The 144,179-nt window shown below is 42.5% G+C and overlaps 3 protein-coding genes across 4 annotated transcripts; 1 reads left to right on the plus strand and 2 right to left on the minus strand.

The window, feature by feature from the left end:
- Window positions 1-18,916: 18,916 nt before the first annotated feature.
- On the plus strand, window positions 18,917-62,557 carry LOC106602714 (uncharacterized protein C4orf54). Of its 2 annotated transcripts, none has more exons than XM_082974361.1 (2): window positions 18,917-23,915; window positions 62,165-62,557. In XM_082974361.1, the coding sequence occupies exon 1, from the start codon at window positions 19,291-19,293 to the stop codon at window positions 23,893-23,895; it is 4,605 nt and encodes a 1,534-aa protein (XP_082830487.1). In that variant the 5' UTR covers window positions 18,917-19,290; the 3' UTR covers window positions 23,896-23,915; window positions 62,165-62,557. The 2 variants fall into 2 exon arrangements, with proteins under 2 accessions (XP_082830487.1, XP_014050989.3); XM_014195514.3 differs by lacking the exon at window positions 62,165-62,557 and adding an exon at window positions 46,318-51,040.
- LOC106602715 (microsomal triglyceride transfer protein) lies at window positions 53,502-96,208 on the minus strand. Its single transcript, XM_014195517.3, has 17 exons — window positions 95,905-96,208; window positions 93,839-94,029; window positions 91,405-91,548; window positions 89,209-89,316; window positions 88,517-88,773; window positions 88,018-88,168; window positions 87,449-87,606; window positions 86,879-87,047; window positions 81,170-81,277; window positions 80,403-80,615; window positions 75,013-75,224; window positions 65,570-65,667; window positions 65,220-65,341; window positions 62,597-62,824; window positions 62,127-62,251; window positions 55,054-55,224; window positions 53,502-54,906 (listed from the first exon to the last, which is right to left on the minus strand). The coding sequence occupies exons 1-17, from the start codon at window positions 95,963-95,965 to the stop codon at window positions 54,759-54,761; spliced, it is 2,664 nt and encodes an 887-aa protein (XP_014050992.1). The 5' UTR covers window positions 95,966-96,208; the 3' UTR covers window positions 53,502-54,758.
- A 1,932-nt stretch (window positions 96,209-98,140) lies between these two features.
- Window positions 98,141-100,376, minus strand: LOC123742349 (uncharacterized). The gene is made up of 4 exons (XM_045716237.2): window positions 100,300-100,376; window positions 99,086-99,242; window positions 98,513-98,550; window positions 98,141-98,395 (listed from the first exon to the last, which is right to left on the minus strand). The coding sequence occupies exons 1-4, from the start codon at window positions 100,370-100,372 to the stop codon at window positions 98,172-98,174; spliced, it is 492 nt and encodes a 163-aa protein (XP_045572193.2). The 5' UTR covers window positions 100,373-100,376; the 3' UTR covers window positions 98,141-98,171.
- Between the last annotated feature and the right edge of the window lie 43,803 nt (window positions 100,377-144,179).

Genomic DNA, 144,179 nt, shown 5'->3' on the forward strand with positions numbered 1-144,179 from the left:
GTTATAAATTGTTTGTATAAGGCCTTGAAAAAGTTTTCATACCCCTTGGATTTCTTCACATTGCATTGTGTTACAAAGTGGGATTAAAATTGATTTAATACTTTTTTTGTCAACAATCTACTCAAAATACTCTGTCAAAGTGGAAGATTCTTTTTAAATTTTCTTTAAGATTAATAAAGATGTGATAACTATCAGATATGAAGGGAAGACCCAGATGCAGACCACGTCGAATAAACAATAGTTTAATGTTCCAAACAGGCGCAGGCAATAGACAGGTCAAGTCAGTCCGGGGTCAGAAAACCAGAGGTGGGGCAACGGTACCGGCATGCAGGCAGGGTCAGGGACAGGCAGAGTGGTTAGGCAGGTGGGCTCAGAGTCAGGACAGGCAAGGGACAAAAAAGAGAGACTGGAAAATCAGGAGCTGAGAAACAAAACACTGGTTGACTTGAACAAACAAGACGAACTGGCACAGACAGACAGAAAACATACCGTAATTTCCAGACTATTAACCTGTTAGGGCTAGGGGGCAGTATTTACACGGCCGGATAAAAAACGTACCCGATTTAATCTGGTTATTACTACTGCCCAGAAACTACAATATGCATATAATTATTGGCTTTGGATAGAAAACACCCTAAAGTTTCTAAAACTGTTTGAATGGTGTCTGTGAGTATAACAGAACTCATATGGCAGGCAAAAACCTGAGAAGATTCTGTACAGGAAGTGCCCTGTCTGACCATTCCTTGGGCTTCTTGACTCTTTTTATTGAAAACTTAGGATCTTTGCTGTAACGTGACACTTCCTACGGCTCCCATAGGCTCTCAGAACCCGGGAAAAAGCTGAATGATGTAATTCCAGCCCCTGGCTGAAAAACATTAGCGCCTTTGGTAAGTGGTCTATCAGAGGACAATGAGACTGAGGCGCGTGCACGAGGCGACCCCATGTTTTTATTTTCTCTCTCTTTGTACTAAAACACAGATTCCCGGTCGGAATATTATCGCTTTTTTACCAGAAAAATGACATAACAATTGATTTTAAACAGCGTTTGACATGCTTCGAAGTACGGTAATGGAATATTTAGAATTTTTTTGCACGAAACGCGTCGGGCGCGTCACCCTTCTTTACCCTTTTGGATAGTGTCTTGAACGCACGAACAAAACGCCGCTATTTGGATATAACTATGGATTATTTTGAACCAAACCAACATTTGTTATTGAAGTAGAAGTCCTGGGAGTGCATTCTGACGAAGAACAGCAAAGGTAATAACATTTTTCTTATAGTAAATCTGACTTTGGTGAGGGCTAAACTTGGTGGGTGTCTAAATAGCTAGCCCTGTGATGCCGGGCTATCTACTTAGAATATTGCAAAATGTGCTTTCACCAAAAAGCTATTTTAAAATCGGACATAGCGAGTGCATAGAGGAGTTCTGTATCTATAATTCTTAAAATAATTGTTCTGTTTTTTGTGAACGTTTATCGTGAGTAATTTAGTAAATTCACCGGAAGTTTGCTAGTTCTGAACGTCACATGCTAATGTAAAAAGCTGGTTTTTGATATAAATATGAACTTGATTGAACAAAACATGCATGTATTGTATAACATAATGTCCTAAGATTGTCATCTGATGAAGATCATCAAAGGTTAGTGCTGCATTTAGCTGTGGTTTGGGTTTATGTGACATTATATGCTAGCTTGAAAAATGGGTGTCTGATTATTTCTGGCTGGGTACTCTGCTGACATAATCTAATGTTTTGCTTTCATTGTAAAGCCTTTTTGAAATCGGACAGTGTGGTTAGATTAACGAGAGTCTTGTCTTTAAAATGGTGTAAAATAGTCATATGTTTGAGAAATTGAAGTAATAGCATTTCTAAGGTATTTGAATAACGCGCCACGGGATTCCACTGGCTGTTACGTAGGTGGGACGAAATCGTCCCACTGGCCCTAGAGAAGTTAAGCGCACCTGAATATAAGCCGCACCCACTTATAGACATGTGAGGCTTATTTATGTTCAAAATAATATACTTTTTTTAGGTACATTGAAACAAATTAACTTTACACAGGCTTTAACGAAACACGGCTTGTAACAAAAATAAATAGGCTTTAACGAAACACGGCTTGTAACAAAAATAAATAGGCTTTAACGAAACACGGCTTGTAACAACATTTTTTAAAATAGCAGTAAGCTTTAGTTGTCTTTGCACTGAGTCAATTCCTCACGCTGCTGTTTCCAATGTCTTATCATCGACTCATTAAGACCAAGCTCCCGTGCAGCAGCTCTATTTCCTTTTCCAACAGCCAGATCAATTGCCTTCAACTTGAAAGCTGCATCATATACATTTCTCTGTGTCTTTGCCATGATGAGGGTGACAAAATGACTACCGTAATCAGAATGATGGGAAGTTTGAGAGCGCTCGATTTAATCTAAAGAGTAAACAAAAAAGTTGTTTGACCTTAACCTGTTTGGCAATTTCATTGGTATAATGAAAGCTTCATGCTGCCAAAAAACTGAGCACGTCACAGAATGTGTTTTTTTGTCGAAAAAAAAATTGAAAGCGGGTAAAATCCATATATTAGCCGCATCATTGTTTAAGCCGCGAGGTTCAAAGCCTGGGAAAAAAGTTGCGGCTTATCGTCCGGAATTTCGGTAGGTATATATACACAGGGGATAATGGGGAAGATGGGCGACACCTGGAGGGGGATGGATACAGGAGACAGGGCTGTGAGACATAGGTTTAACTCGGGACACATGAAAGGTGGGGTGTATACGAAGGGTACAGGGCAGCAGAAGACGAACAGCAGAGGGACTAATCATTTTAGAGATGGGAAATGGGCCAATAAACCGGGGGGAGGGTTTGTGCGATTCCACCCGGAGGGGCAGATCCCGGGTGGATAGCAATACCTTTTGCCCGAGACGATACCGGGGAGCCGGGGTCCGATGGTGATCCGCTTGTAGTCAATACCTGGAGGTGGTCTTGAGGAGGGCCGACCGGGCTTTCCTCCAGGTACCACGACAGCTGCAGACAAACATCTGGGCAGAAGGTACGCCGGCCTCTTCCTCCTGCCCGGGGAAGTGCGGGGGCTGATACCCCAGGGAACATTCAAAGGGCGATAGGCCCGTGTGGCAGAGCAGGGAAGGGTGTTGCATGCATATTCCACCCACACAAGATGCTGGCTCCAGGTGGTGGGGTTGGCAGAGACCAGGCAGCATAAAGTTGTCTCAAAGTCCTGGTTGGCTCGCTCCGTCTGGCCATTGGACTGGGGGTGGAACCCAGAGGACAGGTTGGCCGACGACCCAATGAGGGTGCAGAACGCCTTACAGAACCATTTACATTTTAGTCATTTAGCAGACGCTCTTATCCAGAGCGACTTACAGTAGTGAATACATACATACATTTCATTTCATCTCATACATTTTTTTTCTTTCTTTTTTCTTCATGCTGGCCCCCCATGGGAATTGAACCCACAACCCTGGCATTGCAAACACCATGCTCTACCAACTGAGCCACAGGGAAGGCCAAGAACCGGGAAGAGATCTGAGGGCCACGGGCAGTCCATGGATCCGGAAGACGTGATGCACCATGAGCTGGGCCGTCTCTTTGGTCGAGGGTAGTTTGGGGAGAGGAATGAAGTGGGCGGCCTTGGAAAACCGGTTGACCACTGTCAGGATAGCAGTGTTGCCCTCAGACGGGGGGAGACCTGTGACGAAATCCAGGGATATGTGAGACCAGGGACAGTGAGGGACAGGCAGAGGTTGGAGAAGACCAGCCGAAGCTTGCCGCGGAGTCTTGTTTTGAGCACACACGGTGCAAGCGTCGACGAATGTGGAGACGTCAGGAACCATGGTGGGCCACCAAAAGCATCGTCGCACAAACGCCAGGGTCCGCTGGGAACCCGGGTGGCAGGCAAGCCTGGAGGAATGGGCCCACTCTAGGCCCGCGGAGTGGACAGCGTCAGGCACGAACATCCCCCCCCAGGTTCGGCTGGGACCACTGCACCTCCTGGACCTGTTTCCCAATACCCCAGCTGAGTGCCGTCGCCAGGCACGAGGTGGGAAGGATGGTCTCGGGCTCCAGGGTGGTAGCCGTAGGGTTATAGCGGCGAGACAGGGCATCCGGCTTGATGTTCTTGGACCCTGCCCAGTAGGAGAGGGAGAACTTAAACTGGGTAAACAGCAGGGTGAATCTTGCCTGCCTGGAGTTGAGGCGCTTGGCGGTGCGGAGATACTCCAGGTTTTTGTGGTCGGTCCACACAATGAACGGATGTTTCGCCCCTTCGAGCCAGTGCCTCCATTGATCCAATGCCATCTTGACCGCAAGAAGTTCCCGATTCCCCACATTGTAATTTATTATTATTATTTTTTATTTCACCTTTATTTAACCAGGCAGGCCAGTTGAGAACAAGTTCTCATTTACAACTGCGACCTGGCCAAGATAAAGCAAAGCAGTGCGACAAAAACAACAACACAGAGTTACACATAAACAAACATACAGTCAATAACACAATAGAAAAATCTATGTACAGTGTGTGCAAAAGTAGAAGATTAGGGAGGTAAGGCAATAAATAGGCAATTGAGGCAAAATAATTACAATTTAGCATTAACACTGGAGTGATAGATGTGCAGATTTCACCTTTATTTAACCAGGTAGGCAAGTTGAGAACAAGTTCTCATTTACAATTGCGACCTGGCCAAGATAAAGCAAAGCAGTTCGACACATACAACAACACAGAGTTACACATGGAGTAAAACAAACTTACAGTCAATAATACAGTAGAAAAATAAGTCTATATACAATGTGAGCAAATGAGGTGAGATAAGGGAGGTAAAGGCAAAAAAGGCCATGGTTGCAAAGTAAATACAATATAGTAAGTAAAACACTGGAATGGTAGATTTGTAGTGGAAGAAAGTGCAAAGTAGAAATAGAAATAATGGGGTGCAAAGGAGCAAAATAAATAAATAAATAAATACAGTAGGGGAAGAGGTAGTTGGATGGGGTATTTACAGATTGGCTGTGTACAGGTACTGTCACGTCCTGACCAGTAAAAGGGGTTATTTGTCATTGTAGTTTGGTCAGGGCATGGCAGGGGGTGTTTGTTTTGTGTGTTTCCGTGTTTTTGGTTTAGGTTCTATGTTTTCTATTTCTATGTCTATATCTAGATTTCTATTTCTATGTTGGGTTTTTGGCAATGACCTCCAGTTAGAGGCAGCTGGTTGTCGTTGTCTCTAATTGGAGGGCATATTTAGTTGTGTGTGTTTCACTTGTATTTTGTGGGTGGTTATTTTCTGTATAGCCTGGGAGCCTTATGGAACTGTTTTCATCGTTTGTTTATTTTGTTTGTGGTTTCTTTAAAATAATTAAGAAGATGAGCACTTTACCCGCTGCGCCTTGGTCCTATCCTTACGACGTTTATGACAGGTACAATGATTGGTAAGCTGCTCTGACAGCTGATGATTAAAGTTAGAGAGGGAGATATAAGTCTCCAGCTTCAGTGATTTTTGCAATTTGTTCCAGTTATTGGTAGCAGAGAACTGGAAGGAAAGGCAGCCAAAGCAAGTGTTGGCTTTGGGGAGGATCAGTGAAATATACCTGCTGGAGCGCGTGCTACGGGTGAGTGTTGCTATGGTGACCAGTGAGCTGAGATAAGGTGGGGCTTTACCTAGCAAAGACTTATAGATGACATGGAGCCAGTGTGTTTGGCGATGAATATGAAGCGAGGGCCAGCCAACGTGAGCATACCGGTCGCAGTGGTGAGTAGTATATGGGGCTTTGGTGACAAAACGGATGGCACTGTGATAGACTGCGAAGGCGCAGGGATGGCGCAGGGATGCAGCTTAAAGTCCAGGGCAGAACGTTGGGACAGAACAGCCCCCACTCCGACATCCGAAGCATCCGCCTCCACCACAAACAGACGGGAAGGTTCCGGATGAACCAGGATTGGAGCCGTGGTGAAGCGGTGTTTAAGGTCCCGGAACGCCTGGTCAGTGGCCGTGGACCACGTGAACGGAACCTTGGTAGAAGTGAGGGCAGACAGGGGGAGGCCAGGGTGCTGTAACCCTGGATATAGTGCCGATAAAATTGGCGGACCCCAGGAAGAGTTGCAGCTGCACCCTGGACGTAGGCTGGGGCCAATCTACCACCACTTTCACATTCTCGGGATCCATCTTGACGCTCCTAGCCTCCACATTAACGAATAACTGGTACTCCAGAAGGCGCTGGAGAACCTGCCAGACATGGAGCACGTGTTCTTGGGGAGACCGGGAGAAGATGAGGATGTCATCAATGTAGACGAAGACGAACTGGTTCAGCATGTTGCGGAGAACTTCATTCACCAGAGCCTGGAACACGGCAGGGGCATTGGTGAGGCCAAAGGGCATGACCAGATATTCATAGTGCCTGCTGGCCGTGTTGAAGGCGGTCTTCCACTCGTCCCCCTCTCGTATCCGCACCAGGTGGTAGTAGGCATTACGTAGATCCAGCTTGGAGAACACCATGGCCCCCCAAGGAAATGAGTGGTAGTGGATAACGGTTTCTTACCATGATGTTGTTGAGTCCCCGGTAGTGAATGCAGTTGTTGAGTCCCCGGTAGTGGGTGCAGGGTCTTGTCCTTCTTCTCCACAAAGAAGAACCAGAGCCAGCGGGAGAGGAGGAGGGATGGATAGTGTAGCTAGGGAGTCCCCAATGTAGTCCTCTAAAGCCTTGGTTTCAGGTCCCGTCAGTGAGTACAGACACCCTGGGGCGGTGTGGTGCTAGGGAGAAGGTCAATCCCGCAATCATAGGGGCGGTGCGGCGGAAGGGAAGTGGCCCGGGACTTGCTGTCCCGGGGCAGGTTGCGCCGACTTCAGACAGTGGACGTGGCAGAACGGACTCCAGCCCATGATAGCACCCGTAGACCAGTTGATAAGTGGGTTGTGTCGCTGGAGACAGAAGAATCCCAAAACCACTGGAATCTGGGGGAACTTTATGAGCAGGAACTGAATGGTCTCACTGTGATTCCCTGACATACGTAGGTTGATGGGAGTGGTGTTATGGGTGACCCGACATATAGAGCGCCCGTCCAACGCTCTAACATCCACGGGAATGGAGAAGGGCTGAGTGGGGATGTTCAGCTCGGAAGCCAGTATGACATCCAAAAAGCTCTCATCGGCCCCAGAGTCAATGAAGACCCGGAGAAATTTGGACTGGTTACCCCACAGCAGAATGACATGAAAAGGGGTGCGAGTGAGGGAAGCAGAAAAGCTCCCCATATGTCCCACCAGAGTACTTGCTCCTACTGGTGAGCCTGGTCTTTTACCGGGCACGAGGACACAAAATTACCAAAAGTCCCGCAATACAGGCAGCTCCTTGTACTGATCCGGTGTTGCCGTTCCGCCGGCGACAGCCCAGCCCTGCCTAATAGCATGGGCTCGGAAAACAGTGCCTCGGCCCTCCTTGGTGACTCTTGAGGAAGGTCGGGGAATCTTGGGTGCTCTCGGCCACTGGACCGTTGTGGACTTACGGGATGACTCGGAGGCGAGGTGGAATCCCTGGACGTGGGAGTGAAATTGAATTTCCTCTCCATCCGTCATTCCCGCAATCGCCCATTTATGCGGATGGTCAAAGTGATGAGGGAGTCAAAATCTGTGGGTAACTCCCGATCCGCAAGCTCATCCTTAACCTCCTCCGAGACGCGGTGCAGGAACATGTTGAACAGTGTTTCCGGGTTCCACGCACTCTCCGCTGCCAACGTACGGAAATCCACCACATAGCCGGAGCTGGATTAGCTTCCGGGCAGCTTTCCTCCCGGAGAACTGGGCATCAAAAACTTTCCTCACCTCTCCCACGAACCCCTCCAGGCTCACGCATATGGACGGCTGCTGTTCCCATACAGCGGTAACCCAGGTGAGAGCCCTTCCAGACATCAGCATGATGAGATAGGCTATTTTGGAGCGATCCAAGGGGAAGGAAGAGGGCTGAAACAAAAAATGCCGAGAGGTGCTCGGCTCTCCATTGAAGCGTTCTGGAGGAGGTAACCGGGGCTCCCGGGAAGGTGGAGTGGCCGGTGGGGTGGCGCTGCTAACCGCCGAGTTGCTGAGGGGCAGTGGGGTTACCACCGTGGCAGGCTGCCCCCCAGACGACCCTGCTGTTTTCGACTCTCTCTCTCTACTGCACCTGCTGTCTCTAACTCTGAATGATCGGCTATGAAAAGCCAACTGACATTTACTCCTGGGGTGCTGACCTGTTGCACCCTCTACAACCACTGTGATTATTATTATTTGACCCTGCTGGTCATCTATGAACGTTTGAACATCTTGGCCATGTACTGTTTGTAGCTCCCTCCAGTAACCACGAGCACAACCGTTCCTTGATTTTAACTGGCGACTTTATTCTGTAGTTTTAGTCAGAATTATCACCTTCCGTGAGAACTATAAAGTAAATTAAAATAGAGTTAAGCACACTCTAACAATCTTCTTGTCTTACGAGTGACTTAATAGCTTGGTATAACTCTGAAGTGCTTACATACATAAACAGTTTAGCCGGAGCTATAACAGTATCAGATTAAACACATGAATAAAGGAAAAATACCTCATTGCCTGCTTATTACAGAAGGGAGGAAATCAAACTTCACACTTATTATTCCTGGCATGAATTCACGCTTCATCCTTAATTATTATAACGTTACCATCCTAACATACACACTTCAACCTTTACGAACTACACCCGATGACATGAAAACTTAGCTAACACAGCGCCGGATTGCTTTCACTCCAAAGGTGTGTTGCTACAATAATGATCCCCGTTACAACAGTTATTAGCCACATAGTTCCGCTTGTCTTATAATTTCCCCCGCATAGCGAACACGTAAACAATTCAAACAAAAAACAACAACATAGACTTACAGGTTAATTGTCAGTTACACTGTTATAATCTCCACCCGGCACAGCCAGAAGAGGACTGGCCTCAGAGCCTGGTTCCTCTCTAGGTTTCTTCATAGGTTCCGGCCTTTCTAGGGAGTTTTTCCTAGCCACCGTGCTTCTACATCTGCATTTCTTGCTGTTTGGGGTTTTAGGCTGGGTTTCTGTATAGCACTTTGTGACATCGGCTGATGTAAAAAGGGCTTTATAAATACATTTGATTGAATGACTGTAATGTTCCAATACATGCATCTTGTATGAAGAAAAGAAACACTGTTGGCCTAAATGCAAAGCCTTATGTTTTTTTATTTCATTTAACAAGGAAAGTCAGTTAAGAACAAATTCTTATTTACAATGACGGCCTAGGAACTGTGGGTTAACTGCCTTGTTCAGGGGCAGAACGACAGATTTTCACCTTGTCAGCTCAGGGATTCGATCTAGCAACCTTTCGGTTACTGGCCCAACGCTCCAACCGCTAGGCTACCTGCCACCCCCACGTTTAGGGCAAATCAAACACAACACATCACTGAGTAACTGCTTCCTTATTTTCAAGCATAGTGGTGACTGCGTCATGGTATGGGTATGCTTGACATCGGCAAATACTTGGGAGGTTTTCAGGAAAAAAGAAACAGGATGCTGCTAAGCACAGGTAAAATCCTAGATGAAACCCACTTGACACTGGGAGAGGAATTCACCTTTCATCAGGACAATAACCTACAACAAGGCCAACTCTACACTGGAGTTGCTTACCATGAAAACAGTTAATGTTCCCGTACTTAAATCTGCTTGAAAATCTATGGCAAAACTTGACATTTGCTGTCTAGTCATGATCCCCAACATCTTGACAGAGCTTAAAGAATTATGAAAAGAATAATGGACAAATATTGCACAATCCAGTTGTGTAAAGCTCTTAGAGACTTAATTGTTGCCAAAGGTGTTTCTAACATGGGGTGTTACTCATTACTCATGTTACTCATTATACAACTTTATTTTAGTTATTTAATTTCTATCAATCTTAAAAGCATTATTTGTTTTTTTGACTTTGTATTTTGTGTAGATCATTGACATTTTTTTTTACAGTTAAATCCATTTTAATCCCACTTTGTAACACAAAATGTGAGGAAATCCAAGGGGTACGAATACTTTTGCAAGGCACTGTATGCATATTTAATTCATTCATTGACTTGTGGACAAAGCACTGTTTAAGTGGAAATGTTCTTCTAAAATGGATTTTGTACATATAGTCCACCACAAGGGGGAAGTAGATTGTAATATAAGGGAGGGCTCACTGGAATACTCCAATAACAGTAAAACCACACACTGTAAGATGTGCGTACCATCAAAGAATGGGCCAGCAACAAAAATGTAAACAATGAAGCAAATGCATCCCATGACAATTTCACATGCAAATAATCTTGATTCCTACACTATGTTCTCAAAGAATGTGCTCAAGGAATTACATTCCATAAGGGCAACATTACAAGACAGCTGGGGTGCGTTCAGTTCACTTCAATGTTTTCTACATAGTGTAATGGTTTGTACTGAATGACACGTTTCCCCAAAACAGCTCGTACAGTAATTACCCTCTGGGCCACCATAATCACAATGTTTTTCAACTGATTGTTCTGTAGAGTACAGTTTACATTGAATTCAAATCAATTCAAATTTTATTGGTCACATACACATGGTTAGCTGATGTTATTGCCAGTGTAGTGAAATGCTTATGCTTCTAGATCTGACAGTGCAGCAGTATCTAACATGTAATATCTAACAATTCCACAACAAAATCTAATACACACAATCTAGTAAAGGAATGGGATAAGAATATATAAGTATAAAATATATGGATGAGCAGTGACAGAGAGGCTAAGTTGCAATAGATAGTAAAGAAAGATAGTGAAGGATACAGTATACAGTATATACATATGAGATGAGTAGTGCGAGATATGTTAACATTCTTAAAGTGGCATTATTAAAGTGACTAGTTGTCACGTCCTGACCAGTGAAAAGGGTAATTTGCCATAGTAGAATGGTCAGGGCGTGGCAGGGGGGTTGTTTTGTGTGTTTTGGGGTTTGTTTGTTTCTAGGGGAATGTGTTCTAGTTTTCATTTTCTATGTTTCATTTTCCAGGTTTGGCCGAGTATGGTTTCCAATCAGAGGCAGGTGTCTTTCGTTGTCTCTGATTGGAAGCCATACTTAGGCAGCCTGTTTTCCTTTGGGTTTTGTGGGTGGTTGTTTTCCGTATAGTCTGTGTACCTTACGGAACTGTTTGTCGTTTGGTTATTTTTGTTTAAGTGTTCTCTTAAAATAAATGAAGATGAGCACTATACACGCTGCTTCTTGGTCTAATCCTTTCGACGCCTTTGACACTAGTGTTCCATTTATTAAAGTGTCCAATGACATCAAGTCTGTAGGTAGGCAGCCGCCTCTCTGTGCTAGTGGTGGCTGTTTAACAATCTGATGGCCTTGAGATAGAAGCTGTTTTTCAGTCTCTCTGTCCCAGTTTTGATGCACCTGTACTGACCTCGCCTTCTGAATGGAAGCGGGGTGAACAGGCAGTGGCTCGGGGGGTTATTGTCCTTGATGATCTTTTTGCCTTCCTGTGACATCGGGTGTTGTAGGTGTCCTGGAGGGCAGGTAGTTTGCCCCCGGTGATGCGTTGTGCAGACTGCACCACCCTCTGGAGAGCCCTGCGGTTGTGGACGGTGCAGTTGACGTACCAGGCGGTGATGCAGCCCGACAAGATGCTCTCAATTGTGCACCTGTAAAAGTTTGTGGGTTTTCGGAGACAAGCCACATTTTTTCAGCCTCCTGAGGTTGAAGAGACGCTATTCCGCCTTCACCACACTGTCTGTGTACATGGACCATTTCAGTTTGTCGGTGATAAGGAACTTAAAACATTCCACCTTCTGTTTGCTGTTTCCTGAAGTCCAAGATCATCTCTTTTGTTTTCTTGATATTGAGTGAGAGGTTATTTTCCTGACACCACACTCCGAGGGCCCTTACCTCCTCCCTGTAGGCTGACTCGTCATTGTTTGTAATTAAGCCTACCACTGTTGTGTCGTCTGCAAACTTGATGATTGAGTTGGAAGCGTGCATGGCCACGCGGCCTTGGGGGAACAGGGAGTACAGGAGGGGGCTGAGAATGCACACTTGTGGGGCCTCGGTGTTGAGGATCAACGGAGTGGAGATGTTGTTTCCTACCTTCACCACCTGGGGGTGGCCCATCAGGAAGTCTGGTACCCAGTTGCACAGGGCGGGGTCGAGACCCAGGGTCTCAAGCTTAATGATGAGTTTGGAGGGTACTATGGTGTTGAATCCTGAGCTATACTCAATGAACAGCATTCTTACATGGGTATTCCTCTTGTCCAGATGGGATAGGGCTGTGTGCAGTGTAATGGCGATTGCATCGTCGGTGGACCTATTGGGGCAGAAAGCAAATTGAAGTGGGTCTAGGGTGACAGGTAGGATGGAGGTGATATGATTCTTGACTAGTCTCTCAAAGCACTTCATGATGACAGAAGTGTGCTACGGGGCGATAGTCATTTACTTCAGCTACCTTAGCTTTCTTGGGAACAGGAACAATGGTGGCCATCTTGAAGTATGTGGGGACTGGGATAGGGATTGATTGAATATATCCGTAAACACACCAGCCAGCTGGTCTGCGCATAATATGAGGACGCGGCTAGAGATGCCGTCTGGACAAGTTGTTGGAGCATCCCTGAGCAAATCATTAGTAACAATAACAGGGACATCTGGACAGCCCAGGAATGTGTACCGGACAAAAACTTGTTTGAAGAACCTCTGCTTGACTCTGACATGGTGTTGTTCGTTGATGGATGTGCCTATATAGATCAAAGCTCAGGGTATTAACATGTAGGATTTGCTGTAGTAGATGTGGGAGGTGATATTGAGGTTATACGGCCCCTACCAGACCATTTATCAGTGCAACAGGCAGATTTATTAGCTCTGACCACAGCTTGTGAATTGGGGGGAAGGGAAGCCTTTACTGGCTACTCTGACTCAGCATATGTTATTGGGGTTTGTTTGTCATGGTGTGGGATTTGGAGAGCAAGAGAGTTTACTAATTACACAGACACACCTATTAAAAACAGACCTTTTGTTGAACAGTTGTTTGAAGTTTTGTGAAAACCTAACACATTGGCTATTGTTAAGGTTGAGGCATACAGTACTATATCTCTTGACACAATGATGAAAATAATCATGGCCTTTAAACCTTCAAGCTGCATAGTGGACCCTATTCCAACTAAACTACTGAAAGAGCTGCTTCCTGTGCTTGGCCCTCCTATGTTGGACATAATAAACGGCTCTCTATCCACCGGATGTGTACCAAACTCACTAAAAGTGGCAGTAATAAAGCCTCTCTTGAAAAAGCCAAACCTTGACCCAGAAAATATAAAAAACTATCGGCCTATATCGAATCTCCCATTCCTCTCAAAAAAATTCAAAAAGCTGTTGCGCAGCAACTCACTGCCTTCCTGAAGACAAACAATGTATATGAAATGCTTCAGTCTGGTTTTAGACCCCATCAAAGCACTGAGACTGCACTTGTGAAGGTGGTAAATGACCTTTTAATGGCATCAGACCGAGGCTCTGCATCTGTCCTCGTGCTCCTAGACCTTAGTGCTGCTTTTGATACCATCAATCACCACATTCTTTTGGAGAGATTGGAAACCCAAATTGGTCTACACGGACAAGTTCTGGCCTGGTTTAGATCTTATCTGTCGGAAAGATATCAGTTTGTCTCTGTGAATGCTTTGTCCTCTGACAAATCAACTGTAAATGTCGGTGTTCTTCAAGGTTCCGTTTTAGGACCACTATTGTTTTCACTATATATTTTACCTCTTGGGGATGTCATTAGGAAACATAATGTTAACTTTCACTGCTATGCGGACCACAACAGCTGTACAATTTTGGAGCCCCAAAATTGCCCTCGCTGGAAGCTCTGCATCTGTCCTCGTGCTCCTAGACCTTAGTGCTGCTTTTGATCGCATCGATCACCACATTCTTTCAAACCCAAATGTGTCTACACGGACAAGTTCTGGCCTGGTTTAGATCTTATCTGTCAGAAAGATATCAGTTTATCTCTGTGGATGGTTTGTCCTCTGATGAATCAATTGTAAATTTCGGTGTTCCTCAAGGCTCTGTTTTAGGACCACTATTGTTTTCACTATATATTTTACCTCTTGGTGATGTCATTCGGAAACATAATGTTAACTTTCACTGCTATGCGGACCACAACAGCTGTACATTTCGATGAAACATGGTGAAGCCCCAAAATTGCCCTCCCTGGAAGCCTGTGTTTCAGACATAAGGAAGTGGATGGCGGCAAATGTTCTACTTTTAAACTCGGACAAAACAGAGATGCTAGGTCTAGGTCCAAAGAAACAAAGAGCTCTTCTGTTGAGTCTGACAATTAATGGTTGTACAGTCAACTCAAATAAAACTGTGAAGGACCTCGGCGTTACTCTGGACCCTGATCTCTCTTTTGACGAACATATCAAGACTGTTTCAAGGACATTTTTTTCCATCTACGTAACATTGCAAAAATCAGAAACTTTCTGTCCAAAAATGATGCAGAAAAATGTATCCATGCTTTTGTCACTTCCAGGTTAGACTACTGCAATGCTCTACTTTCCGGCTACCCGGATAAAGCACTAAATAAACTTCAGTTAGTGCTAAACACAGCTGCTAGAATCTTGACTAGAACCCAAAGATTTAATCATATTACTCCAGTGCTAGCCTCTCTACACTGGCTTCCTGTTAAGGCTAAGGCTGATTTAAATGTTTTACTGCTAACCTACAAAGCATTACATGGACTTGCTCCTACCTATCTTTCCGATTTGGTCCTGCCGTACATACCCAAACGTACGCTACTGTCACAAGACGCAGGCCTCCTTACTGTCCTTAGAATTTCTAAGCAAACAGCAGGAGGCAGGGCTTTCTCCTGTAGAGGTCAATTTTTATGGAATGGTCTACCTATCCATGTGAGAGACGCAGACTCAGTCTCGACCTTTAAGTCTTTATTAAAGATCTCTTCAGTATGTCCTATGATTGAGTGTAGTCTGGCCCAGGAGTGTGAACAGGAGTGTGAAGGTGAACGGAAAGGCACTGGAGCAACGAACCGCCCTTACTATCTCTGCCTGGCTGGTTCCCCTCTCTCCACTGGGATTCTCTGCCTCAAACCCGATTACAGGGGCTGAGTCACTGGCTTACTGGTGCTCTTCCATGCCGTCCCTAGGAGGGGTGCGTCACTTGAGTGGGTTGAGTCACTGACATGATCTTCCTGTCCGGGTTGGCGCCCCCCCCCCCCTTGGGTTTGAGCCGTGGTGGAGATCTTTGTGGGCTATACTCGGCCTTGTCTCAGGATTGTAAGTTGGTGGTTGAAGGTATCCCTCTAGTGGTGTGGGGGCTGTGCTTTGGCAAAGTGGGTGGGATTATATCTTGCCTGTTTGGCCCTGTCTGGGGGTATCGTCGGATGGGGCCACAATGTCTCCCGACCCCTCCTGTCTCAGACTCCAGTATTTGTGTTTTATGTTTGAAAGTGAGGTTGAACAGGCTAGTAATAGGGGTTGCAACAATTTCGGCAGATAATTTTAGAAAGAAAGGGTCCAGATTGTCTAGCCCGGTTGATTTGTAGGGGTCCAGATTTTGCAGCTCTTTCAGAACATCAGCTGTCTGGATTTGGGAGAAGGAGAAATGGGGAACGCTTGGGCGAGTTGCTGTGGGGGGTGCAGTGCTGTTGACCGGGGTAGGGGTAGCCAGGTGGAAAGCATGGCCAGCCGTAAAATAATGCTTGTTGAAATTCTCAATTATAGTGGATTTATCGGTGGTGACAGTTTCCTATCCTCAGTGCAGCCGGGCATGTATATGTGCTTTCTTGAGCAGGGGGACCTTGCGGGCGCTGCAGGATTTCAGTCCTTCACGGCGTAGTGTGTTATCAATTGTTTTCTTGGTGACTATGGTCCCAGCTGCCTTGAGATCATTGACAAGATCCTCCCGTGTAGTTCTGGGCTGATTCCTCACCGTTCTCATGATCATTGCAACTCCACGAGGTGAGATCTTGCATGGAGCCCCAGGCCGAGGGAGATTGACAGTTCTTTTGTGTTTCTTCCATTTGCGAATAATCACACCAACTGTTGTCACCTTCTCACCAAGCTGCTTGGCGATGGTCTTGTAGCCCATTCCAGCCTTGTGTAGGTCTACAATCTTGTCCCTGATATCCTTGGAGAGCTCTTTGGTCTTGGCCATGGTGGAGAGTTTGGAATCTGATTGATTGATTGCTTCTGTGGACAGGTGTCTTTTATACAGGTAACAAACTGAGATTAGGAGCATACTTTAAGAGTATGCTCCTAATCTCAGCTCGTTACCTGTATAAAAGACACCTGGGAGCCAGAAATCTTTCTGATTGAGAGGGGGTCAAATACTTATTTCCCTCATTAAAATGCACATCAATTTATAACATTTTTGACATGCGTTTTTCTGGATTTTTTTGTGTTATTCTGTCTCTCACTGTTCAAATAAACCTACCATTAAAATTATAGACTGATAATTTCTTTGTCAGTGGGCAAACGTACAAAATCAGCAGGGGATCAAATACTTTTTTCCCTCACTGTACATTATAACATTATTTAGGTTATTCAAAGAATATTATATACTTCCTGTGGAACATTTGCCCATGTGTTGGTGTATTTGTCTGTGTGTGTTTATGTGTGAGGGAGGGTTTAAAAGATCTCCACATGGACTGTTCAGGGCTTTGATTAATGGTGGTCATGATTTAACACCTGCTGTTTTAATGTGCCCACTGTAAGTAACTGATCCCAACATGCTTGCATGAGGGGCGTCCCCATTTTAAATAGCTGCCTAAATTTATCAGCTTTGTGGAGGTCATTTAAACATGTGGGTGTGTTAGAGAGTTAAAGAACCCACTCATAACTGACACCAAGACACCATAGAGACAAATGCAGTCAAACCCCCACACCTCTCCCTCATGTTATCAAAGCTAGAAAGAAAGGTGGCAGGTGTCAAGAGTTTAAATATTCCCTATGAGTGACAGGAGCTGTTAGCTGGAGCTCCTCTCACATTCAGAATGTGGCCGTGTTCCAGAGCATCAAAACTGTAATGTATTATGGGTAAGTTGTGACAGACTGATCTACAAATAATAATGAGTTGTTATTTATGAAGCAAGGTGATTTGTAGATTTGGCAGTTTCCTGCACCCCTTCACAGAACTGACCAGACAGTATAGGTGAAACCAAAGCAATATGGCTGAAACTAGGTGAAGCTATTGCATAACACCCATCCAGTCGTCTCAAGGCTGTGATGACAAGTGAACGAGAGCAGAAGGGAGGGGGCAGAATTTTGGAATGGAATGAGGCCCGGTTCTACCCCCACGCCCCTCAGTTTGATGTCAAGTTAGAAGCCCAAGGGGAACCCAAAGGGTTCCTTGTCACGAGGCTGGGCCTGTGCCTCATCTGCATATCCTGCTTACTTTAATTTATTGTGGCTTTGGAAAAATAAGAGGTATACAACGTGTGTGTGTGTGTGTGTGTGTGTGTGTGTGTGTGCGTGTGCGTGTGTTTGTGTGGTTTTGTTTTACTATCATTGTGGGGACCAAAAGTCCTTACAAGGATAGTAAAACAAGAAAAATCCAGACAAGTGGGGACATTTCACCAGTCCCCACAAGGAAAAAGGCTTTTTTAGGCTTAGGGGTTAGGTTCAAGGTTGGGTTTACAATTAGGGTTAGAATTAGGGTTTTGGATTCAGGGCTAGGTTAAGGGTTAGGTTTAGGGTTAGGTTTAGGGGTTAGGGAAAATAGGATATTGAACGGGAATCAATTGTTTGGTCCCCACAAGCATAGTAAAACAAATGGTTATTCTGCAGAAAATTTGTTTGATGTCCACAGTCCCCCTATAATGTTTTTGGCATTTCGGGTGAAGACGTTTGAATACCACTGCTGTACAAATTTTGACATTTTTTCATCAAGTTTGTCACCAATATACAGTCAGGTCGATCCAAAGTCCATACATACTGTATAAGATGAGAAAAACATATACCATTGATGACGCATTGGATCGCAGTCCTTGCTGTGAGTTCCACGACGGAACCTATTGGACAACCTCCCCGGTTCTCTTTATTTGCAGCTGTTGAAAATCGTGGGTGGAGCATTGATAGCATTCAGCTGTCAAAAAATATTTGAAGTCCAATGTATTGCAGCTATCACATAAATACAGCGAATAAGAGCTGAAAGCTGTTTCGGTTTCTAATATCAAAGTAGTTTAGCAATTTTGTTAATTTGTTAGAGACATTGATGCTCTGCATTTCTGATCTTCCCTTTCTTTAGAAAATCTTTCCTTCCGAAATGTATTTATTTACTTAGAAGGTATTTATTTAGAAAGTATACAATGAAAGAAAGAAAGATCTGGATAGAAGTTTTTGCAGTTTTCTAAGAAAATGGGCTGTTCTAGGAAAGGTGATGCACATTCCATGTCCTTTGAGCATACAGAAGCTGACACGCGACAATTCTCTTGAAAATGGGAGGAAGCTACAGTAGCGTTAAACCCCTTTAACATATTTTGAAAATACTTTTTTAAAACATTTTAATTAGGAGTTAAATTAGGACCTAATATTTTTCAAAAAGAGTATGCCTACTACGCAGTCAGCGAGTGGCTGTGCTGTGCGGCACTGAGATTTAGCTCCATGCACGGCTGATAAAAATAGCGTGTCTTCCATTCCGTCATCTTTTATAGCCTATTTGTCACATATGCAAGTATTTAAGGCAACACTATAGAGCTTTGATGTTTACGTTTTAGTATCTAATAGACTGCATGGGCGCACAAAATATTTACTAGAAAATACAGTAACACTTTGGGTATTCTGTCGCTGTGCATAATTTATTGTAATTTGGGACAGGGGAGATCATGTTCAAGCGCATTCCATAAGGGTCGTTAAATCCACATGGTCATTCGTCTCTCTCTCTCTCTCTCTCTCTCTCTCTCTCTCTATCAACTGCGCAATTGATTGTGCACCGCTATTTATCAAAGAGAGTAGCATCAAGGAGATTAGGATGTAGTCCTAAATGCGCACGCTGTGGCGAAGGTTTGACCCCAGCCTCTGCCAATGTAGCTGACATGTCATCCGAAATGTTACTCGAGTGTTATACAGACAACTGTCTTCGAGAGAAGCGGTGAAGTGCAACAGCTCCATGCGCTGAGAACGGACAGCAGAATATTCAACAGAGCGTGCACTTGGGATTCCGAAGGCAACTAGACTGACCCCCCCCCTCACTCTCCCTCCCTCCTTCACTCCAGTCTCTCCCTCGCACAGAGTTTTCCGTCCTGTGTCAGGATAAGAGCATTTCTGGCAGTAAGAAACGGCACAAATGGAAGCAGTTGAGAAAACTCTCACTTACCGAGACAACACCGGACCTTATGGAAAGCTGCTCCCTGGAAATAAAGACAAGGACAAGTGCAACCCTAAAACAAAAAGTGACGAATCCAATTATGTTGATTTGGATGACTTAATTGATATGAAATCAGAGGTCACAAAAACTGTTAAAGTGGCTTTTACCGGTGATGGTAACCAACTGGCGGTATTCAAATGCAACAGTGATACGTCCGGAGAGAGGAGCCCCTGGATTCGCGAGATTGATGACAATGTGGATAAAATCTATGAGGAAGAATCGAAGGACAAGTCAGCAGATAGGCCTGTATCGGAAGATCCCCCCATGGACACGTATTTGACAGAATTTAACAGCAATGTGGACTTGGAGAATGACAATATGACAGAACTCCAGAGCGAAATTGTGCCTCGTGATTATAATGTCCCCAGCGAGTGTGAGGAGTTACAATACACAGACATGTATTTGAACAGTAAAACCGAATCGGACGACTGTGAGAGCGTAGTATTGTCGGACCATTGTGCGCCTGATACCGAAATAGACGAATCGCACTACATTACAACGCACGAAATCCAACTGACAGAGCTTGACCATGATGTCGATTATGATTTGGGACGGGGAAGCTGTTGGGATATTGAGGACGATAATCTGGTTTATTCATTTGTGGATTATGCCTCTTTTGAAAGCGATGAAACAACAAAGGGGACTTTGATAGGCCTGGTAGATGGTAGGAGCCAGGCGAAAGTGAAAAGCAGTAAGGCGCAATATAATAATGTGCACCAAAGTGTTGCTGGTTGTGCAGTTGTCAGCACTGAGAGTGAGTTTTGTGACTCTGACAAATGCCCCAGCTCAGATGAAAGCATTTGTAAAAACCAAAACGGTAGTGGGAATTCGGCGGGGCAAATTCACCTGTCAATCAAGACCTCATCCAGAGCGATAAAGGACTATAACAATATCATTGAGAATGAAAACATTTGTTATCATACCAAGAATGTGGGAGACAGGAGCCACTTCTTCTTTACAAGCACTGACGCCAGAGCGGAAGCCTTGTGCGATAGATCCCAATATTTTATCCCAGCCCCGGGACGTCAACACTTTGCAACTAAATTAAGAGGGAAAGATGTTAACGAATATTCCAGCGGTGCGTCAAGTTCGATAAGTGAACTGGACGACGCTGATAAAGAAGTGCGTAATTTAACCGCCAAATCATTTAGGAGTTTAGCATGTCCCTATTTCGATGCTATACATTTGAGCACTTCAAGTGAGTCTTCAATGTCAGAATATGGGCTTGGCTTAAACAAGTGGTCAGCTTTCGTTGACCTTAAATATGGTAACATGTCACAGGGCAGAGACCAAAATGTAATCGCCCATAAGAGTGCAACTGCAACTTTTGAAATGAGCAAGAACGCAGACTATAAGAGTATAAATGGTATTGCCATAAGCAGTAAGAAAGGTCCCCAAACAAATATGTTTTCTTTGAATACAAAAAGATCTAGTCCACAACATGCATCTTCCTCTACCCAAAATGTAGAGCTTACAGGCCCATTTGAACCAGGCAGGGAGGTTATCACTTTGACAAAGACATTGGATTTTCGCTGTAATGTTGAAGCGGGGTCACCTGAACGCGGGAAGCCTCCCAAATATTCAGAAAATGCGTCAGGAGCACGTTCCATGGATGAAGTTCCCGGCACCTTGCCAGCAGAGCCAGGATATGAAGTGAGCTACCAACACATTGACGCGGGTGATAGCATGGAAGGCACACATAAGAAGGCAAGTTTTGCATCAAGTCTCTTAAAAAATGTAATATCCAAAAAAATGCAATTTGAACAGGAGCGCAAGATGGAGAGGGGGGAAATACGGGACACGCATCCCACGCACTCCCCATGCTTTCAATGCAAGGATCAAGATGGGGTAAGAGAGAGGGATACAGAGAAAGGCGTGCATAGTCAAACCTCAGAATCGGGTTCGGGATACACAAGCAATTCTTCTGATGAACAAGGGGCTGTGGACCGTAGACCTAATTCGTGTGACCCCAAAGAAGAGCTTACTGAGGCATTAGAAAGCTTTCAGACTATAAATGAGGCACGATTAGATTTTCAAAAGGATGCATGCGAGCCCACAAGAGGATCCCTGAGCCATAGCCAAAACAGCGCATTCAAATCATGGAGGGATGGTGAGCCAGAGCCCCAAGAGAAACATGAAATTCGTACCATTTTAGATGGGACACCCTCGACAACTGATAATATGGGGGAAAGGGAGTTAGACTCCAGAGCTGTAAGTAGCAAGCTAACTAAATTATCACACTTGTTTGTTCCAAGTTCCCAGCTTCTCCCTAAAGAAAATAAATTGAAAGAACAGGTGTCAGACAGTAATTTAGTCGGTGCGCAAAAAGAGCAACGGGGGTACGGGGAGAGAAAGTTTAGACCTGACAACAATGCAGGAATCGTGAAAGGGTCAAAGGCACCCGAGATAAAAATACGTCTGAGGAGCGTAAAAGAAAACAAATGCAATCCGCTAAATATTGACAACTTGTTAACCCCTAATATAAGTTATCCAATAAAGTCAGCAGGTGACTCCAAATGTCAGGTGCTGCCAGCGTCAGACAGAGTGCCACACTTTACGGTTAGGGATATAAGGGACAATAAGTGCAAGTTTCAGACGCCAATTCATCAGGTTAGAGACGTGCGTAAATTGGTCAAGAGTTCATATCGTTTAGTCTCAGTGGATAACAGCGAGAGTAAAGGTGCAGTCGCCACTGCTGCTGCCTCATTACGCAAAGATAATAAAGCTTCTAAGAAAGAACCTGATAAGAAATCGCCCCCCTCTTCAATTGTAATAAAATGTCAGTCTGTAAATACAAATAATAGTACTAAACAGCATGTGCTTGTAACCGAGGCTCCAAAGCGGAGACAAATTGAGAACGATAGGTCATCCCCCAAACCATCTCCAGAATGTGCCAAAAATGAACCCACGTCGCTGCACAGGGCGACAGGCAGACCTCCAATTGGCTTCGCTAAACAGCCCAACACAGATCAGTCCGAGGCTAAACAAAAGCAGGAAAAAATGGTCGATGCAGGTGAACGCAAACTGGAGTCAAAAATACCAAAACAGGTGGCATTAGAGAAACTAAAGGCGGCCGTTAAAACAATGGAACAGCTTTATGTTTTTGACAGAAATGAATGGAAGCGCAAGAGCCAGGCTCCCTGGCCTATTACAGACAGTCATGTTCTGTCACTTATTGCTAGAGAGGAGCATGGTGGCCCCGAGGAGCAAGGTGCAACAGGTGGCAGAGAGAGGCTTAGTACAGCGATAAACACAGACAGGTTGCCAGAAACATGCAACATTCAAGAAGAGAAAGGTTGTCTAAGAATAATCAATGTCCCATTCACAGAGGACACCTTTAAAACCAAGTCACAACAAAGTAAAACGTTTAGTAACAAAAGCGTGTTCCATTTGGGGAACAGCATTAAGACAGCTGTCAGTAGCAGCAGCACTAATAGCTGGAATGGGCCACAAACCTGTTCTCCATCACATGCAACCTCTATGGTGAAAAGCATTAGCTCTAAGACCCCGAAAGCTCCACTGTCATTGAAAATATCCCCCCCAAAACGAGCCCTTGTGGACAGGGGAAGGTTCAAAAGCAGCCCCACCACAGAGACTCCACCACAGCCCATCAAATCTGGCAACCCAGACACTGAAAACTACTTAACAATACCTGTAGAAGGCAGGAGTGTCGGTCAAATGAAACTGCCCATTCAAGAGCAGGTATTCCCAAGCAGCCCTGCCGCCAGTCAACCTGGCATCACCGACAACAAGAGACACAAGCATAATTATATCCAGTCCCTCAAACGGTCCCCTGTTGTCATAGAGACGCGGCCCCCGGATACCCCCACTACCGCCACCATCTACCACCACTCTCTACCAGTGGTCAAGCAAGGAAACCCCCAGCCGCAGGTGTTCTGCTTCTCCCCCTCCATTGCCCCCTTGCTCACCACCCCTTCGGGGGGAGACGCCTTCCAGCCTACCCAGAGGAAGATGCTCTTTGATCCCACCAACGGACAATACTACCTGGTAGACACGCCGATTGAGCCAGTCACCCAGTGTCTCTTCGACCCTGAGATGGGCCAGTATGTGGACATGCCCATGCCTATGCCCCAGCCGCAGCCAGTGACCTCCGTATCCCCCCTGGCGCTGAACCCGGGAGGGGTGTACGCACCCACCTACATGATCTACCCGGGGTTCCTCTCACCCACACTTACTGCCCAGACGGTGATGGCACCCCAGGTTGCAACCCACATGGTGTCCCAATTAGAGGACGAGAGCAGGGAGATGGCTCAAGGGAAATACACCCTGGTGCAGGAGGGTAACATGATGGGGGCAGAGAGCCCCTACTACAGTGCTACGGGAGAGTCAGTGCCAGCGTCAGTGCCTGTCATCTTGGGCCACCACGTCACCACCCAGGGGAGTGCGGTGACGTCAGAAGGGAAACCAGCGGTCATCAGCATCATGTCGCAGCAATGCCCGAGAATCATCGCACCACCCTCCTTTGATGGGACGACCATGAGCTTCGTGGTGGAGCATCGATAACCACTAAGGGAATATACACAGTGAGTCACATTGAGTGTTTCCTTCTCACTCATGCTTGTACCACTTCAAAGCTGTACAGTCTGTGGCTGGAATACAACCTTAAATAACTCGTATAGATATATTATATTGACAACATGCAAAGACCCCACTCTGTATTGGAATACCACCAAACATGCCATTAAAATGTTTACATAGTGTCTTTGTTTAAAATCCACTTTTTGACGGCCAACAGATTTTCTCGTGGAGTTTTCATTCAATAGGGTTTTTAGGTCATTTATCTTAAGCCATCCCTTTAAATACAGTGTTCCTTTTAGTTAGAATTTTAACGACACTCAATAGAATATATAGAGGGGTTCAGAATATTAGGGATCAATGAAAGAAAGCCATCTCAATAGGCTATATGCATATCGTCTCCATTTCAGCACCAATTCGTAGATGAAAAAATACTCTGTTCTTTAGATTATTTAGTTTTAGGAAAGTATTTATGAATCAAAAAAACAGGTTTGGAGATCCTTTACTCACAAAATAAAGAAAACTATGGTTTGATTAAAGATGCTCCGCCATTTCCCAACCTGGTCTCAAAGCATTTCGTATCATTCTGTATGTAAATCCGAGATACTCCATTTAGTATGATATGTTACGTTTGGTATGGTTACATAAGATAGATGGTTAGTTTAGGCAAAAACTAAAGTAGGGTTGTTGTCGGGGTGGATGGGTGGGCGTATAACGCGAATGTTTAGCAACCCAAAGGACAACTTTAGAATTTTAGCTATTTAGCATATTTTCAACTACTTACTACTTTGTATCTACTTTTCAACTACTTAACATGTTAGCTAGCCCTTCCCCTAACCTAACTTTAACCCTTTTAGCTAACTCTTCCCCTAACCCTAACCTTAACCCTATCATTAGTTTGCAAATTCGTAACATATTGTACGTTCTGCAATTCATAACATATACTATGAATTGTAATTTGTAACACATCATACGTAATGGGGGATGGACATCCACAAATTAATACAGACCATATGAAACATAACATATCATACTAAGTGGAGTGACTCAGATTTACGTACAGAATAATATGAAATTCTCTGAGACCAGGTTGCATTTCCTGGTTGCAAAATTCTAAGAGTTCGCCTAATTTTAGTTTATGTGACAAAACAAGCAAGTATAGTGTAGAGAATCATTGTACCACTGTGAAATATTTTTTTCCAGTACCAAAAGTATTTTCAGCTGTTTGAAACTGGTGTAAAAAAACTGAAGTAAAAGACGCAAAAATGAAACTTATGAACTGGAAGCATAGATATAGCACACATAAAACATATATAATGTTTCTTAGACTTGCTTTCAATGAGAATGACAGATATGTTACACACATAGTTATGTGAATTTGGTCAGATCACCCAAAAAGTTACATATTGTAGCTTTAATTCTGAAAATGGCCAAATTCAGTTCTTCGACCCATGATAATGTTGGAATATTAGTGTACATATAATTATCATATGGAGAATAGTGTACAATAGTAGGCTATACCCTAGTCTATTGCCTGCACTAACCATGGAACTGTGTAATGACACGGCCAAGTACTGTGCCAGGCATTGGGTTCAAACTGTTATGGCTTTGTCTGTGCTCCACTCCATAATATTTGAATTAGCCTACATGTCTTTTTTTTACATTATCAACTGTGACTAATGATCCTCAGCAACAACCACCCCGCCATGACGGCGTTTACAGAGGAAGCAAATGAAGTTAAATGAAACAACGTAATTAAATGGAATGATAATGTAGGCTTTCCCAACTGAAGGGAACTAACAGTAAATTAACAGTTGAATATGTGCGGTTACTGACGGTCGATACTGACAGTGGCTAAATATTTAACGTGATAGAAATAGGAAACAGAGAAAGCCAGGGTAACTCAGACATTCAAGAGTGCCCATCCCTGCAAGTTAAAAGGCTGTAAAATTTCAATTCTGCATAATGGCACAGCATTTCAAAAACATTACTGTGCGAAAGTTGATATGTTGATATACTTCAGTTTGCTGTCATATGACAGGTGTCACATTTGTCTCCAGCGATTATAAAGTAAAATAGATCTAAAACAAGTGTAATTTATATTTACAATTCCCTTATTCAAATGGGTTACTAATTTACCTAGCTATATCAAGTTGTAAATTACAGTGCATGAGAATGCTGTTATTTCTATTGGAAAATATAAAGTAGATGCTTTTTCCACTTGGAACCATCAGGATCGCTCAACCTTATTCATGGTTTCCGTGCCCGTAAAGGTGGTGGAATTATGAGAGAATTAAGTCAAGGTCAAAATACGATGTATCTGTAAACACACCGCCACCACACCTTCATTTCTTAGATCTCCACCCCGAATGAATAGCAGGTGAATAGCATGCCATTCTCATGCTTAAGTTCAAGGTCAGAATAGAGAGAAAAGTGCATATAAACGGAATTATGGTGCATTTATGTGCACTTAACTTGGGTCGGAATCGGGCCTTATGAGCCTTATGAGAAATAATAGTTAAGATTTGGTTTGAGATTAGTGTGAAGAAATGAAGAAATGTACAATTTGGTTAAAGATATTGAACGAAATCTTAAGCACTTCCAAATTCATAACATATTGTACGAATTGGAATTCGTAACATATACTAATTGCAGGGGAGTATTTATTTTTTAAATTGATATTGTAATAAAAAAAAAATTGGTAAGTGGGCTTGCGAGTTTTCATGAAGCCTTTCAGAAAGACTAATTAACGCACCATTATTGCATTAGTATTAAAAGTGCCATGCCCCCCCCCCCCCCCCGCCCTCCCATCTACTTGGAACTTTAAGATGAATGAGGAATGTTAGATATTATGAATTAGTATAATGAATGATGAGACCAGATTGACTTGGCACTTTTTTACACTTTTCTTATGCTATAAGTCCCCTGAATTTTTTTACATTTTACATTGCTGTCTCCATTGGTATTTAGCTGGTATTTACTAAGAAATGATATGGTAACAATGGGTACTTTCTGGTAATTACTTCAAATAAGTAAACAAAATTGGTAACTATCTGGTAGCAGGTGTCTACGTGGTACCAGGTGTCTTAAACTCTGATGCCCTCTGGTGGCATTTTCTAAACAATGCATAATATTGTATACTATCCACACAAAGTACATTTCGGTTCCAAAACTATGTCCTACAAACACATGCTTAGTACTGTTAGAAAGGTAAGAACTGAGGGATTCTGATAAAAGTGTCAATGTGACTACTACATAGCTCGAGATTTTGAATGTTGTAACAGTAGAATGCACTAGTAGAATCCTCTTGTCATATCAATCATTGCATACCTTAGATAGTTATTTATAACTTTCCAGAAATGTCCAGATCTGTCACGATTGTCGTCGTAGAGAGAAAGGGACCAATGCGCAGCGGGTTTCGTGCTCAACATATTTATTTATAAAATAATGCGAACACCACGGAAGAAAACAATAAACAAACTAGCGACATGAAACAGTGAAAGCAGGCTCAACAAAAGCAGTGCTCTCAAACAACTACCCACGAAAAACAAAGACAAACACACCCTACTATATAGGACTCCCAATCAAAGGCAACTCCACACACCTGCCTTCAATTGAGAGTCCAACCCCAATCAACTAGACATAGAAACACAGACATAGACCAGTGACAAACCCCATAATACATACATCAACTACCCTCTGCCACGTCCTGACCAAACTACAATAACCAAATATATACTGGTCAGGACGTGACAGTACCCCCCCCCTCCAAAGGTGCAGACCCCAGAATGCACCTACACAAAACACAGAAAAACCCCAAAACAACCAGAAAAATCCCCTAAACAAAAAGGGAGGGAAGGGAGGGTGACTGCCGTCAACGACGGGACAGTGCTACACCCCCCCTCCCCAACCCACCTATATGGGAGGCGGCTCAGGTGCGGGACATGGACTCCGCTCCATCCCTGACGTAGTCCACTTAAGTGGCGCCCCTGACCTCGCCCGACTGGCGGGCGATTCTTGCCGCAACTGGCTGGTTGGTGTCTCTTGCTGCGCCCGGCTGGCGGGCGGCGATGACTGCGCCCGGCTGGCTGACGACCCTTGCTGCGCTTGGCTGGCGGGCGACCCTGGCTGCGCCCGGCTGGCGGGCGGCGATGGCTGCGCCCGGCTGGCGGGCCACTCTGGCAGATCCGGCGCGGCGGGCCACTCTGGCAGATCCGGCACGGCGGGCCACTCTGGCAGATCCGGCACGGCGGGCCACTCTGGCAGATCCGGCACGGCGGGCCGCTCTGGCAGATCCGGCATGGCGGGCCGCTCTGGCAGATCCTTAACGGCGGGCCGCTCTGGCAGCTCCGGACAGACGGGCCGCTCTGGCAGCTCCGGACAGACGGGCCGCTCTGGCAGCTCCGGACAGACGGGCCACTCTGGCAGCTCCGGGCAGACGGGCGGCTCTGGCAGCTCCGGGCAGACAGGCGGCTCTGGCTGCTCCTGACTGGCGGGCGGCTCTGGCGACTCCTGACTGGCGGGCGGCTCTGGCGGCTCCTGACTGGCGGGCGGCTCTGGCGACTCCTGACTGGCGGGCGGCTCTGGCGGCTCCGGACTGGCGGGCAGCTCTGGCGGCTCCGGACTGGCGAGACCCACTGGAGGCCTTGTCCTGGGAGGTGGCACAGGACGGACCAGGATGGGGAGACCCACTGGTGGCCTGGTCCTAGGAGGAGGCACAGGACTGACCAGGATGGGAAGACCCACTGGAGGCCTGGTCCGTGGAGCAGGCACAGGACAGACCAGGATGGGGAGACCCACTGGAGGCCTGGCCCGAGGAGGAGGCACAGGCTTAACCAAGATGGGGAAACCCACTGGAGGACTGGTCCGAGGAGGAGGCACGGGCTTGACCAGGATGGGAAGACATGCAGGAGGCCTGGTTCTGGGCGTAGGCACAGGACGTGCAGGGCTGGGAAGACATGCAGGAGGCCTGTTTCTGGGCGCAGGCACAGTCTTCAACAGACAGCCAGACGCACCTCAGGACGAGTATGGAGAACTGACTCAGGTGACATCAATTCACTGACACGCTCCGTAGGATGAATGCCGTGCCATATGCACCAAACCAGCATCTCTCTCTCCTCCAATCTCCCCATCAACTCCTTCACCGTCTCTGCTTCGCACCCTTCTCTCACCTCCAACGTCAACCCGACTGGCTCTGGTTCCGACCTCGGCACCGCCGACTGTCCCGTGTGCCCCCCCCCCAAAAAAATCTTGGGGCTGCCTCTCGTGCCTGTTGCGCTCTCTCTCCTCATACCATCGCCTCTCCGCTCTCGCCGCTTCAATCTCCCACTGCGGGAGGCGATACTCCCCAGCCTGTGTCCATGGTCCCTCTCCGTCCAGTATTTGTTCCCACGTCCATGAGTCCATCATGCTGCTCTCCTGGTGCTGCTCCTTCCTCCGCTGCTTGGTCCTTGTTTGGTGGGTAGTTCTGTCACGATTGTCGTCGTAGAGAGAAAGGGACCAATGCGCAGCGGGTTTCGTGCTCAACATATTTATTTATAAAATAATGCGAACACCACGGAAGAAAACAATAAACAAACTAGCGACATGAAACAGTGAAAGCAGGCTCAACAAAAAGCAGTGCTCTCAAACAACTACCCACGAAAAACAAAGACAAACACACCCTACTATATAGGACTCCCAATCAAAGGCAACTCCACGCACCTGCCTTCAATTGAGAGTCCAACCCCAATCAACTAGACATAGAAACACAGACATAGACCAGTGACAAACCCCATAATACATACATCAGCTACCCTCTGCCACGTCCTGACCAAACTACAATAACCAAATATACTCTATACTGGTCAGGACGTGAGAAGATCAAACTAGCCCATGTCAACTAAAGTTTTTTTGCTAGGTTTTTTAGCCCATAGATTTTGTTGTAATGATCGAGTAACTCATATTTCACATGAATAGACATTAGACATGGCAAAATTTATAGAATTGCAAGATAATTTGCTTTAAAACTGCAACATGTTCTCTACACCGCTTGACAAAATGTGTTGAATTGCATAAAATAAGATTTTAAACCTGCAAAATGTTCTCTCCGCCAACAAGATCGGTGTGAACAGTTTACAGTATGTCATGAACAGTGCTTGTGCCCATAGAAATAGATATGGCACGCGCATAGGGGGCACGGGATGTTCCCCTGTGCTGGAAGGGGGGCCTGAGTGAAAACATTTGGGAACCCCTGCACTAGATAGCAGTAGGTGATCATATGATGTCTCTTGGCCACATTAAACCAGTTGTGTCTGGTTTGGGTAGTGAGTCACTGTGCCAAAATGGCTGAATGGATTTTCAAGCCTGACATCTTAAATTCACCCTAGCAATCAGGCCTTTCAAGGTATCGAGATTGTTTATTGAAATAAGATACAGACAGGTGAAGAAATGTCTAACTTATTTTCCAATTCACTTTCCCTATTGTAAAACAATTGAGACAGATCAACGGCACATGTGGAGAATGCATACAAGGTAATGTGGTTGGAGAAGGAAATGCATTGCTTTACAATGAACATCAAGGTATACCCTTTCCATGCATACTAAATGTTTGCAGTTTTGAACTTGAACTACATTGAATACTACGAATATAGGTCATGATTTATGGCCTTTACGGGGAGAGGTAGGGGTAGGGGTGTCACGGAGGGTTTCTTATGACATTGCCAGCAGTAAGATTTGAGTTCAATTCCCAAAAAGACAAGGGCTGTAGCTTTCAAATGATATGTCACTTTCTATTTTCAACAAAAAAAAATTTACAGGGCCCAAAACAACTGCTCAGAGTTTAACAGGCTAAGTAACAGACGTGTAATTCATAGGTTATTGCTATGTACCATAAGTACCATCTAACAATAACATTTTGTAGTAAATATCTGGTAATCTGTGTGCAATTATATAAAGCTCAATCAAAAGGGCTTTTTGATTAATATTACATTTACACACATGCCATGTTCAGAACTCTCAAATGAATGCATTTCTAGTACAAGACCGATGTCGTCAATGTTTGAGCCCATGGATGTGGGCCAGCCCAGCGTTTAGAGGCATGTGGTTTTGTGCAGATGATTTGATGTACTACATCATGTCGGCCAGCGTGTTTGAGTTGTGCCCGTAACAAATGGCGCTAATTGACACTGCTAGTTTTACGAGACACCCCAGGGGTAATTCGACTCTAGGTGGGCTCTGGTTGGACTTGTGGTCCGGGATAGACAGTTCCCTTTCTCTGCATTACACACTGGCGGGCTATTTCCATAGTACGAGACGAGTGTGTGTTTATAAGTTTATTCTCAGGGTTTGACACTTGTCACATAAAGGTGACCTGAACAATTGTGCTCTTAACAGTGCCCTCATGCAGGCTAAGCTGATCATTATTCCATGGACCACTGGCTGATTGAAACAATGAATAAGGTTGAGCAACCTGTTGGTTCCAAGTGGAATAAAATCTACTTAATTTTTTTCCGATAGAAATTACAGTCATATGGCACCTAACTGAAGAATATGTGACTCACCACCTGGATTTGGTCTTATTTAGCAAAATGTGAAATGGTGTTTTTTACATTGGATAAAAGTAGAGATTCAGAGCTACAAAATGCTATATCATACACTGCATTTGAGGAACAATGGGAAAGTAATTCTGCTTTGAAAATTGATCAACTTGTAAACTAACTTTTGAGAAAATGGCCTTTGAATGTTTAGCGAAGAGCTCTTCTTTGTCTACACCCATTCAGCATCGTTCACACCCTCTTAAGATTTTGCCCCACCCATCTTGTTTCGATCTCGGATTGCACACTTGACGCTCTGGCCGATGATTTGTTTACCTCTTGATAACATGAAAACAGCCTAATCAGCTCTACTGGCAACAATTTCATTACCCTTTTTTGCAGACGTTTACTGACACCGGCCGTATTCAATGAGTGTTGTACACACATCACATAATGTTAGCTAACAAGCCAGCCAGCTAATGTTAGCTAGTTAAACAACAATGAACAAAGTGCCAACACTGCCTAACATTAGACTCTAACTAGAAAAGCAAACAGCTCTGGGAAACTAATAATAACGTCTGCTAGGGAGCCATCCAGCTAACGTTAACTAGCTAGCTAACAGTACACTTTAGCTAAAGACATATAGTTAGCTAGCCAGGTAAACAATGAACCTAGCTAGGTAAACAACGTTTAAGACCACACATGTCACATAACGTTAGCTAACGAGCCAGCCAGCTAACGTTAGCTAGTTAAACAATAATGAACAAAGTGCCAACAATGCCTAACATTAGCCTCTAACTAGAAAAGCAAACAGCTCTAGGAAACTAATAATAACGTCTGCTAGGGAGCCAGCCAGCTAACGTTAACTAGCTAGCTAACAGTACACTTTAGCTAAAGACATATAGTTAGCTAGCCAGGTAAACAATGAACCTAGCTAGGTAAACAACGTTTAAGACCACACATGTCACATAACGTTAGCTAACGAGCCAGCCAGCTAATGTTAGCTAGTTAAACAATAATGAACAAAGTGCCAACAATGCCTAACATTAGCCTCTAACTAGAAAAGCAAACAGCTCTAGGAAACAAATAATAATGTCGGCTAGGGAGCCAGTCAGCTAATGTTAGCTAGCTAACAGTACACTTTATCTTAAGACATCTAGCTAGGTAAACAATGAACCTTGCTAGGTAAACAAAGTTTAAGATCACCCACGTCACGTAACGTTAGCTAACGAGCTAGCCAGATAGCATTAGCTAGTTAAACAACAATGAACAAAGTGGCAACAATGCCACAGTGCTGGGAGCTAACCAACCAGGTCCAGTGTTAGCTAGCTAACATTAGGCTTTAACTAGAAAAGAAAATGGCTCTGGGAAATAAATAATAACGTCAGATAGGGAGCAAGCCTAACTTCAAATGAAACCACTTTCTGTCAAAATTAGAAACCTGTTATATTTGAAAATGTAGCTAGCTAACGCTAGACTATCTTACCTGTATACATCAACATGCATCATGTTATGCGTCTCCCTGTTAGGAATGCCATACCACGGTTGCCCTTAGTTTTAAAGATGTAATCCAGAGACAGGTGTTCTCTCCATCTCTTTAACTATCATCCTCTAATTCCACTGATTTCAAAACTTGATCCTCCAGAAAATGGAGAGCAACACTTATGCAACTCCACTACACAATACATTTTTTTAAAAGCGGTGTTCGACAGGATTACCAACACAGACTGACGAGCTCAAATAGACAAACGCCTTCAATATGGCAGACCAATCCGAACTCCTCTCTCGGCATGTTCAGCCCACTCATTATCTCAGCCAATAATGGCTAGTGGGAAGGTTGCTAACTTTTTCTGCGACTTAACCAACAAGGCTCGTAATTTAGCAATTGTTTTCGTATATACAGATGGCATACAAGTTTGTTATTAAGGCACATGAATGTTCACATGTTCACGAAGGCATTTCTGCCAAAAAATGCATTTAGATAAAAAAATATATATATTTACATTCAAACAGCTCTCCTGTGAAGTCACGACATATGCTTAGTTTCCTGAATCGGGTCACATATCAACTTTTCCACGGTGAAGTTGATGAAATGCTGGCCTTATTAATCGCAAGGATGAAAATTGGAGCCCTAAGTTCTAGGCTTCTGTAGCCATGCGCAAATTACAATAAAGGGGAAAACCCACGGAGTTGATTTGTGATTTCTAGTATGTTTTAATTTTTGCCTCAACTTTTCAATGTATAACAAAAAACGGTATCATGTTAAACAATTAGCCACGTTCGGTAGCCACCATCAGTTATACCCACATATTGTACATTCATAACTGTCAGTTTAGTGTTCATTTCCTTACATTTTGCATCATTCCATTACACACTTAGATTACCTTTCTTTCCTCTGTCACATTTGTGTGGTTGTTCCTGAGGATCGCTAGCAATAGTTGCTCATATTAGGCTAATGTATTACAAGTTCTGCAGTCATTTGGGACATGTAGCCTACATATGTAGCAGTATAAATTTGTTTGCCTGGCGCTGAGTTCATGACGACTAGAATGATGTCACCACAGTTCCATGATTAGTGGGTATTATTAGGGTAGATTTATAGCACTACTGTTCAACCCCCATTGTACACTTTGAATCAAACCACTGTAATTTTGATTCACCAATATATTTAGTACGTAAAGTCTCTCCAAACCTTTAAAAAAAAATATATATTCATGAATACTTTCCTAACGCTAAATAGATAACATACAAGATCAGAGTATTTTTAAATCTACCAATTGGTGCTGAAAAGTAGACGAATATGCTTGTATTTAGGCCTACATGACTTTCTTTCATTGATCCCTAATATTCTGAACCATTTTCTCCATATATTGTAGTATACTCTGTGGAGAAAATTCAAATTAAATGTACGCCTAACTTTAAAGGGATGGCTTTAGATAAATGTACTGAAAACCATATTGAATGAAAACTCCAGGAGAAAATCTGTTGGCCAGCAAGTGGGAGAGTTTTCAGTGGTTGAATTACATTTATTCAGCACGCGCAGGGGGACCACGCCTGCAAAGCCTGTTACGCACCTACATCAACTACTGAGAAGTGCGTAGGGAAGGCGAGCGTAGGGAAGGCGAGCGTAGGGAAGGCGAGCGTAGGGAAGGCGAGCGTAGGGAAGGCGAGCGTAGGGAAGGCGAGCGTAGGGAAGGCGAGCGTAGGGAAGGCATACATTTCCTAAATTTGAATCTGGCCCCAAATGAGTTATCTGGTATTATAGTTTATCAGTGCTTCTAAGGAATCAATCACTTGCTTTGAGTTGCACTTTACTTTCCACTAGTTACCTGGTGTTTACTAGAAAATGATGTGGTAACAATACTTTCTGGTACTTACTTTAAATAATTATACACAATTGGTAGGCCTACTTGATGGTGCTTGTTTTAGTGAATTCTAAAGAAAGAAAAAATGTATTTCTGAGTTGTTTTCAATTTACCCTATACTTTCAAAGTAAAGTATTCGCAAAGCGTCTTAGAGTAGGAGTGGTGATGTGGAATCAGTTTTCTATTTTAGAAATTGTAATGTTTAAGATTATATTGATTGGTGGGTGTCACGACTTCCACCGGAGTTGATGCCTCTCATTGTTCGGGCGGCGTTCGGTGGTCGTCTTCACCGGCTTTCTAGCTGCCACCGATCCACGTTTCTTTTTCGATTTGTTATGTCTTGATTGTTCACACCTGGTTCCCATTACGTTATTATTATTTCCCTATTTAACCCTCTGGTTCTCATTATGTTTTGTGCGTGATTGTTTCCTGGTTTGTGTTAGTCTTTTGTGTTAGGGTTTTGTGCGTGGATTTATTTGGTTGATTATTTTCCAGAGTAAAGTACGTTATTTTACTCAGTTCTGTGTCCTGCTCCTGACTCCATCCTCATCTCTGCACAACTGACACCTGACAGAATCACGCACCACTTTTTTATGGAGTCAGCAGGTGCACCCAGTCCTCTGGTACCGGTGGAGGAATGGGTCCAGCAGCACGCGACGATGTTCCAACATCTTGGCACAGCCATGGATCGTGTGCTGCTCACCATGGAGCAATGGGAAAGAGGGGGTGTTCCCACAACCCCATCAACTTCACTCCAACCAACACCACAACCCATACCGCTGTCCACCCCTCCATCACCTGGACCCAGTGGGATTCGGCTCTCGCTCCCGAGTGAGATCTGCCGGCTGCCAAGGGTTCCTGCTCCAGTTGGAGCTCTACCTGGCGATCGTCCACCCGGCTCCCTCGGGATACGAGAGCGTGTCCGCCCTCATCTCCTGTCTGTTGGGGAAGGCGCTTGAGTGGGCCAATGCGGAATGGGGAAGTATAGACGCAACGTTGGTCCGCTATGAGGATTTCACCCACCGCTCCCGCCGGTCTTCGATCATCCACCTGGGAGAGCGGCGGGGGAATGCTTGTTCCATCTCAGACAGGGAATGAGGAGCGCACAGGAATTCGCACTGGACTTCAGGACCCTGGCTGCCAGCGCGGGATGGAATGAGAGGGCCCTGATTGACCATTACCGATGTAGTCTACGGGAGGACGTTCGTCGGGAGCTGGCCTGTAGGGACACCACCCTTACCCTCGACCAGCTGGTGGATTTATCCATCTGGCTGGATAACCTGTTGGCCATCCGCGGACGTCCGGATTGGGGTCCGTCCATTCCATCCCCCAGCACCTCCGATTCTACACCTATGTAACTCGGAGGTGCTGCTCTAAGGGTGACCGGAGGGAGGGCTGTTTCCTGCACTACCTGTGGCCGCAGAGGACACACTGCTGGTCGGTGCTAGAGAGGTTCCCCAGGAAGTCGAGGCAGCAGGCAGGGCACTGGTGGATCATCCCAGGTGAGTATGCACCTAACTCACCCAGAGCTTCCTGTTGCGCACATGTATATATCTGTAGAATTTCCTGAGTTTTCCCCGCATTCCCAGCATAAGGCGCTAGTAGATTCAGGCACAGCTGGGAATTTTATTGACCGTTCGTTTGCTCGTAGATTAGGGATCCCTATTGTTCCTGTTGATGTGCCCTTCCCTGTACATTCCTTAGATAGTCTTCCTTTAGGGTCGGGTCTGATTAGGGAGGTCACAGCTCCACTATGTATGATAACGCAGGAGGGTCATCACGAGAGAATTAGTCTCTTCCTGATAGATTCTCCTGCGTTTCCTGTGGTGTTGGGGTTTCCCTGGTTGGCCCATCATGACCCCACTATTTCGTGGCAACAGAGGGCTCTCAAGGAATGGTCATGCCAGTGTTCAGGGAGGTGTATAGGTGTTTCCATAGGGGCAACTACGGTGGAGAGTCCAAACCAGGTCTCCACCATGCACATCCCCCCTGAATATGCCGATTTGGCTCTCGCCTTCTGTAAAAAGAAGGCGACTCAACTACCACCCTATCGATTGGGGGATTGTGCGATAAATCTCCTGATAGACGCAGCACTTCCCAGGAGTCATGTGTATCCTCTGTCACAGGAGGAGACGGCAGCTATGGAAACATATGTCACCGAATCTCTGGGACAGGGATACATTCGGCCTTCCACTTCACCTGCCTCCTCGAGTTTCTTTTTTGTGAAGAAAAAGGATGGAGGTTTACGCCCGTGCATTGACTATAGAGGTTTAAATTAGTTCACGGTGAAGTATAGTTACCCTTTGCCTCTCATAGCCAGTGTGACCGAGTCATTGCATGGTGCGCGCTTCTTCACCAAATTGGAACTCAGGAGTGCTTACAACCTGGTGCGTATCCGGGAGGGGGATGAGTGGAAGATGGCATTTAGCCCATTTAGCCCACCTCTGGGCACTATGAGTACCTTGTCATGCCGTACGGGTTGATGAATGCTCCATCCGTCTTCCAATCCTTTGTAGACGAGATTTTCAGGGACCTGCACGGGCAGGGTGTAGTGGTGTATATAGATGACATTCTAATATACTCGAGAATGTGTCTCTGGTGCGCAAGGTGCTTGGTCGACTGTTGGAGCATGACCTGTACGATAAGGTGGAGAAATGTCTGTTCTTCCAACAGTCCATCTCTTTCCTAGGGTATCGCCTGTCTGAGTCAGGGGTAGAATGACCGCATTTCAGCCGTGCGTAATTGGCCGACTCCAACCACAGTAAAGGAGGTACAGCGGTTCTTAGGGTTTGCCAACTACTACCGAAGGTTTATCCGGGGCTTTGGTCAGGTAGCGGCTCCCATTACCTCTTTGCTGAAGGGGGGACCGGTGCGACTGCAGTGGTCAGCTGGGGTGGACAGGGCTTTTGGTCACCCGAAGGCTCTGTTTACCTCGGCTCCTGTGTTGGCTCATCCTGATCCCTCCTTAGCGTTCATAGTAGAGGTGGACGTGTCCGAGGCTGGGATAGGAGCTGTGCTGTCTCAGCGCTTGGGTACGCAACCAAAAGTCCGCCCCGTGCGTTCTTTTCGAAGAAGCTCAGCCCGCGGCACGAAACTATGATGTGGGGGACCGGGAGCTGTTGGCTGTTGTCGGGGCTCTGAAAGCGTGGAGGCATTGGCTTGAGGGGGCTAAACACCCTTTTCTCATTTGGACTGACCACCGCAATCTGGAGAACATCCGGGCGGCGAGGAGAATGAATCCTCGCCAGGCAAGGTGGGCCATGTTTTTCACCCGTTTTGTGTTCACTCTATCCTACAGACCAGGTTCCCAGAACGCTAAGGCAGACGCACTGTCTCGGATGTATGACACAGAGGAGAGGTCCACGGATCCCACTCCCATAATATCGGCTTCTTGCCTGGTGGCACCAGTGGTATGGGAGGTTGACGTGGACATCGAGTGGGCGTTATGTGCTGAGCTCACTCCCACCCAGTGTCCAGTTGGACGTAAGTACGTTCGGTCTGATGTTCATAATCGATTGATCTGTAGGCTCATACGTCACCTTCCTCTGGTCATCCTGGCATCGGTCGGACAGTGCGCTGTCTTAGATGGGAAGTACTGGTGGCCCACTTTAGCTAAGGACGTGAGGGTGCATGGTTCCTCCTGCTCGGTGTGCGCCCAGTGCAAGGCACCTAGACACCTGCCCAGAGGGAAATTACAACCCCTACCCGTTCCACAACGGCCGTGGTCACACCTATCGGTGGATTTCATGACGGATCTCCCTCCGTCACGAGGAAACACCACGATTCTGGTTGTTGTGGATCGGTTTTCTAAGTCCTGCCGTCTCATTCCCTTGCCCGGTCTCCCTACGGCCCTACAGACTGCGGAGGCCCTGTTTACACACGTCTTCCGGCACTACGGGGTGCCTGAGGATATAGTGTCTGATCGGGGTCCCCAGTTCATATCAAGGGTCTGGAGGGCGTTCATGGAACGTCTGGGGGTCTCGGTCAGCCTGACCTCAGGGTTTCACCCCGAAAGTAATGGGCAGGTGGAGAGAGTTAACCAGGATGTGGGTAGGTTTCTGCGGTCTTATTGCCAGGACCGGCCGGGGGAGTGGTCGGATTTCATCCCCTGGGCAGAGATGGCCCAAAACACCCTCCGCCACTCGTCCACTAACCTGTCCCCGTTTCAGTGTGTACTAGGTTATCAGCCGGTTCTGGTACCGTGGCATCAGAGCCAGATCGAGGCACCTGCAGTGGATGAATGGTTTTGGCGCTCGGAGGAAACCTGGGACGCTGCCCATGTACACCTACAACGAGCCATCAGGCGACAGAAAGCGAGCGCCGACCGCCACTGTAGTGAGGCCCCGGTATATGACCGGGTCTGGCTCTCGACCCGAAACCTGCCCCTTTGCCTGCCCTGCTGGAAGCTGGGTCCGCGATTTGTGGGGCCATTTAAAGTCCTGAGGAGACTGAACGAGGTATGTTATAGGTTACAGCTTCCCCCTGATTATCGTATTAACCCCTCGTTCCATGTGTCTCTCCTCAGGCCGGTGGTGGCTGGTCCGCTCCAGCAGTCTGAGGTGCGGGAGGTTCCGCCTCCCCCTCTGGACATCGAGGGGGCCCCAGCATATACTGTGCGAGCCATCATGGACTCAAGGCGTCGGGTGAGGGGCCTTCATTACCTCGTGGAGTGGGAGGGGTACGGTCCGGAGAAGAGATGCTGGGTGCCGATGGAGGACATACTGGACCCTTCCTTACTGCAGGAATTTCACCGTCTCCACCCAGATTGCCCTGCGCCTCGTCCTCCGGGTTGTCCCCGAGGCCGGTGTTGGCGCACTGCTGGAGCCGCGCGTCGGGGGGGGGGGGGGGGTACTGTCACAACTTCCACCGAAGTTGGTGCCTCTCCTTTTTCGGGCGGCGTTCGGCGGTCGTCGTCGCCGGCTTTCTAGCTGCCACCGATCCACGTTTCTTTTTCCATTTGTTATGTCTTGATTGTTCACACCTGGCTCCCATTACGTTATTATTATTTCCCTATTTAATCCTCTGGTTCTCATTATGTTTTGTGCATGATTGTTTCCTGGTTTGTGTTAGTCTTTTGTGTTAGGGTTTTGTTATCCCTGTGTGGATTTATTTGGCAGATTTTTTATCCCCAAGTAAAGTACGCTATTTTACTCAGTTCTGTGTCCTGCGCCTGACTCCGTCCTCATCTCTGCACAACTGACACCTGACAGTGGGACAATATAATCTTAAATCTGGCAATTTGAATAGCCAGATTGCTAAATAGTCAATGAATGGTACCAAAACTATCTCCACTGACTGTATCTTGCACTGACGCTACGCACACTCACTACTTTGACACTCCCACACATTCACATACACTACGCACACACACATAACACAAACACACATACATACACATTACACACAGACGCACACACTCACCCACTTTTACACTCATCATTTGCTGCTGCTACTCTGTTCTTTATTTTGCTCTTTTTATTATCTACCCTGTCGCCTAGGCACTTTATCCTGCCTTCATGTACATATCTACCTCAAATACCTCGCACATTGATCTGGTACTGGTACTCCCTGTATATAGCTCCATTCTTAAGTATGCTAGCTAGCAGGTGTGTGTTTTCATTAGAACGACACCTTTGGGTTGTTTTTCAACAACGGTGACTCAAGAGGAGGCTATGCATGCAGAGTTGACAGAGGGCCAGCTTCTGAAGTAAGGAATGGGCTGTACTCTGTAGGGATCTCGCCACAAAGTCCCAGTAGAGAAAAGCTGCAAAAGGCTGAGATGGCCTGCCACCACCTCCGGTCCCCACCTCTGCTGACTATGAGCTTCCAGATCCGTTCATGACTGCGGCTGCCCAACTGCTGGAGGCTTCAAGAAGCACTCAAACAGACTTGATCTAGTTACTGTTGTAGCCTATATTTCTTGTTTATTTTGCTTAACAAGTGCTTTCTGTCTGTAATGAAATGCGCTATAAACGTTTAATAAATTATTATGATGGATTAGACTAAGGGCTCTATTTAATCCATATAGGCGAAGTTCAGCATTACAGCGTGATTGAAATTTAAAGGCAATGTTAGCTGAGACTGCATTCACGGGAAACATTGCGTATGTTAGCTCAATGAATTACCTTCACATTTCTATACACAATCTGTAACGCTTCAGCAATACATATTGAAGAAAGCCGTAAGTATCATTTTAAGAGTAAAAAAAATCACCCAGTGCTTATATACCACTTACAATAGTTCATAATTTCATCAATTAGCGGCCTTAGTTCGATATTTTTGGAGATTTCTATTTATAGTTAAACATCACTGCACTAAAACCTTATGAAAGAATGCACAACTAGCATTTTATAAGGACTCACAAAAAAGTGTTATCCTTATGTACAGTACATTGGAATAATGTTAATAGTAGGCTTGTAATCAAATCGTATTTGTCACATGTGCCAAATACAACAGGTGTAGAAATGCTTAGTGACATGTAATCAAAAATATAGGCTATACAATGCCACACTAGCTAGGTTTCCATCCAATTGGCTGACAGATTTTCATGCGAATATTCAAAAATCTGCATAAATAAAATATGCCCATTTTCCCACCAGAGATGTGTTTCCATCAAATTGACTTGTTGCAGATAAAAGTATGTGCATGATGACGTAGTTGTCACGTACGTCGTAAAGATGGGACGAAGGCGCAGCGGGAATGTGTATGCTCATCTTCTTTATTTAATGAGAAGAAAACGAAACAAAACACTTAATACAAAAAACAACGACGAGAAACAGTCCTGTAAGGAACACAACTACACAAGGAACAACTACCCACAAAAACCCATGAAAAAACACCCCTACTAAATAGGACCTTCAATTAGAGGCAACGAGAAACAGCTGCCTCCAATTTGACCTTCAGTCAAACCAATAAACTAAGCATAGAAATAGATAAACTAGACACAGACATAGAAATAGACTAACATAGAACATTGCCCAACAAACCCCGAAACACATTAAACAAACACCCCCTGCCACGTCCTGACCAAACTACAATAACAAATAACCTCTTTACTGGTCAGGACGTGACAGTACCCCCAAACTAAAGGGAGGGAAGGGAGGGTGGCCACCGTCACCGACGGTTCTTGTGCTACACCCCCCCTCCCCAATCCTCCACTATGGAGGTGGCTCAGGCTCTGGCCTTAGTCCCCAACCTAACCTGTCCACCCCTGCTGAAGGCTCAGGGCTAAAGCGCGTCGCTGGAGACCTCGGGCTGAGGCGCGTCGCTGGAGACCTCGGGCTGATGCGCGTCGCTGGAGACCTCGGGCTGATGCGCGTCGCTGGAGACCTCGGACTGGAGGGCGACTCTGGGAGCTCCGGACTGAAGGGTGACTCTGGGAGCTCCGGACTGAAGGGCGACTCTGGGAGCTCCGGACTGAAGGGCGACTCTGGGAGCTCCGGACTCTGGGCCGTCTCTGCAGGCTCTGGACTGTGGGCTGTCTCTGCAGGCTCCGGACTGTGGGCCGTCTCTGCAGGCTCCGGACTGTGGGCCGTCTCTGCAGGCTCCGGACTGTGGGCCGTCTCTGCAGGCTCCAGACTGTGGGCCGTCTCTGCAGGCTCCGGACTGTGGGCCGTCTCTGCAGGCTCCGGACTGTGGGCCGTCTCTGTCGGTTCCGGACTGTGGGCCGTCTTTGCAGGCTCCGGACTGTAGGACATCGCCGGAAGCACTGGACGGGGAACTGTCGCTGGAAGCTCTAGACGGGGAACTATCACCGGAAGCTCTAGACGGGGAACTGTCGTCGGAAGCTCTAGACAGGGAACTGTCGCCGGAAGCTCTAGACGGGGAATTGTCGCCGGAAGCTCTAGACGGGGAACTGTCGCCGGAAGCTCTGGACTGGACAGGCGCACTACAGGCCTGGTGCGTGGGGCTGGCTTTGGAGGCGCCAGACTGGTAACACGCACCTCAAGGCTAGTGCGAGGAGCGGGAACAGGACGTACTGGACTGCGCTGACGCACTGGAAGCCTAGTGCGTGGTGCTGGCTTTGGAGATGCCAGACTAGAGACGCACCTCAAGGCTAGTGCGAGGAGCAGGAACTGGATACATCGGGCCATGAACAAGCACTGGAGGTCTGGAGCGCACAACCCGTCCTGGCTGGGTGGTAACAGTAGCCCTGCACAAGCGGAGTGCTGGCACAGGGCGAACTGGGCTGTGAAGAGGCCTGATGGCTGCCGTGCGTAGAGCAGGCGTAGGGTAGCCTGGGCCTAGGAGACGCACTGGTGGCCAGATGTACTGCGCAGGCATACTCCTACCTGGCTGGATGCCCACTCTAGCACGGCAACTTGCGAGGGGCTGGAATCGCTCGCACCGGACTGTGCGTGCGCATGGGCGAGATCGTGCGCACTTCCGCATAGACCGGCGCTCTTCTGATCCGCTGCTCCCCATAATAAGCACGGGGAGTTGGCTCAGGTCTATTGCCTGACCTAGCCACACTCCCCGTGTGCCCCCCCCCAAAAAATGATTGTGGGTGCCTCTCGGGTTTGCCAATCGGCGCGTATAATGCCTCGTAACGGCGCCGCTCCGCCTTGGCTGCCTCCAGCTCGTCCTTAGAGCGTTGGTATTCCCCAGCCTGGTGCCATGGTCCTGCCCCGTCCAAAATCTCCTCCCAGGTCCCTAAATCCAAATAGCTCCTCTGCTGCTCCTTCCTCCACTGCTTGGTCCGTTGGTGGTGGGTAGTTCTGTCACGTATGTCATAAAGATGAGACCAAGGCGCAGCGGGAATGTGTATGCTCATCTTCTTTATTCAATGAGAAGAAGTGCACATAAAAATAACTTTAGCACTTATTAATTTTACAGAGACAAAAGAATCCCACTTTGTCTAGCGTATTTTGTTTTGTCGACATTTGGAAAGTTTATGACAAATTTGCTGTTTCCATCAGGTCTGTCATGACATTTTTTTATCCGGCATGTACTTTACGGGTATAAAAAGGTTGGATGGAAACCTGGTTATTGTGACAAAATACAGTTTAAATGTTGAATATTTATTTCACACAATTTTATGAATTACGTCTACATTTAACTTAATTACATTTTTGTAAGGAAGTAAACTCAAATTTGGGTTCCTCAATATTAAATTGATCATATATGTGAATGGAGATTTGTGTATTGACATTTGTGGATATATTGAAACTCAAAATCAATTCATAATTCTTCACCTCTTCGCATCCTCCCCTACCCCTTCTGTCCTCATCTTCGCTTTCACAAACACACACACACGTGTCGGTGTATTGAGACAATTGCGTGAGGGATACATGTCAGCTGGGTCAGTGGCGTCAGATGGGGTTGAGTTGTAGCATTGGGCACGGCTGGGATAGCGACGGGAGAGAAAAGGTCAGGCAATGTAAAGTATTTGTTGTGCTGAGGCAGGAGGAGGACAGCTGCTGGGAGAGATCAAATGCTGGGGGAGGGGGGGAATAGGTGGGTGAACAAGGCTGCAGCAGGTTCAACTTTTTATAGGTCGCCCCTCTCTCCAAAAAGGGGAGGAGGTGGAGTGGTGCTGACCTCCAGCTCTTACATAAAGGGATTATATACTTTTACTGCGTTTTACTGTATCTTTTAATGGTCACACTTTAAATTAAGTTGCTCTTATTCCTGTATAATAACACCACACTGAACCTCACACCAAATATTTTGACCATGTCAAAAGGGTAATACTTTATATGAAATGTTAGACCTATGTAATAACGCTGTAATTACTCAAGTAATAATGTTGTTTTATATTATAAGTTAATTTAGTAGTTGCTTTGTAATTGCATCGTCAATTATCAGTACATATGAACATCACACCTGTGGGACAGGTACAGGATGGCAATAACAACTGCCCGAGTTACACCAGGAACGCACAATCCCTCCATCAGTACTCAGACCGTCCGCAATAAGCTGTGAGAGGCTGGACTGAGGGCTTGTAGGCCTGTTGTAAGGCAGGTCCTCACCAGACATCACCGGCAACAATGTCGCCTATGGGCACAAACCCACCGTCGTTGGACCAGACAGGACTGGCAAAAAGTGCTTTTCACTGACGAGTCGCGGTTTTGTCTCACCAGGGGTGATGGTCGGATTCGCGTTTATCGTTGAAGGAATGAGCGTTACACCGAGGCCTGTACTCTGGAGCGGGATCAATTTGGAGGTGGAGGGTCCATCATCGTCTGGGGCGGTGTGTCACAGCATCATTGGACTGAGCTTGTTGTCATTGCAGGCAATCTCAACACTGTGCGTTACAGGGAAGAAATCCTCCTCCCTCATGTGGTACCCTTCCTGCAGGCTCATCCTGACATGACCCTCCAGCATGACAATGCCACCAGCCATACTGCTCATTCTGTGCGTGATTTCCTGCAAGACAGGAATGTCAGTGTTCTGCCATGGCCAGTGAAGAGCCCAGATCTCAATCCCATTGAGCACGTCTGGGACCTGTTGGATCGAAGGGTGAGGGCTAGGGCCATTCCCCCCCCAGAAATGTCCGGGAACTTGCATGTGCTTTGGTGGAAGAGTGGGGTAACATCTCACAGCAAGAACTGTCAAATCTGGTGCAGTCCACGAGGAGGAGATCCACTGCAGTACTTAATGCAGCTGGTGGCCACACCAGATACTGACTGTTACTTTTGATTTTGACCCCGCCCCCTTTGTTCAGAGACACATTATTCAATTTCTGTTAGTCACATGTCTGTGGAACTTGTTCAGTTTATGTCTTATATGTTGAATCTTGTTATGTTCATACAAATATTTACACATGTTAAAAGTTTGCACAAGTTTGTTGAAAATAAACACAGTTGACAGTGAGAGGATGTTTCTTTTTTTGCTGAGTTTAGCATGAATACAGCAAAATAACTTTTTAAATGAAAATATGTAAATCATTATTTGAATATGTTGGTAACCCGTTGTATAAAAATGATAATACTTTGTCTCAGGGCTGACAACACCCATGCCAATATATCCTCCAAACACCGGCTTCGAGGGCATTATGACTTAAATAACAGCATGCTAGTACAATGTTATTGTTGTGGCATGACCCACTACAGCAGTGGATCCCAACCTTTTTCGGTTACTGTACCACCAACTTAATTTTGCTCTGCCTGGACTACCCTAGAAGTACCCCCTCATGTGTGTTTTACCAGTAGGCCTATGGTCCCATGAGTCTTTGCAAGTACCCCCTGTAGATAGGTCCTAGTACCCCTGGTTGGGAAACACTGTACTACAGCAAGCACAATGCTCTGGGATTGAACCCCAAACCTTCCAATGTCAGGGAGGACACTCTAATCACAAGGCCACTGAATTAGACTCTGAATACAATTTCTTGAATAATTAGTTTCACACAGGTATAATAGTTAATGTGATTCACTGCACCATTGTTGCAAAAGTGGATGTGGTCAAAATATTGTGTGTGAGGTTTGCCAAGAAAACAAAAACAAATTCAAGCCTTTTCAAATTGACCCTTACACTGATTAAGTTTTATTACATGTGTCCTGACCACAATCCTTTATTGTTTTTCTACACAGGAGTGCTTCTTGAGGAGCCTGTCCAGTGATAAGTAGATATTTTATGGTAATCTTCTCACACCCTTCTTCGCACCCAGTCCACCAAATTCCACCTGAACCCACAATGTTTCCAAGCCCAACCACCTGCCACCATCACCGCCCCCTCCAACTCTATCCTGCCGGTGGTCGTTGCAACATGTTTGTATCTGTAAAGCTATGCCTACTGCTTGTTTGTAAGGTAGCTAATTGCTTTGTAAGACTGCTTTCGGATCTGTATTTAGATTACAGACCATCCCTTTTGTTCAAAAGCAATTGGATTCAGGGACTGCAATATTGTGATTCAAAAGGAAATAATGACTGTTTTCCTATTAAGATTCAACATTTTAGACACTTTATTGGGTCCACAAACATTGAATTCAGCATGTTTCCCTTCCTGTGAATCTCTTTTGATTTCAGAACAAACAAGATATCTTTTTCTTTCTCACAGTTATTGTTGAAAAAATATATTGCAGCATACAGTATCATTCATCATACAGTAGCATTCAATGTACAAGCTGCTATGATTAATGGGAGAATAAGTAAACATTTCAATTTAAATGGAAGGCCCATAAATGTCACACACGTGTGTGTGTGTGTGTGTGTGTGTGTGTGTGTGTGTGTGTGTGTGTGTGTGTGTGTGCGTGCGCGGGTGTGATTGTCCCAACAAAAATATTTAATCAGTAGACATAATCAGTAGACAGTAGACATCAGTAGACCCTATTACACCATACATTGGAAAACATTTGCATTTGCACGTGGGTCAATTCCAATTTAATGCATCATATAAATTCAAAATCCAATCCAGGAAGGATTTTTAATAACGGATTTTTTTTTTTTTATTCTCTGAACTGAGGCGTTTCCTTTTTCTCTTGGCTGTTAGGTGACCTGTAGACGTAGAAAACCTTTTTCTTTCTCTCTCTGAACTAGCTGCACCCATTGTTTCCTAATTTTGCAGGTAATGGCCACACAGTTATTGCATTGTGTGATTTGATGTGCTTTTATATGACATTCGTATGGCACTCTCTTTGTATGCAAATAATACGAGGATAGACTTTAAGAGAAACACACTAAGTGTGTTGCCGAGAAAAGCTGGAACCCTGGGACCTGCCACATATTTAGTGGTTGTTCAGGGTCAGAGGTTGGCTATATAGTGTATTTGGGGCAAACATTTCCCAAGTAGCTTTAGGCTTAGGGGAGCCAGCTATAGTTGACACCTTTTAGGGGATAACCTCCTCTATAGGTTTTGGCTAACTTTTACACTCGTGTGTAAGATGACAATGATATGGTGCCTGTGTGTGTATGCACTGTAGGTGTTTAGTAATTTTGAGGTATTATGCATTATGTGAACAGACAACAGGCTGGCGTGCTACTTCAGCGTTAAAGAGGGCATAGAAGTAGAATACAGAGGGCTCAGATAAATTTGAAATGCATCAGGTCGATCATTCATTCATACATGAGTATTATTTACGTTTTCACAATGTTTTGGGTAGTTGCCTACTTGTAAACAGGAACGGGAAAGGAATTGTCTTTCCCTTTCATCCTTTTCTTAAATGGCAATTATTAAAAAAATAATGGATACTGCCAATTCATGCCCATTCTGAATGCTTTTAGAATAATTCTGAATGCTAATTGTAAATAATGCTTATATTCATATTCAATCAGGTCCAGGGTTGGGTTGAATTCAAATTTCAATTCAGTCATTTCAGGTTATGATTTGAAATCAAATTTAAAACACTAATCTTGTTCTTTCCTTTTGAACAACAGTGCAACAACAGACGCTCATGCTTAGTGCAATGGTGCTTTCTTAATTTTTAAATATGCATACTGTAGGTTGCTGTTTTTCTTGTTTTACAAATTTGAACATACATACAAGGTATTTGGAGCTGCTGGTCAGTCTATGAACCTGAATTGTGTAAAAAATATATTTGAGTTTTCTGTCTGTGACAACATACTGTATAAAAAAGTACCCTGTGAGTTGATTCCACTGTAGAAGAAAGTATAGTCACAGAACAACCCACTGGGCCATGGATCTATAACATTTAAAAAATGTTCACCTGCTACAAAAGGGTGTATTAAATTGACTTATGGTATTTCACCTTTATCATGCAAACATTTGGATTCAAACGTCAAACATGATACCTTTCAAAATGTCAAACCAGAGAAGACAATATATATATATATTTTTTGACATATTATTTATTGTGTTGTTGGTTTTTATGAAATGGTTCATATACTGTGGTATGTAAACTGAATTTCCTTCTTAAGTGTGTGTAATTGCTGTTGGGCACATTTGTGCACTTGGCAGGCCAGCTAAATGATTTTATTCACCAACCAATAGCAGTGCATACTATAACAGTTGAAAATTGGTTGATGATGTTTCTTGTCCTTCAAAAGGAAATTCGTTACACATTATCCTGATGAATTGTTGAATACTAGAATGTAGTCTAATTGAATTCTGTAGCACATTTTTCTGAACAATACATTCACACTACTTACAGTGCCTTTAGAAAGTATTGACGTTTCCAACATTTTTGTTGTGTTACAGCCTGCATTTAAAATTGGTTAAATTTAGGTTTTGTGTCACACAATGTCAAAGTGGAATAATATGTTTAGAAATGTTCACTATTTCTTTTTTTCCAATTGCATGGGCTCACTCTGTGTGCAATAACAGTGTTTAACATGATTTTTTGAATAACTACATCCTCTCTGTACACCACACATACAATTATCTGTAAGGTCCCTCAGTCGAGCAGTGAATTGGAAACACAGACCATGGAGTTTTTCCAATGCTTCGCAAAGAAGGGCACCTATTGGTAGATGGGTAAAAAAATCTGACATTGAATATCCCTTTGAGCATGGTAAAGTTATTAATTACACTTTGGATGGTGTATCAATACACTCAGTCACTACAAAGATACAGGCATCCTTCCTAACTCTGTTGCCGGAGAGGAAGGAAACCGGTCATGGATTTCACCATGAGGCCAATGGTGACTTTAAAACAGTTACAGAGTTGAATGGCTGTGATAGGATAAAATGGATAAACAACATTGTAGTTACTCCACAATTCTAACCTAATTGACAGAGTGAAAAGAAGGAAGCCTGTACAAAATAAAAATATTCCAACAAGGCACTAAAGTAATACTGTAAAAAATGTGGCAAAGCAGTTCACTTTAGGTCCTGAATACAAAGTGTTATGTTTGGGGCAAATCCAATACAACACATTACTAAGTAGCACTTTCCATCTTTTCAAGCATAGTGGTGGCTGCATCGTGTTATGGATATGCTTGTAATTGTTAAGGACTGGGTAGTTTTTCAGGATAAAAAAGAAACGGAACTGAGCTAAGCAGAGGCTCAGTCTGCTTCCCAGCAGACACTGGAAGATGACAATAACCTAAAACATAAAGCCAAATCTACACTGGAGTTGCTTACCAAGAAGACAGTGAATGTTCCTGACTGGCCGAGTTACAGTTTTGACTTAAATCTACTTCAAAATCTATGGCAAGACCTCAAAATGGTTGTCTAGCAATGATTAACAACCAATTTGACAGAGTTTGAATACTTTTTTTAAGAATAATGGGAAAATGTTGCACAATCCAGGTGTGGAAAGCTCTTAGAGACTTACATATAAAGACTCACAGCTGAAATTGCTGCCAAAAGTGCTTCTACAAAGTATTGACTCAGGGGTGTGAATACTTATGTAAATTAGATATTTCTGTATTTCATTTTCAATAAATTAGCAAACATTTCATAAACCATGTTTTCACTTTGTCATTAAGTGGTACCGTGTGTAGATGGGTGAGAAAAAAAATCTATTTAATCAATTTTGAATTCCGTCTGTAACACAAGAAAGGGTGGAATGAGTCAAGGGTTATAAATACTTTATGAAGGCACTGTGTAAATATGTGTATTTCATTTGGTAATGTTAGATGTTCTAGTCTAGCTGACTACAACAGAAATATGTGCAATACTGTCATTACCTTTATGTCTCTTCATTGTATGTCCATTTCTGAAAAATGACATTACACTGTCTGTTGCTCAACTTAGCTAGCTGATGCTAGCATTTCATAACTTACGGAGTTATAATTTGTCACTAACATGAACAGTCATGATGTGACATGATATATGTTAAGCTTAGTCAAAGTGATAACATAATTTAGTAAAGAACTACCCAGACACACTGTAGCATAAATTATGAGTCATTGAATAAGAAATCTCAGTTTACAGCTTCACCTAAGCACAACATCCCTCCCAAAGCCCATAAATCTACTGGCTTTCATGTTCCCTGATGCCCAATGAAAGAAACATTGTGTAAATGCTTGTTTTTTGAAAGATGTTGAAAAGAATGACAGACTGATGGGGAAGTGATGTTGAGATGGGAGAAATGTACGTGAACGAATGCATGAGAAAGAATGGCGCTATTATGATTGAGTGGCTACATTAGCCTTGGTGTCTGCAACACAGTCATACAAAAGGGACATTATGTATGTGTTGTGTAAGTATTGTGCTTTACGTACTTAAGATGGCGGCCTAAGAAGGAGCACGAGACCGGGAGGTCAATGCAGAGTTTGTTTGTTAGATGAAGCAGTGCCATGTTTGCACTTGCAAGGTGACGGTGATGAAATATGACAAGTAGACTGAGGTGAAAAGAACACACTCTAGGCCCAAAAGCCTACAAGTGTTTGGAATAAATCAAATTGCAAGCTAATTAACATTGTCTGTTGCGTATGTTGCTCATCATGGTTGTCTTGCTTGTGTCCATTTTCTTTTCTAAGGTACTTCCATAACATATTGACAGTGAGCAAATCGTTGGGAATCACAGCTATCTTTAAACACACTAAGTGGTGTCCCAACCAGTGTTTTTCTGGTCAATTTGTATAATTTCTGTTGCTGGTAATATGATGTCCCCCCAACCCTTTCTAGCAACTTTCTGCTCTACTGAATCTGCTCCTGAAAAAATGTATCCCGAGAAAAACAAGAGGAGCAAATTGATTTACTTGGAGAGACACATAAACGTGTTGGAGTCTGCCGAAGGGTGATGGCCATGAAACCTCACCCGGCCCAGGCTTAAGTTCAACCTGAGAGTTTGCTGGTGTGTTTACATCGTTGCCATGGAGGCAGTGAGACTGGCAGACAACCCCTCTCTCCCAGCTGCTCTCTGTACTTCCTAAAGAATCTCCTATAAGGCCCTGATGTTGTGCTTGGATGCCAACCGAGGGCTCTGATGTCACAACTGCGACACAAGGCCAGACACGATTTATTGCCTCACCCGGGTCAGCAAATGGGTGCACTACTCATTCAGTGCTCCTTCACACACTCACTCACTCTCATGTCATGCTAAATTCCAAATCAACCCCTGGCCCTTAATCCCTAGCCACTCTATAGATCTGACAGGATTGGATAGGTGGAGGTGAGATGGCGACATTTTCACCCAGCCAATCATAAGGCAAGATGAAGCGATTTCAATGATGCTTACTGTATATCTCAGATTGACAGGACCGCCTGCTGTAGGGGTTAGGGGTCAATTTGGGATTCAGAATCAATGCTCTCCCCTGGTTGACATACTTTGCTAATGCTACATGCCATCAACACAAAGTGTTAAAAACATAACAGGACTTGGTTTCCCACGTTTGATGTTTTTTTATACTATAAATCATTACTAAAGTGCAACGTTAATAGGCTTGTGAAATAATTTTTAACCATATCCTGTGGTTAAACATTACATTGCCTTCAGAAAGTATTCCTACCTATTGACTTATTCCACATTTTGCGGTGTTAAAGCCTGAATTTCTCCCATTCTTCCTTGCAGATTTTCTCAAGCTCTGTTAACAGGGGAGGGAGGTGAATAGCAATCTTCAAATCTTTCCACAGATTTTCAATGGGAATCAGGTCTGGGCTTTGGCTGGGCCACTCAAGGACTTTCACATTCTTGTTCTGAAGCCATTCCAGCATTGCTTTGGCTGTATGCTTGAGGTCATTGTCCAGTTGGAATGTAAATCTTCCTGTGTACTCTGAAGCTGGTTCTCATTAAGGATTTGCCTGTATTTGGCTCCGTTATTTGTCCCCTCTATCCTTGCCAGTCTCTGCCCCTGAAAAGCATCCCCATGCTTCACGTTAGGGTTGGTGTTAGATGGGTGATGAGCTGTGCCTGGCTTTCTCCAGACATAGCTTTGCATTCATGCCACAGCGTAATATTTGTCTCATCAGACCACAGAATCTTTTGCCTTATGCTTGGAGTCTTTCACATGCCTTTTTGCAAACTGTTGTCATGTGCCTTTTTCACAGGAGTGGCTTCCGTCTGGCCACTCCCCCATAAAGTCCAGATTGGTGAAGTGCTGTTGAGACTGTTGTTTTTCTGGCAGGTTCTCCCTTCTCTGCCAAAGCACTCTCTAGTTCTGGCAGAGTTGTCATTGGGTTTTTGGTCACCTCCCTGACCAAGGTCCTTCATGTCCGGTTGCTCAGTTTGGTCGGACGGCCAGCTCTAGGCAAAGTCTGGGTAGTTCCATATTTTTTCAATTTCACAATGATGGAGACCACTGTGCTTTTGGAAACTCTGGATGGTTTTATACCCCAGATATATGCCTCATCACAATTCTATCATCTTGCAGATCTACAGACAGTTCCTTGGAGTTCATGGTATAGTTTCTGGTGGGCTCCAATCAAGTTGTAGTGACATCTCAAGGATGATCAAAGGAAATTGGATGCACTGGAGCTCAATTTGAAGTGTCATAGCAAAGGGGCATGAATACTTATGTAAATTTGATAATTTATATTTCATTTTCAATACATTTGCAAAAATGTTTTAAAACAGGTTTTCACTTTGTCATTATGAGGTATTGTGTGTAGATGGGTGAGAGAGAAAAATATTTAATCCATTCTCAATTCTGGCTGTAACACAACAAAATGTGGAATAAATCAAGGGGTATGAATACTTTCTGAAGGCACTATCTGTAAATATCCCTTATGTACTATACTTCTTCCCATAACTTTCTACTATGATTGACATGTGTTAAAATTGTCAACCTGAACAAGCCACACAGAAAATCTATTATTATCTAAAAGACATGTCAGGTAAGCCAGTGTTCTGATAGCTTAACCAAGTAGGCACAACGGCCATGTGCAGGTCAGTAATGTTAGTGGGAAAGGTCAAAAGACAACCAGAATGGAAATTGTTTTTCATATCTTTATTGAAAATAATCTTACACTAGTGTAATGCCAGAAAAGCACTGCATACTGTATGTACAATTTCTTATACACTTACAAGCCAATGGGGCATAGTGGTTCCAGTGCACTCTTTGTTGTTGGTCAAGAACAAACCTAACAAACTAATCTCAAACTATGGTACAAAAAAATATATCAAAGGTTTAATGTAATAATTATAATATCAAGTCACATTTCTTAGGGATACAGGACCAAATTATGTAAATAGGCCCAATTACAAATGTAAATAAATTCATCATACATTTTCCTATTGATATACATGTTAAACATCCAGAAGTTAAAATCATAGAAGTGAATTCAATAAATTAACCCTGCGTTATCTGGTCTCATGTAACAGCTCCTTCAAGCTTGTTACAGAGTGAATCAAGTAATGTATACATTATTTTACATTGTTACGCAATGACTTTAGTGTAATTCAATCTTTGTAGCCTTGGAAACCACATTCATGTATTAAATTAAACAAACAAACTAGAAACTGTAATGTGAGCATGTATGTAAATTCAACTATAGCATCAACTCACCCAATGCTATGTACCATATTTACATAGGTGAATATGGTGTTGTATCACTTAGCTATATTGGGTATATACCACATAATGTATATGATACTCATCTACCCATATAAATAGATATGCAAACAAATTCATAAAGTCACCAGAGAAATTCCTGATTTGAAATAAAAACATTGAATTAAGAATGTAAACATGTTTATGTTGTAAAAAAAAAATAATAATAAAAAACTCAATTTCATGTTTTTTGCCTGTGGTGTGATACAGTAGGTGTTCCTGGATAGCTTTAAAAAATAATAATAAATAACTTTCCAGACAGAATTTCAAGTAGGACTCATTAAAAGAATAACCTTATTCCACTATTGTCACACTGTAAATAACACATTGTATTGTGGGATCGAAAGGGAGATAAATAGTAGTAAACAGCTAGCAAGTTAGCCTCTAGTTAGCAATTTTTCAGTAAACTGAACTCTGATGTAAGCGCTGAAAAAATGTGCCCATTTTCCAATCAGATCAACAAAAAAGGCACACATTTTACAATGATCATATCTTAGCTAGCTAGCATCCATTTATCCGCCTCATACAACACGCTGTTTACACTGTGACGTAATAACAAAATAGAGTTGTTGGCCCATAACTCTCTACACTCTGCAAAAGATCTTCCATCTTCTTACCGATTGATTGACACGGAGAAGACTACCAGTCTGAGTCAAACACCCTCTTGCACATGTTGGAGTTCTCCTGGTGGAGAGGGAACTCTGAGCCAGGCAACAGCTGCTTGTGGCCCCTGCGCGACACGTAGCTCTTCCCCGATGGCAGGCTCTCGTATTTTGTTAGGGACTCACTGCAATAAGGGACCATGTCAATTCATGAGCTATGTAATCAGAGACAGCACAGAGTGGGATTATAATGAGCCATTAACTCCTTCATAATTCACTGAAAATACAATGTAGAATTCACTAGGCTGCAATTGGTCTTAGCCCTGGCCTACCTGAAGGGGAAGGTGGTCTTGTCCATCTGCATGCACACCAGGAAAGGGTACTCCGAGAACTGGACCGTGGTGATAAAGTCTAGAGACGCCTCTGTCTCAAAGCTCACCTCCATCCCAGTGCGCACAAAGTCCATGTCCACGGTCACATTCCCAGTCACCACCATGGCTCCCCTGAAAACAGACACAATTACAAAAACTCATGGGTGGATGAGAATAAATTGTTCAATTGCATTTTACAAGTCTTTGACCAGTAAAATGCCTTTTAACTCAACATAAAATGAACAAGTGGTGACTGATGGTGGACAGAGGTGTGACAAAATCTCTTACAAATTTGAGATTGGCTGAATATGAAACCGCTATCGTCATATTAGTCTGCTTAAAATTTGTAATCAAAATGGCCACTGCCAAGCCATCTGAAAAACCTGTATGTCTGTCTGTCTGTGGAAGCATGCCTTGGCAAAGATGTTTGTTCTGCTCCTATAGATAGCCTGCTGGTCTATTATCAGAGGAGAGGAGGTACATTACGACTGCCCCTGATCCATACACCTGCCTCTGCCATTCCCCTCGTTGACTTTGAGCCAACACAGAATGCCATCTAAAATGCCATTGCAAAACAAAGACCAAGAAAGCAGCAGAAGTCTATCTACAGGATCTGGATCAGTGTTCCAAGTATAGGAAGTCATGAATCAAGCAAATTTCATTTCTTCAACTAGTATATTTGAAGGAACAATCCCAATGGCACTAAGATCAGACCAACCAAATCAGATCTTGGGTAACATAATTTTGACTAGACACAACTTGACATTGTCGAGACAAGAGCATTAGGCTCAAATAGGTGATTCAAGCACTGGAATTAAATGCCTCATGCCTCATTGCTGATCTAGGATCAGTTTTGCCTTTTTGAATAAGATTACAACATGGACAGGGGAGACCTATCCTAGTCTGAGACGCTTTGGGGGGAATTCCGACCAGAGTTAAGCATGTGTAAATGGAACGTAATTCCCTTTTATACACTTTCCTCTCTATGCGTGTTGCGACCTTTTAATGAGGGTTAGCATTAGAATAGTATGTTATTCACCCGTTATTTGTTTGGGGTTTAGATCAAAGAAATGAAGGTGTGGCGGAGGTGTGTCTACACTGAATTCTGACCTTTACCACCTTTATGCACGATGAAATGATGAATAAGGTTGAGGAATCTGTCGGTTCCATGTGGAACATCTACTTAATTCTTTGTGAAAAATTAACACCATTGTTCATGCACTGTAATTTACAAAAATTGTTAAGAGCTATTGATAAGAGCTAGGTAAATGAGTAAACCATTTGGATAAGTGGATTGTAAATATAAATGACACTTGTTTTAGATATATTTTACCTTATGAACGCTGGAGACAAATGCAAAACCAGTCATTTGGCAGCAAACTGAAGCATATCAACATATCACCTTTTCCACAGTGAAGTTGATGAAATGCTGGCCTTAAACTTAGGATGAAATTTGGAGACCCAGCTATAGGCTTCTGTAGCCATGCGCAAATTACAGTATAGTGCCAAACCTACTGAGTTGATTTATGATTTCAAGAATGTTTTAATTATAATATACCTTTCACTGTATTTTTTACAATTTGTATTGTGTAAAATATTAGCCACTATCGGTAGCCACCATCAGTTCTACCTACATACATTCATAACGGTCACTGACTTTAGTGTTCGTTTTCTTACATTTTGTATCATTCCATTACATCGTTAGTTTACCCATCTTTCCTGTGTCACATTAGCGTGGCTGTTCCTGAGGATCGCTAGCAATAGTGGATCATATTAAGCTAACATATTACAAGTTGTGCAATAATTTGGGACATGTAGCCTGGAACGCAGACCAGCAGTTAAAACCTGGAGCCTGGCTCACGATGACTGGACCGTCTTCATCACAGTTCCATGATTAGTGAGGATTATTAGGGTAGATTTTTACGACTACTGTTCAACACCAATTGTACACTTTTCTCACCTTCCAATATTTCAGGGATTTAACAATTGAATATGCCAACTTTCAGGATGAATCAAACCACTGTATTTTTGATTCACCAATATATTTTCTGCCTAAAAGGCTGTCCAAACCATTTTTTTCTGTCTTATTCATAAATAATTTCCTAACCCTAAGTGATATACAAGATCAGAATATTTCTTTCATCTACCAATTGGTGCTTAAAAGGAGATGAATATGTGTGTATTTACATGGTTTTCTTTCATTGATCCCTAATACTCTGAACCGATCTCTCCATACATTCTCCTGAGTCTGTCGAGAAAATTCTAATTAAAAAGGTACACCAAATTTAAAGGGATGGCTTTAGATAAATGTACTGAAAACCCTATTGAATGAAAACTCCAAGAGAAAATCTGTTGGCCAGCGGGAGTGTTTCAGCGGTTGAATTCAAATTGATTCAGCGCACAAAAGGGAACCAAGCCTGCAAAGCCTGTTACACACCAGGTAAGTCTGAATACCAACTTCTGAGAAGTGCATAGGAAAGGAGCGCGAAGGAAAAGGTGTACATTTACTAAAATCAGGCCCTTTATGAATATGGTCCCTGATTCCTGTAAAGCCTTGAAACTGTAAAGCACCCATCTAGATTCTAACAATTCTATCTCCATTTTATCACTGCATGATGTCACATATTTATCTACTGGATCAGTTAAGGCGAGTGATGAGCTCTACAGCAGTCTCACAACTCAATCGCTGGTTGAAAACTGTTTTCTGCTCCTACCAAAAGATAGAATTTGTAGATAAATTGGCCCTTTTTCTGGGACTCACCCACAAACAGGACCAAGCCTGACCTGCTGAGGAGTGATGAACTCCATCCTAGCTGGAGGGGTGCTCTCATCTTATCTATGAACATAGAGGAGTTAGAGCCCTGCCTATCTCCACAATGAGATAGGGTGCATGCCAGGCAGCAGGCTGTTAGCCACCCTGCCAGCTTAGTGGAGTCTGCCATAAGCACAGTCAGTGTTGTCAGCTCAGCTATCCCCATTGAGACCGTGTCTGGAGGTGTTCGCCTTAGCAATCTCACTGGAATAAAGACCTCCTCCATTCCTGTCATTATTGAAAGAGATTGTGATCTCACATCTCAAAATAGGGCTACTTAATGTTAGATCCCTCACTTCCAAGGCAGTTATAGTCAATGAACTAATCACTGATCATAATCTTGATGTGATTGCCCTGACTGAAACATGGCTTAAGCCTGATGAATTTACTGCGTTAAATGAGGGCTCACCTGGTTACACTAGTGACCATATCCCCTGCGCATCCCGCAAAGGCAGAGGTGTTGCTAACATTTACGATAGCAAATTTCACGGGAAAGTCCACAGACCCACTCCAAAAGGCTTTCGGAGCCATCATCGACTCAGTGGGTTTTGTCCAACATGTCTCCGGACCTACTCACTGCCACAGTCATACTCTGGACCTAGTTTTCTCCCGTGGAATAACTATTGTGGATCTTAATGTTTTTCCTCATAATCTTGGAAGATCAGACCACCATTTTATTACGTTTGCAATCGCAATAAATAATCTGCTCAGACCCCAACCAAGGATCATCAAAATGCTATAAATTCTCGGACAACCCAAAGAATCCTAGATGCCCTTCCAGACTCCCTCCACCTACCCAAGGACGTCAGAGTACAAAAATCAGTTAACCACCTGAGGAAGTAAATTTAACCTTGCGTAGTACCCTAGATGTAGTCGCACCCCTAAAAACCAAAAAAAACATTTGTCATAAGAAACTAGCTCCCTGGAATACAGAAAATACCTGAGCCCTGAAGCAAGCTTCCAGAAAATTGGAACGGAAATGGCGCCACACCAAACTGGAAGTCTTCCGACTAGCTTGGAAAGACAGTACCGTGCAGTATCGAAGAGCCCTCACTGCTGCTCGATCATCCTATTTTTCCAACTTAATTGATGAGAATAAGAACAATTCTAAATTTAATTTTGATACTGTCGCAAACCTAACTAAAAAGCAGCATTCCCCAAGAGAGGATGGCTTTCACTTAAGCAGTGATAAATTCATGAACTTCTTTGAGGAAAAGATCATGATCATTAGAAAGCAAATTACAGACTCCTCTTTAAATCTGCATATTTCTCCAAAGCTTAGTTGTCCTGAGTCTGCACAATAATGCCAGGACCTAGAATCAAGGGAGACACTTAAGTTTTTTAATCCTATATCTCTTGACACATTGATGAAAATAGTCTTGGCCTCTAAACCTTCAAGCTGCATACTGGACCCTATTCCAACTAAACTACTGAAAGAGCTGCTTCCTGTGCTTGGCCTTCCCCTATGTTGAACATAATAAACGCTTCCCTATCCACCGGATGTGTACCAAACTCACTAAAAGTGGCAGTAATAAAGCCTCTCTTGAAAAAGCCAAACCTTGACCCAGAAAATATAAAAAAACTATTGGCCTATATCGAATCTCCCATTCCTCTCAAAAATTGTTGAAAATGCTGTTGTGCTGCAACTCACTGCCTTCCCGAAGACAATCAATGTATACGAAACACTTCAGTCTGGTTTTAGACCCCATTATAGCACTGAGATTGCACTCATGAAGGTGGTAAATTACCACCTTAAGATATCAGTCTGTCTCTGTGGATGGTTTGTCTTCTGACAAATCAACTGTACATTTCGGTGTTCCTCAAGGTTCCGTTTTAGGTACACTATTGTTTTCACTATATATTTTACCTCTTGGTGATGTCATTCGGAAACATAATAATAACTTTCACTGCTATGCGGACGATACACAGCTGTATATTTCGATTAAACATGGTGAAGCCCCCAAATTCTCTTCCCTGGAAGCCTGTGTTTCAGACATAAGTAAGTGGATGGCAGCAAATCTTTTACTTTTAAAAACGTAGACAAAACAGAAATGCTAGATCTAGGTCCCAAGAAACAAAGAGATATTTTGTTGGATATTTTGTTGGATCTGACAATTAATCTTGATGGTTGTACAGTCGTCTCAAATAAAACTGTGAAGGACCTCGGCGTTACTCTGGACCCTGATCTCTCTTTTGACTAACAAAGAATATTTCAAGGACAGCTTTTTTTCCATCTTCGTAACATTGCAAAAAAAAACTTTCTGTCCAAAAATGATGGATCCGACTACCCGGATAAAGCACTAAATAAACTTCAGTTAGTGCTAAACACGGCTGCTAGAATCTTGACTAGAACCCCAAAATTTGATCAAATTACTCCAGTGCTAGCCTCTCTACACTAGCTTCCTGTTAAAGCTAGGGCTGATTTCAAGGTTTTACTGCTAACCTACAAAGCATTACATGGGCTTGCTCCTCCCTATCTTTCCGATTAGGTCCTGCCGTACATACACGCTACGGTCACAAGACGCAGGCCTCCTTACTGTCCTAGAATTTCTAATCAAACAGCTGGAGGCAGGGCTTTCTCATATAGAGTTCCATTTTTATGGAATGGTCTGCCTATCCATGTGAGAGACGCAGACTCGGTCTCAACCTTTAAGTCTTTATTGAAGACTCATCTCTTCAGTAGGTACTATGATTGAGTGTAGTCTGGCCCAGGGGTGTAAAGGTGAACAGAAAGACACTGGAGCGACGAACCGCCCTTGCTGTCTCTGCCTGGCCGGTTCCCCTCTCTCCACTTGGATTCTCTGCCTCAAACCCTATTATGGGGGCTGAGTCACTGGCTTACTGGTGCTCTTCCATGCGTCACTTGAGTGGGTTGAGTCACTGATGTGATCTGCCCGTCCGGGTTGGCGCCCCCCTCAGGTTCGTGCCATGGGGGAGATCTTCGTGGGCTATACTCGGCATTGTCTCAGGGTAGTAGGTTGGTGGTTGAAGATATCCCTCTAGTGGTGTGGGGGCTGTGCTTTGGCAAAGTGGGTGGGGTTATATCCTGCCTGTTTGGCCCTGTCCGGGGGTATCGTGGGACAGGGCCACAGTGTCTCCCAACCGCTCCTGTCTCAGCCTCCAGTATTTATGCTGCAATAGTTTATGTGTCGGGGGGCTAGGGTCAGTCTTATATCTGGAGTATTTCTCCTGTCTCATCCGGTGTCCTGTGTGAATTTAAGTATTCCGTCTCTCATCTCCTCCTGGCCAGTTTCAACTGTTCTGCCTCCGGCTATGGAACCCAGACCTGTTCACTGGACATGCTACCTTGTCCCGGACCTGCTGTTTTGGACTCTCTCTACCGCACCTGCCATTTCTAACGCTGAACGCTATGAAAAGCCAACTGACATTTACTCCTGAGGTGCTGTCATGTTGCACCCTCTACAACCACTGTGATTATTATTATCTGACCCTGCTGGTCATCTATGAACGTTTGAACATCTTGGCCATGTACTGTTATAATCTCGGCACAGCCAGAAGAGGACCAGCCACCACCCAGAGCCTGGTTCCTCTCTTGGTTTCTTCCTAGGCTACTGCCTTTGCTAGGGAGTTTTTCCTAGCCCCCGTTATTTTTCATCTGCATTGCCTGCTGTTTGGGGTTTTAGGCATGGGTTTCTGTACAGCACTTTGTGACATCGGCTGATGTAAAAAGAGCTTCATAAATACATTTGATTGATTGATGTTCTCTGCTTGAAATGGCTATTGTGTTTGCATTGACAGCAAGCATCAATCAGTCAACTACTCTAATCTAGAGCTGAATGAAATGTCACCTTCACATATATCTGATGAGACAAGAATAGTCACGTCACCATTCACGAGCATGCTCTATGAATCAGTGTATGAAATGAATCAGTCGTCATTTTAAATTGTGTAGTTAACGTCAAACCTCACCATTGTCAATCATGTATTACCAATTGAGTTTATAAATGTTGTGCATGTCGGCTTAAGCATAACTTACCTTTAAAATTCAGTTGTTCTATAACACGCATTGGATTGAATCTTGGCCTTTTTCTCAAATCCGAGCCCACCAAAAAGATGTCTACCTTTTGTCATGATCGTGACAAAAGGTAGACAACGATAAGCATGACTGAGTACATTCAGGCAACATACGAGAAGAATGATCAAATTGAAAACGTATTTTTGTTATCATCCTGCCCATCACTATTGAACCCAGGTTCCCTACTTGTTGTTGACGCTGGTCTTTGACTCCCTGTACCATAGGCTGACCTCCATGCCTCCTGAGATGTCGATGGCCAAGCCACCCTGGAACTCGGCATTGGCCTTCAGCCCAGACTGAAGCTGGATGACCTGAAATGATGTAGGAGAAGAGAGAATGAGAAAACAGGAGTGAAAACACAATAGCTGCTTGACCGTACGGGCCAGTGAGTGCTAGTGTCAGAATGGTTTGAAACCAAGTGGCTGAAGAAGGCACTGACAACTAAAATGTGGCCTAGGCAGATACCAACACCTATAATAGTTTCTATGAGTCTATATGAAGAGATTTGTTAAAAATGTCTGAGGTATCAGCAACTTTATATGATACAGAAGAACAAGTTAATTTGTGTGTTGTCATTAAAAAAATACATTTTAAATAAAGTTTGATTGATCGATTGACTGATTGGTTGGTTGATTAATTGATTTAAGGGTACCAACCTGGGAGTGGTCAGTGAGCAGGATCAGGCCCTTTACCACGTTCATGGGCTCGCCGGACATGGAGAACATCTTGGACATGAGGTCACTGTAGCCCTTGAAGAAGGTCACAGGCCGCAGCTGGACGTCGAAGAGCAGGGCCGACATCCCAGCGAAGGACTCCAGGTCCTCCTCACCTTCGTCCGGCTTGGCCGCGATCAGGGACTCCATGCCTTGGGCCTCAATCGCCACCTGGACAGCGAGAGATCAAATATGGCAGTCAGATCCTAACTGTCAACAAGTCGGCTGTAACTGTAACTTGGCCACTCAGGAACATTCACTGTCTTCTTGGTAAGCAACTCCAATGTAGATTTGGCCTTGTGTTGTAGGTTATTGTCCTTTTGAAAGGTAAATTGCAGTGTCTGGTGTAAAGCAGACTGAAGCAGATTTTCCTCTAGGATTTTGCCTGTCCTTAAAGCCATCACTTTTCTTTTTATCCTAAAAACCTTCACAGTTCTGCCGATGTCAAACATACCCATACCATGATGCAGCCACCACCATGCTTGAAAATGAGGCAGTTACTCAGTGATGTGTTTTGTTTTCCCCATACATTAAGGCTTTGCAGTTAGGCCAAAAAAGTGTATTCCTTTGCAGTTTTTTTGCAGTATTACTTTAGTGCCTTGTTGCATACAGGATGCATGTTTTGGAATATTTCTATTCCAAAAAGAATTAAAAAACGGCAGACACAGCATTTTCCTAGAGGAAAACCTGGTTTGAGGGGGAAACCTTTCCACCAGACACTGGAAGATGAAATTCACCTTTCACCAGGACAATAACCTAAAACACCTAAAAAGGCCAAATCTCCAATGGAGTTGCTTACCAAAAAGACAGTGAATGTTCCTGAGTGGCTAAGTTACGTTTGGCTTAAATCTGCTTCAAAATCTATGGCAAGAGCTGAAAATGCTAGACAACCAATGATCAACAACCAAAATGAATTTTGAAAATAATAAATGGGAAAATGTTGCACAATCCAGGTGTGGAAAGCTCTTCGAGACTTACCCAGAAAGACACACAGCTGTAATTGCTGCCAAAGGTGATTCTAATATGTACTGATTCAGGGAGTTGATTACTTATCTAATGAAGATATATTAGTGTTTTATTTTTCATATTATTTCTGTGTTTACAAATGTTAGAATTTCCCCCCCCCCCACTTTGACAGAGTCTTTTATGTAGGTCGATGACAAAAAAATGACAATTAGGCCTCCCGGGTGGCGCAGTGGTCTAAGGCACTGCATCGCAGTGGTAGCTGTGCCACCAGAGATTCTGGGTTTGAGCCCAGGCTCTGTCGCAACTGGCCGTGACCGGGAGGCCCATGGGGCGGTGCACAATTGGCCCAGCTTCATCCGGGTTAGGGAGGGTTTGGCCGGCAGGGATATCCTTGTCTCATCGCGAACTAGCGACTCCTGTGGCGGGCCGGGCGCAGTGCACGCTGACCAGGTCACCAGGTGTACGGTGTTTCCTCCGACACATTGGTGCGGCTGGCTTCCGGGTTAGTTGGGCATTGTGTCAAGAAGCAGTGCAAATTCATAGATTAGAGCCTAACAAATGTATTTCAATTGATTGATTTCCTTATATGAACTGTAAAATTGTTGAAAATTGTTACATGTTGAGTTGATATTTTTGTTCAGTATAGTTATAGCTAGATACCTGGCTAATAGTCAGCCCTTGAGATACCTAACTGACTGAAATATCTGTGACTATTTACCAGTTGTACACTCATTCTCCAGGTGTCAGGGGGTTTTTGTTTGGGGGATATCTGTTGACACGGCAGGAGACGAGGGATGTAAAAAAAATTCTGACTGTCAACGGCGTCTCTCCGCCACTTGCTACTGTAGGTCTCTGGTGAGCTAGTTCGTTTCACCTTTCTATGTCCTGGGCGGAGTTTCCCGTTGGACAGAGTAGTGAATTAATGCGCTGCCAACAAGCCAATTCCGGGGGAAAAGGCAAACATAATGAGCATACATGAATTACTCATGATTCCAGTCGTTCGCAGAGGTAGGCATGATAAGAACTCAGATCAAGAAGCCTCCTGAGCGTCGATCAATGCTGGGAACGCAATAATAAATGGGTAAACAATAATTAACTGAATAAAAAGGTGCGTAAACGCTATTTCACAAATAAAAAGGTGCGTAAATGGTGTTTACCCTCCACCTGGTTGGGTCTGGCAAACCCCATTCATAAACATCAATATCCTGCGTGGAAGGATTATTCATTATAATAGCTACATTTGCCCGGCATTTTAGCTATCAAATTGACCTTTGGCAGCGCCTAATCAGTCAGTTCTGTAGCTGCCTGGCGACAGTGTGGGTGGAATGAGTGAGCTCGCCTGGTAACCAGTCTGCATGGAAATTAGATCATATCTCATATTAACATATTTGATCATCTTCTGTTCTCTTCTCATTTTAATTCAAGTATTTTCAACTACCAACTTGAGAAAATGTCTGATTTAAGGTATTCCAGTACTTGAATTTCAGAGTGCTAAACTCAAGTACTTTCAGCACCTCAAACACCTTGTGCGAACCCTTGAATACTTTATGAAGGCACTGTAAATATAATAATTTCTTCATTATCAATTCATTCTCGTTACCTGGAGGCCATGTAGCAGGGCGCCATTACTGGCTCCATAGATGTTCATGTTGCTCCTCCTGAGGACTCCAGAGCCAGAGTACAGAATGTCCAGACTGTAGGTGGTAGTGGCATCAGCGGTACCTGCAGGAAGTTGATTTAGTTATAAACATAATTATACAGTACATAAAATGGCACCTGTGACTGTGCCTCATGGCAGCAATGACTAATCAACAAGACTATGAACTTTATCCATATATGATTATATCACATAGCTGTATCGATTATTCTTTAAAATGTACAAAAAAAATCCTTAATGTGGAAAGTAGTTTTTCATTTATATTGAACAGGAGAAAGGTGGGGGCCACTTACGTGCCATGAAGCCAGAGAAAGCAGAGGATGACCCAACCTTGGAGAAGCGGTCATAGTTGTGGGAGATCATGTCCTTCATGGCTTGCCGTAGAATTTTGCTGGAAATTGTAGCGACCAATAGAAATAAATGGTAAATAATGCATTGTGTCATTTTGGAGTCACTTTTATTGTAAATAAGAATATAATACTTCTACATTAACGTGGATGCTAGCATGACTACGGATAATTCTGAATGAATTGTAATGATGAGTGAGAAAGTTAGAGGCATAAATATCATACCCCCCCAAAATGCTAACCTCGCTTTTTATTGTAATGGTGAGAGGTTATGTCTTTGGGGTATGATATTTGTGCATCCATAACTTTAACTCACTCATCATTATTCACGATTCATTCAAGATTATCCGTAATCACGCTAGAATCTACATTAACGTAGAAGTGTTTAGAAACATTGTATTCTTATTTAAAAGTGACTTCAAAATGACAAAATACATTATTTACCCATTTCTATTGGGCATACAATAATATGTAACAACCAGTAAATGTATCCAACATGTTTGTAGAGTCACAAGCTTGATGCAATCATTGTGTGCTAGGAATATGGGACCAAATACTGGCCATGTTGACTCCAATGTCTATCACAGTTGTGTAAAGTTGGCTGGATGTCCTTTGTGTGGTGGACCATTTGTGCTAGGAATATGGGATCAAATACTAAACTTTTGACTACTTCAATACACAAGACAACAATAAGCAACACAAACATTGGCACACAAACACACACACTATACATGGATTTAGTACTGTAGATATGTGGTAGTGGTGGAGTAGCCTGAGGGCACACAGTGTGTTGTGAAATCTGTGAATGTATTGTAATGTTTTTAAAATTGCATAAACTGCCTTAATTTTGCTGGACCCCAGGAAGAGTAATGGAGATCCATAATAAATATAAATACATTGAGTGTACAAAACATTATGAACACTATGCTCTTTTCATGACATAGACGGACCAGGTGAATCCAGGTTAAAGCTATGATCCTTTATTGATGTCCCAATCAGTGTAGATGTAGGGGAGAAGACAGATTAAAGAATAATGTTTAAGCCTTGAGACAATTGAGACATGGATTGTGTATGTGTGCCATTCAGAGAGTGAATAGGCAACAAAATATTTAAGTGCCTTTGAACAGGGTATGGTAGTAGGCAGTGTTGTATTCGAGACCACCTAAAGCGAGACGGATTCAAGACCAATACCGGAGCAAATCAAGTCCGAGTCAAGACCAAGGCCGAGGGGGGGGGGGTCTCTGGGGAGATAAAGCTAGCTAGCTAGCTAGCTAAGTCATCCATTGGCTAGGCCATCAGAAGAATTGGATCCTGAGTTCGTAACCCCCAGGGCAATTGAACTTATCCCAGAGGCTGCTCCAAGACGCCGCCGGCGGAGAAGAGGAATTCGGAGTGGACTTCTAGTCCGACTCAGGTGGCGGGCACACCCTCCACCGCTTCCGAGTATATTACTCGCTAATGTTCAGTCTCTGGACAATAAAGTATACGAGCTCAGGGTGAGGATCTCCTTCCAGAGAGACAATCAGGGACTGCAACATACTCTGTTTCATGGAATCATGGCTCTCTCGGGATATACTGTCCCCGTCCACACAGCCAGCTGGGTTCTCAGTTCATTGCGCAGACAGGAATAAAGAACTCACCGGGAAGAAGAAAGGCAGGGGTGTATGTTTCATAATTAACTACTCATGGTGTGATTCTGATAACATACAGAAACTCAAGTCCTTTTGTTTACCCGACCTAGAATACGTCAAAATCAAATGCTGACTGTATTACCTTCCAAGAGAATTATCTTTGGTCATAGTCACAGCCGTGTATATTCCCCCTCAAGCCGATACCACAACGGCCCTCAAGGAACTACACTGGACATTATTCAAACGAAACCACATATCCTGAGGCCGCATTTATTGTAGCTGAGGATTTTAACAATGCAAATTTGAGGAAAAAGCTACCGAAGATCTATCAACAAATTGACTGTAGTCCTCACTCAGCAAAAAGATTAGATCACTACACTGATCACTGCTAGGCCCTCCCCAGCCCTCCCTTCGGCAAATCTGATCACGACTGCATTTTGCTCCTCCCTTCCTATAGCCAGAAACTCAAACAGGAAGTACCCGTGCTAAGGTCTATTCAACGCTGGTCTGACCAATCAGAATCCATGCTTCAACATTGTTTTGATCACGCGGACTGGGATATGTTCCGGGTAGCCTCAGAGAATAACATTGACGTTTACACGGCAAGGTGACTGAGTTCATCAGGAAGTGTACAGGGGATGTTGTTCCCACGGTGTTTAAACCTACCCATACCAGAAACCGTGGATAAATGGCAGCATTCGCGCAAAACTGAAAGCACAAACCACCGCCTTTCACCATGGCAAGGTGGCTGAGAATATGGTGGAATACAAACAGTGTAGTTATTCCCTCCATAAGGTAATCAAACGGGCAAAACGTCCATACAGAGACAAAGTGGAGTCGCAATTCAACCGCTCAGACACGAGACGTATGTGGCAGGGTCTCTGTGGTAGGGTCTACAGACAATCACGGACTACAAAGGGAAAACCAGCCACGTCGCAGACACAATGTCTTGCTCCCAGACAAGCTAAACACCCTCTTCTCCGTTTTGAGGATAACATAGTACCACTGACGCAGCCTGCTCCTAAGGACTGTGGGCTCTTGTTCTCTATGGCTGATGTGAGTAAGACATTTAAGCAGTTTAACCCTCGCAAGGCATGTGCAGACCAGCTGGCCGGAGTGTTTACGGACATATTCAATCTCTCCCTATCCCAGTCTTTTGTCCCCACTTGCTTCAATATGTCCACCATTTCTTTATTTGGTACAGGAACAAAGGTATCTGAACTAAATGACTATCGCCCCATAGAACTCACTTCTGTCACCAGGAAGTTCTTTGAGAGGCTATTTAAGGATCATATCACCTCCACTTTACCTGACACCCTAGACCAGGGGTCAACAACACGGTGCCCGCAGGCACCAGGTCGCCCCCAGGGACCACATGAGTCGCCCGCAGGCCTGGTCTAAAAATAGCACAACTCACTAGTGAGCAGCGTCTGAAATTTAATTATATTCTGTTGCTATTCTTTTTAATCACACTTGCATTTATATATATTTATATATATATATTTCATTATACATGAGTTTAGATAAGTTTAGGTGAACTCTGACCTACTCTAGTTCAAAGGTCAGTATTGTGCGCTCGAAAAAAACAGTGCTCGTGGAGAGTAAGCTAGCGGGCGCAGCGAAGATGGTAGCTGAATGCAGTTTCTGGCGAAGTGCAGCTGGTTTAGCATCCAGTGCGACGAGTCCGTGGACAGCAGCAGTATAGCGCAGCTGTTAGTTTTTATCCGGATGGTGTTTGAAGATTTCTCCACAAGAGAAGAACTCCTGGCACTACTGCCCTTAAAGACAACTACGAGGGGAGTTGACATTTATAACACGGTGAAGGAGTTTTTCGTGCAGAAAAAGGTACCATTGGAAAAGCTGGTAGCGGTGACTACAGACGGGGCTCCTGCTATGATCGGCCGACATACAGGTTTCATCGCTCACTGTAAAAGTGACCCAGACTTCCCAAAATTTCTGCATTACCACTGCATCATTCACCAGCAGGCGTTATGTGCAAAAGTGATCGGCTTTGAGCACGTGATGACTCCCATTGTAAAAATCATAAACAACATCCGCTCCAAAGCAAAACAGCACAGGATTTTCAAGGTGCTATTGGAGGAGATGTCAGCTGAATATGGTGACCTGCTGCTACACACAGAAATCCGATGGCTCAGCAGAGGACGAGTTTTACTTCGTTTTTTGTCACTTTTGGGTGAAATCATTGAGTTCAAGCAGTCCAAAGGCGAAGACGTCTCACTGCTAGAGGACACAGAGTGAACACTTGACCTTGCATTTTTGACGGACATTACTGGGAAACTAAACGACTTGAACTGCAAGCTGCAAGGCAAAGGTAAGACTGTTGTTGATCTGATAAGTGCTTTAAATGCATTTAAAGCCAAGATGAACATTTTCTCTGTGGATTTACAGAAAAAAAGGTGCTGCACTTTCCCTCTGTGCAGTCGGTGCTGAAAGACAATGCTTCTGCATCTGAGACATTTGACAAAGTTGCAGAAAAGTACTGTGAAGTCATAAACAGACTTGGGCAAGAGTTTGAGAATAGGTTTTGTGACCTTCATCAGCTTGAGCCATGTGTGTCGTTAATTTCCAATCCTTTCATGAATGTGGACAACATTCTTTGCTGAGCAACTAAGTGCAATGTTCAACTTGGATGCTGGACAGGTGGAGATTGAAATCATTACATTGCAAAATGACCTCCACCTCAAAGCCTACCAGGCTGCACCAAACTTTTGGTGCCTTGAAGTACAGTGGAGTATGCACAGCAGCTATGAAGGTTGCTAGCCTGTTTGGTTCAACCTATCTCTGTGAATCAGTGCTTTCTGACATGAACTTCATCAAGAACAAACACAGAACACGCCTCACTGATGCACATCTGAAAGACTCACTCACAATTGCAGTGTCAAGTTACACACCAGATTACAATACACTGGTGAACAGCATGCAATGCCAGTCTTTCCACTAACAAAGAAACAGATACCAGATGTTGTCAGTGGCAACATGGCAGTGCCATGGCGAAGTTGAATTAAAATATTGAAGAATTGTGTTCAATTTAAAAGTGTGTTAAATGCAGCAGATTTGGTCATTAGTTCAAAATGTGACAAGATTTATTTAAAAATAAGTTGGTTTTTCTAACATTACATAATTGATAACTTTTTGAAACATAGTGCAACATAGTTCATGATTTGTTAAAAAGGGTTTGTCAGTGGCTAGTGAAAATGGGACATTTTTCCTATGAAATGTAGTGATGTAAGTGATCATCTGAAAATGTAACAGTTACTGAGATTAAAGTGCTGAATATTGATATCTGTTTCCCACCTTATTGTCATTGTTGATAATTATTGTGAGAAATTATTAACGTGATCAGTGTCTTTACATAGATGAGTATCATTAATCATTATTAATAACGTATAACTAAAGGCAAACTGAGCAAATTTGTTATTTCAGAAGAGCGTATCAAACTGGTAGCCCTTCGTATGACTCAGTACACATGAAGTAGCTCTCAGTTTCAAAAAGGTTGGTGACCCCTGCCCTAGACCCACTTCAATTTGCTTACCGCCCAAATAGATCCACAGACGATGCAATTGCCATCGCACTGCACACTGCCCTATCCCATCTGGACAAAAGGAACACTTACGTCAGAATGCTGTTCATTGACTATAGCTCAGCCTTCAACACCATGGTACCCTCCAAGCTCATCATTAAGCTCGGGGCCCTGGGTCTGAACCCAGCCCTGTACGGGGTCACACCTAGGTGGTGAAGGTAGGAAACAACATCTTCACTTCACTGATCCTCAACACATGGGCCCCACAAGGGTGCCTGCTCAGCCCCCTCCTGTACTCCATGTTCACCCATGACTGTGTGGCCATGCACGTCTCCAACTCACTCATCAAGTTTGCAAAAGACAACAGTAGTAGGCCTGACTACCAACAAGACCAGACAGCCTACATGGAGGTGGTGAGGGACATGGCGGAGCCAGGAAAATAACCTCTCCCTCAACAAAACGAAGGAGCTGATCGTGGACTTCAGGAAACAGCAGAGGGAGCACGCCCCTATCCACGTCGACGAGACCTCAGTAGAGAAAGTGGAAAACTTCAAGTTCCTCGGTGTACACATCACTGATGATCTGAAATGGTCCACCAACACTAACCAACTGTGAATATATTTTATGGGCTTTGCGATTGTGTAAAAATCTAATCAAATTTTAATGGTCACACACACATATTTAGCAGATGTTATTGCGGGTGTAGCGAAATGCTTGTGTTCTTAGCTCCAACAGTGCAGTAGTATCTAACAATTCACAACAATACACACAAATCTAAAAGTAAAATAATGGAGCTAAGAAATATATAAATATTAGGACGAGCAATGTCGGAGTGGCATTGACTAAAATATAGTAAAATAGAATACAGTTGGGCTGGGCGATATGACGATATACAGTTGAAGTACACCTTAGCCAAATACATTTAAACTCAGTTTTTCACAATTCCTGACATTTAATCCTCGTAAAAATTCCCTGTCTTAACTCAATTAGTATCACCACTTTATTTTAAGAATGTGAAATGTCAGAATAATAGTAGAGGGAATGATTTTTTTCATCTTTTATTTCTTTGATCACATTCCCAGTGGGTCAGAAGTTTACATACACGCAATTAGTATTTGGTAGCATTGCCTTTAAATTGTTTAACTTGGGTCAAACGTTTCGGGTAGCCTTCCACAAGCTTCCCACAATAAGTTGGGTGAATTTTGGCCCATTCCTCCTGACAGAGCTGGTGTAACTGAGTCAGGTTTGTAGGCCTCCTTGCGCGCACATGCTTTTTCAGTTCTGCCCACAAATTTTCTGTAGGGTTGAGGCCAGGGCTTTGTGATAGTCAGTCCAATACCTTGACTTTGTTGTCCTTAAGCCATTTGCCATGACTTTGGAAGTATGCCTGGGGTCATTGTCCATTTGGAAGACCCATTTGCGACCAAACTTTAACTTTCTCACTGATGTCTTGAGATGTTGCTTCAATATATCTACATAATGTGTGTTCCCATGGTGTTTATACTTGCGTACTATTGTTTCTACAGATGAACGTGGTACCTTCAGGCGTTTGGAAATTGCTCCCAAAGATGAACCAGACTTGTAGAGGTCTACAATTTTTTTTCTGAGGTCTTGGCTGATTTCTGTTGATTTTCCCATGATGTCAATGAGAGGCACTGAGTTTGAAGGTAGGCCTTGAAATACATCCACAGGTACACCTCCAATTGACTCAAATTATGTCAATTAGCCTATTAGAAGCTTCTAAAGCCATGACATAATTTTCTGGAATTTTCCAAGCTTTTTAAAAGCACAGTCAAATTAATGTATGTAAACTTCTGACCCACTGGAATTGTGATACAGTGAATGATAAGTTAAATAATCTGTCTGTAAACAATTGTTGGAAAAATTACTAGTGTCATGCACAAATTAGATGTCCTTAACTGACTTTCCAAAACTATAGTTTGTTAACAAGAAATTTGTGGAGTGGTTGAAAAATGAGTTTTAATGACTCCAACCTAAGTGTATGTAAACTTCTGACTTCAACTGTATATCGTTTCATATTATGCTCTATCGTTTATTTCGATGTGTTGTAAATCACACTCTTTACGGCAATATGTTTTGTCAATTGAACAATGCTTTGCAGACATTTGCAACACAAACAAACATGGAGGAGAGTGAACGTGACACAGAGCATGGAGACATGGAGCTCGTACCTAAAAGAGGGGCTACTTCGGTCGCATGGACTTGATTTGGGTATGAAAAGTCTGACATGGACCAGAAAACCACCCTCTGCAAAATATTACGCAGGCCGGTAACCGACAACAGGCTCAAACACCACTAACTTCTTACTACCTATGCAAGAATCATGTGAAACTGTACGGAGAGTCTATGGATGATACCCAAAAAAGTACAGTCAAGTGTTCAAATCAAACCCCCGACTCAGACGTTGCAAGAGGCTTTTGCCCGCGGCACACCATATGGCAAAAAATCACGAAGATGGAATGAGATAACAGCTGCCGTTACAACTTACATCTGCAAAGACATGGGCACCAATTTACACGGTCGAGAAACGGGGGTTTCGTGAGTTGCTGCTAACACTCGACCCAATGTACCAAATGCAAATTGATATGTGACACGTATTAATGCCAAACAGGCAAGCCCAGGCAAGGATGTTTCGGACTAGCTGATCCGTCACAATAGATATGAGATGAGTAAAGCAGTATGTAAACATTATTAAAGTGACTAGTGTTCCATTATTAAAGGGGTCAGTGATTCCATGTCTATATATTTAGGGCAGCAGCCTCTAAGGTACAGTGTTGAGTAACAGGGTGGTAGCCGGCTAGTGATGGCTATTTAACAGTCTGATGGCCTTGAGATAGAAGCTGTTTTTCAGTCTCTCGGTCCCAACTTTGACGCACCTGAACTGACCTCGCCGTCTGGATAATAGCGGGGTGAACAGGTCATGGCTTGGATGGTTGATGTCCTTGATGATCTTTTTGGCCTTCCTGTGACATCGGGTGCTGTAGGTGTTCTGGAGGGCCGGCAGTGTGTCCTTGGTGATGAGCTGGGCAGACCGCACCACCCTCTGGACCATCACAGAAGCTCCTTTGTGCATGATTTCGCTATTCTACTACATAATTGAACAATCGTATACCTCCACTACTTTGATACGCATCAGTAGGGATTAAGACGTAGGGATACACCACTGGCCCTTTGTGTTTAACAAAAAGTGCACTCTCCTACATGACTGCGCTGGTATTACGGTTGCTGTCCTTTCAGAATCACAAACCTGTCACACACTGAAGGCCTATAGGTTCGCCACTTCGCAAACATGTCTATAATAGATATAAAGGCTGATAAGATACTGTTTCAAGAAAGGAGTGTATATAGTTGGCCTGGCAAAGCGGTTTTATGCGTTTAAAAAAAAAAAATGTTTTACTGCTCTGGTCTCGGCAAGAAGTTATGAGTCCTCACTGCCCGAGAGCGAGTCAAGACCAAGTACAAATGTATCCGACACCGAGACAAGACCGAGACCCTCAATTTGTGATCTCGAGACCGGACTGTTAGTAGGTGCCAGGTGCACCGGTTTGTGTCAAGAACTGCAACGCTGCTGAGCTTTTCACGCTCAACAGATTCCCATGCGTATCAAGAATGGTCAACAACCCAAAGGACATCCAGCCAACTTGACACAACTGTGGAAAGCATTGGAGTCCAACATGGGCCAGCATCCCTGTGGAACGCTTTCGACAGCTTGTAAAGACAATGCCCCAACGAATAAAGGCTATTCTGAGTGTGGGGTGGGGGGCTATTTGAGTCTATTCTTGATGTTTCGTACGCTGAAGTCCCCTAAAATCTGGGGATTTTGGGGATACATTGCTGTAATTTCTAAAAGGTTCAACTAATATGGATGGAAATACCCTCAATTAAAACTGACAGTCTGCACTTTAACCTCATAAACATTGTATAATTTCAAAACAACAAAATGTGTCACTGTCCCAATACTTTTGGAGCTCACTGAAAGTAATGCCTGCCTTCAATTTAGTGTTTTAATTAAATAAAATTAGTGCCTGCTGGTCTAGCAGGTAACACCACTGCCTGCACCACATATACACCACCCCAGTGTGGGTACGAATCCCAGCCCAATCGCTAGTCTCCCCCCTCATTTAGTGCTGTTTCAGTCTGAATAAAATGAAAATAACAAAAAAATTGTCAAATCAAATGTAACTCCCATCACCCACCTGGCAGGCATTTCAAAGTGGAGGATGTCCTTGACCTTGGAAAGCATGTACTTGTTCAACTCTTTGGGAAGGTTTCCGATGGACAGGAGCACATTCTTCACCTCCATGTATGAGGGGTTGCTGCTAAAGACGACGTCCGCGGCTGCTGCCCTCACATTCTTCTCGTAGACCCGGCGGTTCTGGTGGTACACTCGGTTCACCGTCTGCTTCACCTGAAATGGAGTGAGGTACGACAACAGTTTAAAAGATCAGTTTTGGTGGCCAGGCTGGTCTAGCGCGGGCACACATCTATGATGTTGGCATAAGTTTGAACCCGACCTACTGCCCTTTAACACAACTTCTCTCTATAGTTCCACACTGCTATCATCCTTTCAATAAAATCTGAAAATACACACACATACAGTTGTGGCCAAAAGTTTTGAGAATGACACAAATATTAATTTTCACAAAGTCTGCTGCCTCAGTTTGTATGATGGCAATTTGCATATACTCCAGAATGTTATGAAGAGTGATCAGATGAATTGCAAAGTCCCTCTTTGCCATGCAAATGAACTGAATCCCCCAAAAACATTTCCACTGCATTTCAGCCCTGCCACAAAAGGACCAGCTGACATCATGTCAGTGATTCTCTCGTTAACACAGGTGTGAGTGTTGATGAGGACAAGGCTGGAGATCACTCTGTCATGCTGATTGAGTTCGAATAACAGACTGGAGGAGGGTGGTGCTTGGAATCATTGTTCTTCCTCTCTCAATCATGGTTACCTGCAAGGAAACACGTGCCGTCATTGCTTTGCACAAAAAGGGCTTCACATGCAAGGATATTGCTGCCAGTAAGATTGCACCTAAATCAACCATTTATCGGATCATCAAGAACTTCAAGGAGAGCGGTTCTATTGTTGTGAAGAAGGCTTCAGGGCGCCCAAGAAAGTCCAGCAAGCGCCAGGACCATCTCCTAAAGTTGATTCAGCTGCGGGATCGTGGAACCACCAGTACAGAGTTTACTCAGGAATGGCAGCAGGCAGGTGTGAGTGCATCTGCATGCACAGTGAGGCGAAGACTTTTGGAGGATGGCCAGGTGTCAAGAAGGGCAGCATAGAAGCCACTTATCTCCAGGACAAACATCAGGGACAGGATGATATTCTGCAAAAGGTACAGGGATTGGACTGCTGAGGACTGGGGTAAAGTCATTTTCTCTGGTGAATCCCCTTTCGGATTGTTTGGGGCATCCGGGAAAAAAGCTTGTCCGGAGAAAACAAGGTGAGCGCTAGCATCAGTCCTGTGTCATGCCAACAGTAAAGCATCTGAGACCATTCATGTGTGGGGTTGCTTCTCAGCCAAGGGAGTGGGCTGACTCACAATTTTGCCTAAGAACACAGCCATGAATAAAGAATGGTACCAACACATCCTCCGAGAGCAACTTCTCCCAACCATCCAGGAACAGTTTGGTGACGAACAATGCCTTTTCCAGCATGATGGAGCACCTTGCCATAAGGCAAAAGTGATAACTAAGTGGCTCAGGGAACAAAACATTGATATTTTGGGTCCATGGCCAGGAAACTCCCCAGACCTTAATCCCATTGAGAACTTGTGGTCAATCCTCAAGAGGCGGGTGGACAAACAAAAACCCACAAATTCTGACAAACTCTAAGCATTGCAAGAATGCTTAGATGTGGATGTGGCCCAGAAGTTAATTGACAACATGCCAGGGCAGATTGCAGAGGTCTTGAAAAAGAAGGGTCAACACTCAAAATATTGACTCTTTGCATCAACTTCATGTAATTGTCAATAAAAGCCTTTGACACTTATGAAATGCTTGTAATTATACTTCAGTATTCCATAGTAACATCTGACAAAAATATCTAAAGACACTGAAGCAGCAAACTTTGTGAAAATTAATATCTGTGTCATTTTCAACTTTTGGCCACGACTGTGTATTCGGAAAGTATTCAGACCCCTTGATTTTTCCCACATTTTGTCACGTTACAGCCTTCCTCTAAAATGGATTTAAAAAAGTAATAATTCTCAGCTATCTACACACAATACCCCATAATGACAAAGCAAAAACAGGTTTAGAAATGTTTGCAAATGTATTTAAGAAAAATTGAAATACCTTATTTACTGTACATATTGCAATGAGACTCGAAATCAGGTGCATCCTGTTTCCATTGATCATCCTTGAGATGTTTCTACAACTTGATTGAGTCCACTTGTGGTAAATTCAATTGATTGGACCTGATTTGGAAAGGCACACACCTGTCTATAGAAGGTCCCATAGTTGACAGTGAATGTCAGAGCAAAAACCAAGCCATGAGGTCCAAGGAATTGTCCGTGGAGCTCCCAGACAGGATTGTGTCGAGGCCCTGATCGGTGGAAGGGTACCAAACAAATGTCTGCAGCACTGAAGGTCCCCAAGAACACAGTGGCCTCCATGCCTCCATTCTTAAACGGAAGAAGTTTAGAACCACCTCTTCCTGGAGCTGGCTGTACGCTCAGCCAAAATGAGCAATTGTGGGAGAAGGGTCTTGGTCAGGGAGGTGACCAAGAACTCCATGGTCAATCTGACAGAGCTCTACAGTTCCTCTGTGGAGATGGGAGAACCTTCCAGAAGGACAACCATCTTTGCAGCCCTCCAACAATCAGACCTTTATAGTAGAGTGGCCAGACAGAAGCCACTCCTCAGTAAAAGGCACATGACAGCCCGCTTGGAGTTGCCAAAAGGCACCCAAAGGACTCTCAGACCATGAGAAACAAGATACTCTGGTTTGATGAAACCAAGATTGAACTCTTTGGCCTGAATGCCAAGCATCACGTCTAGAGGAAAACTGGCACCATCCCTACGGTGTAGCATGGTGGTGGCAGCATCATGCTGTGGGGATGTTTTTCAGGGACTGAGAGACTAGTCAGGATCAAGTCAAAGATGAACAGAGCAAAGTACAGAGAGATCCTTGATGAAAACCTGCTCCAGAGCACTCAGGACCTCAGACTTGGGCGAAGGTTGACCCTCCAACAGGACAACCACCCTAAGCACACAGCCAAGACAACGCAGAAGTGGCTTCAGGACAAGTATCTGAATGTCCTTGAGTGCCCAGCCAGAGCCCAGACCCCAGACCCCATCGAACATCACTGAAGAGACCTGAAAATAGCTGTGCAATGATGCTCCCCATCCAACCTGACAGAGCTTGAGAGGATCTGCAGAGAAGAATGGGAGAAACTCCGCGAATACAGGTGTGCTAAGAGTCACACCTAAGAAGACTTACAGTTGAAGTCAGAAGTTTACATACACCTTAGCCAAATACATTTAAACTCAGTTTGACATTTCCTGACATTTAATCCTCGTAAAGATTCCCTGTCTTAGGTCAGTTAGGATCACCACTTTATTTTAAGAATGTGAAATGTCAGAATAATAGTAGAGGGAATGATTTATTTCATCTTTTATTTCTTTGATCACATTTCCAGTGGGTCAGAAGTTTACATACACTCAATTCGTATTTGGAAGCATTGCCTTTAAATTGTTTAACTTGGGTCAAATGTTTCAGGTAGCCTTCCACAAGCTTCCCACAATACATTGGGTGAATTTTGGCCCATTCCTCCTGACAGAGCTGCTGTAACTGAGTCAGGATTGTAGGCCACCTTGCTCGCACATGCCTTTTCAGTTCTGCCCACAAATGTTCTATGGAATTGAGGTCAGGGCTTTGTGATGGTCACTCCAATCCCTTGATTTTGTTGTCCTTAAGCCATTTTGTACAACTTTGGAACTATGCTTGGGGTCATTGTCCACTTGGAAGACCCATTTGCGACCAAGCTTTAACTTCCTGACTGATGTCTTGAGATGTTGCTTCATTATATCCACATTATTTTCCTCCCTCATGATGCCATTTATTTTGTGAATTGCACCAACTAGTACAAAGAGGAGGGTGCAAAACGTCCTGGGATATTTATTTACAACTATGTACAATGTCTCCAACGCATTACAAGAGGAAAATTTACACAGCGGAGACCTTTAACTGAAACATACCACAGATGTCAGAAAGATAATAAATAGGTTATTTGTCACCACTCCTGCAGCAAAGCACCCCCACAACATGATGCTGCCACCCCGTGCTTCACGGTTGGGATGGTGTTCTTCGGCTTGCAAGGCTCCCCTTTTTTCCTCCAAACATAACAATGGTCATTATGGCCAAACAGTTATATTTTTGTTTCATCAGACCAGAGGACATTTCTCCAAAAAGTACGATATTTGTCCCCATGTGCAGTTGCAAACCGTAGTCTGGCTTTTTTATGGCAGTATTGGAGCAGCGGCTTCTTCCTTGCTGAGCGGCCTTTCAGGTTATGTCGATATAGGACTCGTTTTACTGTGGATATAGATACTTTTGTACCGGTTTCCTCCAGCATCTTCACAAGGTCCTTTGCTGTTGTTCTGGAATTGATTTGCACTTTTCGCAACAAAGTACGTTAATCTCTAGGAGACAGAACGCGTCTCCTTCCTGAGCGGTATGATAGCTGCGTGGTCCCATGGTGTTTATACTTGCGTACTATTGTTTCTACAGATGAACGTGGTACCTTCAGGCATTTGGAAATTGCTCCCAAAGATGAACCAGACTTAGGGAGGTCTACAATTCTTTTCTGAGGTCTTGGCTGATTTCTGTTGATTTTCCCATGATGTCAAGCAAAGAGGGACTGAGTTTGAAGGTAGGCCTTGAAATACATCCACAGGTACTCCTCCAATTGACTCAAATTAAGCTTCTAAAGCCATCACACCATTTTCTGGAATTTTCCAAGCTGTTTAAAGGCACAGTCAACTTAGTGTATGTAAACTTCTGACCCACTGGAATTGTGATACAGTGAATTATAAGAGATATAATCTGTCTGTAAACAATTGTTGGAAAAATTACGTGTCATTCACAAAGATGTCCTAACCGACTTGCCAAAACTATAGTTTGTTAACAAGAAATTTGCGGAGTGGTTGAAAAACGAGTTTTAATGACTCCAACCTAAGTGTATGTAAATCTCCAACTTCTATATAAATTAAATTAGCTAACATTTCTAAAAACCTATTTTTGCTTTGTCATTATGGGGAATTGTGTTTAGATTAATGAGGAAAACAAACAATTGAATATATTTTAGAATAAGGCTGTAGCGGAAAAAATGTGGGCATGTCAAGGGGTCTGAATACTTTCCGAATGCAGTGTACATACAACAGTATATACAGTGCATTCGGAAAGTATACAGACCCCTTGACTTTTTCCACAATTTGTTAAGTTACAGCAAGTGTCCATATACCTTTGGTACTCTCAGTGTATATCGAAATAAGATAAATATATCTAAATATATGGCTCTGGCAATGGCAATCCAGCTTCCCTCATGAATGGATGTCTGGCCAATGGCCTCACCTCATCTGTGATGAGGGCGACGTCGTATCTCTGCAGGGCTGTGAGGGAGATGGTGCAGTATGCCCCGACCTCCGACTCAGCATATTTGGAAAACAGGGGAATGGCCTCGGGCAGAAGGGAGTTCTTCAGCGCTAGCAGGTACATCTGAATGTCTGACTCCACCTGTGTACTGTAGGGGCCTTCCAGAATCATCTTCTTTACCTCAACCACAGTCTACGTTGGACATGGGACAAAACACACACCATAAATCAGCCATTGTATAGTTCCTTTTAAGAAATTGTGACTTTCTTTGGTGCATTTCACAACAGGATCATAGAGGGATCATTTCTGTATATTTTCAAACTATCAGACACAGCTACCTCTCACTACTGTTTCACTTCACTATTCCAGTCTTGCATTCCAATAGAGTCACACATGGCTCAGTTAAAAAAGTCTAATCAGTATTATCTTGGTTGAAGATGATTCAATTGCTTAAAAGGGACATTTAAACACATTTTACTTCATATTCATCGAGACAATGCCTACTCATAGTTGGTTAAAATCATATGATGCACAACAAGATGACGTCACCGGAAACACTTATATTCCTCCATCTTTTGAACTATGAAACATAGAAAAACGCCATTTTCACATTTGATGACGTTGGGGGTGGTGCTTGAGATTATTAATATGAAGTAAAAATAATGTTTTAATCCCTTTAAGAATTGGTTGTGTACAACTCCCCTCATTGCAGACACGGGCTAAACATATTCGATAACTTTACTCACTGGTAGCTCGCAACCTCCTTTTTGACAGAGTTTGTGCACAATGGCACCCATGATGATCACCACCGATTCTTTGATGTCTTTACTGCCAATCTTGCCCTTTGAAATGTCCTGAAAAAACAATGTGTCATTATCATCATATGATTTATCATCATACAGTACCCCAAAAAACATGATTTTAAATAAAATTGCAATTTTGGAAGTCATTTGAGTGTAGGTACAACATCTAAGAGAAGGAGAAACAACTGCCCCACAAATTCTGTATGTTATTTCCTTTAACGCAACACGGGACATATTTAGACTGAGCCACAGAAATGCTACAATCAGCAATGTCATGAAGGGTGCATTGAGAGCGCTGGGTCATGATCAGTATGGAGAAAACATTTTCAAATGGCAAGGTTCAAAAGTATTTACAGTACCAGTCAAAAGTTTGGACACCTACTCAATCAAGGTTTTTTTTCTTTTTTTTCTCTTCTATTTTCTACATTGTGGAATAATAGTGAAGACATCCCAACTATGAAATTACATTATTCCATACGTGTTGTAACCAAAAGAAAGTGTTAACCTGTCTGGGAACCTGGGACGCTTGCGTCCCACCCTAGTCAACAGCCAGTGGAATCGCGTCGCGCGAAATACAAATACCTCATAAATGCTATAACTTCAATTTCTCAAACATATGACTATTTTACACCATTTTATAGATACACCTCTCCTGAATCGAACCACGTTGTCCGATTTCAAAAAGGCTTTACAGCAAAAGCAAAACATTAGATTATGTTAGGAGAGTACCCAGCCCAAAATAATCACACTGCCATTTTCAAAGCAACTAGCATGCATCACAAATACCCAAAACACAGCTAAATGCAGCACTAACCTTTGACAATCTTCATCAGATGACACTCCTAGGACATAATGTTACACAATACATGCATTTTTTGTTCGATAAAGTTCATATTTATATATAAAAACAGCATTTTACATCGGCGCGTGACGTTCAGAAAATATTTTCCCTCAATGCTTCCGGTGAACAGCGCTACAATTTACAAAATTACTATTTGAAAACATTGTTAAAATGTAATATTGTCATTCAAAGAATTATAGATTAACATCTCGTGAATGCAACCGCATTGCCAGATTTAAAAATAACTTTACTGGGAAATCACACTTTGCAATAAACGAGGTGCTATGCTCAGAAAAATAGGCTAGGCGATACAGGTTAGCGCCATCTTGGAACCATCTAAAATCAAATATACTATTGTAAATATTCCCTTACCTTTGATTATCTTCATCAGAAGGCACTTCCAGGAAGTGTAGTTTTGTTCGAAAAAGTTAATAATTTATGTCCCAATAGCTCCTTCTTGTTAACGCGTTCCGAAGGCTACTCATAATGTACTGAAGCGCGCGGGACTTGTCGTCATGAATGTGTAAAAAATATATATTTACGTTAGTTCAAACATGTCAAACGTTGTATAACATAAATCTTTAGGGCCTTTTTCAATCAGAGCTTCAATAATATTCAAGTCGGACGTTTGCATTGTCTTACTAAACGTTTCGGAACAAAAGGGTACCCATAGGTGCCCGCGTCATAGTGGTAATGGCCCTCCCCCTATGACCAACTTTCCAGGCCTCTCGTTCGGTCAGTTTTTACCGGAGAAGACTCAAACCACTTTGTAAAGACTGTTGACATCTAGTAGAAGCCTTAGGAAGTGCTAAATGAATTATAACTCACGGTGTGTTTCATAGGCAAAGTGTTGAAGGTGATTACACAAATCAGAATTCCACTTCCTGCATGGAATCTTCTCAGGTTTTGGCCTGCCATATGAGTTCTGTTATAATCACAGACACCATTCAAACAGTTTTAAAAACTTTAGAGTGTTTTCTATCCAAATCTACTAATTATATGCATATTCTAGTTACTGGGCAGGAGTAGTAACCAGATTAAATGGGGTACGTTTTTTATCCGGCCGTGCAAATACTGCCCCCTAGCCCCAACAGGTTAAACAAATCAAAACATATTTTAAATTTAAGATTCTTCAAAGTAGCCACCCTTTGCCTTGATGACAGCTTTGCACACTGTTGGCATTCTCTTAACCAGCTTCATGAGGTCGTAACCTGGAATGTATTACAATTAACAGGTGTTCCTTGTTAAAAGTTAATTTGTGGATTTTCTTTCCCTTCTTAATGTGTTTGAGCCAATCAGTTGTGTTGTGATAAGGTAAGGGTGGTATACAGAAGATAGCCCTATTTGGTAAAAGACCAAGTCCATATTATGGCAAGAACAGCTCAAATAAGCAAAGAGAAATGACAGTCCATCATTACTTTAAGACATGAAGGTCAGTCAATCCAGAACATTCCAAAAACTTTAAAAGTTTCAAGTGCAGTCGCAAAAACCATCAAGCGCTATGATGAAACTGGCTCTCATGAGGACTGCCACAGGAAAGGAAGACCCAGAGTTACCTCTGCTGCAGAGGATCAATTCATTAGTGTTACCAGCCTCAGAAATTGCAACCCAAATAAATGCTTCACAGAATTCAAGTAACAGACACATCTCAACATTAACCGTTCAGAGGAGAGTGCGTGAATCAGGCCTTCATGGTCGGATTGCTGCAAAGAAACCCCCACTAAAGAACACCAATAAGAAGAAGAGACTTGCTTGGGGGCAAGAAACACAAGCAATGGACATTAGACTGGTGGAAATCTGTCCTTTGGTCTGATGATTCCAAATTTGAGATTTTTATTTCCAACCGCTGTGTCTTTGTGAGATCTCCGCATGTGTAGTTCTCATAGTGAAGCATGGAGGAGGTGGTGTGATGGTGCTTTGTTGGTGACACTGTCGGTGAATGGATGATCTCCGCATGTGTAGTTCTCATAGTGAAGCATGGAGGAGGTGGTGTGATGGTGCTTTGTTGGTGACACTGTCGGTGATTTAGTTAGAATTCAAGGCACACTTAAAACCTGTTTGGGCTAGGGGGCAGTATTTTCACTTTTGGATGAAAAGCGTGCCCAGAGTAAACGGCCTAATACTCAGGCCCAAAGTCAAATATTTGCAAATTATTAGTAGATTTGGATAGAAAACACTCTAAAGTTTCCAAAACGGTTTGAATGATGTCTGTGAGTATAACAGAACTCATATGGCAGGCAAAAACCTGAGAAAAATACAACCAGGAAATGAAAATCTGGTGCCTGTAGTTTTTTCAAGTCCTTGCCTTTCTAACACACAGTGAGTTAGGGTTCATTTTGCACGTCCTAAGGCTTCCACTAGATGTCAACAGTCTTTAGAAAGTTGTTTGAGGCTTTTGCGGTAAACACAGACCGAACGAGAAGGCTGGGAAGTAAGTGACTCAGAAAATCACATGCGTTCATTGCGCGCATTCACATGAGAAGGGACCTGTGTTCCAAAACGTTTTTCAAGACATTGCAACTGTCCGGTTGGAATATTATTGAAGTTTGAAGTTAAAATGGCCCTAAAGATTGATGCTATACAACGTTTGACATGTTTGAACGAACGTAAATAGAACTTATTTTTGACTTTTCGTCGTGACATTTTCCTCGCCCGTCCTACATTTTGTTTAGCTTACTGAACGCGCAAACAACATGGAGTTATTTGGACATAAATTATGAACAAACTATCGAACTATCGAACAAAACAACATTTATTGTGGACCTGGGATTCCTGGAAGTGTCATCTGATGAAGATTATTAAAGGTAAGTGAATATTTCGAATGCTATTTATGCATTTAGATGACTCCAAAATGGAGGGTACCTGTAATTGCCTGATGTTTTTTTCTGAGCGCAGTACTCAGATTATTGCAAAGTGTGCTTTCCCAGTAAAGTTATTTTGAAATCTGTCAACGCAGTTGCATTCAGGAGATGTTAATCTATAATTCTTTGAATAACAGTTTATTAATTTATCAACGTTTATAATGAGTATTTTTGTAAATTGTTGTGCTGTTTCACCGGCAGTTTTGGGGGAAATACATTTTCTGAACGTCACACGCCAATGTAAAATGGGGTTTTTGGATATAAATATGAACTTGATAGAACAAAAAATGCATGTATTGTCTAACATAAGGTCCTAGGAGTGTCATCTGATGAAGATTGTCAAAGGTTAGTGCATAATTTTAGCTGGTTTTCTGCTTTTGGTGACGCTTGTCCTTGCATTGAAAATGTGTGTAATTTTTTGTCTATGTACTGTCCTAACATAATCTAACTTTATGCTTTCGCCGTAAAGCCTTTTTGAAATCGGACAACGTGATTGGATTAAGGAGATGTTTATCTTTCAAATGGTGTAAAATAGTCGTATGTTTGAGAAATTTGAATTATGACGTTTTGTTGTTTTCGAATTTGGCGCTCTGTTTTTTCACTGGCTGTTGAATAGTGTGGGACGGTAGTTGATAGTTGAATACGTGGGACGGTAGCATCCCACGTAGCCCATAGAAGTTAACCAGCATGACTACCACAGCATTCTGCAGCGATACGCCATCCCATCTGGTTTGCGCTCAGTGGGACTATCATTTGTTTTTCAACAGGACGATGACCCAAAACACACCTCCAGGCTGTGTAAGGGCTATTTGACCAAGAAGGAGAATGATGGAGTACTGCATCAGATGACCTCAATCCAATGGAGAGGGTTTGGGATGAGTTAGACCACAGAATGAAGGAAAAGCTGCCAACAAGTGCTCAGCATTTGTGGGAAATCCTTCAAGACCTTTGGAAAAGCATTCCAGGTGAAGCTGGTTGAGAGAATGCCAAGAATGTGCAAAGCTGTCATCAAGGCAAAGGGTGGCTACTTTGAAGAATCTCAAATACAAAATAGATTTTGATTTGTTCAGTTTCGATGTCTTCACTATTAATCAACAGTGTAGAAAATAGTAAAAATAAAGAAAAACCCTTGAAGTAGTAGGTGTCCAAACATTTGACTGGTACTGTATATATAATAAATAAATGTATCAAAACTTGCACTTGACACCCCCCCCCCCCCCCCCCCCTTCTAGCTCTGACTCTAGTGATAGCTACATTATTGAGGAGATATTTACTTTCTATGCCTGTGATATGTGGTTGTCCCACCTAGCTATCTTAAGATGAATGCACTAACTGTAGGTCGCTCTGGATAAGAGCGTCTGCTAAATGACTAAAATGTAAAGTTATAAAACATTATGCTAATGTTCTTACTGAATATTGCCCTGATGATGAGCATAAGGGTGCTTTCAAACCAGAAAAAAATGGATACGTAAAAAACATAGTAAGTCAATGATTTTCATTGGGAGCCGTGCGTTGGGGGAGTGTACAGTGTTGTGTAGCGCTGTCCGTCAGAAGTCACAATGATGCATTTTGGGGCTCCCGAGTGGCGCAGAGGTCTAAGGCACTGCATTTCAGTGCAAGAGGCATCACTGCAGTCCCTGGTTTGTATCCAGGCTGCATCACATCCGGCTGTGATTGGGAGTCCCATTGGGCAGCGCACAATTGGCCCATTGGCTGGGTTTGGCTGGCGTAGGCCGTCATTGTAAATAAGAATTTGTTCTTAACTGACTTGCCTAGTTAAATAAAGGTTAAATAAAATAAGAAATCTGTCTAACAATTGAAAACATTGAACTGACTTTTTACCAAAGAATTTCTCCCCATCCTACTGTGTTGGACATGATATTAATTATTTTGATTTGAAGGCACCCTAAGATGTAGAGTTTGAGCAAGAGGCAGCCATTGGCCACTCACCATCAAAGCCTGGAGCATTCTCTCATTGGGGTGCGAGGCAAAGCCGCAGGCATACAGGAACCTCTCCTGCAGAACCAGGCCTTTGGGGTCGGCAAAGTTGAGGAACTGCAGCATGGCGTCCAAGGAATCGGGCGTCTGGGACGAGGTCACGGCGTCCACCACCTGAGGTCTGCAGACCCCAAGAGAGTTGGAGAGAGGCGGTGAGACAGAAGTCATATCTAAAATGGTACCATATTCCCTATATAGTTAACTATGTGGCTCTGGCCCAAAGAAACATGGGGCGAGAGACTGATAGCAAGGAAACGGGGTGAGGAGTCTCTACATCTCATAAGAAAGCATCAAAGCCTGAGAGAGAGAGAAAAAAAGACACATACAGAAAAAGAGGAGAAAATGAGAGATCAAGAAGAGAAAGAGCGATAGAAGAGAAGTGAAAATAAAGAGAAGAAAAAGGGAATGAAGCGGGAAATACAAAAAGAGAAAAAAAGAGGAGAGCTAGAGAAAGAGGCAGACAGAAAGAGAATGAAAAGGAGGGAGAGAGAGACAGAGAGGTGGGAAAGTGATAGGGATTACAGGGCAGTCTTGCTGGAGCGCTTCAGCACTTGGAGGATCTCGTCCTTGGAGGCTTTCCTTATGCTCTGGATGAGAGCCAGGAAGCTTCGGGGAGCGATGGCCTTAGACAAGCTATCTGGTTCAAACTGCTTCTGGACTGCTTGCCAGTGCTCAAACAGCTAGTGGGATGGGCAGAGAAAAGGAAAAGAAAGGAAAAATAGTAATGTCTTATTTAAATGTTTGGTCAGCAAGGACATGTATCAACAGTGTGGTAGAGTGTTGGTAAATGCAGACTACTAATAAAGGCAGCTTTTCACACTATTGTAACACCACGTACTCTGATAATTTAATTCTAGCACCATTCCAGCAATCAATCAGGCAAGCATAGTTTTGCCCTGCTCTGCCCTTTTTAATTATTCTTTAGCAAAGAGTAATTTTTTAAGCATTTGTTTTGGCAGTAAATACCATCAATGTAAAAGCTGAATTGAAGATAGGTTATATTGGAACCTTTCAGAGGAAAAAGTCAGTGTCCAAGGTTGACAACAACCTGAAGCAATTTCTTTTCTTTATTGCTTCTCACAACCACTCACCGATTGACAGCCCTTGCATTGGGATTTGACCTTCTCAGCTACCACACCAACAGCAAACAATTTCTCATCCAGTGATTTGACAACACTGGCAACATTCTTCCCCGCAGCCTCAAACGGCCCAGTCTCAATTGCAACCAGCGTCAAGCTTTGCCTGAGGACAACATAAACGAACAAATCCATCAATCAGTTTCTGTTCCTTGCTATTGATGTTCTCAGAAAGCCTATTCAATCAATAAGTGAAAAAACAACATTACTTTCACAATGAAAAATGCATGTGTTGAATTAATGTAGTAAACAAAAGTAGAAGAAAATAAACTATTGCCTCAAAGTTTACAAGATTTTTTTTCACCATTAACATTCCATTTGACTCCCTTGTGTCTTATTTTTCTTAAAACTGCATTGTTGGTTAAGAGCTTGTAAGTGAGAATTTCATGGTAAGGTCTACAACTGCTGTATTCGGCGTATATGACAAATAACATTTGATTTGTGCCAACCTTACCTGGACACTATTTTAGCAGCGGTGGTGCGGCGTGCATTGACTGCTAAGATGTGAGTCTCCTTGGCTATGGCTGACTTAATGAAGCCATCCTCCAGGGTGAAAACAGTGACAGAGCTGGACTCCCCACTCACGCCCAGGACCTGAATGTAGGTGGTGAAGCCGGTCTCTGCGGTCTTGCAGGTCTCCAAAGCCTTGGTCCTTGTCACCTGGCCCTGGGCAGCCTTATACTCTACCGTACACCTCCCGGACACGTCATTCTGTTCCCAGACCAGACAGATCAGTCAGCCAACAAAGTACTCATACAGAAAACCATTGAAAAACAGTTAAGCAATTGTTTGAATGATTTACATTGAGAATTCAGTACAAATTTACAACTGTGCGTTTGGTAAAATTGTATTTTACAGTGCGTTATTTAGTTGGTATTTTTTTGATGACATGATAAAATGGCAATTACATGAGTATCCACTTATAATTACTTTTTGGTTTCTCTAGGAATCATTGAAACAAAAATCATACATACACCCAATTTAGTACACGGTGGTGTATGTACCCTCCCAATTGGTAACCAATTGAGTTTGTTTACTCAAAAGTAATTTCTCTTAGTAAGTGTCTGCTAAAATAGGACTGTAGAGTAAAACATTTAAATGTTTCCATGATTACCTGTAACTGTATATGTATTAGATCTCATTTACCTCTATGACCTTCCCAGATCTGCATTGCACCTGTAGCAGGCTGGCCACACCCCTCTTCAAGTTCTTAATGGAAGCAGGCTCCGCCTTATAGCAGTAAAAGCTGCTCACCTGAAACAGAGGAATGGAACAACAAACAAGTCAATACGATACGAAAGTGAGTTCTTATTTGCTGAAAGTGTGCATAGTAACAATGCACGAGTCAAATGACAGGGAACAGTGAAATTAGCTGTAGTTTCCTCAGATTAATATTATCTAAGTGCCTCAGATAATGATGAGATGTCAACAATTGGAAAAGGGTCTGACTACATAGGGTCTGACTGTAAACTGCATCTTCAGGGTGTTCCTTGCGAGGGAGTTCCTTTTTTCTTGGCAAGGTATGCACATGGCATTGAGCAGGGGCCAATATGAGTGCCATTTTCTTGTCAAGGAATGCCCATGGCAAGGAACGCAACCCAAGACAAATTCTGCAGTCAGACACTATCAAACAAATGTCTTATTCACTTTCCCAGCATATTCCACTCAACTCAGGGCATCATACTGTAAATCACACTTTGAGGCTTAGATTAAATGACTAGATTGATTAGGCTTTATTTACTATATTTGTTAAAGACTAACCTTCTTTAACCTTATTTGTCCATATTCAGCCTTTATCAACTCAAGAGAGATAGAAAGCTTTATTTGAAAAACCATGTCTAACATTGCAGAGATTACAGGAAAAAAAAGTCTTAAATACAATACAGAAGTACAAAGGTTGCAAACAATAGATCACATTGTAGTAAAAACAAACACATCGTCACCGTAAGGTCACCATTATCACAAACGTTTCAAAATCTTGTCAGTCGTTCATTATCTTACACTCACTGGACAGTTTATTAGGTACACCATCCTGTTTACAAAAATGGATGGCTCCTATAGACAGTGAGTCACGTGGCTTGTAATATGAAGCAGGCAGACAGGCATCAAGGCATTCAGTTACTGTTTGATTGAATATTAGAATAGGCAAAACAAGTGACCTAAGCATCTTTGAGGATGGTATTCTGGGTTTTTCACGCACGACTGTGTCTAGGTTTACAGAGAATGGTGCGACAAATAAAAACATCCAGTCAACGACAGTCCTTTGGGCGAAAACAACTTGTTGATGAGAGTGGGCCAATAAGAATGGCATGAATCATGCAAGCTAACAGGCGTCCAATCTGCATCAACTGTGTGATGCCATCTCGTCAGCATGGACCAACATCCCTGTGAAACATTCCTGTGGAACGCAAAGGGGAGGTCCGACTCGGTATTAGATGGGTGTATCTAATAAACTGTCCGGTGAGTGCATGTAATCACTTATTATAGTTTGTAATACTATGAGATACATTTAGTTACAATATGTACAGTCCAGTGCTAAATTGTTACTATTTTCATAACAGATTTAGCTGATCACATGTCCTGTTGATGCATTCAACAGGACATTCACTGATCAACTGGTTCACCTATTCACCTCACCCTGTCTGTGTCATCAAGGAACTTTGCCACGCCAATGCCCCCACACTTGTCTCCCGTGGGATCTGATAACCGGACGGACGGCAATCTGAAGAGTTGACCTTTGCACATACACACCATTTGTCTGGTATTTCCCCTTCCAGCGTCACCACACTAACACATTGCCAATTACTGCTCGATTAATAGTCCTCGGAAATATGGATGTTGTCAAGGATGCTCCGGAAATGGCTCCCATAATAGATTTAGTATTTTTTATCTTAACTGATTGTAGTAAAAGTGATGGTTGATATAGAAATACATGTAAAATTGCACAATACTTTTATGACTATTGACCTATGAAGATATAACAACAAAAGTACTACAATGATAGAAAAATAGCTATTTGTAGTATATCTAGTATACTTCTGGTAATGATTAAACACCCTACTACCTACACATTTTACTACATCTACCTATGGCAGATAATCTCCCCTACAGTATACCCAAAGTACATTCATGTTCCTAGTAACTGCCTTAAATTCAATCAATAATTTTGCATTATACATCGATAAAAACATACAGTAACACTTTACTTAGCACCTGCAGGTATAATGCATTATGATCAGTTCTTATTATTTTTAAGACCTGTTATGAGCATGAATGAGCCCCTTTATAACGTCTAATAACTGTTTGTTTCCATAGCAACAAACCAACATTCACAGCTCTTACCTTTCCGTTTTTCAGGTGCACCATGAACGGCCTTTCCAGTGCTGCCAGCTTCTTCTCTCCGAGAAGGCTTTGCGTTGTTGCGCCCTCGAATATATTCTTCTTGGCTGAGCGTGGGGCCACATTTTTTATCTTCACGTTTGAGATCTGTGGATGGGAATGGAAGAGCTTGTTAGACGATCTGGAGGACAAGGAGGAGGAGGACATAGTCATGTTAAGAAAAAAAGGAGGAATTTATAACATGGATGCATGTTCCTCAACGGCCAGAAGAAAAGTTAGTGACTAAAAAGCTTAGGACATTTCAAGCAGCTCAATATCAATATTCTCCATAGAATACAACCAGAGTGGAAGGTATAGACTTCAAATAGTATTTGAAATCTTTCAAAAAACTGTCAGTGTTTGATTTAGCCTGTCTGGAATTCCAGGCAGGCATGTTGGCACTTTTGAGATGACTGCTTTTGGGCCAGGCACGCACAATTAAGCACAACTTAAGTATAACAGAATGCCCAATACTATTTGAACCCAGGTCTTTTTAAATACAATTTAAAAAACAGACTCCCTGAGGTGTCTGTCTGAGAACTTAAGTACTATTTTTACACAATCAGACCAGGCAATTGTTTTCTATTTGTGCCAATTACAGGGGACATTAAGAACCTCTCCCAGGACCACTTTCCCAGGACCACTCTCCCAGGATCATATCAATATGTGGTTGAGTTTCCTTTCCTTTCACATTGTAAACAATATTTTGCATGTATAAACTCCAACATGTACCCTCCCAAAACAAGAGGTGTTTTCCAAAAAAATATATTCAATATCCCAGGGAAACATGTAACCAGGTTTGACAAAAACTGGCTCTGTCTGACCCTGAATGAATCATAAATCAACCGCTACCCCCCACTCACTGCCCTCTCTGTGTTTGTGTAGATCTGAAAAGACTGGATAGGTCTAAGTGTAATGGTGAAAATTCCAACTAGGCTATCATTTGCGAGGTAGGGTTACTGCCATAAAGCAGTTACACATATCCAATACTCTTAGATCTACATATGGTCTAGGGGCTGGGGTTTTAGCAGTGGATTTGGGATTCAGGATAATCTATCCAACATACATTTAAGTCATTTAGCAGACATTCTTATCCAGAGCGACTTACAGTTAGTGCAGTGGTCGCCAACCGGTCGATAATCTTCAAGGCATTCCATGTCATTCACCAAATATTTATGTAGAAAAGCCAACGAACGATAAAGGCTTGCGCTCCTTTTTTAAAATCGTGTTGAGCTGTTGCCGGTAGGTGCACTTGATTCAAAAGTCCTGCGCACCAGGTAGCAAAGTGTTCCCATGAGACAAACTCCGCCTACCCGGCAAATCTGTGACTAAATCAAGTGCACCTACTGTGCTGCCCAATCGGATAGCTCAAATCACAGTGGCTACAGAGCTTCCATGACCCTGGCCACAGCCAAGTTTAATAGGCTACTAGCCTACGTAAGATTTAATAACTTTTAAAACCATGACCACAGAGAGACTCAACGAATACAGCTGTTTTTATGAGTGAGTTCATGTTCAAGTTTATATTCAGCACTGTCACTGTTTTTATTCAACACTATTACAAAACGCGCTTCTCCGTACTTCCGCTTGGGCTGCAGCTGCAATGAATGAGTAGCCAAGTAACGATAGCCCTGCGTTTTATTATTATTAGCAGCTCGTCATGTCGATTTTAATATTAAGGAATATTTAACTTCTCTGGTCATAGGAACAACATGAATTTGTGCATGAGGCAGATGCGGTGCGGCTCCAGTTTTGCCATCAGGTGGAAGACGGTGTCCCCTCTCTCTGGTCAGTCTCACTGGAGGAAAGGAAGGAGAGAGCAGGGACCGTGAGAGGCGGTTGGGAAAAATCGTTTTGAACTCGGAATTCCAAGTCGGAAACTCGGGCATCTTTCTAGAGCTCCGACTTTTCGACCTGAAGATCACTGACATCGTGATTTGATCTCGTTGACCATCAGATGCAGGTACCATCAGTCCAGTAAAATAAAAAAGCTAATTATTTCAATTCATGCTCCACAGTGCTAAACCAACTGATCTATTTTGTTATCAAAGTACGAGTTTTGAAATATAATACGGTCTGATTAGCAATATTGGCAGGCCAATCATATAGCCAATATGATGTGATAATGTATTAGGCCTACTGCCCAAACCTCATTCTTACAAACCTGTTTGTGTGAGGTTAATGTAAAAAAGAAAACTTGAGCAGTAGATCTCAGCTTGCTTTTTGACTGTGAATCTTGACTCAGAAAAGGTTGGTGACCACTGAGTTAGTGCATTCATCTTAAGATAGCTAGGTGGGACAACCATATATCACAGCCATAGTAAGTACATTTTCCCTCAATGTAGCTATCAGCAAAGTCAGGGTCAGGGTGAGGAGGTGGTGCTGTGGGATTATTTACCACCAGTTGTATGAGCTGGTCGTCCTTGCTGCTGGGGTCTCGCCACACTAAATTAACATCTACGTCACTGGAGATCCTATAGCCGGCACTGCCATCTTTTGACCCCTTGGCCCTGTCCACCAGCACCTCGGTGGTGTAGCTGAATTTGTACAACCGGTCACTGTTCAGCCTTGGTCCAGCAGCACCAGCACCTGAAACAACAAGAGGGGGAATGCTGGAATCACAGCGTGATATCAAAACTCACAGTGATATGAGTGACTTAGGGCAGGGGTTCTCAGTCTGTTTTCTTTTTGAGCCCCACTAGGCCTTTTCAAACTACATTCTCTTAGCCCCGGGCTATCCTAAACCCTGGGTTAAAATTAGCCCAGGGCCAGTTTAACGTCCTTTTACACAAGAATTTGTTAACCCTGGCTAGTTGAAAATAACTGTCACTTTTCTGGAGTAGAATATTCCTGTGTCACTTTTCTGGAGTCAATTGGGTGACAACCCAGGGTGTTTGCACTAGGCTAAGAGCAAAGGGTTGGGAGTCACTTAGACTTGTGTTTCTTTATATAAATACCAAGGTCTTTCATCAGTAACTGGACAATGTCAGTAAGCTCATTAACACTAAAGGGCCCTCACTGCTGAGTGAGATGTCTGTCAAAACAACTCCTAAACAAAAGGCCCTCAGAGAGAGGGAACTACGTCTGTCAAGAAGTATTTAAGGAAGAACTTATGATGTCATTTTAGTTCTCTGTCTGCCCTTCGTGGTGACACAGTGAGCCCGTATATACGAAACATCATATTTACCATAAATGTGTTTGCATTAATTAAACTACAAAGAAATCAGACGTTACTATGTGCTGACTATTTTGTTCCGATACCAGATCGAATTGACGCAACTTTAACACTAGGCAACAATTAACCGTTTAACCATTATACACGTTACCTAGTCCCCTGGCTAATTGCTACTGGTTCAACAGAGAAAGATCAGGCAGGTGGATGAGACTGTGACACGTGTAAAACCATGTGGAGCTTTGGGCAAAATACTTCCAAAAATCTTATCCTCTGTAGCAGATTATTTAAAACAGACAGTAATATGTATACATCCTGGATTCAGAAGGTGAGAAGGTAAGCCCTTCGTGGTGGCGCAATTGCAGCTTGTAATATTGTGTCATTATTACAAGAAACCTTGTAAGCTAAACCTACTATGGTCTACGTTTCTGATGGACACAATCAACACTGGAGACAGTGAACGTTGTGGGTGGACTATTAAAGTCCTCTATTGCTCTAATACAGTGTATCATTCCAAAAGAAGTGACATTAGGCTATGAGTCAAGACTGACGTGTCACTTTCGAGTTGCATCAACAAGTGCTGAATCAAACATACAAAATCTGTCACAGACAGCTGTATTCAACCACTTTGTCAACTGCCTCAGTTTCTACTGACCAAGTTGAACATGAAATCATTTAATTCATATCGCCTATGATTAATAGATATGGCACCCAAAAAACAACTTTACCACCACCAACTACAGTAATATCCACAATATCTACCCTGCAGGTTGCCCCAAATGTTTAGTAGACTAATTACTATTGGTTGTGTATTTAAATGTTTATTTAACTAGGCAAGTCAGTTTTGAAAGAAATTCTTATTTACAATGACGGCCTAATCTTAACAAAGCTGGGCCAATTGTGCGCTGCCGTATGGGACTCCCAATCACAGCTGGTTGTGATACAACCTGGAATTGAACCAAGGTCTGAAGTGATGCTTCTAGCACTGGGATGCAGTGCCTTAGACCATTGCGCCACTCAGGAGCCCAGATTATATCACCAGGAAACTCTATTTAACTATTGAATTTAGGAACGAACATGTTTTGGGAATTTGTCCATCTCCAGTGAAAGTGATTTGTTAGTTTCTTGGCTGTTGCAAAACCATTCAAAGGTTTTATGACAGACGTTCCAAGGTCACTGACTGTAGGCCTAGAGCCCAACTCCTAACATACTCTCCAAGCAAATCACAAACCAACCCAATGTAAAACATATTCATAACACTAATCGGTACATGAAAAAAACCACTAACTCACCTCTAGTTGAAGCAGAAAATGAAGATGTCATGCAGAGCAAAAGCACAAAGAGAGCTAACATTTTGCACTATATTAGGAGCAAGGTGATTGCAGGTAAAAGTTTCCTGAATAGGCGCTCACAGGCCAGAAAGAAAGGCTCAGCTACCCGAAGCTACTCAAATTATGTTAAACGATGTGGAGGGCAGAATCCAAACTCCACGCTCAAGAACTAAGTACGAGATAAAGAGCAAATCATTAACTTGTAGAGCTGAGTTTTGACAATCCCTTCAAATATCGATAGGTGCAATGCCCACTGTCGCCGGGGGATACGGGAGCAGTTAATTTATGTTACGACACCTAATGATCGGATGATAGGCTTATCAACAGCGCATGCACAAATGCGAATTGACATCGATGTTTCGTCCTCAAGCAGTAGCCAGCCTATCATGATAAAATCAGTGAGACAATTACATATAGGCTAAAACAGTAGTTTCACAGCAGTAGCGATAGTTACGAATTCTGCCCAACTTTCAGCAACAACTTTAAAACAATAAAACTCTACATTTACAACGTACGTCTAAAGGGGTTACAACAATGGTGACATTTACCCCTCGGTAGTGAGACGGCGTCAATTTGAGATTGAACCTTTCACCTAATTTTGCATGTCAATAATAAACAGATTGACATTGTTTCACACACGGTTAAAGGAAATTGACTATACCGTCACACTATAACGACCAGCATATGAGCCAATGGTAAGTACTTGGCTTTCTGCCGTGTTTGTGTGCGGTTTGGGGGAATTTGTAAGCACCAACTTGAGGTCAGTTTTGCGTTTCCCCACTCTAATGGTAAGGATGGATGTGGGGACATCTGCGGAGGGGACGCGGACTGATCCGTGACCTGTGACCCCCGATTCCCATCAGGGACAAATTGATCTGGGTTTACATTATAGATGATTCATATCGTTGATTACATTGCGAGGGAAAGGGATTGATTTATCAAGGAGTGAAGTAATTTCCTTGACAGTGAAGTCGTTTTTATAATTGTCTTTATTGGAGAATCCTATTTATATATATTTTTTGAAGCTCATATGCTTCTACTGATTAACAATATACAAAGTATCTCACACTTCGGAAAGGAATATGGAGGCCTCCTTTCAAGGTGATACTTCTCTGATTAGATCAACTCTGTCATCAGCGACAACACCACAATGATTAAATGAGATTTTGCATGCAGCCCTACTTCATCGATGTCTGGATGAATGTAATTTTGAGTGATTTCCAATCAATCTATTGTATTCATTAATAGGCATTCATTGGTTCACTTTATTTTTTCATGCATTTGTGGAAAAATGTAGATATATATACAGAGATATTGAGTACAGATCATATTGTCTTTATAGTCTTTCAGATGATGTTATTCTTTTGTTCTGAACAATTGTCTGTGTAGAAATACTGGTAGTGGTGCAGTATGTGGAATGTGGTAACACTTAAACTACATTGCCATTATTACTGTGTAACTACTTATGTAATTGCAGTGTAAAAAGTATTGTTGTAACTAATGATTACACTGTAGCAATAACCCTAACCTTAGCCCTATCCCTAACCTTAACCCTACCCCTAACCTTAACCCTACCCCTAACCTTACCCCTAACCCAAAGTAACCCTAAGTAGAGCGTAATAATGAGTAATTAACCATACTCATTAGACTGTAATGACATAAAACTAATTACACAGTAGTAAGGGCACTGTAATGTAAAGTGTAACCCAATAGCGAGTAAAACTAGAAGACATCAATCAAATCTGAGTATTTTTTGTTGTCTATCACAATTTCAAGTCCCATTTGAACTCCCCTTCCAACTCAATCAAACACTCATTCAAAATCTAATTCAAACCAAATCAGAACAAAATGACTACCAGAATGACTACAAATTGCTGAGTAAGACATGTATTGAGATGCACAGGAGGGGTTCATTCATGAGGGCACAACATTCAGAGTGTTGCAGATAGAAATAAAATCACTAGAGCTGATACCATATTAACAGTAACAAACTCTGGCAATACACCTGGGGCTGGTTCAGGAAGTTGCAACGTCACTGAACGTTCAGATAGAAATGTATGATGTAGAATAGATACCATTGTCTGTCATGTTGAATAGGTTATTCTATTCAACATGACAGACAATGGTATCTATTCTACATCATACATTTCTATCTGAACGTTCAGTGACGTTGCAACTTCCTGAACCAGCCCCAGGTGTATTGCCAGAGTTGTGTTTTAAGTCACGAGTCAGCCAGGTGCCTGCTGGGTATAGTTGGGCCATTCAGCCTGGAACACTTCAGGTTGTGTGTGAGGCATCAGGGCCCACTTGGTGCACCGTAGGACCACCTTCTGGTTGAGGTGACACACGGGGGGGCTACCCAGGGTCCTCTGGGTACTCAGGGGTCTGGCGCTGTGATTCTCCCTGGGGGTCTTGGACTCTGCCCTCTCTGTGTCTGCATCCTCCAGTTTACCTGGGAATGGTGCATTATAGATAGACAGAACTCCAGATTTTGAGTGAATCAATCAACATATCAATTACTAGGTAAATTAATTATATTATTTGTCAGCACATAACCTTGGAGACTCACCTGAGTCACAGTTTGACATCATTTCTAGGGAATGATTTCTGTGAAGTGTAAAGATAATATATTTTGTAAATGCATTACAGGCTGTCCTTTTTGAATAGGCAAATGTATTGGCCAGTGGGTATTAGTATTAATATACAGCACCTACTGCAGGGGTGCACAACTTACAGGATTTGTGCAGGGGGGAAGTGGCAGCCAGATATTGACATGGTTCAAAGGGCCAGAAAATAGTTATAGCTCGATGTACTATTTCTTGGTAGCATGGTGATTTCATGCTACATGGCATTGCATCATCATTCATCCAATTTCAAATAGATTTCTCTAAGAACTAGGATTTTTCCCCACACATCATCAATTACTTTTTAGGCCTGTATGCTGTGAAGTGTGCAGCCAACTTGCAAGGTACAATGGTTCCAAAACATATTTTTTTATCTGTGATCCACTAAAAACGTTTGCCATCTTCAAGTGACCCAACAATTAAAACACAACCAATGTTTCAACAATCAATCCTCCCAGCTAACAACATTTGGCATAGGTGTCTTACAATGACGTCATTTTTTGGTTGGAAACACTAACCTGGTGGTATCCTTCTCACTGATCAAAGCCATTCTGGAGGCAGGAGGGAAGTTTTGAACCTCCTTCACTGTCAGCTGCTCTCTTCCTGGAGCCTCATAGGCTGAGACAGGGTCCTTGGCCAGGGCGGAACACAGCAGACTTAGAACCTGGTCCTTTTCTGGACAAAAGTAAATAACACCACAGGTTAAAGGCATGACAGATCAATGTTCACATTCTGATGGATATTAGTAGGGGCTTGGGATTATGGTCCCGATTAACAGTGGTGGAAAAAGTACCCAATTGTCATACTTGAGTAAAAGTAAAGATACCTTAACAGAAAATGACTCAAGTAAAAGTGCAAGTCACCCAGTGAAATATTACTTGAGTAAAAGTAAAAGTATTTGGTTATAAATATACTTAAGTATGAAAAGTAAATGTAATTGCTAAAATATACTTAAATATCAAAAGTAAAAGTATAAATAATTTAATATTCCTTATATTAAGCAAACTAGACGGCCCCATTTTATTTTATTTTATTTTTATTTTTACAGATAGCCAGGGACACGCTCCAATACTCACACATCATTTACAAACGAAGCATGTATTTAGTGAGTCCGTCATATCAGACGTAGTAGGGATGACCAGGGATGTTCTCTTGATAAGTATGTGAATTATACAATTTTCCTGTCCTGCTAAGCATTCAAAATGTAACGAGTACTTTTGGGTGTCAGGGAAAATGCATGGAGTAAAAAGTACATTATTTTATTTAGGAATGTAGTGAAGTAAAAATAAAAGTTGTCAAAAATATAAATAGTAAAGTAAAGTACAGATATCCCAAAAAACGACGTAAGTAGTACTTTCAAGTATTTTTACTTAAGTACTTTATACCACTGCCAATAAACACTATTATGGGGACTTTTATAGTTTTTGTGTGAGTGCATCTCGCTCATCTGCAATATTCTTGGTTCATTCTGCCTGTGGCAATGCTAATTGCTGAGTCTTACTTTAATTTTGTGATAGAATGTTTCTTGATAATGTACCATTTTGTTACTGTTAATATGGCTGATGCTCTCACATTTACTTTGGGGTATAAATAAAGAACTATCTTATCTATCTAATCTTGTCTTTCCCTCACTATGCTCTGCAGCTGGATTTCAACAACTAGAAAAGGGCTCTAGATAACAGTGACTGCATGCTAAATGGATTGGTGTATATGTGCAGTCCAGTGCACTTACCTCTTTGACCAGCTGTCAGAATCCATTGCTGGACATCCCATATAGACTCAGTCTGCAGTATCTGACACAACATATCAATCACCTACAATATATAAGAGTGTTCAAACTATGTCATAACATGTTACAAGCTGTAACTCAAAGGCCATCATGAAGGCAACCTATAACTGAAACATGCAAGTTGCATTCCTTGCAGATATATAGTATGCCAACATAAAAAATACATTAAAATTGTGAATCAACGTTGTTTCCACATCATGTCAATGAAATGACATTGAACCAAGATGGAATAGACGTTACATTGATGTCTGTGCCCAGTGGGAAGTGCCTTGGAATTTTTTTCAAACATGAAGAACTCTAGTGCTCACCATCAGCTGTAGTTTAAGGTTCCCCTCTCTGTCATCTCTAGAACCTCCGAGGGCTGACACACAGCTGGACTGGGGGAAGAAGGGGACACCACTGCCTGGAGGTCAGAGGGCAATTTGGTAACAACCAACAATCCTAATCTTAACTCTAATCTTAACCCTAACTCTTAACTAAACCTAAACCTCAAACCAAACAAACATTGTTTTCACCAGACACAGAATGTGCATCTATAACAACACACATTTCTTTTGTGGGTATTTTACCTACTTTTTCTCACCAGTTTCAATCTTGTCTCATCGCTGCAACTCCCCAACAAGGTTGGAAAGTGAAGGTCGATTCATGCGTCCTCCTAAACATGACCCGCCAAACCGCGCTTCTTAACACCCGCCCACTTAACCCGGAAGCCAGTGTGTCAGAGGAAACACTGTTCACCTGACGATCGAGGTCAGCCTGCAGGTGCCCGGCCCGCCACAAGGAGTCGATAGAGCGCGGTGAGCCAAGTAAAGCCCCCTCGGCCAAACCCTCCCCTAACCCTGAGGACGTTGGGCCAATTATGCGCCGCCCTATGGGACTCCGGATCACGGCCGGTTGTGATAAGCGATGCAGTGCCTTAGACTGCTGCGCCACTCGGGAGGCCCCAAAATGGTTTTGACTTATATGGCTTCCTCTTAAGCGTTAGGAGCACGTTATTAAACAAAATGTTATATTTTTTTGCAGCGGTTGTGGGGTCAATAGACTTTAAATTCAATGCCACTCCAACTTTCTCTCATTGATGTCAAAATCTGGAGTTAAGAGATCTCCAGTTAGGATTCAGCCTTTCTTGTGGTGGAGTTGAAGAGGAATTTACCCAGACCTGGGTGGGCAATATCTAATAATAACATTTCATCTTAACATATTTTTTGTCATGTGTGACAACTACATACGTGTGATTTCGATATTTACACTGTACTGTGCTTATTTTGTATTTTTTCTGTACAATTACTTTCAATATGGAACTTAATTTCCCAAACACAATGTCGAGAGCGTAACAACACATGCACACACAAACGCACACACACACATATACAGTACACACACACACAAATACATACATAGATTTTGAGTGTCTTTAGGCCACCATCATGAATATAGTTTTAAATAATTGTTGTTTCCCATTCATCGTCCCTACCAGTTGATCCCATAGTTTGTTTTGAATGAGCTGCTTTGTGCAGCAGTTGTAACATGATAGGGTAGATGGATACAATGAAGTGCTTAACTGCCACACTGATATCTGGTTACCTGTAGCAGAATGCTCTGGGGTCTAGTAAGGGTCTAGAGTTTCATTCTCACTCTACATGCCTGTATTTAATTTCAGCAACACTACAATATCTAGGCATAACATGCAGCTAAAATGCAAGATCAAATTAATGAAATTTAACACCTTTTTTTAAGGGTTCAATCAGAACGTCATCATAACTTTGTTTACCAGTAGGTAAGTACATCATACTATAGTTGTAAACACTAAATAATGTACAGTAGGCTACTGCACGGGAATACAGCTGGATGCAGATGGGCAAGAACCAAAGCACATCCATTTTACAAGAGAACTACTTCCTTACAACACCACGTCACAGGATCAATAGGGCTGGTATGTACATAAATGACATCACAATAAAAAAGAGAGAAAGGTTCATATTGACAGAGACTTGATGTATTGAAGGAGTCTTGCCAACTCCTATGGCCATTGACATGACATAAACAGATCTGGGGCCAGACTGACAGACTGTCTGAACGTACATAACCTCAGAGAGGGGGAATCCGTCTGCTTCAGGGGGAAGAACTGGAGGCCCGTGAGGACCTCAATAGGGAGGTAGGTGCTGTTGGTGCCAATGGCCGCCGTCTGTATTTTTGACTGCAACACCAGATTCTTCTCAGGGGTCAGGACCCTGCCCAACAGTACTGGGGCATTTGGCCAAAGGTGACATCATTGATAAACACAGATTTGTTTGTCATTGATAACTGTGGAAACAACAGACATGGATTAAACATGTTTTATCTGAAGGATGGAGCATTGTTTAATTACCTGTAAATTCAATAATCGTAATAAATCTTCAAAGGGGATAGGGTCTAGTTTCCTGAATTTCCGCCTGACTGACTTTCCCAAAGTAAGCTGCCTGTTACTCAGGCCCAGAAGCCAGGATATGCATATAATTGGTAGCATCGGATAGAAAACACTTTGAAGTTTCTAAAACTGTTAAAATAATGTCTGAGACTATAGCAAAACTGATATGGCAGGCAAAAGTCAGAAGAAAATCCACCAGAATTGTATTTTTTTGAGCTCCCAGGCTCTTATAATCGAAACCTATTGTTTCGATGTAAATCCGTCTCCCAGATTGCAATTCCTATGGCTTCCAGTAGATGGCAACAGTTTTATTCAAGGTTTCAGGCTTGTTTTTTTTAAAACAAGCAGGAATTTGGAGTTTTGGGGAGAAGAGCACCGGAACAATATCAATCTATTGAACATACTACTTTCCGTATTAAATATTATAGTTTATTTACATTTTAGAGTACCTGCGAATTAAATAGAAATGTCGATTGACTTGTTTGGACGAAGTTTAGTAATAGCTTTTTGGACTCCTTTGTCTGCATGTTGTACGAGTGGATTACTGAAATCGATGGCGCCAACTAAACAGACATTTTGGGATATAAATAAGGATTTTATCTAACAAAACAACCATTCATGTTGTAGCTGGGATCCTTGGGATTGCAAACAGAGGAAGATCTTCAAAAGTAAGTGATTTATTTAATCTCTTGTTGTCCTCAAATGGACAACACAGTTAGATTAACAAGAATTTAAGCTTTTAAATTATATAAGATACTTGTATGTTCATGAATGTTTAATATTAAGATTATTTATTTGAATTGCGCGCCCTCAAATTTCACCGGATGTTGTCGGTATCCCTAAGAAGTTCTAACCAGTTCTGATACGGCAAGTAAAATTGTCAGAGTTAGGTGTTCTCTCATTTCTGTCTGCAAGCTAGTCAACTTTAGCTAGTTAGCTTGGGTGCTTCACTGCCGTTGTGAGGTCAGTACGCTTGGATTAACCTGTTATGGCTAGGGGGCAGTATTTTCACGGCTGGATAAAAAACGTACCCGATTTAATCTGGTTACTACTCCTGCCCAGTAACTAGAATATGCATATAATTATTGGCTTTGGATAGAAAACACTCCAACGTTTCTAAAACTGTTTGAATGGTGTCTGTGAGTATAACAGAACTCAAATGGCAGGTCAAAACCTGAGAGATTCCTTTACAGGAAGTGGCCTGTCTGATTATTTCTTGAACTTCTTTGCCATCTCTATCTTTTACAAAGGATCTCTGCTCTAACGTGACACTTCCTACGTCTTCCATGGGCGCTCAGAGCCCGGGAAAAACCTGAATGTCGTCATCCCAGCCCCAGGCTGAAACACATTATCGCCTTTCTCAAGTGGCCGATCAAGGGACTGTGGGCTTAGGCACGTGCCCTGGCCGCCCCCGTCTTTGTGATTTTTCCTCTGTTTGCCGAAAAGGAGATTCCCGGTCGGAATATTATCGCTTTTTTACGAGATAAATTGCATAAAAATTGATTTTAAACAGCGCTTGACATGCTTCGAAGTACGGTAATGGAATATTTAGAATTTTCTTGTCACGAATTGCGCCATGCGCGCGACCCTGATTTACCATTTCGGATAGTTTCTGGAACGCGCGAACAAATCGCCGCTATTCGGATATAACGATGGATTATTTGGGACCAAACCAACATTTGTTATTGAAGTAGCAGTCCTGGGAGTGCATTCTGACGAAGAAAACAAAGGTAATAACAATTTTGTTATAGTAAATCTGATTTTGGTGAATGCTAAACTTGCCGGGTGTCTAAATAGCTAACCCGTGATGGCTGGGCTATGTACTTAGAATATTGCAAAATGTGCTTTCACCAAAAAGCTATTTTAAAATCGGACATATCGAGTGCATAGAGGAGTTCTGTATCTATAATTTTTAAAATAATTGTTATTCTTTTTGTGAACGTTTATCGTGAGTAATTTAGTAAATTGTTAGTAAATTCCCCGGAAGTTTGCGGGGAATGCTAGTATGCTAGTTCTGAACGTCACATGCTAATGTAAAAAGCTGTTTTTTGATGTAAATATGAACTTGATTGAACAAAACATGCATGTATTGTATAACATAATGTCCTAGGTGTGTCATCTGATGAAGATCATCAAAGGTTAGTGCTGCATTTAGCTGTCTTCTGGGTTTTTGTGACATTATATGCTAGCTTGAAAAATGGGTGTCTGATTATTTCTGGCTGGGTACTCTGCTGACATAATCTAATGTTTTGCTTTCGCTGTAAAGCCTTTTTGAAATCGGACAGTGTGGTTAGATAAAGGAGAGTCTTGTCTTTAAAATGCTGTGAAATAGTCATATGTTTGAAAAATTGAAGTTTTTGTATTTTTGAGGAATTTGTAATTCGCGCCACGCCTATCATTGGATATTGGAGCAGGTGTTCCGCTAGCGGAACGTCTAGATGTAAGAGCTTAACCCTACTCCTTGGCCAGAGCGTCCAGTGTGTGCTCTGAAAGCTCCAAGAGTGAAATGCTCTGAATTTACAAACAATCTGACAGCGTTCTGAATTTACAAATGCCCAGAGCACACTCTGAGAGCACTCTGGCAATACAGAGAGAATTTATGAACACACCCGTAATTACAAATCCTTACTAGACTGCAAGTTGGGGGTATGATTCTTGCCTAGGGTGTGAGAGGTCCCGGGTTCAAATCCCTGGCCGAGCCCTCCTTTTGGGGTTAGAGCGTTGTGGTTAGAGCGTTGGGTCAGTAACCGAAAGGTTGAATCCCTGAGCTGACAAGGTTAAAATCAGTTGTTCTGCCCCTGTACAAGGCACTGTAGGCCGTCATTGTAAATAAGAATTTGTTCTTTATTAACTTACTTTTTTTATCTCTCTATTATGCGTGGGAATACTTGAGAACAGATTTTCAAAATTTAAATTAATTGGAGCTGATTTCCTGGTGTTTTTACAGTCTTCTATGTTTAACAATGAAATAAAACCACCCACGGGCCAAATTCGGCCAGGGGGCTGCCAGTTGGGGAACACTGACCTACGGCATGGTCAAGCAAGTTAATGTTTCCAATATTTTTGGACCACTAAACAACTATTGATTTACAACCACAGAGAGTTACTGCAAGTAGAAAAGAAACAGGAGCTGCCTCCACTACTTCAGCACCATGATCATCAAATCACCTATACTTAGTCTAACACAGTGACAACTAAAAGATACCAAAAACGATTTAGTCCAATCAACGTAAGCTAAATATGATGTGGCTGTCCATGGTTATTATTTGTGTGTATGTGTGTGTGTCTGTGTGTGTCCGTGCAAGTTGAAAAACTTGTTGAATCGCCCTACTTGTAGAGAAACGCTAATGCCATCCTTCACTCTTTCATGTTGACAAAAGGGTCTATCACTTTTTTGTTGTTGTCCTAGGCTACCTGTCTAAAATGCTTGCTTGCTAGCCTAACTTCCTTTCTTGGGCAACGTTAGCTAGTTAAGACTCTTAGTAAATATCTGGATTGACCCTTACCTCTTGCTGTGTTACTCTGCGCCTGGGTTTAAGTTCGTACCAGTATTATTGTCACACATTCTTTGTGTTAGAAATATTGTTTCATTATCCATTTTTGGATGTTGGCGTTTTGGTGGGAAGAATCTCTTTGTAACAAAAGGGTTATTTTGAGGACAACAACACATCGAGATACAACAATTCTAGTTGTTTCTGTCAATGAAGTATGCTCTCAATGCGATTTGATAGGAGTGATGCCAAATCGAAACTGGCTTCCCTTGACTTTGTTTTACCATTCACAGTTGAGCTAACTCAGTTTACCTTAACACTGATTGGCTCTTATTTCACACTTTTTTTCTCAAGGGTGGCCAAATGCTCACTGGCTTCCATTGTATTCAATGCTACGGGCGGCAAACAATGTCATACTCTTTTGGAAGAGAATAACATTCAGCCTCTTGTGAAAAATTATAAAACAAAGAGAGACGAAAGATACATTATTTAATGCTTCCCTTGGCACCCATGAATACACACCACTGCCATAAACCCATGGATTGTGAATCTTTCTAATACATTTGCTTTTTAATCAAATTCAACGAAAAACCATACATCTGTTTTTTTTTTTAAACCAACAACAATATTGAAATGCTTGTTCTTTTTTTGCATAATATTATTCCATGAGCACGAGGCAATGTGGGCACACGTAGGCCTAAGGGCTCTTTGGAAGGTGATATAGATGTTTGTCTTATCCATTAAATATAGTTAAATGGTTACACTAACCCTACAATAGGCCTAGTTATAACAAACATGTTGTAGCTAGCTAATCTAGTTTCTATTGGCTTCAACATGGAAATATTCATTGACACACACTGCATTCGCATTTCGGAAATTCACTGCATGTTAGACCCATGGACAATTTCACATTGCCCAAATGTTATAATAAGATTAGCCTACCATCATCACCTGATATGGCCTGTTAGTGACTTTGCCAAGTAAAAGGTAAACAAATGAATAGGAAAATAGCCTAGGCTACAAACGGATTCAGCACTAAGGACAGTGATCGGAATTCCCACGATTTGACAGTTAGGTCCAACAGATGAAAGTGGAATATGCCATTTTTTTATGATAAAGGAGACACAATAAGACGTCTATTGTAATAACTTAGTTTTCCTAAACAGACTTCCTACAGTCACTGACATCTTTCATTCAATTGGCATCGCACATAGGCCTAATGAGTCCAAACTTTTACAGAAACTGAACGGGAATTTCTGTTGATTGTTTTGCAAAAAAAAATCTCATTGCTTAGGCACTATCTTTGAAACTATAGGCTATTTTTTCAAAACTCTACACACTAACCACAAAACCTTACAACAACCAACAAAACATTATACATCTCTTGCTAAAGCAAACAATTCTTGCATGACCCCTGATCGATGTCTCCACAAGCCTCCTCCATTGCCTGTGGAAGGGGTATGTGTTGGTGGGGCTGGCGATCATACATCTTCCAACGCCATTCAGAGAAGAATTCTTCAATAGGATTCAAGAACGGAGAGTATGGAGGGAGATTGAGTGCGATGAAAAGTGGGTGACCTGTGAACCATTTGCAGACTACAGCAGCCCGGTGGAAACTAACATTGTCCCAGATGATAACGTACCTGGGCTGCTCTGGCCCCTGGTCATTAGGGATTAGTCTGTTGTGGAGGGTGTCCAGAAATGTGATAATGTGTGCAGTGTTGTATGGGCTTAGGATTGCATGATGGTGAAGGATGCTGTTTTGACAAATAGCCGCACACATTGTTATGTTCCCACCACGTTGTTCTGGGACATTGATGATGGCACGATATCGAAGTAAACTTGGAGTCACGCGATGATACAGTGTTGTGTGGTCCTCCCAGTATGCCTCTGGAAACCATGCTGTTTATTAGACTACAGATTAAATAAGTTATGATGAACTTCACAGGGTGGTGAAAGTGCACAGTGATGGGGTTGAAACAGGTAAATTCAACTGGAGACGGTGAAGTAGAAATGCAAAGTTCCTTAGAATACTTTGACAAATTACATCTCCTTATGCTCAGAAAGGTTAAAATAATAGTAATGAGTTGTGTAGGACAGAGGACTGGGTATGATGTTGAATGTTTCATTATGTTGCTTCAAATTTCTCTCATATGCTTTCAGGTTTTAACAGTTATGGCGGGATGTGTGGATCACCGTGGAAAACATATTTTACAATGTCCTACACAGTCTGGAAGATGAGGGCTCCCCTGACCTGTCAAACAGCCTTCACCTATTCTGTGCGCATTGTATTCCTCCCGTGCCTCCAAGCAGACCTAGACGCCTTTACCAATAAACATTCTCTGCACACCAAGCAAAATTGGACCCCCAACCAGCTATGGGAAATGGGACAAGCACAGAATCCTGTCACCTTCCCTGGCAATGTGGAGGTATAGATTTAAAGGAGCCACTATGAAAATGCAATTAAGTCTTATCTAAAAAAAAGTGGTTGTTTTGTAAATTAACATAATTTTCCATGTTTAGGATTTAAACAACTTGGACGGGGACGATGCCTGCCTCAAAAACAATGCTGTGTTCATAGTATGTTCTATGGCTTTTAAAGGCAAAGTAATTGGACTATGTTACTTGGTGAGTAATCCAATAGATGTTACCATTATAAACTGGTAATCAGCAACTGAACACATTCAGTTATCTTCCCAACCCTGTTGGTTTATGACAATTAATGTTGACCATTTCAAACAAAAAAATAAAATGTATAAATAAATCTGACTCTCATACAACATAACTAGTAATAAAACAAATGCACTAACTGCAATCTTCCATAGGGACAAAGTGGCACGCCCTGATCTGTTTCACTTGTCCTTGTGATTGTCTCCACCCCCTCCAGGTGTCGCTTATTTTCCCTGGTGTATTTATCCCTGTGCTTCCTGTCTCTCTGTGCCAGTTCGTCTTGTATGTTCAAGTCAACCAGCGTGTTTTTCCCGTGCACCTGCTTTTCTATTCTCTTTTACTAGTCCTCCTGGTTTTGACCTTTGCCTGTTTTTCTGAACTCCATTCCTGCCTGCCTTGACCCTGCCTGCCATTCTTTACCTCTGGAACTCTGAACTGGTTTAGACTGGGCTCACTCCTCCAGGCTTCCCTGTCATCCTGGTACCCGTCGGACCCTGGCTTTCCTCCGTCAATGCTTCTGGTGGCCTACCATGGTTCCTGATGTCTCAGCCATTTGTCTAACTAGTCAGACAACTTAAGCCAGCCGACTAAACTAGTTAAGTAACGTACTTCAAAATTGTAACTTAACAGGTTAATATATTAAGCGTATCTTTAAAATACATTTTAAGCAAAATTGAGTCTAGGTGTCAGGTATTGTTATGGGAAAAGCTTATTTAAAAAAAATGTCCTCTAGGGGGTGGATCAGCTTTAATATTGTTCATGTTCATTTGGCTAGCTAGTCCGACACCAAAGCCAGCCAACTATGCTAACGTAATTCACAATTGTTAGTCACGGGTAAATGTAATACATTTAATTGCGAAAAACCGAACTACTTACCCAAAGTTTGTTGCAGGTGTTGTTAACTGGTTCACCATGTTTAGAACATGCGGACATAGTGGGAAGATTTGACGCATAGTGGTGACGTCAGACCATCTGGTTAAGTAGCCAATAGAAAAATAGGCTGTCTATCATGTTCATTGATTGGGTTAAGATGAACCGTCACTCCAAAACGAGTGGACCAATGGAGGCTCATTGTCTATACCTCCCTCTAAACCCTGCCCTTCACGGCAAAATAATGCCAAAACTCTCAATCAAAGAAATTGGCTGTGAAAGCAAAGAAACAGACATCAGAAGCAAAGATACGAGTAGCGTAACCAAAAGTAGTAAATGCAGGCAAGAGCGTAGGCAAAATGTATTCAATTGGATTGGTTGCTGGGAAAGTTTAACTGAAAAATATTTTTGCATTTCTTTTCATTTTTTTAATCATTTGTCATAGAGTTTTGCTCTCGCTTTAAAATGATTTGCTCACAAGTTAGATTTTTATGTCTTATTTTTTGTTTACAATTCAATCCTTTTATTTTATTTTATTTTTGCTTTCAATTGTTTGGTTTTTGATTTCAACATCCATTATATCAACCGTCCTTAAAAATATGTTTACCTTCTCAACTTTATATTTCATGTTCACAATTTATTTTATTTTGAATTTAATACATATGGCGTGAAATTGACCCCGTAGTTTCCTGTCCTTCATGAGATCACCAAATGAAACACACTCATCATAACTGTCCCTTTAGTGTCCCCCGACCATTCTCACATTCTCAAAAGTAGAAATATTGTTTAATTCTCCCATTTTTGGGATTAAGAGTTTGGCCAAGAGTGGTGCTTTGTTCTCTTAGATTCTCTCAATACTGCATGGCAGTTTCTACCAGGTAAAGTCATAAAACTGTAGAGAGAGAGGGGGGGGCTATGATCCTCCCCCCAGGCAGGGCATGTCATGACAGTCCCCCTCTGGTGGGTTGAATCTTGTGATTACCTGCAAGTTGCAAACCAACATAAATATAATGACCACGTTATGTGCTGGTTGTGGATCATCGTTGCGGTCCCCCTCTGGTAGTCTCTCTAAAAGCAGAGCAGTCCACCACAAGGATGGGCAGTGGATGTCCGGTTGGTGATCACCGTTGCGGTCTCCCTCTGGTGGTTTACCTTGGTAGGTTTTCTGGAAGCTGCAAAGTACCACAGGAATGGCCAGGGGATGTCCTGGTTGGGGATCTGTGTTGCGGTTCTCCTCTGGTGGTTTACCATGGTAGGCTATCTGAAAGTGGAGCAGTCCACCACAAGGATGGGCAGTGGATGTCCTGTTGGCGACTGCCGTTGAAGTACCCCTCTCATGGTCGACCCGGGTAGGATTTCTACAAATGGAACAGGTCGCCACAAGGATGGGCAGCGGATGTCCGGATTGGGATCGCCATTCTGGACCTGTCTTCTAGTCGTCCAGATTGGAAGATATGGGCAGTAACTTAGGCAGATGTTAACACACAAACTCACAAAATATACACTGCTCAAAAAAATAAAGGGAACACTAAAATAACACATCCTAGATCTGAATGAATGAAATAATCTTATTAAATACTTTTTTCTTTACATAGTTGAATGTGCTGACAACAAAAATCACACAAAAATAATGAATGGAAATCCAATTTATCAACCCATGGAGGTCTGGTTTTGGAGTCACACTCAAAATTAAAGTGGAAAACCACACTACAGGCTGATCCAACTTTGATTTAATGTCCTTAAAACAAGTCAAAATGAGGCTCAGTAGTGTGTGTGGCCTCCACGTGCCTGTATGACCTCCCTACAACGCCTGGGCATGCTCCTGATGAGGTGGCGGATGGTCTCCTGAGGGATCTCCTCCCAGACCTGGACTAAAGCATCCACCAACTCCTGGACAGTCTGTGGTGCAACGTGGCATCGGTGGATGGAGTGAGACATGATGTCCCAGATGTGCTCAATTGGATTCAGGTCTGGGGAACGGGCGGGCCAGTCCATAGCATCAATGCCTTCCTCTTGCAGGAACTGCTGACACACTCCAGCCACATGAGGTCTAGCATTGTCTTGCATTAGGAGGAACCCAGGGCCAACCGCACCAGCATATGGTCTCACAAGGGGTCTGAGGATCTCATCTCGGTACCTAATGGCAGTCAAGCTGGTGAGCACATGGAGGGCTGTGCCCAAAAAAGCTGGTGAGCACATGGAGGGCTGTGCCCAAAAAAATGCCACCCCACACCATGACTGACCCACCGCCAAACCGGTCATGCTGGAGGATGTTGCAGGCAGCAGAACGTTCTCCACGGCATCTCCAGACTGTCACGTCTGTCACATGTGCTCAGTGTGAACCTGCTTTCATCTGTGAAGAGCACAGGGCGCCAGTGGCGAATTTGCCAATCTTGGTGTTCTCTGGTAAATGCCAAACGTCCTGCAAGGTGTTGGGCTGTAAGCACAACCCCCACCTGTGGACGTCGGGCCCTCATACCACCCTCATGGAGTCTGTTTCTGACCGTTTGAGCAGACACATGCACATTTGTGGCCTGCTGGAGGTCATTTTGCAGGGGTCTGGCAGTGCTCCTCCTGCTCCTCCTTGCACAAAGGCGGAGGTAGCGGTCCTGCTGCTGGGTTGTTGCCCTCCTACGGCCTCCTCCACATCTCCTGATGTACTGGCCTGTCTCCTGGTAGCGCCTCCATGCTCTGGACACTACGCTGACAGACACAGCAAACCTTCTTGCCACAGCTCGCATTGATGCGCCATCCTGGATGAGCTGCACTACCTGAGCCACTTGTGTGGGTTGTAGACTCCGTCTCATGCTACCACTAGAGTGAAAGCACCGCCAGCATTCAAAAGTGACCAAAACATCAGCCAGGAAGCATAGGAACTGAGAAGTGGTCTGTGGTTACCACCTGCAGAACCACTCCTTTATTGGGGGTGTCTTGCTAATTGCCTATAATTTCCACCTGTTGTCTATTCCATTTGCACAACAGCATGTGAAATGTATTGTCAATCAGTGTTGCTTCCTAAGTGGACAGTTTGATTTCAAGGAAGTGTGATTGACTTGGAGTTACATTGTGTTGTTTAGTGTTCCCTTTATTTTTTTTAGCAGTATATAATTACTTTTCTTCCCAAATGAGCGGCATTGTGGCACTAAGTGATGATTGTATGGGGACTTTGTTTATGGCTCTATCACTTCCTAAGTGTCAAAGTAACTGAAACGAAAAGGAATGAAAGCATAAACAAAATATATACAAAATATAGTTATCGCACCAAAACCATCTAATTGGACTGTATTCTATATACTGTACGTCCAAGGTCCTGGGATGACCTCTGGACCTCTGTGGAGAAACTGGTGAGTACTGTAGCTGTAGAGTATAAAAGGCCTAAGAGTAAATGTTCAACTTTACTAAGGCTGGTATTTTGTTCGAACCCTTAAGTGATCTGAGCATAAATCCTCATTAAATGTTCCGTTGTAGGTGTACGTTTATGCTTACATAAGCGCACATGCCAAGGGGAAGAACCAAGTATCCTGGTAGGTTGCAACCTGTTCAGAATGAGTCTGACGTCATCTGATAATTTCCAGGTCGATGCCTGGAGGTCAGTAAGAATTCATGTCGACCTCAAGACATATGTTAAGGGGACCTGTAGTAGTTTTACTGCAAGTCACTGTGTCTTACACAATTGTGGCGGTGAGAGGTATGAAGGACTCTATTTCATAGCTATGTTAACCACGGAGGAGCTAACCTCACGACGGAAGTACTCTCTCAGCACTGAACCAGTCGTACGTGTTGTGATCATGGTTCATGACTTCTAATAACTTTCCTCCTGAATGGAGGGTTCTATTTATTTGTGGCATGTGTGTTGACCATCAGAAGAGTGTTCTGGAAATTCCCTTACACGTATTGCAATCTGAGTGACTACTAACTCCTCTGTCTCTATTATCAATAGCAATTTGACTTGTGAGGTCTCCAATCCTCTTACTGATTGTTGCTGGACTGACTGTGGTACCATTGGTACTGGTACTCAAGGGGACCAGTTATCCTACCGATTTATTCAGAAATGTTATCCTACAGGAACACATGATTAGAGAATTTTACTATTTGTATTGTAGTTGAACCTACACATGGCAAGGCATGACTATTTTTGCCAGTTGTTTTGGAGGTGGAAGTCCACTGGACTTCTTTTACGACCAGTGTGGTACACCTCAGTAATATCTTAGATGTGCTCTAAGATTATCCCCGTCGAGGGGTCTGTCTGCTACTCACTGTTCTCATAGGGGAGTTTACAACAATATTTGTTTTTTGCTCTGGCGAACTCGTACTCTGTTACACCCCCCCCCCCCCCCCCCCCCCACCGGCCTCATGCGTCTGGGATACTATTCCCCCCCTTTGTGGATCAGGGACCCCCCACCAGTGGTTGGTGTAGGTATCCGAGGCACAGACGAAAAGGTCGGACCCTATGTACGAGTTGTCAGCAGCCGCGTTGTTATGAGAATGTCTGTAACCTTTCAACCAAATCTCCTGGTGTTTGTTCTTCAAAACGCTCAGTGGATGTCAAGGCCTGTCAGTCACCACTGTGTCCGCATGTGGCAACCTCTTCAGTACCTGCGAATTGAGATGAGGATATCAGTCTGTGATATCGCAAAGTGATTCACCAGTGGGAGTCATCGGGTCAGTTGCTGGGTCAGTTGCTGGACCAGCGCCGTTAGTGTCATTGTAAGGGGTGACAGTCCCCCAGAAAGAGGAAGATGTATCATCGGAAGCAGAGTACACTCTGCGCATTGATGTTTTTCTTGATGAGATGCAGAAGTGTCCGAAGGGCAAGAGAAGTTAATCTCAACTACAGTATTGCATGACTCCAAGGAGGAGGGAAGTTGCACATTCACAGAGACTGCTGGCTCAAAATCATGAAAATAATGGTGAATCAGGTTTGCTGATGGAATGTGTCGAGATCAGATTCTGCACCAAGAGGTTTCGAAACATCTTTTTCTAAGGGGTGCTTTCGACAGATACCCCTCATGGATGACTGCGTTGCAACTAGCGTTAGGGGTAGACAGTGTGGTCAGTGGAGAAGGCCCTGTGGCCTGTGACCATGGTTGGTTTTCCAATCCATCAGTGGGAGTAACCAATCCATCAAGTCTGCTCCGAGTAGCAGGGGTTCAGATTCGAGGCTGGTAAACATACACAGGGTGAACGAACGATACGTCCTGGAAGTGTAGTTTCACATCGTTCACTTTTAACCAACGTTTAGTTGGCTTCAAAGCCCTTTTGAGATCATTGAACAATGTTTGAGAGATGAGCGATATTGTCGCGTCCGACTCAATTAGCGCATGACAAGTTAAGCAGTCCTCCATGACTGTTTCCAGGTATGGCCATTAAGAGTCGCGTTTAGTGGACATATTCCCCACAAAGTGGGGTGGTCGTTCGTAAAGACATGATGTGCCATTTCTGTTCAAGGTGAAAGCAGATCGACTTTTCGGATTTTGAGTGGGCTTGGCTTTAACAAAGCTTTTGACCTTTTTCTTTGTAACCTTTGTGTCAGAGTCTATAGACAAAGCCTGTGGGCTTGTTTCTTGATCAAGCGGGCCCTGGATAGGGTCTCAAGTGAGAGCGGGAGAAATTTGGCGTAGTCGTTTAACACGTTGCTGTTGTGGACGAAGGAACCTCGTCACGTGTTAATTCGATGTTCGCTCCCACAGGTAAACCCTGTCAGAACCCGTAGCATTCGGGTAACCATCCAATGCGTCCTCTATGTCAGCTAGCAACATCTCAGTATCGTTTGGCTGACCTGGAACTGGGTCAAAGGTGGGGAAGTTTGACGAGTTTGTCAAGGCGTCTGCGCCAATTGGGCGGAGAGGGTTGGCTTCATCCTGTGGGGAAATTTGGGCCAAGAGGAGAAGCCTAGCTTTGGCTTTGTTGGTCGAAAAGGCACCATATTACTCAGTGCCAAATGGCTAAGAGGAGAAGACTGAGGGACACATGAGGGAGACAAAGCCTGAAACCTTCTATCGTCTTCACTCCTTTGAGTACCGGGCTCCGGTTGCTTGGTTGGGTAGTCACGCTGTAGCTCGTGACCGTTCAGGAATTCCACCCGATTGTACCTAAGGGTGGTATTCTGCTGCATTGCAGAGTCCACTTCAGCGCTTAGAATACTGATTTTGGACACATGAGTGTCGCACTTGCTCCTTTCAGTCTCAAACATATCTGTCACAGTTTGCAGATAGAGGTCTTGAATATAGAGCGAGAGATTCAGTGATGAGATTTGCTTGCTTACAAATCAATATTTCCATCCATATTTCCGTCAGACAGGCCACTTCCTGTAAAAAAATCTCTCAGGTTTTGACCTGCCATTTGAGTTCTGTTATACTCACAGACACCATTCAAACAGTTTTAGAAAATTTAGGGTGTTTTCTATCCATATGTAATAAGTATATGCATATTCTAGTTACTGGGTAGGAGTGGTAACCAGATTAAATCGGGTATGTTTTTTATCCAGCCGTGTCAATACTGCCCCCTAGCCCTAACAGGCTAGGTTAATATGGGAAACTTTAAAATTAGTAAACGTTTGGCCTAAAGGACTAAATCTGAAATTTAACAACTCAATACTCTGACGTTATCAGATACGCGACACCGGGACAACTTCTATGGGCAACACACACACCAATAATTCCTGTCTACAACTCCCCTGGTGTATAATATAATCTGGGTGTATAATGCAATCTGCTTTTCAATTTTATATAGGCTGACTCAAAACAAATGCCTCATTCTATTTTAGATTCCTCACACGGGTGTCAAATGGGTCTGTGACTATCATTAATGTGATTACATGCTATTTTATCAAATCAATTCCCTATGTGTAATTATTATACATGATTAAACTAATCATGTAAACTTTAATTAACTAGGAAGTCGGGGCACCACAGAAGAATGTTTATAGAGTCTCAATTTCCCGAATCAACTCTTCAGATATTTTCATATCTTATTAATTAGTCTTCCATTAATGATTATTAATTGTTACCTCATTAGTCTCATTCCAAACGTCGTAAAATTATTGGTTATCTGCACGAACCCTAGTTTCCATAATGAATCAACAATATACAAATTGGCTTAATTATTTATGATAGAAAGGTCCATAGTGGGCTAAGCCGATATGACGGCTTGGTAGACAAAAAGGAAAGGGGTGGGGACTGAGAAAGGCAAAATGGATTCACTACAGTCTATAATTATATTCATTGAAATGCTAATCCCTTGCACATGAACGGCCGCTCATTCGAGAATAATTGCAATTTATATATTTACGCCCGTATGTCGTTGTTGTCTTCTCTGTTGGAATCCTCAATCGTCCTGTAGGGTTCATCAGAGTCTCTGGTTAACTTTCCCTGAAGTCACAATATATTTCGTGGTTGTAGGCGGTACTTCAGAGTACCATTCGGAAATGTTCTCATAGAATAGATGCTTCGGCGGTTGTCTGTATTCTCGTTCTAGATTTATGTAATTTCTAGCTGCAGACTGGTAATTATACGTCTAAGATTTGCTCTAATTCTGTAGTGATCGATAGTCTCAAAGTTTAACCATTTCCAGCCGTGTAGCCAATGCTCGACGTGGTATGGTCTTGTCCTTTGGTAGAGTTGTAGTGCCAACTATTTCAACATGTGTTGTCTCAGCTGCATGTTTTCTAGTCTGGTGTGAATTTCGTCACGAGTGGGTTTTATACACTTCAGAGAAAAGGGAGGTCCATGACGCCGACGTAACGTCTTTGCTCACGTGGGCGTGGCCACTGATTTGGTTAACTTTATATGAATAACCCATTCTCTCATTTACAGTGCCTTGCGAAAGTATTCGGCCCGCTTGAACTTTTCGACCTTTTGCCACATTTCAGGCTTCAAACATAAAGATACAAAATTGTACTTTTTTGTGAAGAATCAACAACAAGTGGGACACAATTATGAAGTGGAACGAAATTTATTGGATATTTCAAACTTTTTTAACAAATAAAAAACAGAAAAATTGGGCGTGCAAAATGATTCAGCCCCCTTAACCTGTTATGGCTAGGGGGCAGTATTTTCACGGCTGGATAAAAAACGTACCCGATTTAATCTGGTTACTACTCCTGCCCAGTAACTAGAATATGCATATAATTATTGGCTTTGGATAGAAAACACTCCAAAGTTTCTAAAACTGTGTGAATGGTGTCTGTGAGTATAACAGAACTCAAATGGCAGGTCAAAACCTGAGAGATTCCTTTACAGGAAGTGGACTGTCTGACCATTTCTTGAACTTCTTTGCCATCTCTATCTTTTACAAAGGATCTCTGCTCTAACGTGACACTTCCTACGTCTTCCATGGGCGCTCAGAGCCTGGGAAAAAACAGAATGTCGTCCTCCCAGCCCCAGGCTGAAACACATTATCGCCTTTCTCAAGTGGCCGATCAAGGGACTGTGGGCTTAGGCGCGTGCCCTGGCCGCCCCCGAACTTTGTGATTTTTCCTCTGTTTGCCGAAAAGGAGATTCCCGGTCGGAATATTATCGTTTTTTTACGAGATAAATTGCATAAAAATTGATTTTAAACAGCGGTTGACATGCTTCGAAGTACGGTAATGGAATATTTAGAATTTTTGTGTCACGAATTGCGCCATGCGTGCGACCCTTCTTTACCATTTGGATAGTGTCTGGGACGCACGAACAAAACGCCGCTATTCGGATATAACAATGGATTATTTTGGACCAAACCAACATTTGTTATTGAAGTAGCAGTCCTGGGAGTGCATTCTGACGAAGACAACAAAAGGTAATCAAACTTTTATAATAGTAAATCTGATATTGGTGAGTGCTAAACTTGCCGGGTGTCTAAATAGCTAGCCCGTGATGGCTGGGCTATGTACTTAGAATATTGCAAAATGTGCTTTCACCAAAAAGCTATTTTAAAATCGGACATATCGAGTGCATAGAGGAGTTCTGTATCTATAATTCTTAAAAAAGTTGTTATGCTTTTTGTGAACGTTTATCGTGAGTAATTTAGTAAATTGTTAGCAAATTCCCCGGAGGTTTGCGGGGGGTATGCTAGTTCTGAACATCACATGCTAATGTAAAAAGCTGTTTTTTGATATAAATATGAACTTGATTGAACAAAACATGCATGTATTGTATAACATAATGTCCTAGGTGTGTCATCTGATGAAGATCATCAAAGGTTAGTGCTGCATTTAGCTGTGGTTTGGGTTTATGTGACATTATATGCTAGCTTGAAAAATGGGTGTCTGATTATTTCTGGCTGGGTACTCTGCTGACATAATCTAATGTTTTGCTTTCGTTGTAAACTTCTATGGGCTAGGTGGGATGCTTGCGTCCCACCTACTCAACAGCCAGTGTAATCCCGTGGCGCGATATTCAAATACCTCAAAAATGCAAAAACTTCAATTTTTCAAACATATGACTATTTAACACGATTTTAAAGACAAGACTCTCGTTAATCTAACCACATTGTCCGATTTCAAAAAGGCTTTAAAGCGAAAGCAAAACATTAGATTATGTCAGGAGAGTACCCTGCCAAAAATAATCACACAGCCATTTTCAAAGCAAGCATATATGTCACAAAAACCAAAACCACAGCTAAATGCAGCACTAACCTTTGATGATCTTCATCAGATGACACTCCTAGGACATTATGTTATACAATACATGCATGTTTTGTTCAATCAAGTTCATATTTATATCAAAAACCAGCTTTTTACATTAGCATGTGATGTTCAGAACTAGCATACCCACTGCAAACTTCCGGTAATTTACTAAATTACTCACGATAAACATTCACAAAATACATAACAATTATTTTAAGAATTATAGATACAGAACTCCTTTATGCAATCGCGGTGTCAGATTTTAAAATAGCTTTTTACACATTTTGCAATATTCTGAGTACATAGCTAGCTATCATGGCTAGCTATCTTGACACCCACCAAGTTTGGGACAACCTAAACTCAGAATTACTATTAGAAAAATTGGATTACCTTTGCTGTTCTTCATCAGAACGCACTCCCAGGACTTCTACTTCAACAAGAAATGTTGTTTTGGTTCCAAATAATCCATAGTTATATTCAAATAGCTCCGTTTTGTTCGTGCGTTCAGGTCACTATCCGAAGGGTGACGCGTGAGCACATTTCGTGACAATAAATTTCAAAATATTCCATTACCGTACTTCGAAGCATGTCAAACGCTGTTTAAAATCAATTTTTATGCTATTTTTCTCGTAAAATAGCGATAATATTCCAACCGGGCGATGTTGTATTCATTCAAAGGCTGAAAGAAAAAAAAATTGAATTCTCATGGACGCGCATCTCCAGTGTCACTGTCCCCAGGCTGACCACTCACAAATTCTCCTGCTGTTCTTCGCCCAGAGACAGGAGACACGTCATTCCACTTTCTGGCACCTTCTGAGAGCCAATGGAAGCCTTAGAAAATGTCACATTACAGCAGAGATGCTGTATTTTCAATAGAGATGCAACAGAAGGACAACAAATTGTCAGACAGGGCACTTCCTGTATGGAATCTTCTCCGGTTTTGGCCTGCCATATGAGTTCTGTTATACTCACAGACACCATTCAAACAGTTTTAGAAACTTTAGAGTGTTTTCTATCCATATCTACTAATTATATGCATATTCTCGTTTCTGGGCAAGAGTAGTAACCTGTTTAAATCGGGTACATTTTTTTATCCGGCCGTGCAAATACTGCCCCCTAACCCCAACAGGTTAATTGCACCTCAGATTGCAACCCAAATAAATTCTTCACAGAGACTACGTGAATCAGGCCTTCATGGTCGAATTTCTGCAAAGAAAGCACTACTAAAAGTACACCAATAAGAAGAAGAGACTTGCTTGGGCCAAGAAACACGAGCAATGGACGTTAGACCGGTGGAAATCTGTCCTTTGGTCTGATGAGTCCAAATTTTTGATTTTTGGTTCCAACCGCCGTGTCTTTGTTTGATGCAGAGTAGGTGAACAGATGATCTCCGCATGTGTGGTTCCCACCATGAAGCATGAAGGAGGAGGTGTGATGGTGTGGGGGTGCTTTGCTGATGACACTGTCAGTGATTTATTTAGAATTCAAGGCACACTTAACAAGCATGGCTACCACAGCATTCTGCAGCAATACGCCATCCTATCTGGTTTGCGGTTAGTGGGACTATAATTTGTTTTTCAACAGGACAATAACCCAACCCTCCTCCAGGCTATGTCAGGGGTATTGGATCAAAAAGGAGAGTGATGGAGTGCTGCATCTGTCACGGTTATCGTCGGTGAAGGAGGACCAAAACGCCGCAGGTATGTGTACGCTCATCTTGACATTTATTAACTCAGAATGAACACACCAAAACAACAAAACGAAACGAACTTACGAACAACGAAACAGTCTTGAATGGCTCACTCGGCAAAACAAGAAACAATCTCCCACAAATACAAAGACAAACACACCCAACTAATATAGGACTTCCAATCAAAGGCAACACCACACAGCTGCCTTCAATTGGAAGTCCACCCCAATTAACTCAACATAGAAATAGATTACCTAGACTAAACATAGAATTACATAAACAAGGAACAGTGCCCAAAAGCCCCGGAATACATAAATCAAATGCCCTTTTTAGAAAAACCACCACCCCGAACCACATAAACCAAATACCCTCTGCCACGTCCTGACCAAACTACAATAACAATTAACCCTTATACTGGCCAGGACGTGACAGCATCAGATGATCTGGCCTCCCCAATTGAGATGGTTTGTGATGAGTTCGACCACAAAGTGAAGGAAAAGCAGCCAACAAGTGCTCAGCATATGTGGGAACTCCTTCAAGACCATTGGAAAAGCATTCCAGGTGAAGCTGGTTGAGAGAATGCCAAGAGTTTGCAAAACTGTCATCAAGGCAAAGGGTCGCAACCTTAAAGAATCTAAAATCTAAAGTATATTTTGATTTGTTTAACCCTTTTTTGGTTACTACATGATTCCATATGTGTTATTTCATAGTTTTGATGTCTTCACTATTATTCTACAATGTAGAGAATAGTAAAAAATAAAGAAAAACCCTTCAATGAGTAGGTGTGTCCGAACTTCTGGATGGTGCTGTACGTATAGGTCTATCTGGCATATATGATTATGATTGTCATAATGCTTCTTGACAATGTCATAAAGTGTATTTTCTTAGTCCAAGGAAAGTGACACAGGATTGTGTGTTGGAAAATGTTATGTTTGTGCTTTTCTAATAACCAATTTCTATGCTCATGCAAGTGACTGATTGAACGTGCAGAGGAGGAATCCTCACTATCAATATCTTCAGTTTGGCAGTACGCCCAGAACATTGTTTTGACAATGGAAAGGGATATCTCACTTTCAAGGTCTCTGCTAGGAGAGAAGAACCCTTGTGAGGTATTGGTCGGTCACATGCATGAACCAATCGTTAATGATGAATTTATTATGAATAATGAATAAGTTAAATCATGCAAATATAACTTGTCTGTGTAAGCATTCAGAAAGAATTCAGACCCCTTGGCTTTTTCCACATTTTGTTACGTTACAGCCTTATTCTAAAATTGATTAAATAAAAAATGTCTCACATCAATCTACACACAATACCCCATAATGACATATAGCAAAACAGGTTTTTAAAAATGTTTCTAATTTATTAAAAATACAAAACAGAAATACCTTATTTACATACGTATTCAGATCCTTTGCTATGAGACTCAAAATTGAGCTCAGGTGCATCCTGTTTCCATTGATCATCCTTGAGATCTTTCTACATTTTGGTTGGACTCCACCTGTGGTAAAATCAATTGATTGGACATGATTTGGAAAGGCACCACCTGTCTATATAAGGTCCCACAGTTGACAGTGCCTGTCAGAGCAAAAACCAAGTCATGAGGTCGAAGGAATTGTCCGTAGAGCTCCAAGACAGGATTGTGTCGAGGCACAGATCTGGGGAAGGGTACCTAAAAAAATCTGCAGCATTGAATGTCTCCAACAACACAGTGGCCTCTATCATTCTTAAATGGAAGAAGTATGGAACAACCAAGACTCTTCCTAGAGCTGGCCGCCTGGCCAAACTGAACAATTGGGGGAGAAGAGCCTAGGGAGCGACCAAGAAACCAATGGTCACTCTGACAGAGCTCCAGAGTTTGTCTGTGGAGATGTGAGAACCTTCCAGAAGGACAACCATCTCTGCAGCACTCTAACAATCAGGCCTTTATGGTAGAGTGGCCAGACTGAAGTCAGTCCTCAGTAAAAGGTACGTGACAGCCCGCTTATAGTTTGCCAAAAGGCACCTAAAGACTCTCAGGCCATGAGAAACAAGATTCTCTGGTCTGATGAAACCAAGATTGTACTCTTTGGCCTGAATGCCAAGCATCACGTCTGGAGGAAACCTGGCACCATCCCTACGTTGAAGCATAGTGGTGGCATTATCATGCTGTGGGGAGGTTTTTCAGCGGCAGGGATTGGGAGACTAGTCAGGATTGAGGGAAAGATGAATGGAGTGAAGTATAGAGAGATCCTTGATGAAAACCAGCTTCAGAGCGCTCTGGACCTCAGACTGGGGCGAAGGTTTACCTTCCAACGGGACAACGACCCTAAGCACACAGCCAAGACAACACAGGATTGGCTTCGGGACAAGTTTCTGAATGTCCTTTATTTGCCCAGCCAGAGCCGTGACTTGAACCCGATCGAACATCTCTGGAGAGACCTGAAAATAGCTGTGCAGCACGCTCCCCATCCAATATGACATACCTTGACAGGATCTGCAGAGAAGATTGGAGGAAACTCCCCAAATACAGGTGTGCCAAGCTTGTAGCGTCATACCCAAGATGACTAAAGGCTGTAATTGCTGCCAAAAGGGGCTTCAACAAAGTACTGAATAAAAGGTATGAATACTTATGTGAATATGATATTTAATTTAGTAATTTTTAATAAATTGCCTTTGCTTTGTCATTATCATGTATTGTGTGTAGATTTACGAGGGAAAAAAATATCAATTTTAGAATAAGGCTGTAATGTAACTAAACTTGGAAAAAGTCAGAATGCACTGTATAAGAGAACCAACGGGACTTCCCCGGTGGAGCTGACAGATGTGTACTGTGGTGCATCAAGTTTGTTGAAACCTCTCCAGTTAACTGACAATAAAGAATGATTCATTTAAGATCGACTTCGAGTGTCCCTGTGTGTAGAATTTCCATGACAATTTGGCTTTATACGGTAAGAACTGTATGTGCTCTCCTCTCACCTGTGCTAACCCTTCCTGGTCACCTGTGTTACCTATATACACATGCGACCAGTGACCCATGACCCCAACATATAGTGCCCTCTAGTGTATAAAACAAGTAAATATAACCCTTGACAGACAACATATACACAATTCATAAAACAGGCCAACATGGCTCCTACACAACAGCCCTAATTGTTCTCTGCCTTAGGAAAGAAACAATTCTACAAATGCAAAAAAGGAGCCAACAATGTGTCTTCATGATGGGATGATCTTCAGGGCCAGAGTTTACTAGCACTTAGCCCCAGCCCAGCCTACAACAAGGTAAGTTCTATAGTAGCTTGACAGGTCATCCAAGGCAGCATCCTGTAGCACCCAGTTTGCCATTCCTGCATGTCTCATATGGAGACGGGGTGGGCAGTAACAGCAGGGCAGCCAATCTGTCCTGGGTTGTCACCACCTTCTCCTAAGGGACCGCCAGAGACCCACATCAATTGGGTTACAGCCTTGTGGGTCTCTCTTAAACACTGGCATCATCAACAGGGTCTATGGCCTGTGGAGCATCACTGCCAATCAGCAACTCTTCACCGGCCTCTATAGGCATTTATTGAAGAAGTGTCTACGTGGTCTGCAGCCACTGGTAATAGCATGAGGTGTTTTTGAGCACTGGGTGTTATTGTATATGTATAGGAAGAATCAGCAAGAGAACCATTGAAGATACTTATGGTACATAGGAAGTAACGACAGAGAGAATCGTTGAAGATGCACAGAGTAATAAGGGAGATTACTCAGTGTGTTTGAGAATAGTACTAAGTGAATGTGGATGTGAGAGTTGTGTGAGTGTGAAAAGGACATGTTAAGCTGTTTGAAATTTGAATAATAAGATAAATTATTAGTGATTGAAATTTGGAAATTAATCTGATTGAAATTTGAGCACTGACAGGAGAAGCCACTGAAAAGTTTGAGAGGGTAACAGCTAAGACGTGTAAGGGCTGTAACAATGAAGTTCATTGATGCCCCCGGACACAGATTTCCTCGAGAACATGATATGAGTACCACTTGGGCTGGCTACACTGTGATCGTTGCTGGTGGTGTGGATGTGAATACGTTATATAGGGATTCGGTATGTGTGATATGAAAGGAAAGAGTACTGTTCCCGAACATGCTATTAAATAGAACACTAGTGTAAGTATTTAAACCCCTGTATGAGTAGAACACTGGTGTAGAGGAGGAATTTCTGATGAATAGTATAATGGGTTACTAGAGGCACACAAACGTATAATGGGTTACCAGAAATTGTATAAAGTAACAATGGAAAAAAGAATACAAATAACATACAACTTCCACACCCACACGTAGAGATACGTAAGTGATGTAAAAAATATTAAGAGAAATTAATAGTGTAATGGATTACTAGATTTGATAAAGTAACAATGTATGAATCTGTAATGGGTTACTAGAGTTTAACTTGCTAGGTAGACACTCATTATGGACAGAGCATGCCATCTATAGGGGACTGATAGATAGTGCCAGCCCAGTTATAGTGAAAGTTGATCCCAGAAAGAGACTCTAGTCTCAAGAGCTACCTTAAAAAAGGAAGCTCATCTCTTCCCTTCTGAATTGGCCAATGTATTTAAAAAATTTGGCGCATTACATGTTAGTAATCTTAAAATAATCAACATTTAATAAGTGTGAAGCAGAAAGTGAATATCCAACAGAAATTGGTAATAAATATTAAGAGCAACATTGTTAGGGTAGACTAAAATGAAAACAATGCCTATATGGAGAATGTTATCATGTTTGTTTTGTTTTATTTTAAACCATGCAACATGGGTAAAAGCAGAACATTGTTTGAGTGTGATCTGTGTGTATTAACAGTAGTGATTGAGAGGTTCTTGAGAGTTCTAGTTGAAGGAAACAGATATAGAGACTAGTGAAAGTTACAAAGTGAATAGTAATATTAGTGGCTTTCAGATAGCACTCTAATAATGCAATGTCTTAACAATTTGAAGAAGTAAATGCTTCAATACAAGGTCACATGACGAACAGAAGGATTGAGCATTGGGACTGATATTAAATTAGAGGCCGCCATCTGTTTGGGTTAGAGATACGCTTCCTGTGAAAAAAGGTAGTACTCACTGAACTCACAGGCTGTAAGGGACACAGTGGGAAATTTAGGACAGATGTATGAATAATTGAATAAGATATGTGTTTGACCATTTCCAATTATTATTACTCAATTCTATAGTTTGGGTAGTACCAGTGATTTAAGTAAGAAGGTAATGTTATCTAAAACAATAATCTGTTTCCATTACGTGGAACTGTGTCCAGAATTGAAGAAGATCCAAGTAAATATTTTTAGTACCAAATATTGAGCTGATAAGTCAGCACCAACTTTTTGAAGGTCCTAGCAGATTTGTTAAACAACAGGTTTCATATTTTGACTAATTGATGGGACAGTCACTACAGGACATATATCAACATTATAAGATTACAAGAGAGGGGCTGTGGGATTGTTTACTTTAGAAGGTGCCTATTCAGCTTAACGGGACACTGTATCTGATGTGTCTGAAGATTCTCTATACGCATGGTTTTATCAAGACTTTCTGCCCAAGATGCATTAAACTCCATTAAGATTATGAATTTTTAGGACATCATTAAAGTGTCATTTTTTATATATTTCTTTTTTCAGGACTGATTGAATGTCCGCTACCAAGTCTTTTTTGGACATGTTTACCAATGATTCTGTATCTCTCTCTTTGAAAGGCTTCCTGAGGCAGGTGCCTTAGGAGAGCAGTTATTGAGACTATGTGCTATACAGTATGAAGGTACCCAGATCCAGCTGTTAAGGGAGCTCCCAAATGAATTAAGGCCTGGCCATTTTGTTTGTTTTTGCCCTACAGTTTACCACACACACGCCAGCACCCACACATACTGATAATGAATATTTGTTAGTGGTGTTCATTATGATTTATTGTGCGGTGTCTTTATTTTGGTTTTAGTGGGTTTTCACGGGTTAGAAAGGATGCACCTTAAAGGGCACACAAATTGAATTTTCTTAAGTATCTATTGTCAGAGTTTTGTTTGCACACATTCTCTAGATAAGAAATGTACTGAAAACCCCAATGTAATGGTAGACAAAATGTTTGGAATGTTTGAAATGTCTTTAAATAATATCTGAGGTACAGGGAAAGAAAAAGGAAAGAAACACTCACTTAATGGGGTTGAATGACCTCTGACCTCTGTTCTGACTTCCTGGTGAGGTCTGATCACCGTTACTAGAAAGACTAGAGACATTGAGTGAGAATTAAATGTTATATGTAAACAGTGATAATTAGGAAGAAGTTTATAATTTATCAACAGTCCTATTTTTCTATTTAACCTTTATTTAACTAGGCAAGTCAGTTAGGAACAAATTGTTATTTTACAATGACGGCCTACCCCGGCCAAACCCTCCCCTAACCCGGACGACGCTGGGCCAATTGTGCACCTCCCTATGGGACTCCCGATCACCGCCGGTTGTGATACAGCCCAGGATCAAACCAAGATCTATAGTGATGCCTCTAGCATTGAGATGTAGTGCCTTAGACTACTGCGTCACTCGGGAGCCCTATGTGTGATTCGGACAATGAGAAGAACAGAGAGAGAGCATTGCCCCTGAATGAGAGACACCTGTATCTAGTCTATTTTGCTATTCCTTGAATAACCTTATGGGATACAATTAGGTTAAGATGGAGTTATCAAGGGTTGTCATTTACATTTTATTTTGATTTAACCACCAGTGTTGTTTTTTTGGATACATGAATCACGATGTGAGTCGTGTCAAAAGGGAAGAATTGTATTGTTTTTGTAACGAGTGCGCTGAGAGTCGGGAAGCAAGTACAGGGAGTGAGTGTTTTAATAAATAAACGAAACAGAAACACGAAACAAACAACGCACCGACATGAAACAGAGTCAATAACACCTGAGGAAAGAACCAAGGGGAGTGACAGATATAGGGAAGATAATCAAGTAGGTGATGGAGTCCAGGTGTGTGTCATGAAGTGCTGGTGCAGTTAACGATGGTGACAGGTGTGCGGGATAATCAGCAGCCTGATGACCTAGAAGCCAGAAAGGGAGCATACGTGACAGTACCCCCTCCCTGACGCTCGGTTCCAGCCACAGGACGCCGACAAAGAGGACGAACCCAGGGATCAGGAGCGGACCGGTCACACCGGTCACACAAGCGCAGGAACCTGTCAAGCCGGCTGAGGCACGGGAACCTGTCGAGTCGGCTGTGGCGCGGGAACCTGTTGAGCCGGCTGGGGCGCAGGAACCTGACAGACCGGCTGAGGCAGGGGACCCTGACAATCTGGCTGAAGCATGAGAGCCTGTCGAGCCGGTGGAAGCAGGGGAGCCTGGCGATCCGGCTGAGGCATGAAAGCCCAACGAGCTGGCTGAGCCAGGGGAGCCTGATGATCCGGCTGAGGCAAGAGAGCCTGTAGCGGCTCCCGGACCCGATGTCATTTACACTGACACACAAAAAAATAAACACTCCCTGATGATTCCCTTAGGTGAGGTGTTATTCTGTAATGAGTATGCTGAGAGTTGGGACTTTGACTAGGCTATTCCAAGACATTTAAATGTTTCCCCTTAACCTCTATGGGCTAGGTGGGACGCTAGCGTGCCACCCGTGGTGCACTCCATCAACAGCAGGTGCATTTCAAGAGCGGCAAATTTGAATCCAAATAAATGTCAAAATTCAAATTTTTCAAAAATACAACTATTTTACACCATTTGAAAGATAAACATCTCCTTAATCTAACCACGTTTTACGATTTCAAAAAGGTTTTACGGCGAAAGCATAAATTTAGAGTATGTTAGGACAGTACATTTACAAGAGTTGTGTGTAATGTTTTGTCAAGTCAAAGACAGGGTCACCAAAACCATAAAACCAGCTAAAATGATGCACTAACTTTTTACAATCTCCATCAGATGACACTCCTAGGACATTATGTTAGACAATGCATGCATTTTTAGTTCTATCAAGTTCATATTTATATCCAAAAACAGCGTTTTACTATGGCATTGATGTTGAGGAAATCGTTTCCCTCCAATAACCGGCAGTCAAGTCAGCGTCACAAATTAAATAATTAAAATTAGAAAACATTGGTAAAATATTATATTGTCATTTAAAGAATTATAGATTTACATCTCTTGAACGCAATCAACTTGCCAGATTTAAAAATAACCTTACTGGGAAATCACACTTTGCAATAATCTGAGCACTGCGCCCAGAAAAATACGCGTTGCGATACAGACTAGACGTTATGTTGGGGAGATCTAAAATCGAAAATACTATGTAAATAATCCATTACCTTTGATTCTCTTCATCAGATGTCACTTCCAGGTATCACAGGTCCATAACGAATGTAGTTTTGTTCAAAAAAGCTCATCATTTATGTCCAAAAATCTCCGTCTTGTTAACACATGATCTAAGCCAGCCGGACTTCTCGTCATGAACGAGGGGAAAAAATATATTTACGTTCGTTCAAACATGTCAAACGTTGTATAGCATAAATCATTAGGGCCTTTTTTAACCAGAACATGAATAATATTCAAGGTGGACGAATGCATACTCTTTTATAACGTATTGGAACGAGGGTACCCAACATGAACTCGCGCGCCAGGTGTCTAATGGGACATCATCGTTCCATGGCTCTTGTTCGGTCAGATCTCCCTCCAGAAGACTCAAAACACTTTGTAAAGGCTGGTGACATCTAGTGGAAGCAATAGGAAGTGCCAAAATATTCCTCAGCCCCTGTGTTTTTCAATGGGATAGGTTTAAAGGTAATACAACACATCAGGTATCCACTTCCTGTCAGAAAATGTCTCAGGGTTTTGCCTGCCAAATGAGTTCTGTTATACTCACAGACACCATTCAAACAGTTTTAGAAACTTTAGAGTGTTTTCTATCCATATATAATAAGTATATGCATATTCTAGTTACTGGGTAGGATTAGTAACCAGATTAAATCGGGTACATTTTTTTATCCAGACGTGCAAATGCTGCCCCCTAGCCCTAACAGGTTTTAAACCACTCGAGTGTTGCTTTAGCAGCATGCTTAGGGTCATTGTCCTGCTGGAAGGTGAACCTCCGTCCCAGTCTCAAATCTCTGGAAGACTGAAACAGGTTTCCCTCAAGAATTCCCCCCGTATTTAGCTCCATCCATCATTCCTTCAATTCTGACCAGTTTCCTAGTCCCTGCCGATGAAAAACATCCCCACAGCATGATGCTGCCACCACCATGGGATGGTGTTCTCGGGGTGATGAGAGGTGTTGGGTTTGTGCCAGACATAGCATTTTCCATGATGGCCAAAAAGAGCAATTTTAGTCTCATCTCACCAGAGTACCTTCTAGCACATGTTTGGGGAGTCTCCCACATGCGTTTTGGAGAACACAAAACGTGATTGCTTATTTTTCTCTTTAAGCAATAGCTTTTTTCTGGCCACTCTTCCGTAAAGCCCAGTTTTGTGGATTGTATGGCTTAAAGTGGTCCTATGGACAGGTACTCCAATCTCCGCTGTGGAGCTTTGCAGCTCCTTCAGGGTCATCTTTGGTCTCTTTGTTGCCTCTCAGATTAATGCCCTCCTTGCCTGCTCCATGAGTTTTGATGGGCAGCCCTCTCTGGGCAGGTTTGTTGTGCTGCCATATTCTTTCCTTTTTTAAATTATGGATTTAATGGTGCTATGTGGAATGTTCAAAGTTTCCGATATTCTTTTATAACCCAACCTTGATCTGTACTCCACAACTTTGTCCCTGACCTGCTTGGAGAGCTCCTTGGTCTTCATGGTGCCGCTTGCTTGGTGGTGCCCCTTGCTTAGTGGTGTTGCAGACTCTGGGGCCTTTCAAAACAGGTGTATATATACTGAGATCGTGTGACAGATCATGTGACACTTAGATTGCACACAGGTGAACTTGATTTAACAATTATGTGACTTCTGAAGGTAATTGGTTGCACCAGATCTTGTTTAGGGGCTTCATAGCAAAGGCGGTGAATACATCTGCACCCACCACTTTTCCGTTTTTTTATTTTTTAGAATTTCTGAAATTAGTAAATTTTTTCATTTCACTTCACAAATTTGGACTATTTTGTGTATGTCCATTACATGAAATCCAACTAAAAATCCATTTAAATTCCAGATTGTAATGCAACAAAATAAGAATAACGCCAAGAATGATGAATAATTTTGTAAGGCACTGTATAAAACCCATATTAAGGGTTACCTCAGTAGTTGGATAAGCAAAAATGTCCCTTCTGCTCCTTAACTGAATTCATTCTAAATGTATAGTCTGTTGTTGCTATCCTTGTGAGGCAATCCAGGTGTGCATTGGTCAGTCTGTTTTTGTTTCACAATGTTCATTCTTGAAAATGTTGCTTCACATGAATAAGTTCTGACAAAAAAATGCACCTTTTGCACACACGGCTTCAGAAGTGGATACTCTGTGTCTGACACAAGGCTCCAGAAATGGGTAACACCTGATCTTAGTTCACATTGAAATGTGTCATTTGCCTGCAGCTCCACTATCTCACTCTCTATTCCAGCACGGTCAGGACAGAGGGCTGTGATGACTGGGGTCAGAGATGACACTGGCACATGAAAGGGGTTCTCAATGAAGTTGAAAAACTTCTTGTACTCCATGATATCCTTGAACCTTGACTCAAACTCCAACTCCAACTCTTCCAACACACGCACAAATGCATCATAGCTAAAATCATTGCAGTATGTCTGGGTTGGATGTGGTGACTGCTCTGAATTTGGGGAAATTAACAAACTGTCTGTCAGGTATGAACAATGTGGTGATTTTATTTTGAAATGCTGTGACCACACGCAGCATTTTGCCCAGAGCTGGATATTCATCGTGTTCAAGTGGCAGGTGATGTCAGTAAAAAAAGCTAGCTTTAATAGCCACTGTGGATCATCCAGCTCTGGCTCCTCTCTCCCCTTGTTTGCTACAAATTCACAGATTTGAGGGAGGAGAGAAATCTTTCCAAAACTCTGCCATGAGACAGCCATCTCACCGCATTGTGAAATATCAAGTCGCTGTATTCTGTCTGGTACTCCTCCAGCAACTCGTGGAATTTCCAGTGATTCAGTGCCCTCGCAATAATAATGTTCACCTCTTGCATCACGTTCTGTAAGTTACAGTCTTTGAGTTTAGCCACAAGTGCTTCCTGATGAATAATACAATGAAACGTAACAAATTCGGGAATATCCTCTCTTTTTCATCAGGCCTATGAGTCTCTTCTCCTTCCCTCGCATGTTTGGGGTGCCGTCAGTGCACACAGATGACAGATTTGACCAGTCAATATTATTATTAGCAAAAGATGTAACAAGGGCTTTCAGAATATCCTCTTCTCGTGTTTGTCCCTGAAGGGGCAGTAAACATAAAATTTCCTTTCTGAACGGCTCGTTTTGAGGGAAGCAGACCCAAACACATAATTGGGCAATATCACTTACATCATTGCTTTCGTCAAGCGAATTACTAAAACACGGTGCCACAGATATGTCAGTAATCAGTTGCTTACCGATGTCTTTGCCGATGTCTTCTATGTGTCTTGTTATGGTCGAGTCGGAGAGTTGCAGTCCCTTAATTTGCTTTAAAATAGCTTCCTTGTTTGTGAATTCAGCATACAATATTTCGGCTGAGGCCAAAAAAAAACATTCTTTGACAATCTCTGCGTCTGTGAAGGCCTTGTTTCTCGTGAGTATCCAAGCAATCTCATATGTTGCCTCTGTCGTTTTCTCTGCAACAGTGCTAGATCTGTCCGTCATTTGTTGTTGTCCTTTGAGCTGTCTTCTGAGTTGCGCTATTTTGTTGTTTCTGAGATTACTTTGTGGTGGATATGTTTTGTCAAAGTGGGCATGGTGTGACTGGAAATGACTCTCTAAATTGGCCTTCCCTGTGGCTCAGTTGGTAGAGCATGGTGTTTGCAACGCCAGTATGGTGTGTGCAACGCCAGGGTTGTGGGTTCGATTCCCATGGGGGGCCAGTACAAAAAAAATGCACGAAATGAAATGTATGCATTCACTACTGTAAGTTGCTCTGGATAAGAGCGTCTGCTGAATGACTAAAATGTCGAATGTAAATGTAAAATGCTTGTTTAAAACATTTGACGGCCTTCTGGCAAATAAGACAAAGTGAGCTAGTTCCATAAAAAAATACTTGTCTGTCCATTTCTCTTCGAACTTTCTGTGTTCTTCTTGAATCGACCGTATCCTTCTCTTAGCCACCGGAGTCACGTTAGCTACATTAGCTAGCTGCATTTCCCCGCCACCATCTTCCTGATTTTCCTGGTTCTGCGGTGGTTGTTTGTTCCTAGCTGTCACATTGTTCTCCAGCTCTTCCCCCTCCTTTTCATTGTCAATAGATTTATATATATATTTTACAATAAATCGATCCATGTTGACCAGACTACAAAATAAGCAGTTACGTTCTATTTCGGCAAACGTTCAATTTTCTGCCTTTCTGTTCAACAGCTGCGCTATACTGCCATCTATCTGCCATTCAGGGAACAATAAATATATTCAATGAAGTGATCCAGGCCTACATTAAACACATTGAATTGAAATTGTATCATTGTACTGTATTATGAATGGAAAATAGGAAAATCACAGCGAGCCGCAAATGAATGGCTCGCAGGCCACATGCAGCCTGCAGGTCGCACAATGAGTACCACTGCACTAGATTGATGCTTGGGCTAACCTTGCCCCAATCTTATTCTTATCAAGGCTGGTGTGAAACTGTTATAATGTGTTGTCACTCTTCCCTGTGAAAATCAATAAGCTATGGGAGCTGTTCCAAACAATAAGAAGGATCTGAAGGCTCTGTTTAAGAGACTACAAACCTCCTGAAATGGGGAGAGATAAAAGGCCTCTAGCTGACATCCCTCACACTCAGGCACCTGCCTTCAGGTTCTTTGGTGTGTTTTTCCCTAGGTATGGAGTTGCATGTGCCCTAGACCAAATTCTGGAGATCTCTAGAGATGTAGAGAAAATTGGCAATGCTAAAAGAATTGCGTAAATTGGCTCTGCAAAACAGAAAGACTCTTGACTATCCTTTGGCAGGTCAAGGGGGCACTCGTGCAATCATTGGCAATGAATGTTGTACTTTTGTCCCAGATCACTCTTCTAATATGACTGATCTTGCCGAATTCTTTGCCACTGTTGCTAAGAATAATTCCCCACAACCAGAGTTGAATCCTTGCAACTTGGTTGGAATCCCTGTTTGGAAGTTGGGGATCCCAAATTGCCAAATGGGCTGCAGCGTGTGTGTTTTTTCTTAGTTTGCCTAATTGTGTTATTAACATGCTGTGTATGTGTGTGTATTTTTTATGAATTCACTCCCGTTAATAGAAGCATAACCTTTATTATGATGATAGTATTACCATACTAATTGGATTGTACAACCAAGAATGAAGGATTTGAAAGTATCTGCGGTTTCATGCGTTGATTTTGTTTACTTAATCCTTTGATAGTTTAAGTAATATCCAAATTAATAAAATGTTCTAATAATGATTACAGAGTAAGAGATAAGAGGAGGGAATGTGATGGAAAATATAATGTTTGTGCTTTTCTAATAACCAATTTCTGTGTTCTATGTTAGTGCTTTTATAGTAACCAATTTCTGTGTTCATGCAAGTGACTGATTGAATGTGCAGAAGAGGAATCCTCACTATTAGTATCTGCAATTTGGCAGTACACCCAGAACATTGTTTTGAGAATGGAAAGGGATATCTTAGTTTCAAGGTCTCAGCTTGGAGAGAAGAAGTCTCGTGAGGTATTGGTTGGTCACATGTGTGCTGCCATCCTGTTAGAAGGTAACAGATCATTTTATTACAATGGTTAAGATGGATTTTCATTGTGTTCCATGGTGTTATTCGCCCCTAGTGGATCTTTCTGGTACTTTGAAAAACTGTACGCAAACAGGAAGTAGAGAATTCGATCTGCACACATAGAAGCAGCTAAAATCAACGCTACGGTGCAGGTCTTTCAGTGTAGTTATTTCTTGTCACGCTTCAGCCTCGGAAACTATTTGTTTGTAAGTTCGATTCAAGCATTTAGCTAGTGATGATAATCTTGATATTGATAGAGTTGGTTACATATCAATGTTGGTTGGTTGCATTTACTCACACAAATTGCAATGCCTTTCATGTATGCCGTCAGCTGAATTACTTTATCGTGCGTCATGTAAACTAATTGTAAAACATACAATACTGAAGTTTTGTTACTGTTTCTAGTGTAATATGCTTTGTTATTCTACAGAGATGGTTGTACATTATCAGAGTAATGAAAGTTAGCCAATTACCATATGAGTAACAATTAGCTACAGTGGGGAAAAAAAGTATTTAGTCAGCCACCAATTGTGCAAGTTCTCCCACTTAAAAAGATGAGAGAGGCCTGTAATTTTCATCATAGGTACACTTCAACTATGACAGACAAAATGAGAAAACAAATCCAGAAAATCACATTGTAGGATTTTTTATGAATTTATTTGCAAATTATGGTGGAAAATAAGTATTTGGTCAATAACAAAAGTCTATCTCAATACTTTGTTATATACCCTTTGTTGGCAATGACACAGGTCAAACGTTTTCTGTAAGTCTTCACAAGGTTTTCACACACTGTTGCTGGTATTTTGGCCCATTCCGCCATGCAGATCTCCTCTAGAGCAGTGATGTTTTGGGGCTGTCGCTGGGCAACACAAACTTTCAACTCCCTCCAAAGATTTTCTATGGGTTTGAGATCTGGAGACTGGCTTGGCCACTCCAGGACCTTGAAATGCTTCTTATGAAGCCACTCCTTCGTTGCCCGGGCGGTGTGTTTGGGATCATTGTCATGCTGAAAGACCCAGCCACGTTTCATCTTCAATGCCCTTGCTGATGGAAAGAGGTTTTCACTCAAAATCTCACGATATATGGCCCCATTCATTCTTTCTTTTACACGGATCAGTCGTCCTGGTCCCTTTGCAGAAAAACAGCCCCAAAGCATGATGTTTCCACCCCCATGCTTCACAGTAGGTATGGTGTTCTTTGGATGCAACTCAGCATTCTTTGTCCTCCAAACACGACGAGTTGAGTTTTTACCAAAAAGTTATATTTTGGTTTCATCTGACCATATGACATTCTCCCAATCCTCTTCTGGATCATCCAAATGCTCTCTAGCAAACTTCAGATGGGCCTGGACATGTACTGGCTTAAGCAGGGAGACACGTCTGGTACTGCAGGATTTGAGTCCCTGGCGGCATAGTGTGTTATTGATGGTAGGCTTTGTTACTTTGGTCCCAGCTCTCTGCAGGTCATTCACTAGGTCCCCCCGTGTGTTTCTGGGATTTTTGCTCACCGTTCTTGTGATCATTTTGACCCCACGGGGTGAGATCTTGCGTGGAGCCCCAGATCGAGGGAGATTATCATTGGTCTTGTATGTCTTCCATTTCCTAATAATTGCTCCCACAGTTGATTTCTTCAAACCAAGCTGCTTACCTATTGCAGATTCAGTCTTCCCAGCCTGGTGCAGGTCTACAATTTTGTTTCTGGTGTCCTTTGACAGCTCTTTGGTCTTGGCCATAGTGGAGTTTGGAGTGTGACTGTTTGAGGTTGTGGACAGGTGTCTTTTATACTGATAACAAGTTCAAACAGGTGCCATTAATACAGGTAATGAGTGGAGGACAGAGGAGCGTCTCAAAGAAGAAGTTACAGGTCTGTGAGAGCCAGAAATCTTGCTTGTTTGTAGGTGACCAAATACTTATTTTCCACCATAATTTGCAAATAAATTCATTAAAAATCCTACAATGTGATTTTCTGGATTTTTTTTCTCATTTTGTCTGTCATAGTTGACGTGTACCTATGATGAAAATTACAGGCCTCTCTCATCTTTTTAAGTGGGAGAACTTGCACAATTGGTGGCTGACTAAATACTTTTTTCCCCACTGTATATGGTTTGGCATCATGCCAGATGCATGGTACCTTGGCACGTGCTTTGTATTTTCATGCAACTTCAACTTGAAAGGTATAATGTACAGCTACAGTATGTCGATGTGAATTGAATACTAAAGTATATTCTTTTCTGTATTTTTCAGTTTCACAACATAAACGTTTTCAGTATATTCATTCAAGAAAAGTCACGCCTGGGAGTTTTATTGAAGACTTAGTTGTTAGCTATCTGTCTAGTTTTGCATGGTAATGCAATTCAAGGGCAGAATAACATGCATGAACCAAACGTTAGTGAATTTATTATGAATAATGAATAATCTAAATCATGCAAATATAACTTGTCTGTGTAAGCAGGCCGTCATTGTAAATAGGCCGTAATTGTAAATAAGTCTTAACTGACTTGTTAAGTTAAATAAAGGTTAAATAAAAAAAATCTTTAAAGCAGTATATGAGACAACTAACGGGACTGCCCCATTTGAGGTCCTGACAGATGTGTACTATGTTGCATTATGTTTGTTGGAACCTCTCAGTTATCTGACAATAAAAAATGATTAATTTAACATCCACTGCGAGTGTCCCTGTGTAGAATTTCCAGGACAATGGTCATAATGCTTCTTGACAGTATCATAAAGTATTTTTTTTACAAGTTATTCAAAACATGATTAAAAAAAACATTACTATAAAGAATCTATTACAACAACAAAGGATTTAACTCTAAATCGTATTATTTATTCTAATCTATTTTTTCCCTTCCAAGAAGTTTCCTTTCATTTGAAAGTTTGTTTATGCAGCATCCCTCAAGGTCTTAAACTCCACCCCTGGATGCAGCAGATGCATTACTTTCTCTGAAAATATAGCTAAGTAAAGAACAGAAATCAGAATATAATATGGCAATAGCAAACACTTTCACATATTCTCAAATACATTATAATCCTGTTTTCTCAATGTTTTCATAGTGCTGAGTTAGCTAACATTTGCGGTTAGCATGCAACCGTTAAACACACATTTCATAAAAAGTAACATTATAAAAGATGTATCATTAGCATGGTTCATATGTACTCATGTTAAGACACTTAATACGAGCCATCGTTTGTTAACTTAAAAAATAAATAAACCAGATTAACATGTTAGAGCTAGATTTTGAAACCACAGAAAAACTAAACCATGCATATAAATGTTACAAACTGTAACATCTGTCTTCAAGAATGTACCAAGGCGCAGCGGGAATGTGGATACTCATATTTTAATTCAAAAAAGGAGTAAAGCATCCACCGGACAAAAACAGTCTTGCAGGCACACAAAACGCAATACAAGAACAACTACCCACAACCCCAAAGAAAAACACACACTACTATATAGGACTCCCAATCAAAGGCAACTCAACACACCTGCCTTCAATTGGGAGTCCTAATCACCAACACAACACTTAACACACAAAAACCTGCCACGTCCTGACCAAAACTAATACAATTGCTCCCTCTGCTGGTCAGGACGTGACACAAACCTAAAAACTGGATTATAAGAAGACATGGACAATTGACAATTTTCCAATGGGCTTCTCTTCCTGCTTCTTTTCTTCCAACATCTGATTTGTGCGCCTGCAGCTAACAGTTAGAATGTCTCCCCCTAGTGGTAGCGCTAAGTTTACATGTAGCTATATTAAAGCAAAACCATGGAGGACTACAATAATAATGTTGTTTGTACATTTCGATATTTTGGAATCAAAGTTTGTTCACAAATTATTATTGTAATCTTCCATGGTTTAGCTTTAATCTATCACAGGACATTTTGTTGTTGTTGTAAGAGTAATAATATAAACCATGTTAGTCATAAGTTCCAAAGAGGGTGTTATGTCCTGCTCCTGCATTCATCCCAGTCAAAAATCAAATAAAAAATATGATTTCTCCTCTCCCCATTCTCCGCTCTAGGCATAATAATATATATTTTTTTTCCCCGTGTCAAAATCTGTCTGTTTAAGCTCGAGATACCTTTTTTTCTTTGTGAAAACAAAAATGAGCTTTGTTAAGTGTTGCAGTGATTTCACTCACTGTAGTAGCTGATGTGTATAGTGTTGAGTCATCTGCATACGTAGACACAAAGGCTTTACTCAGAGCCAGTGGCAAGTCATTAGTAAAGATTGAAAAAAGTAAGGGGCCTGCCCTGGGGAATGCCTGATTCTATCTGGATTATGCTGGTGAGACTACTGTTCTGCTAGACAGGTAACTCTCAATCGACAGTATAGTAGGGGGTATAAAGCCATAACATATATACCTTTTTCCAACAGTATACTATGACTGATAATGTCAAAAGCCGCACTGAAATCTAACAAAACAGCTCCCACAATCTTTTTACAATTTCTCTCAGCCAATCATTAGTAATTTGTCTAAGTGCTGTGCATGTTGAATGCCCTTCCCTATAAGTGTGCTGAACGTCTATTGTTAATTTATTTACTGTAAAATAGCATTGTATCTGGTCAAAAACATTAATTGTTAGCGTAATGACTTTTGCTTCCCTCCAGGCCTGAGGGTACACATTTTTTGTAAGCTTGGATTAAAGAGATGGCAATATCATTCCGCTATCATCCTCAGTAATTTTCCAACCAAGTTGTCAGACCCAGGTGGCTTGTCATTGTTGATAGACAACAATAATTTTTTCACCTCTTCCACACTAACTTTATGGAATTCAAAATTACATTGGTTGTCTTTCATAATTTGGTCAGTTATACTTCGATGAGTAGGTTCGGCGTTTGTTGCTAGCAGGTCATGCCTGAATTTGTTAAATCTTCCAATGAAAAGAATCATTAAAGTACTTAGCAATATTAGTGGGTTTGGGATAAATGAGCCATCTGATTCAATGAATGATGGAGCTGAGTTTGCTTTTATGAACGAAAATAACATTGAAGTTGCTCCAAAGCTTTTTACTAAAAGTATTATTCTTTCTTTCATAATATAGATTCATCTTCTTTTTATTCAGTTAGTCACATGATTTTTTCAATTTGCAGTACATTTGCCAGTCGGTTGTGTAGCCAGACCTATTTGTCATTCCTGTTGCCTTGTCACGCCCTGACCTTAGAGTTCCTTTTTATGTCTCTATTTTGGTTTGGTCAGGGCGTGAGTTGGGGTGGGCATTCTATGTTCCCTATCTATGTTTTGTATTTCTTTGATTTTTGGCCTGGTATGGTTCTCAATCAGGGATCGCTGTCTGTCGTTGTCTCTGATTGGGAGCCATACTTAGGTAGCCCTTTTTCCACCTGTCTTTTGTGGGAAGATGTCTTTGCGTTGCATGTGTTTGCACGCATAGCTTTTCGTTCGTTGTATTGTTTATTGTTTTGCTGGTTCACGTTTAAAATAAAGTAAGATGAACCCAACTCACGCTGCGCCTTGGTCTACCTCTAACGACGGACGTTACATGCCTCCCCCTTTCAACCATAACATGTTTCAATTCCTCATCAATCCACAGGGATTTAACCGTTTTTACAGTCATTTTCTTAATGGATGCATGCTTACTAGTAACTGGAGTAAGTCATTTCATGTCAAGTGCAGCATCTGGTACGGTGGCAAAATTGCAAGATTATGTTATAATACTTTTATTGCATGAAATGGTTGTTTTATTCAACAGAATAGAGTATTCTTAACTATTGTGTGTGTGTTCTACAGAGGCTGGGCCTCTGGGAGCTAACACTGACAGGAGATTTACGATGTCTTTTGGGTGATAAAACCTAAAGAGCATTCCAGAGCATGAGTTAATGTTTCTGTTCTATACCGTACCAGGGAGAGATGGTTCCAGTTTGAAGTCGGAGGGCCAGACACTGGTCTATACAATGAAAACTGTTGGCACAGCAGATACTGTCTGCTATGTATTATAAGTATATTTCATACAGATCTAAACCTTGTGACCCATTCTATATAGCTGTTGTTCATCATGTAGGTTGAAAGGGGTGCATCTTGGCTATAAAAGACCTTTATCCTTTTGTCTCGCCCCTCTCAACGGATCATCAGAGACGGTGATTCAAAGAACAGCCATCGCTATTGCAAAGCTCTCACTATTTAAGATTTAGTTTAAGTATAACTCTGACTTGTGTGATAAGTTTGTCTCTCCTCATTTGATAGTAAAGAAATTAAACACCACATTTGGGATGTGGGATGCAATGTGAATCTTCACTTGGTGACCGCTCCTGACGACCTGAGTAAATCGTGCACGAGGGATCCCTCAAATTTGGGATCTCAGGGAGACCACACTTCGAAAACGAAGCAGATGAACCCACCTTTGATCTGAGAGGCAGCAAGACCAATGGATACCACATCTCGAACTTAGTTAAAAAAAAATTAAAAAGAGGTGAGCGAACCACACTTGAAGTCGAGTTTTTAGATAAGCCTCTGTTACGTAGGCTCTGAGTGTGTATTCCTGTGTGAGGGGGGCACCTTGGAGGCGTAAGCAGGGCCGAGTCAGTGGAGGATGATCTGAGAGTTAGTCGACTCAAAAATACTCTGCCACTGGTCAGTTGCGGGCCGACCTGACACTGAATTGAGCCGTCCTGACACTGAATTGATCACATTGGTGCGGTTTGTAGGGGTGAGGGGCCAGGGTGACTGGGTTCTGTGTGAAGCACGATATCTGGTGAAACCCTATTGGAAGAAGGACCTCATTCTGAAAAGTGATCCTCAGAAGTGGTGAATTCCAATTATTTTAGATGTGCTTGCCAGGTATGCCCTGGGTTTGGTAATTTAGCGTTAAATATCTAGAATCAGTGTGAACTACTTTTGGCCATGTAATGTTAAAACATCTGGAATCTGTGTGAACTAGTTAAGACCATTTATGATACAGTATAAGATAGTAAGGTGCACCTATACTTGTTTTAAACCTGTAATTGTTTTAAACCTGTACCCCATTTTAGAAGTATTGAAAGATGTAAACGTATGAGTTGCATTATCCTAGGAACTAATCATGAGATAGAAATTTGAAAATATTCCTGCAGGTTAAAATATTGCTGAAAAACAACTAATTGATTAGGTATGTTTGAGAATAGCATTGTGTGACTGATATGAGAGTTGTGTGAATATGGAAATGAGTCTTAATCTGATGTTTGGATAGTAACTTATAGAAATATGCTTAATTAGATGATTGAAATTTGGATAATAAGCTTTGATATAACGTTATCTTGGGGTTCTGTTCCTTCACTGCCCATCATAGAATATCACGGGGTGGTATTGAGAGCGGGATGATATTTTAGAAAGCAGCGGATGGTCTATAGTTCCTGAGAGGTTTGATTTTGCCGTGGTCTCTGGGAGGTTAAAGAACCGTTGAGGATCCCATGACGTGCTGGTCATTGTCTGGGAAACAAATAGGTTTTTTTTCTGCTGGGAGTATGTTTGGAGAGCTGCTTCGTAGCTATGGAGAGTCCTTGAAAGAGCAAATGGAATGGTTGTCGTGAGTACCTCAGAATTTCTTACATTTTATATGGATTCTGTGAATATATGAAAATATGATCAATTGTATGTGTGTATAATCGATTACTAGAGATTGGATAAAGTAATACTGGGAATATAATTAGATACAATTTAAACCACCCATTCGTAGACGTACGTAGGTTTTGAGTTTGTATATTTAATGGATAATTTGATAAAGATGAGGTTTAAGCATTATTAAACTGTCTACAAAGTCTGGAAAATTGTGCTCTAGAAACTGATTGGAGTGGCACTTTTGGTTAACTTACCCTAACGATGTAACTATAAAAGGCTTATTGGATTTTCTCCATCTGGGTACTACATTTGAAATAAAACTACCCTTAAGGCCTGAAAATGTGTTTTATTTTTTTTCTTCCCAGTATGAGAGGATTTATTGAATAAATCTTTTTCCTTAAAGTTAGAGCAATTCTTAAATTGGAATCTCGATGGAATTTATAACGCTGTACAAAGCCTAGGGTATCCATCAAACTAATTGTCAATGGGTGATTAATGTGATGTAGTAAAGAAAATGAAATATGTTGCATGAGAAAACATAATCTAGTTTCATTAAAAAGCGCAAGATCTGTCAATGAATGTCGATTTAACTCTGACTGCTAATCTATTAATTTGGCATGTGAGAATCATGGCCGGAGAAACGCGTGGACCTTTAATTAGGGCTATTTTCTGGGAATTGTGTCGTTAGTATGTGCCTGATTTTACGACTACAGACAATTATAAATGGGGTTATTTGTGGGGTTTCTTCGTCATTTCAATAGCATTGGGTCTGTGGTATTGACTAAAATCTGGGTTTCTGATTGTAATTCAACTATTGGTATGTTTTGCCTGGAAAGATACGGCCGGCAGTGTTTATTTAAGATATAAACTGAACGTTTTAATAGCTTGCTTAGTTCAAATTGAAAGACAAATTCATGCAACATAAATAGCGAGGCGATTTATAACATATTGAGAATGGAGTCGTATTTAAATAACTGATTCAAAGAAGTGACAGTTACCTAAATCTAATGAATTCTAATAATAGCGGATAGGTAATTGCGATAGAGTTGTGCCCACCAAAATGTGTATTTTTATTCTTATGGATTGACTGAGGTATTTTATAAATTTGGCGCAATACATGTTATTTTTAAGGTCTTGGACATTTCATTAATGTGAAGCTGAAAGAGAAGAGAAAGTTGTAAATTTTGTTTTTAACTTCACTAGGGTAGAGGACAGCATTCGGAATTTTGGATGAAAAGCGTGTCCAAATTAACCTGTTAGGGCTAGGGGGCAGTATTGACACGGCTGGATAAAAAACATACCCGATTTAATCTGGTTACCACTCCTACCCAGTAACTAGAATATGCATATACTTATTACACATGGATAGAAAACACCCTAAAGTTTCTAAAACTGTTTGAATGGTGTCTGTGAGTATAACAGAACTCAAATGGCAGGTCAAAACCTGAGAGATTCCTTTACAGGAAGTGGCCTGTCTGACCATTTCTTGAACTTCTTTTCCATCTCTATCTTTTACTAAGGATCTCTGCTCTAACGTGACATTTCCTACGTCGTCCATAGGCGCTCAGAGCCCGGGAAAAACCTGAATGTCATCATCCCAGCCCCAGGCTGAAACACATTATCGCCTTTCTCAAGTGGCCGATCAAGGGACTCTGGGCTTAGGCGCGTGACCTGACCGCCCCCGTCTTTGTGATTTTTTCCTCTGTTTGCCGAAAAGG

Source organism: Salmo salar, chromosome 04 (assembly GCF_965601325.2).
Source record: "Salmo salar chromosome 04, fSalSal1, whole genome shotgun sequence".
In the NCBI taxonomy this organism is placed as follows: domain Eukaryota; kingdom Metazoa; phylum Chordata; class Actinopteri; order Salmoniformes; family Salmonidae; genus Salmo; species Salmo salar.

Bases quoted from the DNA above. Each gene is read 5' to 3' on its own strand.
- LOC106602714 (XM_082974361.1), top strand. From the start codon at position 19,291: ATGGAAGCAGTTGAGAAAACTCTCACTTACCGAGACAACACCGGACCT.
- LOC106602715 (XM_014195517.3), bottom strand. From the start codon at position 95,965: ATGTTAGCTCTCTTTGTGCTTTTGCTCTGCATGACATCTTCATTTTCT. The intron at 87,607-88,017 runs GTGAGTGGTTGT...CCATCCCACTAG, and splicing joins AATGCAAGGGCTGTCAATCG to CTGTTTGAGCACTGGCAAGC. The intron at 75,225-80,402 runs GTGAGGCCATTG...ACTCCATTTCAG, and splicing joins TCGCCCTCATCACAGATGAG to GTGAAGCAGACGGTGAACCG.
- LOC123742349 (XM_045716237.2), bottom strand. From the start codon at position 100,372: ATGTTGTGTCAGATACTGCAGACTGAGTCTATATGGGATGTCCAGCAA. The intron at 98,551-99,085 runs GTTAGTGTTTCC...TACACTTCACAG, and splicing joins AGTGAGAAGGATACCACCAG to AAATCATTCCCTAGAAATGA. The intron at 98,396-98,512 runs GTGAGTCTCCAA...CACCATTCCCAG, and splicing joins GATGTCAAACTGTGACTCAG to GTAAACTGGAGGATGCAGAC.